Below are 105,930 nucleotides of genomic sequence, written 5' to 3'. Positions count from 1 at the left end.
CTACAAGCAAAAAGGGGCTTTTCCACTGCACTGTACGGCTTGATTCAACTCTGCTCGCTTTTTGGGGGTTTTCCACTGTGGGTAGTACCTGGTACTTTTTAGTACCACCTCAGTCAAGGTTTTTTTTTTTTTTTTATTAAGCAAACATCAAAAATATTACAACAAAATGGCATTCAATTTACAATAATCTTAAATTTAACATGGGCTGACACACAAAACATTAATATAATACAAGACAAAAAATAAAACACAATCAATAAAATAAACTTTTTATAACAAATTATATTCTTCAATTGTATCTAACAATTATTAATATTTTGACAGGGTTTTTAGGTATTGAACCAAATCATTCTTGAAAACTATTCTACTTTGCCTCCTCCGTAATTCCCATATTTAATATCTACAAAAGACAAGTTCAATACAGCAACCTTTTTCTCCCTCCACCAGTTCTGCACTCGATTACAAAAAACATGCGAGAATTTACAAGTGAATAAATGTGATCAGTATTCTCTGTAAAGGAGTTACAAAATCTACAAAAGCTTTTTCAATATTAAATCTATTATTTAGAAACTCATTAGAAGGATAAATATCAGCCAACATTTTAAAATGAGTTTCTTTAACTTTAGGATGAATCGGAAATTTGAAATAAGCGGTTCTAATATATTTAAGAGTTTGCTTGTCAAAAAAAAGATCCGAATGATTTCTTACCGATCGAAAAGGGTAGAGAATATTAAGTTTTCTCTAATATAACTATTAGAGCATTTATCACTTGTAAACTCAATTTGCCCAAGGAATAATGATGGTAAACAAGGGGTGATTTGTCCATAACAAACCTTTGAATAATAATTTGATTCCAGAAGGTACGGCAGATATTACTGTAAAGAATTGTTTATGTAAAACCATGTTTAAGAGAAAAAGCAGTATAATTCAGTAACTCGCCAGAATTATCAAATAAATCTCTCACAGACCATATATTTCTGTGAAACCATTCTTCATAAAAAAGGGATTTGTTTCTGTGAAGAATGTATTTATTATTCCAGATGATGGCGTTATGAATGTACGCTAGTTTCCACTGTAACAAGACTTGTTGATGAAATGCAGATAACTTTAATGGAAGTTTAGAAATATATTTGAAAGTCACATTTAGGTAAATATTCAATACAACCTAATTTCTTAAACATACCTTTGTCATATGACTGAACTATATCAGTTTTCTTGATTTAAAATGAGATTTATTCTTCTAAATAAAATTGTATAAAGCTCGATTAATTAATTTGGATACAGGGGAAGATGGAGCTAATGCAATTGCTGGAAAAATGACCCTCGACAAAAACTATGATTTGGACAATAAAACTCTGTCAAAAATAGACAGGTCTCTTTGTAACCAATTATTTAAAGTTATTTTTGCCTTTTTTAACTTTTCTATCAAATGAACTTCCATGCATCTCTGTATTTCTTGTAACTGTAATACCTAAATACTTCTTAATATAGATGTTATCTAACATTGTTTGTAAAATAATAATTGGATTTTTCTCATCTTCACTTAATATCTCTTTGCTACAATACTTATTAATCTGTTGAATAAGAGAACATTCTTTCTGTTTCCTTATCTTTGCTAGCAATTTGCTATAACTGATAGAAAGTTCCCGAATTTTAAATTGAATATATTCCCATCCATTTATATGAGAGACAAACGTATCATTTGTCGTTTTCTCAATTCCATTATTTTGTTACAAAAAACTTAATTAGTTAATAAATCAGCATTACATTTCCAATAATTTTTATTTCCTAACATCTCCACTAGCGGTTTAAAAGAAACCGCTACACTACAGTGATCCGTGAGTGGAGAGGCTGATACAGTCCCTAATATACGTGGTCAGGTGGTCTGACACCAGCCAATAGTCGATTCTAGATTTGCTGGATCCATTGGATCTCCTCCATGAATACTGTTTACAAGATGGGTTCAAATGTCTTCATACATCTAATAAATAAAATTTTGCACAAAATTGCGAGATCAGTGCATTAGGTCGTGGAGAGGTACATTTACATGGATATCAATCATACGCCTCATCTGGAACAACATTGAAATCCCCTCCCACAATAACATTTTCGGTCGGATATAACGTCTTCAATTCTAAAATCAACGAAGAAAGTTCTGAAAACATGTGTTGGTTAAGCTTCAAACTATTATAACAATATACGTTAACTAAAATGAAAAAGACAACTTCAATATTTAATACCAGCGCCACCCAGTGGCCGTTCAGAAAGGATTATTTAATTTAAGGATTAATGGCCGTTCGAGAGAGGATTATTTTCCCAGGAGCTTTATTAAACAAAATTGCGACTCCTGCCGAATGAGTGCTGCCATGGCTTGCCAATTTTCTCCCCCCATTGGTTAGACCAAAAAGTAACCATTCCCAGTGGAGTGCTTGCGTCTCTTGTAGAAAAATGAAATTTGAACCCTGATTTTTACAAAATAAAAACATAGCTTTTCTCTTAACCATGTTTTGTATTCCCCTGACATTTAGCGAAGTTAGTGAAAAAGGTATTTTAACAGAAAACATCAAATCAACACACACAAAACAACTAGTTATATATATAAAAAACAAAAAACAATCACTAAGTACACAACCTTTTCGTGTTTCAATGCTTATAAAAGTACCAACCACATACCTCACTGCTCGATGTATCTCTAACTTAACATAACTCGTACAGAAACACTCGCATGGGCAAACCGGAACAATCGTTTATGTGATATCCGTTTTCCTTCAATGTAACCGTGTGGACCTCTATAGTAAGCTTTCTTTCCTTCCTTTCAAGCTTTTTCAATTAGAGGCCACAAGGTAACTCGCGCAATTCGATCCTCCTTCGTCAAGTCTTCCACAAATTTTACTCCTCGAGCTATGCACACTGGAGAGTTTTTTTGTCGTTTTCCAGATCTCATCCCGGTATTTACTGTACTGTACAATCATTTGTCTCTGCTTTCCGGCTTCTTTTTTTACGACGCGATGTACAGAGTCAATGATGTCCTCCAGCTTATGAACCAGATGTGGAGCAATTTCACCGACAAGTCCAGCAACCTCCCTACGAGGATCCTCATTCAAACTCTCCTTCAGCCCATTGATGCGCAGGTTCCATCTCCTCTTGTAACGCTCCACTTCCGTCATTCTGCTCTCCAAATCGGTGTGAGTTTTATTAAGACGTTCAAATGCCTTTTTCAACTCTGCATTTTCTCTTTTACAATCCTTTATCTCCTCTGCATTAAGCCTTGGAGATTTCCGCCACCATAATGCTATTCTTTCGCATCTGGTCCATCAGATCTTCCAACTTTTTGTCTTGAGCATCAAAACGTGCTGTAAGAGCAGTAATGGCTTGTAGCAAAACCATATTGGAGATCCCCTCAGCCTCATCCTCCTCCTCAATTTCGTCGGTGTCATATGTGAAGAATCACGCCGTCTCTCAGATTTCCCGCTCTCCAAATCCATGTCAATAATCAGAAGCAGCCTCCGCTGCTATTTTATCCATTTCCCCCAGCCGGAGGAATGATAATTTTCAGAGGTTTCGAAAGCTGAGTCGCCTTCCGCATTTGGAGAGTTATGTAATTAATTACCACACACTTCACAAAGATTTAAGAGTGATTGTACGATTTTTTTTGTGCAAAAGTCAAAGCAAAAATCGGAGATATCCGAGCATCATCGAGGAAAAGCGTGCGCCTTGCCCGCCATTAGCCCAGCCTCCCAACTGAAGTGATGTTTGGCTGACACCAGCTGCATTTCACCTCGGTCAAGGTTCCAATCGAGCCGATACTAAATGTGACGTCAAAACCCTGCAGATCACTGATTGGTCTGAGAGAATCGTCAATATCAGCGTCACTGAATTTGTGACGTGGGACATCAACCTGCTAGCAGAGGTGTCAAAAGTATTCACATTCATTACTTACATTTACATTTATGCATTTGGCAGACGCTTTTATCCAAAGCGACTTACAGTGAACTTATTACAGGGACAATCCCCCCTGGAGCAACCTGGAGTTAAGTGCCTTGCTCAAGGGCCCAACAGTGGCATCTTGGTGGTGCTGGGGCTTGAACCCCCAACCTTCTGGTCAGTAACCCTGAGCCTTAACCACTGAGCCACCACTGCCACATTACTCAAGTAAAAGTATAGATACTAGGGTTTAAAAAGACTTCTGTAGAAGTTGAAGTATCAACTCAAGCTTTTTACTCAAGTAAAAGTGTAAAAGTACTGCTTTCAAAACTAAAAGTATAAAAGTAAAAGTAATGTAAGGAAAAAAAATTCCATTAATGACAAAAGCTTAGGCCACAACACAGGGGCCTATAGTGCACTACCACCTCCTAAAAAAAACATGTTTCTAAAGGCCATAATGACTATAATGTTATATTTAAAAAAAATTGGGATGAAGGCTACCTGTTTCAGCCACATATATGCCCATTGAAAATGAACACATTTTAGTACAATGCAAATACATTAAAGAACCATATGTGTACTACTGAGCATTAACATGTGTTTCATGGAGATATGATGACTAGTTGCCTATAAGTATTGTAATGGAGCAAAAAGTCAAACTTCAGAGGCATGTTATCAATAACCTTTATTGGAATGTAAATGTACATCCAAGCTTAGCTGCAGGAATCTGTGTGGGCAATGGAGAAGAAAATTGGTGTACCCCGGGCAGGCTTAGTAACAATTGCCCTTGTATGGTTGTCTATATACAATAAACAGTGCTGTCAAAATTAATGCTTAATCAAAAAATATTAATAACTAGATGTAACAAACACTGTAGTAGTAGTAGTAGTAGTAGTTTATTTATCCCTTAGGAAATTAGTTTTGCACAGGTGCTCCACATCACAAAAAAAAAAAAAAAACACACTTCCATCACATAGACGCTCACGAAACAAAAAGAACACACGTGGTTACAGACTATTCATCATTAAAATAGCAGTTGGTATGAATGAGTTCTTGAACCTCCTAGTTCTCCCCCCCATTACTCTATATCTGCGGCCAGATGGAAGAATAACAAACTCTTTATGTAATGGATGTGATGGACAATTGATTATTGAAAAAGCTTTTTTAACAACTCGTTTTTTAAAAATGTCCTGAGGCAATGTCTGTTGAACTCTAATCACTTTAGAAGCAGTCTTAGTCAGCTTAGTCATTCTATTTCTATTTGACAGGCTAATACAATCAAACCATACAATGTCACAATAAGAAATTACAGGTTCAATAAAACTCCTATAAAACAGGGTCATTAACACTGAACATACTTTAAAAGAGTTCATTTTTCTTAAGAAAAACATACGCTGCTGAACCTTTTTACAAATGGCATCCGTGTTGGCATTAAAATTTAATTTATTATCAATAATTGTGCCCAGATATCGATATTCGTCCACAAATTCAATATCCCTTCCATTTATGACAGTAGGAGAAATAGGGATGACCGTTTTTCCGAAGTCTATAATCATGTCTTTAGTCTTCGTTGTATTTAAATGTAGGTTACACTCTGCACACCAGGAGACAAAATCCTCCACCACTGGACCATGAGATGTCTCCTCATTTACAAGGAGACTCACAATCACAGTATCATCTGCAAACTTTAACAATAATTAATTAATAATTAATAATAAACATGAGCAAGGCCTAAATATTACTACAGTACATCTCACCAAAAAAAAAGTGTCACAAAATCCAGCAGCTTAAAAAAAAAAAAATAATAATAATAATAAAATTCCTTTGTGGGAGGAAAAAAAAAAAAGTAAAAAAACAATAAAATACACAGACCTAACCCTATTGTCAAATGTACTCCTACAATCATTAGTATACAAAAGAAAAAGCAAAGGGGAAAGAACACACCCCTGAGGCGAACCAATAGAAGAACACAACTTGGAAGAAAGCAAACCACTGACTCTCACACACTGGGTTCTGTTTGATAAGAAATTTACAATCCATCCTACTAGATTAAGATCAAGATTAAATAAACAGACTAATTTTTCGGCTAACAAATGTGGCTTAATTGTATTGAATGCGGATGAAAAATCAATAAAAGCTAACCGTGCCCTTGTTTTTGGGGTCTCCAGATGCTGAGCTACTAAGTGTACAAGAGTAGTTATGGCATCCTCAACACCCCTCCCTGCTCTATACGCAAACTGGAGAGGATGTAAATGATCTTCGACATGCTTCAGTATCTCTATTCTCATAATTTTCTCAAATGTTTTCATCACAAGGGAGGTGAGGGCTACCGGTCTAAAATCATTTAAAACCTTCGATTTCCTACACTTCGCCAAAGGAACAATTATGGCATGTTTCCAGATTAGTGGAACAGTTTGCGTTTTAACTGAAATGTTAAAAATCTGTGTAAATATGCCACTTAACTGTACACTACACTCTCTCAACACCTTACCACTAATATTATCTGGTCCAGGGCTTTTATTTACTTTTATCCTTTTAAAAAACCTAGCCACCATAGGAGCATCGATACTAAATACCGTATCACTTTGCCAAGAGTCATACCCCACATTATCATCATCCACATCAAATCTTAAATAAAATTTGTTAAGTTCATTCGCTAAACATGCATTAGATGTATACCCATTTAAAGATAACGTAGGTCTAATACTTTCCTGTATGCCTGTCATTAGTTTCATTCCATCCCAAACCGCCCTTTGATCAGCTTTTAAATATTTATGTTCTATTTTTTCTTTGTAATTATGTTTTGCCTTCACAATAGCAGCTCTTACTTCCTTCCTAATAGCGGAGTAAGCAACTATCACCACTTTTAAAAACAACATTTTTCTTCTTAAGAAGATTTTTCAATTCTGCATTAAACTAAGGCTTATTATTTGAATGACAGGTGATGACCTTAGTATCAATCACATTCTCAACACAGAATGAGATATAACTACCCACCACATCAGTCAACTCATTAATATTATCCGATGATGCATGAAAAACAGACCAGTCCGTGCACTCGAAGCACCCTTGTAGGGCCAATATACCATCCTCATTCCATACCTGGACTGTCCGTGATTCTATGCCTCTCCTTCGCAGCACAGACTCATATGTTGGGAACAGGTGCACCACACTGTGGTCAGAGGAACCCAGTGGAGACTCAGCAGCGTATCTATACGCTCCTCGTATAGATCCATAACATAAGTCTGTGTTTGTTATGGACTCAATGTGGACTCAATCCTGCATGTACAACAACAGGGTAATCTAGATCAGTTAAGCACAATACATGCAACAAAGAGTTACCAATAGGCTTTGTTTAGTCGCAAAAGCAGCTGATTCTCAAAGTTCTTTGAGCCAATGCATGCTCTTTTTGGCCTGAAGATCAGCCCTGCAACACTAAACAGTCTTTCACAGGCTGCTGAGGCAGGGTGTGCCATATTAAGCTTAAGTGATCGCTGGCACACAGCTGGGAAGGACTTCAGTACCTCTACTGTGTCTCCGGGGCACCCCAGGTACACATCCAACTGCTGGGTCATTTCAAAAGGGCTGGTCTTCAAGGAGGAAAAGAAGTCCTCTTCCTCAGATGATTGGGAGCCCTCCTCACTGATGGGATTCTCAGCCTGACAGTCCAAGTGGCTTCTGATATAGTCAAGACCTGTGGAATAAAAAACAAAAATCAGGACAATTTATACCATATGACTATTGTAATTGTGTGTGTGTGTGCCATTAAATGTCATTTCAAAGCCATTTCACCGTCATTTCACCGTTTCCATAGAAATTACATGTATTAAGGGGAAATTGAGAAGTGAGACACTTACCAAGTTTGAGGATATTTTCGTCACTTGTCCAGCAGGTCTTAAATTTGGGAACTAGAAAGGCTGCAACTATCAGCTCTGGATCTGCAATCATCTCGCTGAAGCGTTTTTCAAGGCCTGAAAGAAGTGCAGCAATCAAAGGTTCACAGAACTTGGAGGCGCTGTGAAGGTGCCGGAGCTTGGTCCTTAGTAGAGTTATGGTGGGGACCAACCATCCCGGGGACCAACCATTCCATCTGCACACTGGTTTCTCTCTGAAGAACATCCAGTGATCCAGTGCCCTGGCAACTGGGTTCATTGTCTTTGCATATTCTGCAAGAAATGCAAGTTCCACTGGAGTAAACCTGTACAAAGAAGAAAAGAAAAACACAACATGGAACATTTAGCCTACTTGATGTAGCACCTTCAACTGGAGGATTATTAAAAAGAAAAACATTGTCATCTGATACTTTTAGAAATGTAGCTGTGTTGCTACAAACAACACCCATATTAAATATCGGGACTGCATATTGGCATAGTGCATACATGTGTTCTACATTATTCAAAGTATAAAACTATGACTTAATCTATTGTTAATCACTTAAATAACTGAAAGGCAGAAAAAAAAGACAACTGCAAGGGCTCCTTCACCTTGTTCTCTTGTTATTCTCACTATTCTTTCTACGGCTGAGAAGAGTGAATTCCATCTTGTAGCAACAGGCCTTACGAGTTGGAGTTTGCAGTGGTCTTCAATTACTTCAGATGCGATGGTTGATCTTGAACTTTTGTTCCACAGGCTAGAGCATTTGGCAAATGTAGACCTTGACAAGCGCTTGTACAATGGGTTGACCTCTGCTTTTGAAGCATCAACTGTGGACACTAAATTGAGGTGGCAGGCGCAACGATGGTGCTTGGGTAGCTGGTATTCCAAGTAGTCATCTTCGTCCAACAGGGCTCCGGCATCAACAAATTCAACACCCTCAACGCTTTCCTCTTCTTCATCGTAATCATCATTTTGGCCACCATCATCCTCTTCTCCATCACCCTCTCCTACAGGTTCAGGATTGTTTTCTCGTCAGTCTGCCCATAAACTCTGAAGGCTTTCAGGAAGTTTGATCCGTTGTCAGTTGTAGTCCGAACGATCTTATCTCTGATGTTGAATTCTGTGTGAATGTCATTTAGGGCACAAGCCAAGCCAGGGCAGAAAAGGTATGGGACCCTTTAAGTTGCTTGCATGCCAGGGCAGCACAGGATCTCTGCATGGTCTGGGGGTTAAACCAGTGCGCAGTGACACCAATGAAACCACGACGGTGTGCCGTCCAGCAGTCTGTTGTTGTTGCTATGAACTCAATTTCACTAAGGGCAGCTTTCACTTTTCTTTTCATTTCAACAGAGGCCTTTGTGACTTTGTTTACAACAGTATTGCGTGTCATGACATTTGTATTTGGCTGAAGATGTTGCACAAGATCAATGAAGCCCTGTTGCTGAACAATGTGTGGTGGGTGCAAGCCTTGGACAACGAATTTGATGACTACTTTATCCACACTTGCCTGGGACACTCTTTGAGTCTCCCACAGCTTGGTTTGTTTGGAGGGTGGGGCCAAAGAACCTTCAGTGGATGACTTCCTTTTGAGGGCTGCTGAAGTTAGTTGCGTGTACCTCTCTAGACGAGTGGGGTGTTTCTTCTGTCGAGAAAATGAATACACAGATTGAGATTCATATTATCTCTCTCAAACCACAAGCTCAGACTATCTAGGACTTCTGCTGTATTAAATGTCATGCTTGAAGTTCATGAATGAAGGTCAGACTACAAGTTTGGGAGCAGTTTAACTGGTCTATGCAATTATGTTGAGCAGACCAGAATATTGCCACTTAAAGCTGTTTTAGGACCACAAGCAGCTGCTGGCATGACTGAAAAGTAGCATTATTGATGAGATAGTCTGACTAAATTCATTTTAAACCACATTTTGCTGATAGTTGGGCCTATCACCTTTTTACAAGGACCCATAGGGCCTGCCCCACACAGGCGCGCACACTCTCATACACAGACAGGATCATGCCTATCCTTAGTACATGCTTTATCAACCAGCTGTATACTATAGCTTTGCACATTTAACTTACAAATATTGCATATTGTGACCCTGGACCACAAAACCAAATCACATGGGTACATTTTTTAACATTGAGATTTATTCATCATCTGAAAGCTGAATAAATACGCTATCCATTGATGTATGATTTGTAGGATATGACAATATTTTGCAGAGATACAACTATTTGAAAATCTGGAATATGAGGTTGCCAAAAAATTGAAACATTGAGAAAATCGCCTTTAAAGTTGTCCATTTATGTTTGCGATTGTGCTGCATCCACTCACAAAAATAAATGTTTTATATATTTATGGTAGGAATGAAATTTACAAAATGTCTTCAAGGAACATGATTTTTATCCTAATGATTTTTGGCATAAAATAAAAATCTATTATTTTGACCCATACAATGTATTGTTTGGCTATTGCCACATATATACCCATGCGACTTGTGGCTGGTTTTGTGATCATAAGCTCAGATAACATTTGGCTAAAGCCGAATTTAAAATCCCACACAGAGCCCACCAAACGAACTTGGACGTTGAATCATGGCCTAGCTAGCAAGCAAACCATGGCTTGTCTTGGCATGTAACGTTACCTAGCCATAGCAAACATTGCAAATTTACCATTAGTACATTACTAGGTTACTACAATATTTTGTCAATAATCGACTGATAAAAAACTTTCAGCTTACCTCAATATGCTTTTTCAAATTAGACGGCAAGTTTTTGAAAGCCATTAGCTCATGGTACTTGGGTGCGCAGAGCTTGCAGCGCATTCGAAAGGAATTGTTTTTGCATCCAACCATTTCGAAAAATTCTTCCATGTACGGCCAGGGATGTATAAGGGTTGGCTGGTTTCAGTGTTGCCAACTTAGCAATTTTGTTGCTAGATTTAGCAACTTTTCAGACTACCCTAGCAACTTTTTTTTGCAAAAAGCCAAAAAAAATTGGCAACTTTTGGAAAGTGACTCTAATCCAAACAACACACGGCAAGGGCGTGGTGAGCTGGTACCTGCTTACGTCAGGGCAAGGGCACCGCAACTTCCAATAGGAAAATTCAACTGCAGTAGCCACCGTTCAACCTGAAGTGGGCAGCACTCAGACGTGTTTACGCCATATATTGTAGAATTAAAACACTTTATACCCAAATGCCAAAAAATGTATGTCAACAAAATTACTTGAATAAATGAACAGCATTAATAAAGCCCCAGTCTTACAGATCATTAACTAAAAAAAGTTGTTTTAGGGTTTAGTTACCCTTTAAGATCGCTGTGGAAATGTGAAAACAGGAAGACAAAAGACAACGAGCGCAGGGGCGGGGCTCCATAAGGTCTATATAGCCAGGACACAGAGGCTGCGCGGGCAGGCAGCAGCAAAAATTGTTGGCTGAGTGCAGCAGCAGTAGCACACATTTCATTTCATCTATCAGCATGTCTCAATCAAAACTGTACAGCCAGAAGTACAGAAAAGAGTGGGAGTCTTTACCTGAATTTAAAGGGTGGCTGAAGCCTGTAGTCGGGGATGACTGTCGAGCATACTGTGCGTATTGCAAATCAGATATGCTTGCAAAAATGTATGACATCAAAAAACATTGTGCTACAGCAAAGCATATAAATAAATCAAAACCATATAACCCCGTAAAGCAGTCTACATTACCGCAGCTAGTTAAGAAAGTGGATAACTCCAAAATTGCAGAAGCTACTATGGCAATGTTCATTGCAGAACACTGTTCACTGCTAGCATGCGACCATTTAGGTATGGCTTGCAAAGCTGCCTTTTCAGATTCTGTTGCAGCAACAAACTTCCAAATGCACCGCACCGAGTGCACAGAAATGATTAAGGAGTATTGCCTCCTTATTTTCTGAAAAGGATAACACCAGATGTGGGGGATGAGAGGTTCAGTCTCCTTTTGGATGAGTCCACTGATGTCAGTGTCTCAAAATACCTGGGTGTGGTGATTCGGTATTTTAGTGCTAAAAAAGAACAATTGTGTCCACATTTCTTGGGCTGGTTGAATTGGAGGCGGGTGATGCCAGATCAATAGCAAAGGCAATAGTTGAGTTTCTTGAAAAGTGTAGCCTTATAAAGGAGAGTCTTCAGGGTATTGGCACTGATAATGCGTCTGTGATGACTGGGGTGCACAATGGCGTACACAAGATTTTAAAGGACGAATGTGCTTTGCCCAATTTGGTACTCATCCGCTGTGTGTGCCATTCTTTACAATTGGCTGTCAGTGCAGCATCCAAAGAAATCATCCCTAGATGTGTTGAATACTTAATCAGGGAAACCTACAACTGGTTTTCTATTTCCCCAAAACGGCGAGAGGCATACAAAGCAGTGTGTATGCCACCATTAATTGTGGTCAGAAACCCCTGCAGATCACCAAAGTGTGTGCCACACGTTGGCTATCGATTGAGCCTGTGGTAACTCGTATATTGGACCAGTGGGAAGAACTGAAACTCCACTTTGAGTTGACCAAGGCCAGTGAGCATTGCTATATGGCAGATGTGCTCCATGCCATGTACATGGACAAGACCAACTATGTCTACCTTACATTCTTAAAATCAATTCTGTCTGAAGTTCAAGTTGCAGTGAAGTCATTTGAGGGAGAACATACAGATCCTGTCAAGCTTTTAGACAATCTGGTACACCTCATATCATCAATTTGTAGCAGAGTAGTCAACCCAATGGCAAAAATGAATGTCCTGAAGGATGCCATTGATGGACATCCCAGTCCAGCTCCATATCTTGGGTACCTTTTCGAAAGCACAATGTCCCAACTCAGCCTTGCGCCAGAGGACGAAAAAGTAATTCGGAAACGATGCATCAACTATGTTGTTGCTCTAAGCAAGGAGCTGCAAGGAAGGCTCCCAGACAATCTCGAACCCTTACGAAACATGGCCCTGTTCAGTGGTAAGGAAACACTAAAACACAATAAAGGCACCAATGAAATTATTAAAGTAGCTGAGCTACTGGGATACCAGCCACAGTCATGTGACAAAATTGTTTCCCAATGGAGAAATATCCATTTATTGAGGTGGGAATCAACTGAAAATTCCACTGAGTTTTGAAACGAAGTGTATAACTACACAGACGCTTCAGGGTTAAACCATTCGAAGAACTGTGCAAAGCTGCACTGGCTGCCCTCTCCTTGCCACACTCAAATGCAGAGGTTGAACGGCTGTTCAGCCAAATGAGTGTGGTCAAGTCAAAGTTAAGAAATAGACTGTCACTGCACACTCTCAACTCCATACTCCTTGTGCGGTACGGACTGAAGCTGGCTGGTGATACTTGTTACCAGCATAAACTACCTAATGAGGTTCTGCAACAGTTTGGCACCACAGCAGCATACAGCTTTAAAGCCACGCCATCCTTTTCTGCTGATACCAGCTCATTGGACAGTGAAGATGAAAATGATTTGCTTGTAAATCTATGATTCATCAAGGAATGGATTTTCCAGAACTGGGGGAATCAAGGCTGATGGTGACAGTGTAGACTGCACTGTGAATGAGAAAAGTAATGGAGGAAACCACTGCTTACCAGCCCAGCAACACACCATTCTATGGAGAGAGTTGGGAAGAGGTGCCTAGCAATAGACAAACACATTTAAGTTAAGATGCTAGCTTCAATTGTTCAATATAGCCTAATTGTTCATTTACTGATACACCTTGTCATTATCTTGTATAATTGTTGATAATTTTGGTAGCATATTAACTACCACAGTGCTTTAATTGTTCAGTTCATGTGTTTCACTGGTTAATAAGAAAATAGCCTACACAAAATGTAATTGTTCAAAAGTGTTTAACTGTTCAATATCAATGTTGTATTTAAAAAGAAAAAAATCTGATCATGAAAGTGTTGTTTGAATTACTTTTACAAATGCTGTGTGTGTGTATTTCAAATAATATCTACGTATTACATAATGGCGTAGTTTTGCGTTGGGATTACATAATGATGTCATAGCGCAATGACGTCACAACAAATCGACCTGCCTTTAGCAACTTCTGCTGAAAATTAGTTGGCAACACTGGCTGGTCTTCCTGGCTACCAACCTCCTCGCTGGTGCTTGGTTGGGACATTTCGCTCGAGTTCTCTTCTTGAGTCTTTGCCACGGAAATCTTCGTACTTGGCTACATACGTCTGTTATGTGTTCATAATGTGATTTGTGTGTGTCATGTGCAGGTGCGATGGATCGTGTACAAACCAATAAGGTGCCTGAATGGTATATGTTTATACTTCTCATCCAACCACAATCAAATTCAGTCTATCCAGATGGCGCGATTTATCTGGATAGGTTTTTTTTATTTTTTTTTTAATGATGACAAGCCGGAATGAAAACCAGCCGAAATGAAATAGGAGTAACGAGGCTATTTTTAAAATGTAAGGAGTAGAAAGTACAGATAATTGCGTAAAAATGTAAGGAGTAGAAGTAAAAAGTAGGCTGAAAAATAATTACTCCAGTAAAGTATAGATACCCAAAATTTCTACGTAAAGTAACAAAGTGTTTGTACTTCGTTACTTGACACCTCTGCCCGCTAGTTTTAAAGTTAGCTACAGTGATAGCAGTATCATTTGTTCATGCCACTTTCGAATTGTAAAAAGAAATGGCTATGCGCAAAACCATGCCGTCGTCAATAAACGAGGTGCAGACGAACGAAACTAAGTGAAACGAAGTATTTCAGGAAGTGTCTCAGCTGTTGGCCGCACACGGCTACCAACGGCCCTACCAACAGAGTAGGGAAAAGTGACTACAGAACCATGAAGGATAAGTGGATGTGGTTTTACCAAATGGACGCTATCTAGACCGGCGAGCAATGGGAGGGAGAGTGCCCTAGACTCCGCCATGGCTGGAGTCCACGATGGAGGATGGTATGTTAACTTTATACTCTGCTTGAAAGCAGCACAATGAGCTAGTAGCTAACAGCTAGCGGACGTGTTATTGTTTTGTGTCGTGTTTAAGATGATGTCACAACTGACGATCAGCCTATAATTCCACCCAAGTTGAGGCGGCACAGTGAAGCGCGTTGGACCGTAACGTGCAGTGAAAAAGTGCTGTTATATAGCGCTTTTTTAACCTTAGAGGTGTTCAAAACGCTTTACACTGTGACTTATTCACACACACACAGCAATGATGGCAGAGCTGCCATGCAAGGCGCTAGCCTGCCATTGGGAGCAACTTGTGGTTCGGTGTCTTGCCCAAGGACTCTTCGGCATGTGGAGTCGTGTGGGTCAACCCTGTGATTAGTGGCCGACCTGCTCTACCAACTGAGTCACATGCCAAGAACATGTCAATCTTGAAATGTTGACTACTGGTTGGTAACCATGATAATCTATAAATTAGTTACTGTGGTCTTTTTGGCCAGAATATCCTGCAGTTATAAAAACTTTACAAAGTTTGACCTATCAGACTAGCAGTTGTTATGTCTACTGTTAATGAATGTTGCCTAACTTTTGTAACAATTTCAAAACATCAATGTTTCCAATAAGTAAAAAAAAAAAAAACAGCATAAGATATGGTACTTACTGCTCAGATGACATACATTTTCATTATTTATTGTCCATTCACTCTGATGTCCTGCAGCCAGGGACGGATTACTGACCGGGCCAATGGGGCCAGTGCCCAGGGGCCCTTGACTGCCCGGGGGTGCCCTGGCTGCGCGATCTAGTTTGGTGAACCCCCCCGCTTGAAAACCCTATTGGGGTTGTACTAAAAAAATGTACTAAAAAAGAATAAGTTGCTCCACCATGACAGTAGTTGACAATGAAAGAGAAAACGTACTGTACAAGGCCAGTTAGAGAAGGATATAGCTGCAGGCAGAGCTCTAAACCTCCTGCAATGATAAACAGAGCACCTAACCATCTGTGGCAGTGATGGCCCCTTTTGGAGCTGTTCCAACCACCTTTTAGAGTAACCCCACCCTCTTTTGGAGCTTAGTCTTTAGTTCATCACCACTCACCTCCACATAAGCCAAGAAAAACACAACTGGGATAGGAGCTGGGAGGGAGGGTATCGGAACTCAACAAAGTCTCATCTCCCGACCTGATGTTAAGATTTTTTATTCAATAAATATATTTGTTTGACAGGTAAGCTGTGCGCAAACAGGAATATATATATATATTTCATTTATAAAAATAAAAAAAGCAGCCCCTAAAAAAGGGCACTTTCTCTCAAAGAAGCAGGTGCTCAAGCCCCATTGATGTCTATGTGTGCACGTTCCTGGATATAGTATACCTTAATTGCAAAATATTCTGACATATGTGAAATATTCCGATATACACAAATATATAAAGTAGTTTGAGGGTAAAGGGAGAGCGATCGTTGACAGTGCTTGTTTGGTGGGCTTTTTTGGCCACGGTTCTCTGAATGGTGGATCTTTCTCTGTTGGACCAATTTCACCAAGAATGTTCTGTGTTCATTCTTTAGGGATGCATTCGAGTAGTATGAATGGCTTCTGACCATACTTAATTCGGGAATGTGGGCATTGTCCTGTGACCCGAATATATGACCGAACAACCGTGAAAATATTCTACTCTGGTTTTCTTAAACTACGGAACAACCCTCTTGGTATATCGCACATACAGTTGAAATGCGCTGCCAGACTCTCCGGCATTTTTTAATATCAGCATTTTTAAACGATGTCTCATTATCTCCTGTGACATTATGTGATAATAGATTGACCAGTGGATGCACAATTCAGAATCTCACTGGATTTAGTAGGTCTAAAGAGTAGGGTGTTCAAATTAGAATTTGAACACCCTACTCTATTGGCATACTCTATTTTGGCATACTAATTTGTAGGAAAGTATGCATATTTGGTCTCAGTTTAAGCCTGTGACCGGTGCCATGAAATATTACACCTTTCACTATTTCAGTGATCTGAGCAGGTAATATGGACATTTTCTGTTTCATTCAATTTCATTTGAAGTGTTTATATGGATGCAGACTCTGTTAATATTTGTTACGTTATGTGAAATCTCAAAGTACACTAAATGGGTGTTTAGTTCATTTCACTTTCACAAGAGCTTGTTTTTTCAAATGTGTATTTTCATAAAGATGTACAGAAAAATGTATATTTACTGTATATATTACCAGCATACATTTGACAACATGCACATTTACTATGCTTAAATACCACTTGATACAAAAGCGCATTTTAAGGATTTAACCTTAAAAAAGTGTTTATGACTGAAAATCTTCACCTACACCAAGAAAAAGAAAATGGACTAAAAATAGGCAAAATTGCCAGCAAAATTGCCAGCAGTTTGAACTATGTAAAATCAAATGGATATTAAAGCTGTTACATTCAGCCGACACACACAGAAAACAATACTGACACTTTGGGTTGGCTATACATGTATAACTCCAAAAGCCCTTTAGTGCAACAGACAAACACACTTAAGAAGACCCTTTTACTTGCAGCAAAGGACTATCTAGTGCCACATACTAGACAAAGTGTCATTGTGGATGGTGATGTCAGAAACTTATTGAGCCCAAAAAATAGCCCATGGGAAACATGCTTTATAGTTCCGTCGATACATCATATTCACTAGTATTTGGATATCACAAAGAGCATCAAACAAATCAAGTAACAGACAGTGTGTAATCATTGGAGAACATTTGCAGGACATCCAGCATTTTCTGAAAGGAATAGATCACCCAAAATTCTGTCCAAAACTCAACCCCCCCAACACAAAAGAACAATTTTAAGTAATGTCCTGGTCGCTCTTGTCCGTGACTGGGGAACAGAGCTTACAAGCTTCAAACAAGACATGACAGGACCATAAAAGTATATTAAAGATGCTCAATACATCTTGAGTGTTACATTTTCTAGTAAATTCTTTAAACATTCCTCCTTTTGTGTTGCTACAGGGTTAGGACAATATGAGGGTCAAGAGTCAATAATGGTTTGATGGGGCATCAAAAGGACAAAGTTTATTACAAATTAGCTGGTCAGCGATGTATTAAGGCCTAGAGCTGCAAGGAAATGTCATTTGGAAAATATACTATGCACAAAATCAGCAACATGGTGAAAATTACGAAGTGTCTCTTGAGGATAGGCTGAAGGGATGGGGGTTGTGGTCGTACGTTTCACTGAGAAAGCAGCAATGTATTTACAAGACAGACATTCAATTATTCTTTCTCTTATTTCCCATTAAACATTTCCCTTTTGCGTCAAGGTCTGGTGTTGTCTAGAGCCATTTCAGTTCCAGGTCTAGAGTCGTTTCTGCTGGTAGATTCCAGAGGCAGAAAAAGCAAGAAGAGGCATTTCTTAAGAGATTTCATTCCTTAGGTTTCCCCTTTGCTGATGTGTATTTTTTGGTAATCTGTCCAGACACCAGATGGCAGTTCCTTGTGGGCCTGATGTGAGGAGGCACTTGGTAATGTGGTTTAAAGAAGACAGGAAATGCTATGTCATCAAAATGGGCTTTTGTCTCACCTCCAGAATATCTAAAAAATTATATATATATATATAAAAAAGGAAAAAAACATTGTAAGATTGTAACTGCAGTTAGAAATTATTCTTTGAGGCTGTTAAAAGGGCTGTGAAACAATTACACATTTTCAAATGTTCAAGACCTTCAGTTAGAAGACATCAGTGATCATCTGATTTTTTACAATGAATAAATAAACCAAACAGTTACATTATTGCAAATAACAGGCTACTAAAAAAAAGGCATTTCATTTCAAACTATAAAATCAAAAGCTTTTTAGCCAGTTCATTTACTCTAATCTTAAGTAAATCAAGAAAATAAATGCTACATCTAAAATTGAAATGCACAGTTTCTGCAATGGAATTTTTTATTTTAAATTCACAGCCTTACAAATTGTATTTGACCTAACACTGAAACCTGGTATCATAGTATCATATCTGTTAATCACAGAATCATCTTTCACAAACCACTTCAGTTCAGAACTTGTGATTGGCTACATAAGTCAGTGTTGTGATCGTGTCTGTGATTAAACCACTCATGAACAACAGATCCAATCAATACAGAACAATGTAACAACTCCCTAAACCAAAGGAATGTATGAAATAACTTTCCTTAAAGGGGTAGTTCACCCAAAAATGAAAATGTTACTTTTTTTCACTCATCCAGGTGTGTATGATTTTCTTTCCTCACCAAGACACATTTGAAGAAAAACTGAAAAATATCTCCTCTCAGTAGTTCTTTAACATGTTGATGTGCACAAACCATGAAAATGACACACCTGAGGTTAAATAGTTGTATTTACGGGACCCTTTGGAGTTTGGACATAGTTGTAGTATCTTTAGAAAGAGACACTTTGGGCTTTATTTCACAAGTTCAGAATTAATATATGTTGTTATTTTCTAAATTTAGAGAAGCTGAAGTTTATATTAATGGAAATATTTTGTGCTGAACAAGTTTTTATAATCTAATAAAACAATAATAAAAGCATCAAGACACTCCAGAAACACAATGTTCTCAAAGTCACGAGTCTAAAGAAGTTTCGTTTCTAATCTGAAGATGATTTAATAATAAATGAGTTCCTGCAGCTTTAATCTCTGTAAAATCTCTGACTATTATGAATAAAACTACGCCACATTTTTAAAAATAGACTTTGGAGACGGGCTGGTTTTGTTTATGAGACTCTAATATATCAGATCATAAACAGTTTTACAACATGAATGCTGCTCAGATTGCAGTTTGATGAAGAACGATGACGAAGGCGAGATCTCATGTAAACAATGGAGAATATATCAATATTTCTCACATTTATCACTTTTATGCATAAAAACTGCTATTGGATGTTTTTAATGAATGCTTGTCATGGACGATTGACTCAAGTGTGTTGAACTGGATTCATCTGGCGATCGTGTTTTCATAATAAAAGTCCTGTTTTGATATCGCATGTTTTCATAATAAAAGTCCCGTTTTGATATCGCATGTTTTCATAATAAAAGTCCCGTTTTGATATCGCATGTTTTTATTTGTACTCCTGCACAAATAACTCAGTTACTGTTTCTGGAGGATTACTATCGTGAAACAGAGATCAGATGTTGAACCCTTACACCTTTGAAACGATGTATAATTTGTTAACATTGCTTACATTTAATATATAATTTACCATCTATAAATGTAATTAGTGACGTCACTCCCGCGTGCGGGGGAATTGCGTATCAACAGGTTAAAATGCAAGTGGTCGTCCTTAAATATTTATCTTATTTTGCACCAAAAGCAATTGTGTTGCTTTAGAAGACATTAATATAACAGCTGGATGGATAATGTTTATGCTAACTGTCTGTTCTTTTTGGAGCTTCAAAAGTCGAATTACCATCCACTTACATTTTCCAATTTTCTGGCGAAGAAAGAAAGTCATACACACCTGGGATATCATGAGGGTGAGTGAATGATGAAATAATTTTGGGTGAACTATCCCTTTAATGCACATAACCAGTCATGTCTTGTAACTGTTGTTATGGAATATTTATTTGGAAGGCAAGAGTGCTTACCTGTGGTGATGCGATGCAAAGGAAGGGTCACATAGGTCAGATAAGAATACAGCAGGAAATAGTCATCTTTTCTGTTCAGCTTGAGCCAAGAACCCACCAGTGATCGACTCGTCCCAGACAGAGATCGCGAGCGCAGGTTTGTGGTGTTGCACAGGTCTGAGGGGTGAGGAATTAATTTGTCAATACCTTCAACTTCACTTTGTTTTAACAAAACTGGGTGAAATAAACAGGTGTGACATATTCAGCAAAAAGCAGCCTACAACTCTGTAAATAACCAGATCCACATCACATGGGCTGGTTTGTGTCCTATCTTACAGGTGGATCCTTCAGGGTATCTTGTGTCTAACTTACATCAGTTAAGAACTTACCTCAAGGTTCAGTCTTCGGCCCCTTCCACTTCTCAACACAAACTCGCTGGCACCTATAATCCAGGCACATGGGTTTCCTACCACTGATAACAAATGACACTAATCTATACTTAACAATTTCACCACCTGATCCCACAGTGGATGCATGGATCTCAGCTTGCATAAAAGGCATCTCAGCCTGGATGAAAGATTATCAACTCAATCTAGTGATACAGCGACACTTATCTTCCCAGTCAGCTCAGAAATGCATCACAACCTTACTGTTCAGTTAGGCTCAATGAATATGCTATATAGATCAGCGAGGAACTTGGGAATGATGTTTGGCGACCAGCTGAACTTCATCATCTCAAATGCCACCCAGTCGTGTAGATTTGCACTCTTCAACATAGGAACATCAGACTCTTCCTATCATGCGGCAAAACTCCTTGTCCAGGCTCTTGCCATCACTAGACTGGACTACTGCAATGATCTGTGCTGCCCTTCCTGTATGCGCAATCAAGCCTCTACAAATGATCCAAAATCTGGCAGTGTATTTGGTCTTAAACAATCCCAAGAGAGCGCATGTTACACCTACAGAACTGTCACTAGTTCAGCACCCTACTAACTCCACTCACTTTGAACCATACCCCTTTGTCATAGACCGTGCAAGTAGGCAAAACAAGAATTCATACTCCAAAGCACAATCTTTTTTAGTGCTCAACAACAACGATTTTTGTGCTGAGGTTCAGATTATTTACAGATTATTTAAAGAAAAAAAAAAGAAAGAAAAAAAAAATAATAATATATATATATATATATATATATATATATATATATATATATATATATATACACACACACACACACACACACACAGATTAGCCACAACATTAAAACCACCTGCCTAATATTGTGTAGGTCCCCCTCGTGCCATCAAAACAGCCCAATCCTCATCTCAGAGTAGAGTACACAATTGTACAGAGCGGTTAACCGAGTTACCGTAGGCTTTGTCACCTTGAACCAGTCTGGCCATTCTCTGTTGACCTCTCTCATCAACAAGGTATTTCTATATGCTGAACTGCCACTCACTGGCTGTTTTTTGTTTTTGGCACCATTTTGAGTAAATACTAAAGAATGATCTTTAAATCCCAGGAGTTCAGCAGTTACAGTAACCAGCCCATCTGGCACCAAATCACTGTCCAAATCACTGAGATCACATTTTTGGTTGATATAAACATTATCTGAAGCTCCTGACCCGTATCTGCATTATTTTATGCTCTGTACAGCTGACACACAATTGGCTAATTCGAAAATTGCATGGATGATTGTTGGTGCCGGACGGGCTGGTTTGAGTATTTCTGTAACCTCTGTTCCCTGATGGAGGGAACGAGACGTTGTGTCGATGTAGTGACATTAGGGGTCCAACCATCACCCCTAGTGAGACAAAGCCGTGACTTGTCAGTGAAGAGCACTTTTTGCCAGTCCTGTCTGGTCCAGCTAAGGTGGTTTTGTGCCCATAGGCGATGTTGTTGCCGGTGATGTCTGGTAAGTACCTCCCTTACAAGAAGCCAACAAGTACTCAGTCCAGCCTCTTTCAGCCTATTGCGGACAGTCCGAGCACTGACGGAGTGATTGTGAGTTCCTGGTGTAACTCGGGCAGTTGTTGTTGCCATCCTGTACCTGTTCCACAGGTGTGATATTCGGATGTACCGATCCTGTGCAGGTGTTGTTACACATGGTTTGCCACTGCGAGGATGATCAGCTGTCCTTCCTGTCTCCCTGTAGAGCTGTCTTAGGCGTCTCACTATATGGACATTGCAATTTATTGCCCTGGACACATCTGCAGTCCTCATGCCTCCATGCAGCATGCCTAAAGCACGTTCACACAGATGGGCAGGGACCCTGAGCATCTATCTTTTGGTGTTTTTCAGAGTCAGTAGAAAGGTCTCTTTAGTGTCCTAAGTTTTTATAACTGAAATCTTAATTGCCAACCGTCTGTAAGCTGTTAGTGTCTTAATGATCGTTCCACAGGCGCATGTTCATTATCTGTTTACACAGTTAATTGAACAAGCATGGAAAACATTATTTACACACTTTACAATAAAGATCTGTAAAGTTATTTGGATTTGTACAAAATTATCTTTAAAATACAGTGTCATGAAAAAGGGATGTTTCATAGTATATTTATTAAGCAATGGGATTTTTTTCTTTAATTACTTCAGCCAAAACAAATTTTTTACCCATCTGGGATAGTTTTGCCAAAAAATGTGCGTTTAAACCCTGGCAGAGACGGGCCACTTCTATTAAATTGAATGGCAGAAATTGGAACGGTCAATGAATGTAGAAAGCCCTGCCTTACAGGTAAAAGAGACAATTACTTTTTGATACAGACATCGCCTGGCAATCAACTCAAGAACGCACATATGCATTAGCTGTACAGGTTTTTTTGCGTAATTTGAGGTAAAGAAGCACCATTTATGACCAGCTTGGTCAGATTTAAAAAAAAATATATATATTCTTTGATCGTAATATAGACAAACCAGTTTGGAGATTTCTGTGTCCTGCCATTCAAGTAGACAGGAGCTGAACTGTCATGATATAGCCTTCTGAGAGTGTTCCAAAGATGGGCGAAGGTGCTAGAAAGACTCTGGCCCCGGTCACACTAGGCTTTGAGAAATTATTAAATCGCAACAATTCAGGATATGATGTTATGTGCAAAGGCTTCTGGTTTTAATAAATCACAAATAATATTATATTCAAAATATTAGAACATGTAGTCTGCTCACTTTCCAGCAACAATAAAAACACACACCTTTGAAAAATGTATCCTTTAAATTGAGCTCAGTTTGTTACTGCTCCATTAGTTACCATGGTAATGAACCCAAAAAGCCAACTCTACCTGAATGGCCAGGTCTTCTGCATAAATTTAACAAAATACAAAATGACTTCTGACTGCTTTGTCGCTGCAAACTTCTGTCAGGGTGAATGCCCCTTTATTACTAATGCCTTTGAAGGATAAACACCAACAACCTTTAAAAGTTTAATGCAACATGGGATTCTTCCACAAACCTGTATTATGTCAGTGTGTTTATGTACATTACCTTCATCATCTTCCTCTCTGAAGAACTCCTCGCTGTCATTCGCAGAGTGTGATTTCTTCATCTCAGCGATTCTGTTTCGGGGCACTTTGCGGCGCAGAGATGGTGAGAAGAAGGAGGGTCTGTTTCGCTCTGGGGTTGGGGGGGTGCTGAATGACGTTACCTGCGAGGAAAACATCAGTTTATTTTCATCTAAATTTACTTCTAGGGAATGTTCCGGGTTCAATACAAGTTTAACTCACTCAAAAGCATTTGTGATGTAATGTCCATTAACATAAATAGATTTTTTTTTTTTATTGAATCCAGGGCGTGCTGAGTGACTCCAGTCAGGTCTCCTAAGCAACCAAATTGGCCCGGTTACTATAGTGGGTAGAGTCACATGGGGTAACCTCCTCGTGGTCACTATAATGTGGTTCTCGCTCTCGGTGGGGCGTGTGGTGAGTTGTGCGTGAATGCCGCAGAACAGCGTGAAGCCTCCACATGCGCTACGTCTCCATGATAACGGACTCTACAAGCCATGTAATAAGATGCGTGGATTGACTGCCTCAGACGTGGAGGCAACTGAGATTCGTCCTCTGCCACCCGGATTGAGGGGAGTCACTACACCACCACGAGGACTCAGAGCGCATTGGGAATTGGGCGTTCCAAATTGGGGAGGAAAAAATAAATAATAATCATGGTTACAGTACTACATTTACAATGGAATGGGTAAGAATTCCAGAGGACTTAAATGCAGAACTGTAAAACTCATATTCTTGTTAACGCATGAATTATTCAGTAAAACCTTGCAACCTGCAGCAAGTACAGGGTAGTAAAATGATCATTCATCAAGGTTCACATTCTGCATTCTCAGCTATTAAATAAAAAATTATGCTGCGTTATATCAGGCTGCCAAATATAGTGGAGGCCAATGAAATTGCCCACCGTTATTCAGTGGCGCACCTCGTGCCACAGGTGTATGGTGATCTGGATGGCACGCGCATCCCCATTCTTTCCCAGACAGATGGCTACCATGATTAAGTCGATCACAAAGGGTGGCCATCCATTGTTCTCCAGGTACTTGTCAAAGGTGCATGATATGAGATATTTGTGTAAATTCGGTCATGTGATACTACACTTTTCTTTGTATTAATGCCATTGTTCTCACCAAAATGTGTTTCCAAACTAGTTTTTGCAACATTTGAAGTATCGACATGAAGTTAAAAGTTATTATAACAAGATACATTGTTAACATACTCTGAAATAAGTCTAAATGTAGCTTCTCAAGTACATTTCTCTTGTTTGAAGGACTTTTAGATGTTTTTTACAGGAAAAATAACAATAGGATTTATTCAATTGTATTGATTATGTGCTTTTCATCAGCTATATCTGGAAATATTTGAATGCTTTGAACCTTTTTTCACATAAAAAAAAAAACTTGGATGGAAATGTAGTTACGTAGTATACATTTTGATGTTTAATTCTTGTGTACTTCCATTGCAAGTGCCCACCTGTAAACATCTGCGATAATGGAAATGATCATGCGGACACTTTCCTATAACTTGACATCTGATAAAGAAATGAACAGAAGGATGGGGAACAGAATATAGGTTTTCCTGACCCTCTCATGGAGGGGGGAATCTTGGTCTTCTTCAGTTCCGCAGGGCGAGGTGTCACCAGTGGGCACTCGACTCACAGCCATCTCAGCATGACCTTTGCCCTGAGGCCCTTTCATCCGCACAAACTCCATGTTGTTGTACTTGTAGAAGCCAAAAGACATGCGCTGCGCCATCTTAGCTGCCACACTTACCTAAAAAGACACAAGCAGACACCATGACATAAACTCAAATGAGTTATTTGGAGCTGTCCCAGGACTTTCGTTTTAAATGGAAGTGTAATGGAAGCGTACCCGGTTGTCATAGACTTTCTTGAGGGCTTCGTAGCGGATGGACCCTTGGAAGATCACGCCCTGGAACATGTTGGCCTTGTCACTGGCCACCAGCTCTACACAAACCATCTCACCTTCTCCGACGGTCATATCACTGAATACCTAAAAAACACGTACACACAACCAGTTCATTTTTTGATTTGGTCAGATTTCCATTAAAACATCCACAAATCATGCTTGATAACATGGAGCATCGGGTTTTGTTCATGCCAGTCTGAGTGCATGCTGCCATTAAATCAAACGAGAGACGTATCAAATACCAAGATATTCTCAAATTCATTTAAATATTTGAAAAATATGTTTTGAATTAGAAAAGAAAGCCAAACAGATGCATTTTCACTAGAGGTCAATGGTAGTCGTTAAAACACCTTATGTGGTCAGAAAATGAAAGTCATAATGGTTTGAAACAATATAAGAGTGAGTAAACTATAACAGAATTTTCCATTTTGGGTGAACAATTTCTTTAATCAATTATCCAATAAAATAATACATTAATATAGCATGAAAAACTAGATTTTACAATGAACTAACTTGCAAAAGCATTCTTATATTTTCATGACTATGACATCACATCCATGAGCTCATTAAAGGGATAGTTCACCAGAAATGAATATTCTCTCATCATTTACTCCCCCTCATGCCATCCCAGATGTGTATGGCTTTCTTTCTTCTGCAGAACACAAATGAAGATTTTTAGAAGAATATATCAGCTCTGTAAGTCCATACAATGCAAGTGAATGGTGACCAGAACTTTGAAGCTCCAAAAATCACAAAGGAAACATTAAAGTAATTAATACAACAGTGTTTAAATATATGTCTTCAGAAGTGATATGATAGGTGTGGGGGAGAAACAGATCAAAATTCCCTTCCAAAAACATCAATTTTGGCAATTGAGGACTTCCAAAAGTCCCTTTTCTTTACTCTAAACTCAACGTTAACTTTCACTTTTACATCTGAAAGTCACAAGTGGTGCCTGTTTAGTTTCATTTTCACATCTGAAAGTGAAAGTTAAAGTGGAGATTTAGAGTAAAAAATGGACTTAAATATTGATCTGTTTCTCACCCACATCTATTATGTTGCTTCAGAAGCCATTGGAGTGTTATGGATTACTTTTATGTTTCGTTTATGTGATTTTTGGAGCTTCAAAGGTCATATCAACCATTCACTTGCATTGTATGGACCTAAAGATCAGAGAAATTCTTCTAAAAATCTTCATTTGTGTTCTGCAGAAGAAAGAAAGCCATACACATCTGGGATGACATGAGGGGGAGTAAATGATGATTTACTGGGTGAACCTTCCTTGTAACAAATGACCATCCACATTTTACCAACACCTTTTCAGAATTCAGCTCAGTTGACCATCCCTGATGAACAATAGTGTGAACTACTCTCATTTACAGAGGTAAACAAATAATAACAGAGGTCTTGTACGCACAGAGTAGGATTTGATTGTAGGGGTTAGAGAAAGATGGCCAGTTATAGGTCATTCACAAATAGCATTCTCTTAAAGATACAGCAGGAAAATAAAATATGGGCCAAAATGAGGTTGGAAAATGAAAAAAAAAAAAAAACTAAAACATTAGTTGTATGGCCAGCTTTAATCTGTGCTTGTGTAATTATTCTGAAAAATGCACTTGTGTAGAAACAATAAAAGCAAAAGCACATAAACCCGTCCAACCTGTCTGTACAAACCGTAGAAATATATAACCAATGCTGACCTTTCACTTCAAACATAGATGCACTTCATTTCCTATTGCAAGGGAACAGAAATCTGGGCAGGAGATAAAAATGTTCTTGTGTGACTCATACAGTACAGCTCTCCTTTAATGAACCTCATGATACTGCATTACACAGACGTTGAGGAATCAAACAATATGACATGCAGGTACTCCATCACTGAATCATTGCTCAATGTGATATGAAGCTTACCTCCTCGAAGTTGTCGATCATGAAGAATATGTTTGGGTAGCTCATTTTGGACTCTTCACCTTTGCTGTCCATGGGGTGTTTGCTTGGAGAAGCAAAAACTTGCTGAAAAATAAAGCGTCAACACGGCTACATACGGATCTAAAATCTGATTAGATGAACCACAGTTGACATACACACAGTTTCTGAATTAGCCAAGTTAAATGGTAAATGGTCTGCACTTATATAGCACTTTTTAACCTTAGCGGTATTCAAACCGCTTTACACTGCGTCTCACTCACACGCCAATGGCGGCAGAGCTGCCATGTAAGGCGCTAGCCTGCCATTGGGAGCAACTTGGGGTTCAGTATCTTACCCAAGGACATATCGGCATGTGGAGTCATGTGGGCCGGGAATCGAACCACCAACCCTGCGATTAGTGGCCGACCCGCTCTACCACCTGAGCCACAGCCGCCCCGGACTCATTAAAATAAAATATTAAAGGGATAGTTGACCCAAAAATGAAAATTCTGTTACTCTTTCTATGCAGCCTCAGTCTCTATTCACTTTCATTGTTTATTTTCCATACAATGAACGTGAACGTTGACTGAGGATGTCAGTTCCTAAAACATCTCCTTTTGTGTCCCACAGAAGAATTAATGGGGTAAATTATCCATTTAATATTCAAACTGGACATGAATTCCAATGAGTGTGCACAATTCTCTTTCTTGTGCAACGGTGGGATAAATGGGAACTGTTCTGTTACCTGTGATTTCTTCTTGTGGATGTGAATGTCTCCTGCATCGGAGCGTGTGCAAACTGCACATGTGACCACATAGTCCAGCTGTGAGAAAAGACTTCATCAACACTACATCTCCAAACATATGATGAAACTTCAATGATATGGGAAGATCAGAGTCTTTGTATTTGCTTTCTGGAAAAAAATAAAAATCCTAAAATCCTTAAAACATGATTTACTTCAGAATCAAATCTGCATAAGATATAAAGGTGTTTATTTTAGAGAATACTTGTGCATTTTTTCTAGTTTTAAGCATAAACAAACAACAAAATGCTCTTATTTTCAAGATCCGTTGTTAACATTCTCAAGTACATTTCTCTTGTTTGAAGGACTTTTAGATATTTTTACAGGAAAAATAACAATAGGATTTATCCAATTCTTTTTGAAAAGATGACCAAAATCATTTGTAATAAAAATAGCTCAGAAGAATTAACGGTGTTTGCAATGTACATGTAAATCTCTTGAACATGCTCATTAAAGTTGAAGTTACTTTCTGCAGGATGAGGTTGAGATACACACTCTCCTCCCAGTCAATATCAGGATCACCCAGTCCAGGCAGCTTTTTCGAGTCTCTTCTGTAAACTTCGACCTCCACCTAAACAAACAAAATTCAAAGCACCATTTTGGATGTTTTTCCTTTATCCATGTCTTTTGCCATGTCGTAACTCAAGTATATTCCTGAACCCCACTGAAAACCTGTGGGACCAACTTTGCCCATGACGTACACCAGCCATCACCAGAGAAAAACCCTGTGAGCCACTGACACCATACTCAACAGTTCACTTTTGTAAATGGCACTTATCAGGTTCATCATACCTTCTTTCCTTCTGTGTTGTCGGCACTAACATACGAAAGCTTGCGTCTCACATAGAAGAGCATATCATCCTGACGCGGCGCCCATTTCTCCATAAAGTATGTGGAGAACATCCACGTCCAGAACACTATACGGTCATCCTTAAAGCATCCTAAAAAACAAAAAAACAGAACTTAGTTGAAGTTTCATCTGAAGTGTCCTGAAGAGTTCACATAGAGTAAAACCAAAGCTTAAAAATAAGATTACACATCACAAAATCAATATGAACAAAAGTTCAGTATTTAACAACACCATGAAAAAATTGCCCCATGTAGCCTTAAAAGATGTCTCTGGTTTTATTGAGCATGATCATCGCACATCATCAGTGCACGTTCACCTAAACAAGAAATAAAGTTCAATTTCTTCAGCAAACTGCAACAACGCTTCTGCAATGACATTTCTGCTGATAGACCAGGAGATGCAGGCAGGGAAAACTGAATAGTAACCAATAAGATCAAATTCCAGTGGATAAAAATGCCACCCTACATTATATACTGAAGAATAATATCTGTTACTCCTGAATATGCACAAATGCATTGTGAATGATGGAAGTGTCCAGATGATATGAGATGCATTGTTTATGTAGTTATTTCTTGGAATATCCCTTTCAGAGTACTAAAAAACATATTTATTCCTGAGAAAGCTATTTAAAGCATCTAAAATGACATTTGCTGCATAGTGACCCAAATGTGGCTTTAATCACGTCTGGTTTTGGTTTGCAGATATCGAATGTAAAACCAGGAAGTATAACTGACGTTTAGATTAGTTTGACTGTTCTATTTTGATCCTTCAATACTAGTGATGTCTTCAGTCCCAAAACAAAAGACGTCATGATACTGGTGTTTCTGCACTACTGGTAGTACTGAGATCCGACTATATGGTCCCAATGTGCTGTCTAACTGACACACGACAGCTTTAAAATGCTCACCTCTTATTTAAGGGTGTGCTCTGTTACTCCTGTTACACTACAATGCACAATGAATCAAATCAAAATGGTGATATGTTCTAGTGAAAGGCTGCAATCTTAGTGTGGATGAGCTGTGTGAAGCAAACATTGAGAATCATTTCATTGTATGAGATGACAAAGCAGAGCACTAATCCATGTAAATTGAATTTAATCCACTAAATTAATTACATTTATGTTTATCACAACATTTGCACTTTAACGATCACACTGGACCATGTAGCAAAATGTTTATCTAAAGAAGTGAAGCTTCCCTCAAAAACACATCAAAATAAAAGCTAGAGACCAGAAATATATTACAACTGTATAGTAAAATGTAATATTTACTTTAGTAATATTATTATTAATAATAATAATAATAATAATGATAAAAATAAGAACAAAGCTAATAATAATTAATAATAAAAAATTAAGCAATATATAACAAGCAAGAGTTCTGTTGTACGGAGTAAAGTTTGTTGCAATGTTATGTTGAAAGGTAATTGTTCTATTGTCACTTGTTAAAGTTTTAATAATTCATCTGATGAGACACCATATTGATGATGAAATCATCAAATAAAAGAGAATTTGGGAAAAAATAAAACTGATTTCAGAGGGGCCCTACTTAAAAACACTTAAGCATGCATAATTCAACATATCATGACTTTATAAATACTTATTTTTTCTCTTAATTACTCAGAACCTGCTATTTTATAATATCAGCACACTTTTACTCGAATGCAACTTTTGAAAAACAATACAGTTAATGCTTGTATTACAGACATATATACACTTATTCCAACACATAGCATATAGCTTGCGCAGAAGCTCATCTGATTTGGGCATTGGACTTATATCAAATGTAGCATGAATTCAAACTGACGCGTGACACGACACGAAATGATATGGTTGCTTCAGAAAATGGGCTTTTCGTTTCGCTTCTGCGTTTTGAAACACTATTGGTTAGATTTAGGCATTGATTTGGTAAGGATGTCTTTTTGAAATATCTCATATTGTTTAGGTTCAGTTAAACGTTTTAGGTTAGGGAGGTGTTTTAAAAACTCTTCTGAATACAACACCATTTGACATTCTTTTGGCTGAGATCAGGCTGCCATATCAGCATATTTTTGCAGATGATTTGAAATTGGTATCGAGAACCATGAAATTTCAATGATAACGGTCAGTACTGCTGAAATTTTTGTATTGTGACAACACTTCAATATAATATAACAGTAAATTGTAACAAGTGTTTTACAATCTATGTATTGAATTTACATTTAATAAATTCAGAGACTTTGTAAAGAGGATATCGACCACTAGTAGAAAACGTCTTTTGAGAAATTGTAATGCTGTAGCTGAAGAAGCAAAAATGACAATGACAGATTTTCTGTTTGTCATTGAAGCATAATCCTAACAAGTACTTTTCTACATCTCAGTCTTTCTCCATTCAAGTGGGTGGAGCCACTTGAAATTTACTTGAAATGACTGCCTGGAGATGTGAACTGATCAGCTTTTTTTTTTTAATTACTTTAATAATATTCATAAATGTCAAATTATATCCAGTATGAGTTAAAGCTATACTGACAGGGCTGTGGAGATTAGATGTCTGCACAGGCCCTACATTTGAAACCAGAACCGTACACAAGACTGTGTGACCCGACCAGAACAGCACCCTCCAATTTTAAGCCTTAACCCGACCTGAACCCAGTCGCTCTCTTTCGAATTTCTTCTGGAAGCAAGTATTGTTGCAATAGGCTTTATGTTATGTGAGCATCGCAGGCAGCATTCGTAACAGTAAAGTAAACATTCACAGTTCACAACAGAGCACAAGGGAAGAAACATCCTTACCGTTTATCAAGTGCAGAAACTTTGCTTGGCGTAGAACAATCTGGAATCATGTAAAACAATGTAACAATCACGTGAAGTCCTCGTAGCAGCCTGAACTTCTTCAGGATGTCACATTTTTGTGACACCTGCGCTAAAAACAAGCTACAAATGCAAGCGACATATGAAACAGAACGCAAATGTCTCGACATGCAACTTGGAGTTCTTTTTAACTTGAAAAAAATGCAAAGGTCCTGCAAGATATGCGGTGCAACGGTCAAATATATCCGACAAGCACGTGTTTACATATGAAAACAATGGGCAGAGCAAGAGCAGAAAGAAAACGCAAAAACTCGTTTGGTGCGAATGCCCCTAACTCGTCCATTCATGTTTCTGTGAGTGAGAGAGTGTGCCCGAATCCCAGCAGTTTCTCAGGTCCAGTCAGGCCCCAGTCGGGTTGCAGACCTCTAGACACAGAAGACATAATATGTAGCAAAACACGGATCTAGCAGGATACTGTACAAACATACAGTACTTATATCCTTATTTCCATTAGTCCATGACTAATAAACACATAAACTGTCAGGGCTCCAGACTAAAGAAATGTACTAAGGAGTCATTGGCTCCTAAACTGAAAGATTAAGGAGCTAAATGGCTGTTTTTAGTTGCCAAATCACAGAATTGCTCGATTTAGATTGCTGTTCAGAAACAAGATAGAAAACAGAAGACAGCACATAACCCATTATTTTGAAATGTCTGCACTGTCCGTTGTGAGCTCACTGACGGCTGATTCGCTGCGAAAATGAATGAGATTAAAACTGCTAACCTGAGCTCCTGAGTTAAAATCCTCAGTTCTTTTCGGATGATTCCGGTTCAAAAGAATAATTTGGTGACGACTCTCTTGTGCTGGGTTTGTTGTTGTTGCGTACAGTGCAGCGAGCTCGTCATCACACCAGAACGGGTGAAAAGGAGCGCCTGACACACTGGTGCACGCTCTATAGATGTATATGTGTGTAACTCACAAGATGATATCTGATGAAACCGTATATGAACAAACACACACCCCAACTGTTGCCAATGGCGACTAGATTTTAAATTATAGTCGCATTAAAGGATTTTTAGCCCTGAAATGTGCTTCAAACCTAAAAACAGAAAATGTTGATTCTTTCTCGTTGTATGATTTCTTTAGTGCTTTAGTGGATCCAAGCATTGTCTTTTACTTCCATTGTTCTAAAGGAATTAAAAAGAGGAATGATCATATGACACATCTATCACATCCCCATTTAGAATGAGGAACACGGCGCTAGATCGTTAAAGTTATAAATCCTAATATCTACCGTAAGCATCCGCAACTATATTCCAAGTCTTCTTGACAGCTCTGGAACAGACCCAAATATAAGGAAAATATTCTTCAAATTCACCTTTTGTGCTCCACAGATGACAGAAAGTCATACAGGTTTAGAATGACATGCATATTTTAGGGTGAACTACTCCTTTAACACTAGAGATTCAACATAACATTCAGTATTTCAGTGATGGGCTGTCACACAGATACTGAAATATTTCAAATGGTCAAAAGATCAAAAACAGATGACAAGAGAGACTGTGGAGTACAAAGACATTGTACCATTGAATATCACCTATGAAAGTGTTGAAGATGTTGCTCTAATGGAAAATGGCTAAAATAACTTCCTACTATGTCATTTGGATTGAATGAGGTGAACTGAAATATTTAGATTCAAAATAAATCAGAACAAGTCACTCAAAATGTGTCGGATACGGCCTACAATACTTTCTTATATATGAATCATCCTTGATAAGAACTAGATCCCAATAAACTGAAAAAATGAAAGCAGGGGTTAAGTCTCATTGGGGACAAATGTATAAGATTAAAAAACCCCATTGGCATTAAAGTCTAGGCCGTCAATGTGACTCGCGTCATTAAGAAAACACAGATAATGTATAGCATCAAAAATAATTTTTACATTTCAAAAACATGACATGGCACTGAGCTCTGTTTGCAACTGGCAGATGAATCTGAAATTAGATAACAAGACTGGGTATTAAAAAAGGATTAGATTAATCTATCTATTAATCTAGATTAATCGATTAATCACAATCTTCATCTGAATAATCCGCATACCGATTCTTAATAGCATAAGATCCTTTTTTATCCTCTAAGTCAGGGGTGCCCACACTTTTTTGTGTGATGATCTACTTTTAAATGACCAACTCCATAAGATCTACCAACTAAAAAAACACAGTTGGTTGGGACTACTGCATGTATCCCTACATGGAATTCATCTTCTAATTAATAAACAAATATATAATAATGTTCAATGTTGATATCATTCAGTTTTAACACTAAACCCAAAACACCTACAGCACAATAGATTACAATAGTCAGGGCATTTACCTTATTCTGATGACTTGCACTGAATGGAATCAGACAGTTTTGCCTAATCCGGGCAGTAGCATCGTAATTTCGTGCTCTGTTCTCAGAAGTCCTTGGAAGGCGTGTATGCACAAACCTAGTTGTCATGGCAACTGAATAAACAAAAACTCGTCTGGTCAATATTTACTCGTCAAGTGCAAGTCAATCAGAAACTAAAAGAAGGAAAGACATTATATTTATTTTTATTCTAACTTAACGAAAGTACATTTTGTGCGATCTACCAGCATTGCCTTTGCGATCGACTGGTAGATCGCGATAGACGTATTGGGGACCCCTGCTCTAAGTGCTCTCGGCAATGCAGACACTCACCTAAAATTCCCGCCTTGGTTAGGTATTAATGTAAACACTTCTTTATGTCTACAGTGAATGGAAACAGTGTGACCAAAAAATAAAAAACTTATTTGTATTAAAATATCAGACGTAAATCAGTAAACAACAACAACAATAATAATAATAATAATAATAACAATAATAATAATAATAATATGAAAACCACTTTGGGAGCTTTACTTTTTCAATTCCTGAATGTTTCATTAAATACTTTATAGACTTACGGTTAAGAACTTAAAGCACTGTTTTCTTAATTTGCATTTTTATTCTATTTTTTACATTTGTTATTATTGACTGTTTACTTGTTTTGAATAATTGCTCGAAATGATGTTCACTCAAATTAGTCAGTATTTTGTATAGTATCGAATATGTTATTGAGATTTAACAAATAAGAAAAATGGACTTCATCACTGAAATATACCTTTATATATTTTAATTAATTGGAATCAAAACAAATTAAATTGGAATCGAATCAAATCAAGAGCTTGTGAGTCAGAATCGAATCAAATGTGTCCTATTAGATTCCATTGCACTGTTAAGGGAGACTGCTAGCCGGTTCATTCTGAAGGTCATAAGGGGATGTTTACTTGCTTGTTAACATCAAAGCATATCCTGATAAACTGACCACTATTTGTTAAAACACTGAAAATTCTTGGCTGAAATGTCACACCACATATTGTCAGGTGTACAAGTGCATGTCTGTGTAAACAGAGAGTGCGGGTGCTAGATTGACCTGTCTGCAGTCCTGATCATCTCCAATTGAGAATGTGTGGCGCATTATGAAGCAATGCGGCAACAAAGACCCCCATACAATTGTGCAGCTGAAGACCTGTATAATGGATGAATGGGGGGAAATTCCACTTTTTAGACTTAACAAACTTGTGTCTTCAGTGCCCAAATGCATAATAAGTGTTATTAGAAGAAATGGTGATGTTCCACAGTGCTAAACACTCAAACATTTTTGGAGCTTGTTGCAATCATCTGATTTGAAATGTGAACATTTTCAATAAATTACTAAATAAATAAACATCTAATAATGTGTTTTTGTTGTGCTTTCAATATAGCACAAGGTGAATCGAATTTATGAATCACTCATTTTGTTTTTGAGCGGAATAGGGGTTGTGCAATGAACTTCTTTATCAAAAGATCAAGGAAAATTTGATTCCACATGACCCATTTAATGTTGCTTTTTTAATGTCATATTGGAGCTTGACTAACTCACATGACTGAAAAATACTCTTTATTAATGCGCTCTTTACAATGATCGCTTCACTTCTGTGGATGTGGACTTTAATGTTCAACATTTACATTTATGCATTTGGCAGACGCTTTTATCCAAAGTGACTTACAGAGCCCTTATTACAGGGACAATCCCCACGGAGCAACCTGGAGTTAAGTGCCTTGCTCAAGCACACAATGGTGGTGGCTGTGGGGTTCGAACCAGCAACCTTCTGATTAACAGCCCTGTGCTTTAGCCACTACGCCACCACCACTCCAACGTAAACAACGCTTTTCCTCCATGTGGGTGTTTCTGTTAACAGATTATAAAATGACGATTTTCTGTTCACAATTTCGGACGAAAACACATCAGCAAATACACATAAATGAAAACGAAAGGGAAACTTTTCTTTCCTTTGTTATTAAGGATGTTACGCCACCAACAACTTCCTGGCACTTCAGTGTTGCCACCTCAGCTAATATAACATCTTACAGAAAGAGGCAAAGAATTTCATTATCAATAACTACATGCTCCGCCAGTGACGTCACTTTACAGCCCACTGAAAATGTGTCTCAGGAAACTAGTTTGAAAAATGACGGAGACAAATTGAAGAGGATAAAACAGGACCCAAGATGTCCAGCGAACAAGAGCACATAATAAACACTTCAAAGCACACAGTAAGCATACAGTTTAATGGAGGGCATGTGCTGTGCGATGCACTTCATTGTTGTTTCTCTCCCGTGCATCACTTACATTTTACTGCCATTTTCTATATTTTATAATGTATACATGTTACGAATACAAAATCAGGCATGTATTTCTGGGTATTTCACAAGACTGTTTGTTTTACCACATGCGAGTCTCTGTTAAAATTCACTGAGCAAATGTGCCCGCGCATCCGCCTCCATCGAACCGATCGCAATGGAGAAAGGGAGCGCCATCATTTCGTTTAAAATCGTGCAACATCATACTGTGCTTTCAATGTTTCCATGTAGACAATCGTGCAGCTTTCATGGATGTCATGGTCATGTGTGCCGGTTTTTAAAAATCATTTGAATTGTTTCTCATCATGCAAGCGTATGTAATACAATGAGCACCAGGATGAGACGTTTCCGCACAAGTGTGAATCTGCACTGCGTTTGCAGATTATTGTACTATGTTAAACTGTATATAATACTGAATATAATGTATAACAATAAGAGTCCTGATAGTGCCAAATGTAATGTCTGATTTCACCAGTAAATTGATACTATGACAAATATAATTTTACTAGATAAGCGTGCACTACCATTACAAATGATTTTTGAAAAGAATACTTTAGAAACATGTAATCAGTGACAATATTCATTTGAAATTCTTGAAATGTATGTAATCAGTGACAATGTACAAGCATGTCATAGACCTAACTATCACACTTACTGCAACATCAGTTACTCCAAACTAAAACTGCCAAATCAATCTGAATGCTGGTGCTATTGGGGTGCCAGATCATTTACAGGTGGAACTGAGCTAGGATCATTAAATATGTGTCAATTAAACTAGGCACTGACATGAAAATGTAACTGTTTGAACACGTTGATTAGAACAAAATCTCTACGCCACTGCTATCTGTCACTCAATATAACAGCCATGTTTCTAGGAACAGAGGTACTGTATAAAGTCAAATAGGGAAGCCTTAACTCTAATGGGTTCAGGGGCATCTTTCTTGCAAAAAAGTAACAAAAACGTTCAATTCTGGTGACTAGGAACAGCATTTTTTATTTATTTGTTTAATAACATTTTCTTGAGTACTACAGTGTAGCATTAATGTATGGACTATAAAGCATCTCTAAAAGACTTACATAACAAGCAGGAGTTACAGTGGGTACGGAAAGTATTCAGACCCCCTTACATTTTTCACTCTTTGTTATATTGCAGCCATTTGCTAAAATCATTTAAGTTCATTTTTTTCCCTCATTATTGGACACACAGCACCCCATATTGACAGAAAAACACAGAATTGTTGACATTTTTGCACATTTATTAAAAAAGAAAAACTGAAATATCACATGGTCCTAAGTATTCAGACCCTTTGCTGTGACACTCATATATTTAACTCAGGTGCCGTCCATTTCTTCTGATCATCCTTGAGATGGTTCTACACCTTCAATTGAGTCCAGCTGTGTTTGATTATACTGATTGGACTTGATTAGGAAAGCCACACACCTGTCTATATAAGACCTTACAGCTCACAGTGCATGTCAGAGCAAATGAGAATCATGAGGTCAAAGGAACTGCCTGAAGAGCTCAGAGACAGAATTGTGGCAATGCACAGATCTGGCCATGGTTACAAAAAAAATTCTGCTGCCCTTAAGGTTCATAAGAGCACAGTAGCCTCCATAATCCTTAAATGGAAGACGTTTGGGACGACCAGAACCCTTCCTAGAGCTGGCCGTCCGGCCAAACTGAGCTATCGGGGGAGAAGAGCCTTGGTGAGAGAGGTAAAGAAGAACCCAAAGGTCACTGTGGCTGAGCTCCAGAGATGCAGTCGGGAGATGGGAGAAAGTTGTAGTAAGTCAACCATCACTGCAGCATCCACCAGTCGGGGCTTTATGGCAGAGTGGCCCGACGGAAGCCTCTCCTCAGTGCAAGACACATGAAAGCCCGCATGGAGTTTGCTAAAAAACACCTGAAGGACTCCAAGATGGTGATAAATAAGATTATCTGGTCTGATGAGACCAAGATAGAACTTTTTGGCCTTAATTCTAAGCGGTGTGTGGAGAAAAGCAGGCACTGTTCATCATCTGTCCAATACAGTCTCAACAGTGAAGCATGGTGGTGGCAGCATCATGCTGTGGGGGTGTTTTTCAGCTGCAGGGACAGGACGACTGGTTGCAATCGAGGGAAAGATGAATGCGGCCAAGTACAGGGATATCCTGGGCGAAAACCTTCTCCAGAGTGCTCTGGACCTCAGACTGGGCGAAGGTTCACCTTCCAACAAGACAATGACCCTAAGCACACCGCTAAAATAACGAAGGAGTGGCTTCACAACAACTCCGTGACTGTTCTTGAATGGCCCAGCCAGAGCCCTGACTTAAACCCAATTGAGCATCTCTGGAGAGACCTGAAAATGGCTGTCCACCAGCGTTTACCATCCAACCTGACAGAACTGGAGAGGATCTGCAAGGAGGAATGGCAGAGGATACCCAAATCCAGATGTGAAAAACTTGTTGCATCTTTCCCATTTTTTTGGCTGTATTAGATCAAAAGGGTGCTTCTACTAAATACTGAACAAAGGGTCTGAATACTTAGGACCATGTGATATTTCAGTTTTTCTTTTTTAATAAATGTGCAAAAATGTCAACAATTCTGTGTTTTTCTGTCAATATGGGGTGCTGTGTGTCCAATAATGAGGGAAAAAATGAACTTAAATGATTTTAAATTTAAGGGGGTCTGAATACTTTCCGTACCCACTGTACATTTTTTCAAAATGACCTTTCAGAAAAGTAGCCTGCTGTGACAACACCATGGTCCATCAGAAGGCAGTACTATAACACTTTACTTTTGGTACTTCACGTGCTATCCTGCACTGTTGATGATTTAATACTTTTAGTTTGGAAAAGGTTTATATGTGTTGTAGAAATGCTGCATAAGTACAAATGTAAGTATATAATAAAGAACCTCTTCACCGTTGGTAAATCATTGGATGCAATTGCAGGTTGAGATTAAATGGCCAATTCATCCAATGCTCTTTCTCCAACATAAACTTTGCCCAGGGCCTCTTACTGTCCAGAGCCCTGACAGCACAGCTCCAAGACATAACAAGGCCAAAAAGTTCATTAAATTCCTTGCCAGACCTTTGATTAATAGACTGACAAAGACTCAAGCCAAAAGAATTAAAGCAATATTAATATCATTTCTGCTGGTGATATACAACCGGTACGCCACAAACCTTGCACATGAAAACAGAAGTGGCATTTTGTTACGCCTGCTAAGGAAATTTCCTTCATGTGTTATTTTACTGTTTGAGTCATTGTGTGTGTGTGTAACAGAGTAAGAGGCCTTGCATTGTTATTTAAAAAGAAATAGATTTAGTCAATATAATCAGTATTGTACTTTGGTGCTATATTCATGAGATCTGTAAATATGTGATGTCATTTTCAACAGGTTTTTACTCTACTTGTAATTGATCGTTAACAGATAGATAGACGTACAGACAGACAGACAGACAGACAGAGATACATTCTAACTCTGAAGTGAGAATACAGCACAATGACGTCACACCCACGAGAGAGGGAGAGAGAGCGGCGGCGCGCCTCATGCATTATGATGTCATAAAGGCGCTTCAGAGGAAACAATAGCAGCTGATCACGGACTCTATTCGCGTTTGATCCTATTCATACATTCATATTATGATGATGTGTATGGCATTAAAGCCCATGGTCCTCTACTCGTCTATTCATTTGACGGCCCTCCGCTTCTGGTGTAATGTGGCAGATGCACTGACCCAATCCGCTCAGGTCCTGTCTGGTGTTCAGGCGGTTCCGCTCGTCGACGATGGCTTTCAGCATGTGCTGCAGCGACTGATCCGGTTCGGCGGGACCCGGTAAAGCGGCCATAGTAAGCGCGCGGATGTCATGACACGATCAGAGCGCAGTCATACTTCCACTAATCTCACAATTGTGATCCAAGCATTTTAACACAGTCAAGCTCAATACAACAACACAAGTACTCTTCACTTCCGTCAGCTGGAAACGCGTCGGGAACACCCCGTGCGCTGCTGGTGACGTCACTCCATAGGCCTTTTAAAGGGGCCGTATCAATAGATACATTTAAACGCTCCGCCCCTTCCGTGTTTTTTAGTTGCGAAGGTTTGAACATCAACTGTAACAAGTTCAAACTGAAGTTCACAGCTTTTTAACATTTCTGTGTATAAATTTGAAGGGTGTTTATTGGATCCAGAGGCATTTCCAGCATTGAAGGACATCCGGGGCTTAGCCCAGACAATTTTATTTTCACACTAGCAACCACTTCTCTGTAGTCCAAAGCTGGTGAGAGGGTATTCTTTGAGTTTTGCTCTGGCTGGGCCTGTTTCTACAGTTCCTAATTCTTCCACTCTAGTACTATCCTCGACTAACTCATTCTCTGTCCTCCCTGAATCATCTGTGATGCAAAAGAACAGATACAGCACATAACTTAATGAATTAGTTGTTTGAAGCTGATTTGCAATGTTACACACTTCATTCAAAGGCTACATATTTCAAATTGTAGACTAATTGGGAAGAGCAGATCAGTGGGATTGCCCTAATATCTATCATGATTCTTGAATTTTCATGTATATTACCATAAAGTCATTACAAAAGAGTTATATTATAGTGAGTAAAGTGAGGTAAAAAAAAAATCTATATATTTAATATAAATAATTTCTTTTTTTTGACAGTCAAAATGATGTATTATAAGAACACCATGGCATCGAACTGTATATAATTCTCAATGTTCATCTGTCAAAATCCTTTCATTAGGATCATTAGGAGCTTTCCTTCACTTTTAACTTTCTCTAAAGTAAAGTGACTGATTCATTTTTACCAGTTTCCATGCCTGATTCTGGCACAGCTGCTGGCTCCTCAGTCTGTAGCTCATCTTTGCTACACTCTACGAAACCATTTAATCAAATAAAATTGTATATTTACTACAAACTAATATCACAAAACAAGTCACACATACATTTTATGCTAATGCTTATTGGTTATCCTTAGAGAAAACAACACCTGATAAACAAGAAAAGTACACTCCGAACGGGAGTCGAACCAGCGTGAGAGGCGTATGCGATAACAAGGAGGCTAAAGGCTACAGCCTTTAGCGTCAGTCGCTAGTGCACCCCTTGAGGTTAGGAGAGTGAAGTTTACACACTGCACAGCTATCTACCAGCTGGTTCTCGTTACAAGTGCAGTGTGATAAAACTAGTGTTCCTGGCTTCCCACTGACTTCTTTCGGAAATATCCCCAAAGCCTCATTTGCTTCATTGTTGTTGTCTTTCCTGCTAACTGCTGACTAAGTAACGTTAGTTGATGTCAACTCCTCCCCAACCTGCTGCATATTCAACAGAGAGGAAGAAACGGAGTAGCCCATAGGCTACCGACAGCAAAGAAACTTATTCTATAGGCTAGATTATTTTTAAGACCTATGTCTATTTTTAAAGGCTAAAGCCAAAGCACAATGAAATAAGGCAACTTATGATTACAGGGGTTTACATAGGCTATTGTCCGGTTTCATATTTGTTAGTCAGCATTTCAAAATACATTCGGTGCTGAATTCCTGGCAAAATTGGCTGACGCCTCGTCTGATTGGATCAATACAGGTAAACGTAATTTTATGCGACCATACGCATTACTTTACAGAGAGCTTACAACCTACTAGTTAAGTATTCCATTAAGAACAGGTGGTGCAACCAAAGTAAGCACCGACTTAGTTACAAACACACACTAGTAGTTACTAAGCCCTTAGTGTGAACTTTACATCTCAACTTAAGTGAGACCTTACTCACAACTGGTGCAACCCTACGCTGCTGAGCGGAGTAAAGTTAGTTTTGTTTTCGATATTCCCCACACATTCACCGGAAAATGCCAATACCTCCAAAATTACTAAACCCCCCCCCAAAAAAAATAAATAAACCGTATTGCTGCTAAAAAGGCAAAGCTAACAATGTTGCACAAGTTTAATCTTCAGTATTTTCGTTCTATATAATAAGCACTGCCCTACAAAAGCCGCCGCAATGTTAATTACGCCGGGAAAGCTCGCTCTTGACAGAAATGCGAGTTAAGGGACCGTGTGGAAAGTGCACTTTTTCTTCGTTTCTAACTATAACGCAGAGGGTGTGTTTTTGTAATAGCTTTTTTATTTTAAAGGGCCCGTTGACATGAGACCAGTGCAGTTCGATAGAAGGCTTCAGTGAGGATCTTTCACAGCCTTTTTTGCCCTTTCTTGTAGAAAAGGGTATTCATTTTATAATAGCTTTGTCCATCAGGGAGACAGAGACATCAAACCAGTGTCATTCAGTACAGGAGGACAGGGGACAACTTTCACAACATGGTCAAGCGCCCGTCCGGGAGAGGAAAGCGGTAAGGGCGCTTACACCTGAGCTAAATTATGCCTAACACCTGTCTCTAATTCCAGTGAGCACGAGGAGAGCGGCATAAAAAGCAGACACAGAGCCTCCAGAGGGGGACGACCAAACAAGCCAACCCAGTGCGCTTGTGTTGTTGTATGTTATATTTTCTGTTAACTATTGTGAGACAGACGGCAATTAAAGCCTTACCTTTTGTTGAAGCCTCGTTTCCTGTCCTCCTTCCCGTGATCAGGAAGATAGATATGTAAAACTAATTTAGTAGAGGGGGACAATTGCCATATGACAAACTCTCTTTTTTCTTTTACAACAACTACATGCCATATGTTTTGTCTTTGTTAGTTATGTTACTTAATTATCTAATCCAAAGTAATTAGAGTTAAAATGTTAAATAAAACGTTGACACACTTGTGGTTGTGCATTGTTTACTTGGAAGCATGAGTAAGATTCAAATACATATTTAAAAAAATATATATATAAATAGGTATATAAATATAAAAATGATAAATAGGCCTATACATATTTTTACAACTACAATTTTTTCTATACATAGTACTGATCTACAATCCTCACATATAACTGTCAAGAATGCAAAAATAGAGTTAAATATGAGTTCTTAAATATGTAACAAAGACAAATGATCAGCTGGTAATAAATAAAGTAATGTTTACCTGTTCATTAAAATGCTGTATTTCTTACTACACAAGGGAAGCACTTAAATATGCTTGGACTTTCTCCCAAGTATATGGGCCGGATATTTCGAAACCACTCATTCTTGCGCGTGTCATACGGAAAAAATTGCTGCTGTCATTTACCCTTTGATGCAGATTGTCGTGAACAGTAGGTGATTCCAGCTTTATTACCAAGATATTGCTTTAGAATGTGTTTCATGTCGACATGGATAGAGTGAAGAGAGGTCAAAAAATTAGGAAACAAGATTTATGGAGTAGATGTGGAGGACTTGAACAACTGATAAAAAAGTTCCATGGTGTCAATATAACAAAGAAGAAAACGCATTGGCGTTCAGAGGTATGGCCAGAACTGTCTATAGCTGTGTTTGGAATCAATACTTCACAATGCCGTAAATGGCTTTATGTTGTGTGGAATGAAAATAGAATAGGAGTCAGAACACATGTCATAAAAACTAAAAACTGTGATGATAAAGACAGTGATGGAGAGCGCGATGTGGCACCAACGTCTGCGGACCATCTCTCACCTGTGGGTCTGACGGACAGCGATGGAGAGCGCGATGTGGCACCAACGTCTGCGGACCATCTCTCACCTGTGGGTCTGACGGACAGCGATGGAGAGCGGGATGTGGCACCAACGTCTGCGGACCATCTCTCACCTGTGGGTCTGACGGACAGCAATGGAGAGCGCGATGTGGCACCAACGTCTGCGGACCATCTCTCAACTGTGGGTCTGACGGACAGCGATGGAGAGCGCGATGTGGCACCAACGTCTGCGGACCATCTCTCACCTGTGGGTCTGACGGACAGCGATGGAGAGCACGATGTGGCACCAACGTCTGCGGACCATCTCTCACCTGTGGGTCTGACGGACAGCGATGGAAAGCGCGATGTGGCACCAACGCCTGCGGACCATCTCTCACCTGTGGGTCTGACGGACAGCGATGGAGAGCACGATGTGGCACCAACGTCTGCGGACCATCTCTCACCTGTGGGTCTGACGGACAGCGATGGAGAGCACGATGTGGCACCAACGTCTGCGGACCATCTCTCACCTGTGGGTCTGACGGACAACGATGGAGAGCGCGATGTGGCACCAACGTCTGCGGACCATCTCTCACCTGTGGGTCTGACGGACAACGATGGAGAGCGCGATGTGGCACCAACGTCTGCGGACCATCTCTCACCTGTGGGTCTGACGGACAGCGATGGAGAGCGCGATGTGGCACCAACATCTGCGGACCATCTTTCACCTGTGGGTCTGACGGACAGCGATGGAGAGCGCGATGTGGCACCAACGTCTGCGGACCATCTCTCACCTGTGGGTCTGACGGACAGCGATGGAGAGCGCGATGTGTCACCAACGTCTGCGGACCATCTCTCACCTGTGGGTCTGACGGACAGCGATGGAGAGCGCGATGTGGCACCAACGTCTGCGGACCATCTTTCACCTGTGGGTCTGACGGACAGCGATGGAGAGCGCGATGTGGCACCAACGTCTGCGGACCATCTCTCACCTGTGGGTCTGACGGACCGCGATGGAGAGCGCGATGTGGCACCAACGTCTGCGGACCATCTCTCACCTGTGGGTCTGATGGACAGCGATGGAGAGCGCGATGTGGCACCAACGTCTGCGGACCATCTCTCACCTGTGGCTCTGACGGACAGCGATGGAGAGCGCGATGTGTCACTAACGTCTTCGGACCAACAGCAACATCAAAAGAAGGCGTACAGAAGCACAAGGCCAGGACCCATGTCTTTTACAATGTACATATCCACATGGAAATGGAAAAAGATAAGGCCTTGGCCGGGTAGCAGAAAATTGCAGAAATCATGGACACATGTAATTTATTAAAAATTTCGGAAAACAAATCCCTGCTGCACACTGGTTTTTACTTACCAGCACTTAAAGGTCACTCACAGTCGAAAGTATCGGTGTCCATTTATGACAGTTAAGGCATCATGTGCCTGTGCACATTATATTTTCTGTATTACTCACAAACCTTTGAGCAGTGACAAACGAATTCCAATTCAGGTGACACGAATTGGTAAGGTAACCCATTTGAAACCGGAGATAAGGTCCCGGCCAGCTAGTTACCAGAAGAGAGGCAAGATTGCCAAAGAAGTGGTACAAGGAGTAAGTAATGTGTACTACAAAAATCTCAGGGAAACACCAGTTCCTGAGTTGATGGCTGAAAACATCACTAGAAGTTTAAATAAAAATATACTCAAAGTAATTTCTAGTGAAATTCAAAAAAGCTGCAGACTACATGATGATGTGATCCTGGAGCTGATGTTGACTCAGAAAATTATGAAAGACACAGATATGTCATACAGATTTTGCCCAGGATATGTCCAACATCTGCAGGTGGATCCATTTGGAGTGCATCTTTACACTGAGACAGGACTGGTCATCCTTGTACAACATCTCAGAAAAGGAAATCCTGTGACCCTGTATTTGGATGCTACAGGAGGGGTTGTGAGTCGAATTCAAAGTCAGGCAAAAAGAGTGCTGTACTACAGCATCAACCTACCAGGACATGGAAAAGACAAACCTCCTCTTCCTGTGTCTGAAATGATAACGAATGGCCACACAATCCCAAACATTTCTTTCTGGTTGCATCAGACTGTAACAAAGTTACGGAAACTCACTATCTACAACATACATCGGGTTGAAACCGACTACAGTTGGGCACTCATCCAGAGTGTCCTATTGTCTTTCAACAAACAAAATATACATACCTACCTAAAGGACAGCTACAATTTAGTTACAGGAAACAACACCATGACAGACTTCAAGAGACTAACTATTGTTCACCTATGTTCTGCCCAATTAAGGCAGTCCATGGAGCAATTAGCAGAAGAACAACAGACAAGGGCTTGAAAGAGTTTGCTACTCACTGTGTGGCTCAACTAATGAACACCACAAGTCTGAAGATGGCATTAGACATTTTCGAGTGCATGTGCCATGTCTTTTACACCAAATCAAACACACAGTGTGTAAATCAGTTTCTTCAAAAACTCCATGACCACATTCGTGGAATAAAAATTCCACAAGACGCTCTGGATGAGAAGCAGCCAGTTGACGACTACATCCCTCCAGAGGCAAACACAATATTGGCCAGGTCACCATTTACAAAAGAGTTTACTTTTCTACTTGAGGCTGTCATGTCTATTGAAGATCCTGAGGAGGAAACTGAAATTGACAACAACAAATATCATTGTCCAGGGATCCTGGATATTCTGATGAAAGACTACATGCCAATTTTTCCACTCTGGTCAGGCATAATGCTTGGTGATTTGAAAAGATTCAAAGACAGAGAGTCTATCAGAGATGACAATGAGCTACAGCAAACACATGACACGAACTGTCATGCTGAAAACTGGTTCTGTATTGTCAAAGACAAAATCTTACAGAAAAAACTGTACCATCACCCAGCAACATTCATACAAAAAATGTATGCGTCAATGCAGGGAAGGTACAGTGAACACATCCTGCAACATGACCTTCCAGACAGAATGTTACAGAAGCGTTTAAAAGTGAAACAACACAGTTTGGAGGACTTTGAAGAAAAATGGGCCAAGAAGAGTGTGTGTGACCGAAAAGAAAAAAAAAAACAAGTACTTTCATACCCCAGAAGTTATACCTTCTCCTAAACAAAAGGTGAATAGTACGGCCATTAATAAAGTCTTAAAACAAAATTATTTTTAAGATTACATACATGACCATACAAAAGCGATGTAATATAAGTATTTCTAATTTTAATAGAAAATGTAATTGTTACTCATTGCATCACATCCTTCATTACTGCCTGTCCTCATAGGCATCAAAATCTTCTGTCAGAAAGCCGAAGTCTAGCGTAAAAGAGACTGACACTGTCAGAGTTGTGTCTGACACTTCCCAGGTAAGACTAAGTCAACTTAAGCAATTTCAAGGCCATGACAACATTTTAAAGTGGACAAATAAAGTGTTTCACAAAAACATGTAAATGTTGATCATCTTCTGTTTTGTCCTCATAGGCATCAAAAGCTTCTGTCGGAAAGCCAAAGTTCAGAAAGCCAGAAACGGACATTGTCACTGAGGCTACAAGTAATGTCCGTAATGAGGACATTGTACTGGTAATAAATAAAAAATGTGCATGTTTTATTATGTGTATGTGTAAATGTATTTCTGTTAAGGGTTTAATCCATTAACATGAAAATATAGTTGCTTTTAAGTTGGGTTGTCACTGGAAATCCCTGCCCATGGTCCCTGTAACTATGTTATAACATTACCTCTGAAGTGTTTTTTGAAACATTCAAACATCCTGATCGCAACTGTTTAACACAAAATAACTTGATTACATCTCACAAAATAAATGCAGTGACTTGATTCTTTTTCTCTAAAATATAATTTTTTTAGGCTTTTTGGAAATCAAAGGACAGTGAAGTGGTGGTTGCTGTGATTCAGTCAGTTAACAAGGATGTCACATATACATTGCGCCTAACAGAGTTAAAAAGCCTGAAACCACACAACTGGTTGAAATCATATGTCTACAGTACCAATCGTTGATATATATTCCATTTAGATACATAAGGATTTAAATTTACCACCATTGTAAATGCTAAATGGTATTCTTAACCTACATTTTAGGATGCATTTCAATATTTGTACTGGTACAGTTTTATGTGAAAGGACAATATATACAGAAAGTGAATATTTTCTTATAATTAAAATGACAAATGTTTGATGCATACTGTTGATTTACACATTCATTTGAATATAATGTTAAACAGTAACTACTGTGCATGGAGTTTTACAATCACTACTGGTAGGCTAATGATTAAAGATACATTTGACAAATATTAGTTTATTTGTTATAATGAATTTTAAGGTCATAATTAAAATTTTCTTTAATGTTTGCAGATTATTGAAAGCTACTTCCAAGCACTGTTGAATTCCAAACTTCATGGAAGAAAGATATTTTTATTGAACCACTACTCTGCCGGTGTAGTTGTATTTGGGGAGAGGTCTGCATTGTCAAAGCACTGTTTTCGAAAGGTTAGACTTTACAGTTGTTATTCGGTGCAAAATGAAAAGGTCAGAATGACAAGTACAATAATATTTCATCTCATTTGCAGGTGAACTTTGAAAACTATGATGCCATCATTGCATTCATGCAAGTGCACGAAAACCACTGGAAATTTCTGACCATTGTCAAACCATAGTAAATTACTTATATATATAGAAAACTAACCAAACTATATGTTTTTACAGTATCTCAATTGGACATTGCAGAAAGTGTTTGTGGTGGATCCCCAAGGGATAGATGAAGAAAAAGATTCAGGTATTGTATTATATTATATATATATATATTTTTTTATGATCATAAAGTACATTATCATGTAGTGTTATTATCAACTTTGGTGACAGTTTAGTTAAATGATAACTGGTTATAAATTCGATAACATACAATTCTCACATGTGTAGAAAATACTTCAAAATGCAGCAGATACATCATGGTAAGACAGACTGGGTGGATGTGACATGGACACATGGTGTCTTGAACCACAGCATACAGCAAGATAGTTGCAGCTGTGGAGTTTATGTCATGCAGGTTTTCTATGGTCTATTCAGTTTTATGTACCTTGGAACAAGACAAATTTTTGCATAACCTTGAATGTGTAATATTTCAATTTCTTATTCTGCTATGACTAATGTATTTTGCAAGTTTATTTAATGCTATTTATGTTACCAAACAGATGGCTAAGGAGGTAGTGGAGGCCTTTCCAGTGACACCATCTGAAATTTGGAAACCTTCCAGTAAGCGTCTCCTGTCAGAGCTGGTTAAGCGAGTGGCTGTAACAATCCTCGAAGCATCAGGTATGTATTGTAAGCACACAATTAAGGAGAATCTTGCACTGATCCTTCAGTGTGAGTGCTCTTTTACTACACATGGGCATGAAAAGCCAAGGCTCCCAGAAACTGATCTATAGTCATTTTGAAGTGGTCATTTTACAATGGTACTGAAAACATACTGTTTATATATTTATTGGTTATTATAATTGGTTCTAGCATCAAATGTACTGAAAACATTTTGTATTTGCAGAAATCCTTTGTCTAGTCATCAGAGACCTAAGCCATAAACATTTTCCCAAAGTTGATTAAATGGATCCAAATAAACCCCATTACTCAGTCATTTTTGATGTTGTAATAAGTATACAGTAATACAGCACATACATATCATTTGCAAAATACAGTTAATTCACATTTCATATATTTTATTAAGTACATTGTTAATATATTAAGAAGAGGATATATACACCTAGTGATTTTTTTTCTTATCAATGTAATTAGAATAGCAAGATTATTTTAATTACATTTATTTAATTAGCTAATATATGAAGAGTTTGATCACTTTTTAATGCTTTTTTTAATGGGTGATCCATAAAGTGTTCCCCTTCAGATTATGTGAAAATCTGAAAACTTTAAAGGACATTAACTGCACTACAACTAAATGGTCCTTAAAATGGTTACAAAAGCATGAATCATAGACATAAAACCATATATTGGCACATTGAAGGGAGTGTTTTGAAAATATATTTGATAATATAAATTATGTTTATATGTGTATGCAAATACAAGTAAAGGTACATGTAAAAGGAAAAATAGATCCAAATTCTCCTGAGATAACATTAAAATACATCAGTTAGGTTTAGTGGTAGAGTTAGGGATAGGGGAAAAACATACTCTGTACAGTATAAAACTCCTATTAATATATTAACAATGTAGAGGATACAATATATAAACTACAATTTAACTATAAACTAAAGTGCATACTGTATGTCAAGAACGTACTAACCATAAGTAATTGTCATAGTTCTCCATGAGCTAATGTACAGTGAGAATTATTTACTTAAGTTGTTAACAAACATTATCTTAGTCTTTACATATGACCTAATTAAAATATTTTGATTTCTGCCCTGAAAAGGAAAGAACTCACTATTTGTATATAGTAATCTATTTATACATTAACAGTTAAGAGACTACAATATATAAACCATTAATTTACTTTAAAATTTGCAATTGATTTGGAAGCACTTTATAACTATATATACTTACTCTATCTATCTATCAATCAATCTGTCTGTCTGTCTACCTGTCTGTTAAAAATCAGAACAGTTAAAATAGAGCACTGATTTGTGAAAATGGAATTACAGTGTTCAACCCTAAGGATCACTGCTCCATTTGTGGACAAGTCTCCTGTTGGACGTGTGGGTCTGAACACATGGGTTTGTGTCATTTTCTATGTACATTTTCTTATTAAATGAGCTATTAGACATAGATCTCAAGTGTTAAATTAAATAAAAGCACTTAAATAATTAGTATGCAGATAATTGTGTAATTAGTATGCAGTTAACTTTGAAATAACATTATAGCAAATGTTCTGTACTAATTTTCTATTATGTAAATAAAGATCAAATATTTAAATTATTGTACTGTACATTGTATTACTATTTAATTAAATGTTTTCAAGTTAAAAATAATATTATTATTATTCATGTAGTATGACAAAAAAAATTACAAAAGTTTATTTGTAACTTATTATGTTCTATGTAATATAAAAGTATTCAAAGTTTAATTGTCACAATATTCCCTCACCAGATTCAGTGCAGCAACTGTGAAAGGTGGTACCACTCTGTCTGTGTCAACATTCCAAAAAGAGACATTCGAAAATTTAAGAAAACAATGTGGTTGTGTGTATTCTGTAGGTAAAAACTACACAATCGTTTGAAATTGTAACTGTAAAAAGATCATTTTTACTCTTTTATGTTTTTTGTTGTGTGATCAGTTTTGTTCAATCTCCTCCTATGTCTCTGCATAAACATGATTTCTGTCAAAATGGCTTTTGTTCTGACAATTTTTGGGGTGAAATCTCTGAACTTTTAACAACATAAGGTACATTTTTAATATGCAATTCCATATCAAGTCAAGTCTCCTTTATTTATACAGCACTTTTTACAATTCAGATTGTTTCAAAGCAGATTTATAATATTAACAGGAAAATTATGCATTGTTTGTCAATTTTTCTCGTTGATATAAATCAATGATCATATAGTAATATAAATAAGTTACAATTTGTACAAAAACACCAGTAGTGGTAAAAAGAGATGTTGTGAAAGTTGTCCCCTGTCCTCCTCTACTGAATGACACTGGTTTGATGTCTCCGTCTCCCTGATGGACAATGTTATTACAAAAAAGAATGTAATTTTGACAAGCAATACCCATTTCGTCCAGTAGGGGTAAAAGGAGATGTTGTGAAAGTTGTCCCCTGTCCTCCTCTACTGAATGACACTGGTTTGATGTCTCTGTCTCCCTGATGGACAATGCTATTACAAAAAAAGAATGTAATTTTGACAAGCAATACCCATTTCGGCCAATAGGGGTAAAAGGAGAGGTTGTGAAAGTTGTCCATTGTCCTCCTCTACTGAATGACACTGGTTTGATGTCTCTGTCTCCCTGATGGACAATGCTATTACAAAAAAAGAATGTAATTTTGACAAGCAATACCCATTTCGGCCAATAGGGGTAAAAGGAGAGGTTGTGAAAGTTGTCCATTGTCCTCCTCTACTGAATGACACTGGTTTGATGTCTCTGTCTCCCTGATGGACAATGCTATTACAAAAAATAATGTAATTTTGAAAGCAATACCGATTTCGGCCAGTAGGGGTAAAATGAGAGGTTGTGAAAGTTGTCCCCTGTCCTCCTCTACTGAATGACACTGGTTTGATGTCTCTGTCTCCATGATGGACAATGCTATTACAAAAAAAGAATGTAATTTTGACAAGCAATACCGATTTCGGCCAGTAGGGGTAAAAGGAGATGTTGTGAAAGTTGTCCCCTGTCCTCCTCTACTGAATGACACTGGTTTGATGTCTCTGTCTCCCTGATGGACAATGCTATTACAAAAAACAATGTAATTTTGACAAGCAATACCCATTTCGGCCAGTAGGGGTAAAATGAGAGGTTGTGAAAGTTGTCCCCTGTCCTCCTCTACTGAATGACACTGGTTTGATGTCTCTGTCTCCCTGATGGACAATGCTATTACAAAAAAAGAATGTAATTTTGACAAGCAATACCCATTTCGGCCAGTAGGGGTAAAAGGAGATGTTGTGAAAGTTGTCCCCTGTCCTCCTCTACTGAATGACACTGATGTCTCTGTCTCCCTGATGGACAATGCTATTACAAAAAAAGAATGTAATTTTGACAAGCAATACCCATTTCGGCCAATAGGGGTAAAAGGAGAGGTTGTGAAAGTTGTCCATTGTCCTCCTCTACTGAATGACACTGGTTTGATGTCTCTGTCTCCCTGATGGACAATGCTATTACAAAAAAAGAATGTAATTTTGACAAGCAATACCCATTTCGGCCAATAGGGGTAAAAGGAGAGGTTGTGAAAGTTGTCCATTGTCCTCCTCTACTGAATGACACTGGTTTGATGTCTCTGTCTCCCTGATGGACAATGCTATTACAAAAAATAATGTAATTTTGAAAGCAATACCGATTTCGGCCAGTAGGGGTAAAATGAGAGGTTGTGAAAGTTGTCCCCTGTCCTCCTCTACTGAATGACACTGGTTTGATGTCTCTGTCTCCCTAATGGACAAGGCTATTACGAAAAAAGAATGTTAATTTTGACAAGCAATACCAATTTCGGCCAGTAGGGGTAAAATGAGAGGTTGTGAAAGTTGTCCCCTGTCCTCCTCTACTGAATGACACTGGTTTGATGTCTCTGTCTCCCTGATGGACAATGCTATTACAAAAAATAATGTAATTTTGAAAAGCAATACCGATTTCGGCCAGTAGGGGTAAAATGAGAGGTTGTGAAAGTTGTCCCCTGTCCTCCTCTACTGAATGACACTGGTTTGATGTCTCTGTCTCCCTGATGGACAATGCTATTACAAAAAAAGAATGTAATTTTGAAAAGCAATACCGATTTCGGCCAGTAGGGGTAAAAGGAGATGTTGTGAAAGTTGTCCCCTGTCCTCCTCTACTGAATGACACTGGTTTGATGTCTCTGTCTCCCTGATGGACAATGCTATTACAAAAAAACAATGTAATTTTGACAAGCAATACCCATTTTGGCCAGTAGGGGTAAAATGAGAGGTTGTGAAAGTTGTCCCCTGTCCTCCTCTACTGAATGACACTGGTTTGATTTCTCTGTCTCCCTAATGGACAAGGCTATTATGAAAAAAGAATGTTCATTTTGACAAGCAATACCAATTTCGGCCAGTAGGGGTAAAATGAGAGGTTGTGAAAGTTGTCCATTGTCCTCCTCTACTGAATGACACTGGTTTGATGTCTCTGTCTCCCTGATGGACAATGCTATTACAAAAAAAGAATGTAATTTTGACAAGCAATACCGATTTCGGCCAGTAGGGGTAAAAGGAGATGTTGTGAAAGTTGTCCCCTGTCCTCCTCTACTGAATGACACTGATGTCTCTGTCTCCCTGATGGACAATGCTATTACAAAAAAAGAATGTCATTTTGAAAAACAATACCCATTTCGGCCAGTAGGGGTAAAAGGAGATGTTGTGAAAGTTGTCCCCTGTCCTCCTCTACTGAATGACACTGGTTTGATGTCTCTGTCTCCCTGATGGACAATGCTATTACAAAAAAAGAATGTCATTTTGAAAAACAATACCGATTTCGGCCAGTAGGGATAAAATGAGAGGTTGTGAAAGTTGTCCCCTGTCCTCCTCTACTGAATGACACTGGTTTGATTTCTCTGTCTCCCTAATGGACAAGGCTATTACGAAAAAAGAATGTTCATTTTGACAAGCAATACCAATTTTGGCCAGTAGGGGTAAAATGAGAGGTTGTGAAAGTTGTCCCCTGTCCTCCTTTACTGAATGACACTGGTTTGATGTCTCTGTCTCCCTGATGGACAATGCTATTACAAAAAAAGAATGTAATTTTGACAAGCAATACCCATTTCGTCCAGTAGGGGTAAAGGAGATGTTGAAAGTTGTCCCTGTCCTCCTCTACTGAATGACACTGGTTTGATGTCTCTGTCTCCTGATGGACAATGCTACAAAAAAGAATGTAATTTTGACAAGCAATACCCATTTCGGCCAGTAGGGGTAAAAGGAGATGTTGTGAAAGTTGTCCCCTGTCCTCCTCTACTGAATGACACTAGTTTGATGTCTCTGTCTCTCTGATGGACAAAGCTATTATAAAATGAATAATAGTAATTTTGGAGGTATTGGCATTTTCCGGTGAATGTGTGGGGAATATCGAAAACAAAACTAACTTTAATAATATATTTTCATTTATTTTGAATGCAGTAAATAATATTGTTCAATCGAAAACAGCTGTTATATTTTGATATGTAATATGATCATACCGAAGTAAGAATACTATTATTTATTGTATGTGGTTTAGTAATTTAAGCAGTAAAGACACATATTGCATCTATAGTGGCGGTTCATATTTTTATAAATCACATTTCTTAGGCTTTAGAAGTCTGTTAAACATATGAGGATTTGTGTTCATCAACCTGTTTCATGTCTGACATAATCATAGGCTCATTGAACCTATTTTAAACTTGTTTTTCTGATCATTCAGAAAATAACCCACATACTTTCTTCTTTGTAAATCATAGATAAACCATTAGCAATAATTTGTATTAATATTAAAAGACATTCTTACATTCTGTCAAGCTTAAAAGATTATTAAAACTGCAGCGCTACCTATTTCCACCATTGAAATCTGCAGCTCGAAAGAACCTGGAAGCATGGTTTCCACATTAGTATTTTCATCTATTGATTCAGGGGGTGCTTCTCATTTCTTTTTTTTTCTATTATTTTTTTATTTAAAGTATTTTATTGTTAAAGCCGCATACGACATACTTAATTGATTCGCTCTTTACTCATTTAATGTTAATCTGAAGTGAGATATATTGTGGTCCACAGCTGAAACAGAGCCACATGAAGGCAAACGTAAAGTGGAATCTCTTTTTTTTTTTTTTTTATTCAACAATTGCATAGTTTACAGGAACGTTCATCCCCCTTATAAAAATAATACATTGTGCAGATTCCAACATTGCGGGTGTTTTAACATAAACAAAACATAAACAAAAGACTCACATCATCACATTTTGCCAGGGGAAGTACGGATTTACAAAAAGATATCAAATTGTTTACACACATTCACAGTTTTTGTTGCCTTTTGATTAAGAGAATACTTAAGCGTGTTGACATATCGCTTGACCTCATTGTTAAAAGCAATAAAAGATGTTTTGGAATGCGCAAACTTACATTTACGAATGTAAAATTTTGCCAAGACAATAATGAGATTAATAATGAAAGTTTCATTAGGCCTAGTCTTAGTTCTGTTGAGGTCATAAAGACCAAAAAGAACATCCTTCCAAAACAACTTGAAATCTTTCTCAATTTTTTCTGCAATAAAATTACAAATATCAGACCAGAAACTTTGGACAAAAGGGTAACTGTTTCAATACTCATAGAGCAGAAAGTGGCTTCTCATTTCTAAACTTGGGCATTCTCATTTCATTCCGTTGTGCCCTAGCTCCACCCACATAGGAAACAAGTGAAGGATGCAAGGAAAGGAGAATGAAGCAGATGAAGCAAGATGTATTTGAAAAATGGAAAGTCTTCATGCAGCTGCATTAACTAGGAGCGCTTGCCATTATGTTTTTAAAACTTGGATTTATTTATAGTTTCACCATAAACCTAATAATTCAAAATGCACTTTTAAAGTAAGTGACAATTATGGTTTAGTTAAACTGCAAAGCTGAAACATGAATCAAAACTGGCTTTCCACTGGTGCTACACACAAACTGCTATGTGCATAGAACACTATCTCATAGTATGTTATGTTTACATTTGGCATTTTTAGAAACTGTCATCTTTTGCACTACTGTGTACTGGTCGGCGTTGCACTGTCTCTTACTGTGTCTATTGTCCTGTTCATTGTTCGTAATTTATTGTATTGTTCCGTACTTTTTGCACACGTTTGCACGTGCACTTTATATAGGTATGTTATTTAGTCTGTGTAGTCTCATGTGGTTCTGGGTTTGTCCTATGTTGTTTTATGTAGCACCATGTCCTGGAGGAACGTTGTCTCATTTCACTGTGTACTGTATTAACTGTATATGGTTGAAACGACAATAAAAACCACTTGACTCTTGACTTGTTAAATTGTGCAATTTCATTTGTTATTTAAACACACTTAAGACAAAAATATGACTCAAAGAATGACATAATTTTGCTCTTTTATAGACTGTAGATAGGAGTAAAGGTTACGTCATTGTTGTGTGAATGTGAGTGTGTGTGAATGGGTGATTGGGACACTGTGTAAAGCGAATTGTAACCTCTAAGGTTAAAAAAGGCACTATATAAGTGCAGACCATTTACCAATATACAGCATAAAAAGCTTAATAAGCTCATAGTTTTGTGTGGTTAACAGTTTCCGACTGCTGTTTAATGGACTTGAGCGATGTTTAACCCAAGCACATAACTTACATTTGCACAACCAAACATGTGCAATGACAGATAAATAGGCTGCAATCATTGTTGAAATTTACAGTTGAACTTAAATCATACTTGTAACTGTAGTGGAATTATAACAAGTTCGATTTATTATCATTTCATTAGAGGGCCATGCAGTGAAGCTGCTGGAACCCTATTGTATATGTACTGATTGTACCGAAGGTGCAGAAACCTATTGTAGTAAATGGTCCGAACTTATATAGCACCTTTTTAAACTTAACGGTATTCAAAGCACTTTACACTGTGACACATTCACCCATTCATACACACATTCATACACACATTCATACACCAATGGCGGCAGAGTTGCCATGCAAGGTGCTAGCCTGCCATTGGGAGCAACTCGGGGTTCAGTGTCTTGGCCAGGGCATGTGGAGTCACGTGGGCCGGGATTCAAACCACTAATCCTGCGATGGTTACCAACCAAGTGGTACTGATTATCTGTTTATTAGGGGTCCAAGCACTGAATGTGTAGGAACCCTATTGTATTCGTAGTGATTTTCTGATTATTAGGGGTCCAAGCACTGAAGGTGGCTGTATCTCCATTCGTTTTCTTATTAGGGGTCAAGCCCCGAAGGGTGTTAGTGTTCCAATTATTATTATTCCTCTCTTGAGTCTATGGCAGCCCATGGAACGGCTTGCGGGAAAGTAATACAATTTGGAACACAGTCTGAACTGTTACACCACAAATTTAGCATCTCTACCTCTAACCCTCAAGTGTCACCAACAAGCACTCACGTTTATGTTAATTACTTTTGAGTCTGAACCTCCTAAAAAACGAAATAATTTTTACCTCTGATTCCTTGGCTCAAGAAGCTTCGATTTATGTCGTTTTCCCTCATCAAAAATGTTCTGCCATTTAGAATTTTTTGGGTTCATTTTTAAATGTTTTGAAAACTTTTCAAACTCATCCTAGGCTGTTTGTCGATTTGCACACAAATTGGCCTGCATCATACTGTTTTCAAATGGCGCTTCAACAAATTTGATGAAGCACACACAAAATTGAACTTGAGCCTGTATCTCCGCAACGGTTTGAGGGATTGGGACGAAACTTGGTACGTGTCATCACCATTAGGCCCTGAGTTTACCTGTATTGTGTTGGCGCACTGCCACCTACTGGTCACAAGTATGAAAAAAGCTAATTTTTGCTTGTAACTTCTGAACAGTTTATCATAAAATCATCAAATTGTTCTCATTAGATTCAGTGAGGTATAGCGAGACCAACAATATGAAAAATGTGGTCCATGGTGCCTAGGACATGTGGTTATATCTCCGTAACGCTTTAGCATATTCATACTAAATGTATTGGTTGTCATAGGCACCATGACTCCAGGGTGCCTGCTCAGTTTCAGAATGGTGCCACCTAGTGGTCACGAGATATGAAAAAGCCACTTTTTGCTTATAATTTCTGAACAGTTTGCAATAAAATCATCAAATTGGTCTCATTAGATTCCGTTAGGTATAGCTAGTCCAACGAAATGAAAAATTTCTATGTTGGCCATTTTGAATTTAGTCATAAAATGCTGTATTTTACAAACGATTTGGCATATCGTTATGAAACTCTGTATATATCTTTGGCACCATTCTCTGAAGGGACTCAAAAAGTTTCTGGACAGCGCCATTTTGTGGTCATTCTATTTCTAAAAATGCTAATAGCTGTTGACTCCTTTTGCCTACTGTCATGAGACTGGCCTTGATAGATTTTGTGATTCATGTGATAGAACAATGATACCAATTATGTCATGATCGAGCAAACTTCCTGTCCGCCATTTTTAAATGTTTTGAAAACCTACTTTTTCGAACTCCTCCTAGACAGTTTGTCCGATTTGCATGAAAATTGGCCTGCATCATCTAGAGGCACTTATGACAAAAAGCGATTCACAGAATTTTGATAAACAATACCGTTTTCGAATGGCGTTTCAACAAATTAGATGAACGTGCTAAATTAACTTGAGGCTGTATCTTCACAACACTTTGAGAGATTGGGACGTGTCATCACCGTTAGGCCCTGTGGTTACCTGCAGCATTTTTGCGCACTGTCCCCTACTGGTCAGGAGATAAAAAAATTTGCTATTTTGGCTTATAACACTTGAATGCTTTCCTGCATGCACCAGGGGTTCAATTGGGCCGGTACGGCCCGGATTGGCATTCCGGCACCTTTGATTCCAAAAAGAAAAAAATTTATTCTCATTGTATTCATTTCTTCTATTCTCTGATGCATTTTTTGTTTGATCCATTTGACACATTCCATCTCTATTTAGCGAGTGTACATGGTCAGAAGAATCTCAAGTTCATTATGCTTCGCTCTAGTCAGTTGCGGATGTTGGTAGAGGCAGAATAGGAGAGCAGCATGAGGCAACGCATCCCCACATTCTGACGTGCGTTCCGCTCTCCGTTCCAAAGAAATTGTGTAATAGGCAATCTTCAATCCACTTATATGCAGTAGCGATTTTGCTTAGTTTTACTAAAAAGCTGTATACATGAAGGGGGGTTGAATCTGGAATATGTCACATTCAAAGCGACATCAATACAGATCAAAACACTGAAAAAGGTGTCACTGTTATTTGCATATTTATCAATTTTCGTTGATTCAGCATTTATTTTTATTTAGTTTTTCTTTTGAAAAATAAATAAATAAATACAAAGTTTTCTAGCAAATATACAGTGGGATTCACTAGTGAAAATGCTTGTTCATGGCACAGTGAAGAATTATAAACTCTTTTATAATTTAATGCAAATGTTTTCATTGCTCATTATATTATCAGAAAAACAATTTGAGTAAAAGGTAGTTGTCTTCTTTTAAATTGTAACATAATTAGATTTAACTGTAGCATGTTCTATTCCAGTGGTTCTCAACCTTTTTGACTCCAAGGCCCCCCAGACAACCTTTGATGGCCCCCTCGCCTGAAACTAGACATGTCTGATTAAAATAATGGATCATGGATCATTTTGATTCTAGAAGTTTCAGAAAGAGTCTGTTTATAATTTGTAGGTGTACATCTTAACTTATTTTTTTTTGCATTTTAATTAAGTTGAATTATTTTAATTATTTTTACATTTCCTTTTTTAAGTACATTTTAAGTTAACTTGAGGCCCCCTCAGAAGTGTGCTGAGGCCCCCTAGTGGTTCCTGGCCCCCAGCTTGCGAACCACTGTTCTATTCTATAAGATAACACCCCCCTTACCCCCACCAAGGACAAGAAGGTAACTTGTCACAGCTGTCATCTGATTGTTTAATAAATGGTTGCGACATCAACCAATTTGAGGGTTCCCCCACCTCCGAAATCCCAATTTAACCCTTCATGATAACCATCATGCCCAGATACTACCCGAGTAGTTTCAGAACAGTGCCACGTACTGGACAACAATTCTAAGAAGTAGCTATTTATTTTTATTTTTTTTAATTAATTCTTTTTTTTTGTGATTGAAAGATTAATTTTCCTAACTTCTCATACACTATTCATCCAACTCTAACCAAAAACCTGTCACAAAATTTATTTTGCTGCTCTTGGTGCCGATAATTGGCTTGACACCGGTATTTTTTTCTTCTTCTTCTTCTTTTTTTTTTTTGCCCTAAAAGTGTCTGGGCGACAGAGACCATAAGTCGTAGAGATTAACAAAACAAGCAAAAATCTTGGGCCATAAGGGCTAGAAACAAAATTATATTTTCCTCTGATTCCTTGCATCATGCCGAAAAGTTTTACCCCTGACAGTATTTCGCTTCGCCCCTTTGTTTTCCCGCTATTTCGGATTTTTTGGAAAAAATTCAAAACATACTCCAATTGGATTCTAACCAGTGCAGGATGACTCAGCAATCCCAATATGAAAAGTTATCAAAGGAATTTTGAAATTCTGATATATTGTCAAACGGTTCACCAAAACGTTCGTAGTGGGCATGTCCATTTTAATAAAATGGTTATACTTTTGATTTTGTATTATCATAAAATTTGGTAAATGTATGTATGGGATCATGCTGAGGTCACCCAAAAAATATTGCACACTTTTGCCTCTTGGTGGTACTATAATAATAAAAAAACGAATAATGGCTCTAACTATGCAACTGTTGGTCCGATCAAATGCTCGGTCTTGCCCAAGGTGCCATCAAGGTCTATGAGCACAGTCGCATATCTTTAAAAACATGGCCGCCACCAACCAATCAAATTTCACCAGCTAATAAAATCAAATCTGAATGGCCGGCCATTACGAAACATAAGATATTAAGATATTCAGGCTGTGTACCAATTATTGTGAGAATTGGCCACAAAGTAGCGCTATAACAACATTTTTTTTTTTTTTTGCTAATTACTTTGCATCAGAGCACATTAAAATCAATATGTTTTTACCTCTAAATCCTTTCATCAAGTCCTACAAAATGTATATCTCAGTTTTATTTGCCATTCTAATTTACTGAAAACACTAATTTCTGAACTCCTCCTAGGGCGTTAATCAGATCTTCACCAAACTAAGCCCAGGTCAGTGCTAGACGATGCAGACAAAAAAGGTATCAAAAGAATTTTGATCCATTAAATCGTCTAGAAGATAGAATCTGGTATATTTGACTTGTGTGGCCCATTATGACTTATATTCCTATATCTGGTGTGCACAAATGCCAAACTTCACAAAACTGTGTAAATGTGGAAAACAGGACATTCTGAGGAATCATGGATCAAATTTCATGGATGTATGATGAACAGCAAATTTTAAATAAGCCAGTAAATAATATGACCAGTGAAATCTGTAATACTAATTTTTGTCCATCAGAGGGAGCCACAGGATAATAATTCATTTTAAGTCTAAGGCTTTCATATGTGAATTTATTTGAAGAAACATGGTACACTGACAATGTTTTCTGACATTTATTTTATTAGTTTGCAAATAAATCTGTGATTTCCAAAATTATTATAGATAATCAAATGTCACCTTAATTTATACATATCCTAAAAATATTGAAAACATATTTGTCAAGTTGCCAGACATGATTAACTGTCATATTGTTTTAGGGATATGTTTACATATGTCTGGAATTATATTATGTGATTATTTTTCCATTATCTCGCATTATTTCCCACATCATTTCTATATGGCTGCATCCAAAAACTGTAAAATGCTGCCTTAAAACCAGCCTAAAAGTGACCCATAGGCATACTCTGGCAAGGCTCTTGCCCTAGTACAAATGTTTCCTACTATGAAAAGACAATTAATTTTGTGGGATCATATCTTTCAATCAGAATGTCATAGAGACATAGTGGCAGGATCATTTCACTTGGGCTACCATCAGTCTTTAAGTATCATCTTGGAAATGGCTTAGCCACGCCCTAGCACCAATTTACGGCACACTACCAACCACCCCTTAGACTTCCATTCAAAATGGCTCAGAAGGGTATCTTCATAACAGAATTTTGTGGACACTTGGCAATTGGATCTTTTGAGTTAGATTAGTAATCAGCCAATAAGTATCTCTCTGGTCACTGGCTAGTCACGGTCTAGCAACTATTTAGAGCACCCAAGCTACCAGCCCCATTGACTTCCACTAAAAATGGCTGAGAGGGATATCTTTGGAACAGAATAGACTACAGACAAAACAGTTGGCTATTTCTCTTGGGTGAGCAATCAGTATTCATGTATCCACTTGAAAAACTACTTAGCTGTACGCTATCAAACATTTTGAGTATCCTAGCAACTAGCCCCATTGACTTCCATTCAAAAGAACAGAGTGACATCTATGGATCAGAATGTCCTACAAAAATGACAGTTGTCTTGTTTTACTTGGGTGAGCAACCAGACTTCAGGTATTATAGTATATTTTTCAATATTCTAGTATGTTTCTTATATATCAAAATACTTATATGAGTTTCCTGGCCTTTGTGTGACCCAGGAGAGAGCATATGAGGTTACTAAAAGTGTTGATGCTGCAGAGGCCACAAAGAGCACCCAGCTGTAACAAAATAATGAGACTAAGGACCTTGAAGATAGACTAAAGCCAAGTTTCTACCAGTAAAAAGATATCAAAAGGCTCTGTGAGATAATGGTGGCAAATAGTATCCATTGGTTACAAAAATAACAAAGGGGCACAGAAATGAGGTAATGCCAGATAACAAACTGTATAGAAGAGGAGGTTTTGGACTAAGACAGTCAGAACGGACAGCTGGCCGGTCTCAAGTTTGTTGGTGTTCAATAAACTACAACTTTGGCATCTGGAACTCAAGACTCTGAGAGTTTTCTTACAACTTAGAGAGATTCATCGCGATATTCCACGACATATCTTTGGCGCCCAACTCGTGGGGCTGGCATTGAGGTCAAGGGGACAGAGGTCGCTGGTGGGACGGCTTGCACGAATCGCACAGAAACACCGGCGCCAGAAACTGAGGTAAGCATCTTTGCTTAAGGTGTTTTTGTGTGATCTGTGGTAGCGAGTCCCGGTAAGTAGCTTCCCTAAGACTTTTGCCAGTCCGGACATAGAATAATTTGAACTAATTGGCTAAAATAGAGGCAAGTTCCAGATTTCAAAAATTGGGGGTGGGATTGTTTAAAGAGAGTTTAAGAAAGTTTATTTGAAGAAGGTAGAAAAAGCCTGGGGGTGAGTCGAGAAGCGACGCACGTGAAAATTCCCGGTTAGGTGCATTTATTCAAGGTTTTGCCAGAAGAGTGGCTGAAAATCCTGTACAGGTGAAAATCCTAACACGGGTGGAGAAGTGAAAATTCACGCAAAATTCCTCCAGGTGTTAGATTAAGTTATTTATTGAAGTGTTTGACGGAACCCGGACTGTGCAGAAAACGGGGAATTGTTGAACTATGTGCATGTTTGAGATAATGAATAATGTGCATGACTAACTATGTTGTTGGTGCATGTGTGCTTACGGTACTAAATGCGCTGTTTTTGTGTTTATTCAAATGCATGATTACAGTGTTGATGATGTATTGTGTGCAGAGGCAGAATAATACAGAGAATCAGGTGCACTGAGGAGATGCTAAATGAGAGCAAAAGTGGAAATTGAATTGAAACAGTGAATTGAATAAAACAATTGTTGAAAAAGTATAAAGACGCAAAATGGCACCGGCTTCTCTGATGTCTCCCTGCCTTGCTCTCACTCACTGGTCAGCTGAACGGACAGCTCTGTGAGTGAGGGGAAGGGGAGATTCAGAAGTAAATAGAATAATTGGGAAAAAGATAAAGAAAAGGCAAAAAGTTTTCCATTACAGTGAACAAGACTAGAGAAAAATGCAGAGACAAGCGAGTTTTGTAAAGTTGGAGATCAATGCAGATCTGAAGAGTGGGAGAGAGAATTGGAAAGAGTGCTGATAGAGTTAAAGGGAATCAGCGATCATTTTTGGAAAGAATCAGAGTACATAGATTACGCAGGGCAGAAGAGAAAATTAACTGCAAAAAAGAAGGAGTTAATGAGAACCTTAACTGAAGTGGTGAATTTAGGAGAAATAGAACAGGAGTGGCCATTTGTTGACTGGAAAGAAATTGCAGCAGGTAACATTTCTCTCTCATACAGTACGCTAGAGACTGAGTGCTGTGAAGAGCTGTAGGGGAGGGGCTGAGCAGAGACTGAGTGCTGTGAAGAGCTGTAGGGGAGGGGCTGAGCAGAGACTGAGTGCTGTGAAGAGCTGTAGGGGAGGGGCTGAGCAGAGACTGAGTGCTGTGAAGAGCTGTAGGGGAGGGGCTGAGCAGAGACTGAGTGCTGTGAAGAGCTGTAGGGGAGGGGCTGAGCAGAGACTGAGTGCTGTGAAGAGCTGTAGGGGAGGGGCTGAGCAGAGACTGAGTGCTGTGAAGAGCTGTAGGGGAGGGGCTGAGCAGAGACTGAGTGCTGTGAAGAGTTGTAGGGGAGGGGCTGAGCAGAGACTGAGTGCTGTGAAGAGCTGTAGGGGAGGGGCTTTGAGCACGCACAGAGAAATAGAACAAGATTTTTTTCCTTGTCTCAGTTTTCCTCATGAAACAGAAATCATAATGTGGAAATAAGATGTTACTGAATTTGAGAGGAGACTAACTGAAAGAAGAAAAGATATAGAATTAAAAAGATGAATAATAGAAACACAGGGAATGAGGGATAATTTCTGGCGTTATGAACAAATTAAATACAGTCAAAAATGTTAAGGTGATTTTTAAATAAAGGAGAATTAGCACCAATGTAGAAATTGTCTTGAACAGAGACCCAAAATGGATGTGACAGCTGTGGGTGGAAGTACATGATTTTTAATATAAAAATAAGTAACAGATATAGCGATCAACCACTGTAAATAATGAGTGTTTTTTATGGAAATAAAGGAGAGGGATAAAAAGAGGAGAGCAAAAGGAGGGGCAGAAGTAATAGGTTTGTTTTAGTATAATATTTTTTGAGAGCTCTGTGTGTATAAAGGCCTTGTGTTTGTAAAAAGTGTGAAAGTTTATGTGTTTTTGAGAGTATCTGTGTTTTAAAGTATGGGAAGTATGACTGAAGTGTGATTGCGTATGGAAGTGTATGATGAGCCCTATAAATAAATGGAAGCAGAGTGTATGTTATATGAGCCCTATAAATATCCATCCAGATAGAGAGGTTGATAATTTGCTGCGTAACTAATGAGGAGTATGTATGCAATTTACATAAAAGAAAATCTATTTAGGCTATTTTCAAACTTCCATCAATATAAGAGGCAGAAGATGATTAAAAACAAAGAGGGCACTTAATAAATATTCTGGTTGTAGAATTAAAACCAATGATAAAAAATATATGTGTATGTCTGTGTAAGTGTGTGTGTGTGTGTAAGTGTGTGTGTGTGTGTGTGTGTGTGTGTGTGTGTGTGTGTGTGTGTATGTATAAGGATAAATATAATACAGTATAAACAAACAAATAGCTTTAAAACAAAAATGTGCATGAAATCAAAAAGTTAACTCCTAGCGGACTGGACAATGTTTATTCTTGGGCTGTTCTTTTCATGCCATGAAGGAAGCCTGATGTAAGATTAACTAAACTGAGCAGGAGCAGCTGTTGAATGGACATGTGTCAGATCATAACTCCTTTTATATCAAAGTGACGAGTAAGAATATTTAGATTATAAAAAAGTGATAACTTTAAAGTGATTGAATTGCATTTGGGAAATCACATTATCTGGACAAACAATAAAGCTTTGAGTCGAAGTGTATTGCGCTAAACTAAAGTCAAATAAGTAATTGTATTTTAAACCAAGGTTGTATTTAAGATAAGTGTTGTTATATTAAAGCAAATGGCAAAAGAGGACCAAAGATATGATAAAATAAGAAAATTATATTTTGTATCTTATGCAGTTAAACCTTAAATGTGAAAACTTCACATTCATGTGTCTATTTTATGTTCTGTCTGGTCCAGTTTTTGAGAGAATACTATTTTAACATTATTAAATTAAACACAAGAAAGTTGTTTTTGAATTTTCTATGATTTTAAAAATGTCTGGAGAACAATTTAAATGTGAGTGCAGCGTTATCGGTGTAAACTTGATCAACCAACAAAAGATAGGCAGAGATTTTTTATTTTTGTTAGGGACTGTCTGATGAAGGCATTGAGGATGACTTTGAGGGAAACAGGCATCTCTTGATGTCTTCAGACAGACAGAAAGGGGCCCCGACTTTAGAAAAAGATAGAAAGTAGATAGATAGCTATTTTATTTTTTATTTTATTTATTTTTGTTTGGTATACACAGAATAGGTCTTGGTTGATCGTGGATACACTGAGAAGCTGCATTTGAGACTAAAATTAAAGGAAAATAAATTTAAGAATGATTTGGATCATTTAAACATTGGTCTTGGGGGCGGGTGAAGCCCATGGAGAAAGGTTAAGATTAAATTGAACAACATAACTTCCTCAAATATGAATGTTAATAAGTTCAAATTCATGTGTCTATTCTGTGTTTCTTTTGTCATCATTATGTGTGTTGTTTCACTAACTCATTCTGGAACTAGTTTCTCACCATTGCAGACGGCTGAGAAAGATGATTTTTTATAAGTTACTAATGCTGCAGGAGGAAATCCGGAGACAAAGAAGACTGAAAATGATGTGATTGATCTGATATATCCTCCTGCGCTCATTACTGCTGGTAATCATTATTGATTTACCATTTATAATGTGGATTCAAATTTCTCTGGAAAAGTTGATTTCAGTCTTATACGATCACTTTATGATTTTCCAGAATGCCATCAATGGGTTCAATACCCATGTCTAAATTGTTCTGAGGGTCTAAATTTAAATCCAGCAGCTAACCACTGATTTATTGATTTGAAGAGAAATATTACAAACATATGGCAAAGTTATAGAGTTACCTATTGGATGGGTTACTCCCTCAAATTTTCCAGAGAGTACCCTCATAATAAAGAAAAGAAAAAAAAAAAAAGGAGCTTAGTGTGTGCTATAAAGTGCTGACTGAGTGTCTATTTCTATTACTACTATTTTAGTTTGCCATAGTTAATACATGAAAGTGTAATTTTAGAGATATAATAGTGATAACTGTTAAAAGATGATGAAACATTTGGATAAAAAATAAATAAATAAATAAATAAATAATGTAATGAGTCATGAGAAATTAAAAGTAAGTAGTGTATCTTACTGAGCAATTATTTCAAAACACAAGAAAAGAGATTTGTTTTTAGATATGTTTGTCTTTAAGACTTTATTCTCTTGAATCTTTTACTTTTCTGTTGGTTTAAAAACTTGATTTATATTATTTTATTAGATAGAATGGAAGTTCCTTCACCTGAGAAAGTGTAAGAAATGGAGAAAGTAGTCATAATAAATTATTACTTAACAATAAAAAAGGGATTATAATATATTAATAATAAGATAGGTGTTGTAAATGTAAAGCTCTGCATGAACAGAAGGCTAAACAGTAAGTTGAATTGATTATATAGAGAATGTCGAAAAAGACATTGTGTTCTGTTTTATTAAAGATTAGAAAGGTTATTTGTATGTTGTTTGAATGGACAGAAGAAAGTAAGATGAGAGTAGTTTTTGTTTTTAAATGGTGTGAGATGAGAAAGTTTGAAAGCAGTTAATATAATCAGTTATTATAAATATCACTATTTTTACTGTTGAAGAATAAATTAAATGTATTATTGTGAAACAGTGTAATGCCCCACTCCTCACTCTCAGTCTAAAATTGATAAGTGTCTGCTTGAAACAGAAACACAAGAGCAGAATTTGAAGAAATATTCATAAGTGTTTTATTTTGGTTTGATTTTATTTTTATATGTAAAATGATGTGCCTTGACACTAATGTTAGATAGAATGATATGAAGGAGTTCAAACAGCTATCTTCATCAATGATTAAAGATTTTATATATTCAGAGGGCAATCTAAAGTTAAGGGTTTATACTGAAAAAAACAGATTAAGTTGAAAATTCATCTGAAAGAATAAATGTAGGTTATTTCTATAATCTAGAGACTATTATTGAATTAAGGTGATGTTTTTAAATTAAGCTTCCTAGAAGCTTGAGAGGCTCTGTTCTGATGTTAGTCTCCACCATGATACATAGTTTTGTGTAACATTTGCTAAAGTAGCAGAAATAAAACCTGAATGGAAATTAATGATCTATAAATGAGTTCAATTTTAGCATATTTTACTTTTACTTTGGACAATTTTAATAGATTGATGAATTTTTAATTATGCTTTTTTGAATTTAACCATGTTTTGAATTGTCTCCATATTTAAGCATTTGTAGATGTTCCATTGGCTGTGTCGGTTCTCTGGTGATACTCCCTGAAAAAGAAAATATCTGTTTACTAATAACAAATTATTAAGGATTGAGGACTGAGCAGTATCAAGACCAGTGGCAAGAGGTGACGACCCAATGACGGGTAAGACTTGACAATGGCATAAAAGGTTAAGCAACCAAAGCAGGGGCGTCACCGCCCTGGAGACCTGACCAAGAAGGTTTGAAAGGGGTTTTAAGGAAGTGGATGAATGCTCTTAGATCAGCAGCATCAAAAGGGAGGTCTAGAAGAGACCTGCCCAAAAAATTTAAAGTTCCACTGAACCCGACTGCATTTTAATAACCGCTTTACTAAAATAACTTATCACAGTGTTAAATACCAAGCATTCTGTCACTGTGTTGTCAGGGGATCATACCCTGTGTAGAGGATTATTTATAGATTGATTTTGGTGGTAAAGTTTTGAGAACTGTTGCAGACAAAGGAGTGCTTGACTTTATATAGAAGTATTAAACAAACATGGGAATGTTTGTATGATAATGAATTTAGACTGGAAGATGATATATTACTTTTACTTATGCTTTAATTGAACTCATGTACATTTTAAAAGTAATGAGGAATGGAAAAGATACATGGTGGTGACTAAAGATTAAGATTGCTTGTCTTGTTTGTTTGTAACAATATAAATGGAATTAATTAAGAAATAGGGTGGAGGGTTGGCTACAATTGGTATAATAATTGAAACAACAATTTGTGAGAGGGGAATAATATTATATTGTGTGTTACCACTGATTAAATAATTATGTAAAAAAACCAGATGAAGTACTGATCAATGTAAATGGCCCAATGTAACAGAAAGACCAAACTGGGAGGAAATTGATTCCTCCAATGATATGTTATATATTTGATAATTCTTTTATTGATTTAATACTCTGAATTACTCTGATATAGTCTGAAACTATGAAAAACAGCTTAGCTTTCAGGGAAAATTAATTAATGTGATACAGACATTGAGAGTCCTTGGGAAACAGGAGGAAATGAAATGTATGTGATAAGTGAATGAGTAGGGAGTTTTAAGATAAGGAACACCTGTGGTAGTTTACCTCCTCTGTGGAGAATTATAGCCTTTTTGTGAATGACCATGAAAAATGTTGTGTATAGATATGGGATGATCTAATGTTTTTAATTGGAACAAAGTCAGGCTATGCCTGGCTCCTGCCTGGAGGAGGCAGAGGACCCATGTGTTATTTAGTGGTCTCATGTTTGTTGGTGTTCAATAAACTACAACTTTGGCATCTGGAACTCAAGACTCTGAGAGTATTCTTACAACTTAGAGATATTCATCGTGATATTCCACGACAGTATCATGATGAAAACTACTTAGCCACACCTTAACAACAATTTAGAGCACCCTAGCAACCACAACCCATTGACTTCCATTCAAACTGGCTGAGAGTGATATCTTTGGATCAGAATGTCCTAGAGAAATGACAGTTGGCTTGTTTTACTTGGATGAGCAATTAGACTTCAGGTATCATCATATAAACTACTTAGCCATGCCCTAGTAACCATATAGAGCAACCTAGCAACAAGCCCTATTGACTTCCATTCAAACTGGCTGAGTGATATATTTGGATCAGAATGTCCTACAGAAATGACAGTTGTCTTGTTTTACTTGGGTGAGCAATTAGACTTCAGGTATCATCATGGAAACTACTTAGCCATACCCTAGAATCATCATATAATCTACCTAAACTTGCCCTACTAACCATTTAGAGCTCAATAGCAGCAAGCTCTATTGACTTCCATTAAAATGGCTGAGAGTGATATCTCTGGATCAGAATGTCCTAGAGAAATAACAGTTGACTTGTTTTACTTGGGTGAGCAATTAGACTTCAGGTATCATCATGGAAACTACTTAGCCATACCCTAGCAGTCATTTAGAGCACCCTAGCAACCACAACCCATTGACTTCTATTCAAACTGTCTGAAAGTGAGATATTTTTATCAGAATGTCCTAGAAAAATGACAGTTTGCTTGTTTTACTTGGGTGCGCAATCAGATTTCAGGTATCATCATAGAAAATAATTTGCCACACCCTAGCAAACATTTAGAGCACCCTAGCAACCAAACCCCATTGCCTTCCATTCAAAAATGCTGAGAGTGATATCTTAGGATCAGGATGTCCTTGAGAAATGACAATTGGCTTGTTTTACTTGGCTGAGCAATTATACTTCAGGTATCATCATGAAAACTACTTAGCCATGCCATAGCAACCATTTAGAGCACCCTAGCAATGACAACCCCTTAACTTCCATTTCCATTCAAAATAGCTGAGAGTGATATGTTTAGATCAGAATGTCATAGAGAAATGACAGTTGTCTCGTTTAACTTGGGTGAGCAATCAGATTTCAGGAATCATCATATAATCTACTTAGCCCTACTAACCATTTAGAGCACCCTACTAACCAAACCCGATTGACTTCCATTCAAAATGCTTAGATGGAGATCTCAGGATCAGAATGTTATAGAGACTTCTGGTTTAGTTCATTGGACTCAAGGTAGCAAGGAGCCTTTTGAGTATCACCTTGGTAACTGCCAAGCAACCAGATGGGGTTACACTAGCAACAACTTAAATTACATATCTCTGCAGCAGAACATCATAGCAACATCCGGTTTCATTCATTTGTCTCAGGGTAACAATGAGCCTTTTGAGTATCACCTTGGTAGCTGCCTAGCAACCAGATATGGTTACCCTAGCAACCAAGTAACAAATCACATTTCTCTGCACCAGAATATAATAGAGACTTCCTGCTTCATTCATTTGACTCAGGGTCAAAAAGCCTATTGAGTATTACCTTGGTAACTTCCTAGCAACCATATGGGGTTACCATAGTAACCAAGTAACAGATCACATATCTCTGTACAAGAACATTGGAGAGACTTCCGGTTTCCCTCATTTGATTCAGGGTAGCAAGGAGCCTTTTGAGTATCACCTTAGTGACTGACTAGAAACCAGAAGGGGTTACCCTAGCAACCAAGTAATAAGTCACAAATCTCTGTACCAGCACATCGTTGAGCCATCTGGTTTTATTAATTTGACTCAGGTTAGCAAGGAGCCTTTTGATTATCACCTTGGTAACTGCCTAGAAACCAAATGGGGTTACCTCAGCAACCAAGTAACAAATCACATATCTCTGCAACAGAACATTGAAGAGACTTTCGTTTCATTAATTTGTCTCAGGGTAACAAGGAGCCTTTTGAGTATCACCTTGGTAACTGCCAAGCAACCAGATGGGGTTACCCTAGAAACCAAGAAACAAATCACATAACTCTGCACCGGAACATCATAGCAACTTCTGGTTTCATTCATTTGACTCAGGGTAGCAAGGAGCCTTTTGAGTATCACCTTGGTAACTGCCTAGCCTCCATATGGGGTTACCCTAGCAACCAAGTAACAAAACATACATCTCTGCACCAGAACATAGTAGAGAATTCCGGTTTTGTTAATTTGACTTAGACAAAACAAATAAAACAAACACAAATCCCATTTTGGGCCATAACTCTTGAATTATTTTGCTACAAAAGATATGGATTCAACAAATGGATTCACTTATAGATTAATTTTATGATTTTTTTATGTGCGCTTTACAGCTTCAAAATTTTGAATACACAATTTTCAGCAAATTTAGTTTAGGGAGGATCAATTTGTTTTATTTTCATCCACTGGATCATTTCTGTCAAATCTGATTATATTGTTTATTTCTTCACATGTGCTTGGACCCTGATGATTGCCGCTTGCGGCAATATTTATTAATATTATTATTATTTTTCACTTTTATTTTTCTAAAAGTGACTGGGCATTAGAGACTAAACGTCGTAGAGACATCAAACTTGGTGGGATCCCCCCACTACTTAGGCACCCACACACACACCCGTTGGACACTAAGTGGCGCTATAATAAGCACCTTTGCATTTGTGATCATAACTCTGGAAGGGCAAGGATCAAAATAATTTTTTCCTCTGAATCCTTGAGTCAAGGTCTACAAAAAGTATATCTCCAGTTTCATTTCCATCTTTAAAGTTTTTCTGCCATTTAGAATTTTCTGGAAATTGTACTTTTTTGAACTCCTCCAAGGCCATATGTCCGATTCGCAATAAATATGTTATGCCTCATCTTTAGAACCTCCTGACCAAATTTATAAAAATAATTTTATTTAATCAAAGAGTTACAAAGATAGATGAACTGGTCAGGCGTCGTCCATGTAATCAAAATTGACCTATATCTACCAAACCTATAGTCCAAATGTAGCAAAACTAGATACACATAGACAACATGACATTCTGAGGCTGCACACCAAGTCTCATCAAACTGAAAAATGCTCATAACTCTGCACCTGTATGATCAATGATGTTGGTTTGCATCTTCCATTACCCATATGCTAACATATCACTCAAATATAATTTGTAAAAATCAACAAACATGGCCGCCAGCAGCCAATCAAATTTCAGCAGCTAAGAACATCAAATCTGTATGGCCGGCCATTACGAAACTTGAGATATTCGTACACAGTGTCTAAATGAGGTTGTGTACCAGGTTTTGTGAGAATCGGCCACAAGGTGGCGCTATAACAAAATGTTTTACATTTTTGCTAATTACTCTGCATGACTCTACAAGTGTTTGGCAACAGTCCCTCCCTAGCAGTTGATATATACGCCTTGAGATGAGCAGCTGAACTGGATGAAGCAGAATATGGAGCAGATACCCAAAATTATGTGTTGCGCAATTTCTATGTTGATGAAGGCATTACATCTGTCTCATCTGAAGAAGAAGCTACTGATCTCTTAAAATGCACTCAGTTAATGTTGTCAGAGTCAAACTTGAAGCTTCATAAGGTAGCCTCCAACAGTGCCTTGGTAAAGAAAGCTTTTCCGTCTGAAGAGAGAGCTAAAGATCACAAGGACTTGGATCTAAACATTGACCTACTGCCTCTTCAACGTAGCCTTGGTATAAGCTGGAACCTCAAGAAAAATTGTTTTATATTCAAAGTTTCTAAGGATCTCAAGCCTTTCACCCGAAGAGGAACACTTTCTAAAGTGAACAGTTTATATGATCCACTTGGTCTTGTCTGTTCAGTTACCATGCAAGGCAAAGTTTTAGTGAGGGGGCTCTCAACTATACAACAGGACTGTGATGCTCCTCTTCCATCAGATAAAGAAGTCCAATGGAAGGCATGGACTTCATCTCTAGCAGAACTCGAGTTGACTGCAAATCCCATGGTATTATGTTTCCACCAGTTCACGTATTGTCCCAACGTTCAACAGACGACGGCATCGCCACCACCCTCCATCTGCCCCTCACCCACCTAGATAAAAAGGACTCATATGTTTGAATGCTGTTCATAGACTTCAGCTCAGCAATCAACACAATCATTCCTCAGCACCTGATTGGAAAGCTGAACCTGCTGGGCCTGGACACCTCCCTCTGCAACTGGATCCTAGAAGAGCATTTTAGAAAGTGTCATCTTTTTGCACTACTCGATTACAAATGTGTACTGGTCGGCGCTGCACTATCTCTTACTTTGCCTATTGTCCTGTTCCTTTTAGTAATTTATTGTACTGTCCCTTACTTTTTGTACACGTTTGCACATGCACTTTATGTAGAAATGTTATTTAATCTGTGTAGTCTCATGTGGTTCTGTGCTTGTCCTATGTTGATTTATGTAGCACCATGGTCCTGGAGGAAGGTTGTCTCGTTTCGCTGTGTACTATACTAACTGTATATGGTTGAATGACAATAAAAATCAACAGTGCTGACCCTGAGTTAAAAGGTTTTTTACAGAACCAAGGCTGCACTTGGACGTTCAATGCACCACAATCCCCTCACATGGGAGGAGCGTGGGAAAGAATGATTGGAGTTGCAAGGCGTATTTTTGACGCTCTCTTGATGAAGAACTCCACAAAGCTCACGCATGAGGTCTTAATGGCAGAAGTCATGGCCATTATGAACTCTCGACCTTTACCCCAATCTCAACAGATTTAGACGTGCCTCAAGTCCTCTCACCAGCGATGCTCTTAACTCAAAAAACAAGTGTTGCTCCAGCTCCTCAAGGAAATTTTGAGCTGGATCATCTGCACTAAAGTCAGTGACACCAAGATCAAATGTTGGCAGATTCATTCTGGAAGAGATGGAAGGCCTATCTGTGACACAGTTTTGCTTCTGTCAAGTAATAAATATGTATAGTGGTATAATTATACCAGACTGGGAGTGTTCTGTAAAATGCTTTATTGTATTACATTTTTGTTGAACTGTCCTTTGATATGAGTATGTGGTTCATATGTGACATCTAGTGGTGAAAAATGTTACTGCGCCTGTTTATAGAAAAAAGTTATCTGTCTGTTTTCTGGTGCACATCGTCGTTTTCAACGGTCCAATCCTCAGAGTAGATATGACCATAAGTTATAACTGTTGTGTTTAAACAAGTGTAGTGCTCTTATGCACAAGTTTACTTGAAAGCTGAACATTTAGTGAAATGATAATTGATCGATGGTCTGTTAAGAAAGTTTTGACTAGTTAATGTGTAGCATTTCTGAGAAGGTTATGTAATCTTTTCTTTATGCTAATGCATATTGTTAAATGCAAATCGAAGTAATTAATGACGGGTTGTTTGTTAAGTTATTCAAATGTGTACATGAATGCATGTGAAAATATCTAAGTTTATGAATTAAGTAGATTTTCTAAAATTTTATTTTACTATAATATGTTCTGGTCCCCTCCCTGCTCGTCGTGGTGATGAGATTTATAGTAGATTAGTGTCACTGAATGGCTGGATGTCTGAGTGGTGTCTGAAGAATAAAATAGGTTTAATACTGGAAGAGTTTTTGGGGTAGACCTGACCTGCTAAAGAAAGACAGACTCCATCCCTCTCTAGTAATTTTGGCTAATTTGGCATATAATGATAGTATTTGACTAACTGGGGCCCAGGTCAGGAAGCAGACAAACTGGTTAATCCGAACATCTGCTAACTGCCTTGAGACACTACACAGGTCACATAAACTACAACACATAGAGACTGTATCACCTAGATATCTCATTGAGACTGTGTCTGTTCCCCGAACTACCAAACACAATACCCTCACTAAATCATTTAGAAAATAGGTCAAACTTGATCAAAACAAACAAATTAAAAATACACATCATATAAAAATAGGGCTAATAAACATTAGATCTCTTTCTACCAAAGCACTAATTATTAATTAAATGATTACAGATCATAGATCGGATGCGCTCTGTTTGACTTAAACCTGGCTTAAACCGGATGAATATATTAGTTTAAATTAATCTACTCCCCCAGGTTATTGTTATAAACATGAGCCTCGTCTGAAGGGTCGAGGAGGAGGTGTTGCTACAATTTACAGTGAAGTTTTTGGTGTTACTCAGAGGACAGGATATAAATGTAAGTATTTTGAATTAATAACACTAATAATTAATGTGACACCGTCAGATATAAATAAAAAATATCTGTCGTCTTTTGTCCTTGCTACAATGTATAGATCAACTGGGCCTTATTCTGATTTCCTTGGTGAATTTGCTAATTTTTTATCAGATCTTGTAGTTACTGTATATAGAGCTTTACTTGTTGGTGACTTCAACATTCTACGGTGGCCGGGAAGTGCAAAGCAACATTACAAAGACTGAAACACTTTTACAAAGCTCGAGACAAATTTACATTTTGGAAAACATTTTTACCTACCATAAAACACAATTACATGGGCAAAACACTTTTACCAAGGACAAAACAAATTAACATTTTAGAAAACAAATTAACATTTTAGAAAACAAATTAACAAGACGCAAAACACTTTTACCAGTCCCGAAACAAATTTACAAACGATAGATTCCTCACGGAAAGGGAATGTACCACATACCAGAAGTGACGAGGTGAAAGCAGGTGATAGGTGTTGTTGGTGAGCGCGGTCAATTCGTGTTGTCAATGTGGAGTATTTGGCGTGAATTAAGTTTATGGTGATCGAACATGGACTGCGGCCGAGGGATGTTTTGCCCGTTTTGTGGCAAACACATGAACAGATTAACGCGGTTTTGCTTTACGTGTGGTCGGTGTTTGGAGTTTTTAAAGGACGCGGACCAGACGGAAACACAAGGGACTTCTCGACAGCCGGACAGTGCTAAGCAGAGTAAGTGTAGCAAAACGCTAGCTATCTGAGGACATGTGAATAAAAGTGAGTAGTAATGCTAATGATTATTCGAGCGGCTTCTAACTTTCTATTTTGAAACGGAACTCTGTCCATTTCAGCAGAACAACCATGCCCATCATACAAACAGTTCATGGAGTACAGAAGCTCGAAGTCAAAAGAACTAGTCTTTTAACTATGGGCCAAAGGGAAGATATAGGCCTTAAGAAAGAAAACACGTCCAGGTAAGTTGTACTGACCGTCCTATACAATTTTGCAAGGTTCTATATTTATTTGTGTGTGTGTGTGTGTGTGTGTATTTATTTTACCTATACATTAATTATATCTTTGTTATTTTACTAGATAAACGTAGGATTGATGGGGCCACATGGAACTGATTTAAAACTTCTAAGAGGGAAAACACTCCCGTTATTTACAGACCCAGAGGTAGCAGCACCTGATCTACTGAAACGAGCTGTCCAGAAAATGAGAACATTTAACAAGGACATGCACGGAGGACCTTATGTCCTTTTGTATCCAGACTGCTCAGATGTGGTCCATGTGCCTGGGTCAGAAAGGCCATTTAAATTGGCAGAATATAAAAAGGAAATAGGAAAGGCATATTCCAGGATTACTTTTTTCATTTGCCTAGAAAAACATTTTAAAAGAGGTTCGTGGATCTCATAATTCAATATTTTTACATATTTAGATACTCTGCTGGAGGATAAATAATGGTTGTTTGATATATTTTATTCAGTGTATGATACCTCAGACTCTGATTCTGAAATTGTCATCACAACAAGGAGCACAGCTAAATTCAATCGAGCTGACACTTTGGTACATCAGTTATTTCTCTTTTTTAAAACATTTATGTATGTTTGTATTTATTCATTTTCATATAATTTATTGGATGTACATTGTATTTTAAGCATAACATCAATGTCCTGGTCAATATTTTAGTTGAAAAAGGCTTGTTTTGATTATTTTGCAGTTACTATTATACAGTAACACAGACAACCATTCAGCATTGATATATACTGTATGTCGTAATGGAAGCTGTTGAAAGTTGTTGATCATTTTATCCATTTCCTCTCAGGTTTTTGAACCACAAAATCGAAGTACTCCCAAACACAAACTGGAAGATGTAAGGTAGGTGTTTCACACTTGGACACAAAATAACTTTCAGGCGTGCATGGGTTGAAATTATTTCTTTACTTCTTGACTGGAAATGATAATAATTATTCATATTTTATTGGGCTACAGTGCTTTCACTACCAGGTAAAGTGCAATATCACATTTTTTTAAAATTTAATTCACAAAACTGATAAAACTACTAGCAGATATTTCACTACTTATTCACATACACATTATACATAATTTATATTGCTGCACACAAGCTCAACGTTGCTACATGCTATCGGCTGTTTCTGTAACTGACTGAGGTGCCCCCTCATTCCCTACCTAAAGGACCCACAGCTGCCTGTGTGAGCTTTACTTAAAATCACAGAATAAATCTACTGAAATACAGTTGCTCTTGCAGGTGAATAAACACAAATGACAAATTAACCAAACCATTAAAAAAAAACACGTGAGAATGAAGTGGGGGGTATCCACTGTCCCACATCATTGTCGATCCTACATAGGTACTATAGGCCTTTACTAAAAGAACTCCGAAATGTTTCGGCATCTAGCCTTTTTCAGGGAGTCAAATAGATGTAATGAGAGACAATGGGTTTCTTCAAGTGGTAATCAACCAATAGGAAACTTGGCTGTATACATAATGTTTACATGATTTGACTATTGTAGGCCTGAAGGACACCTGCTGGTTTTAAGATGTCTACAACACCCACTCTAGCCCAGAATACTTTGGACACTAGAAAAGACCCATTGTCTCTCATTTCACCCGTTTGACTCGCTGATGAAGGCTAGATGCCAAAACGCATCAGAGTTCTTTTAAATTGGTTCTGTATGACTTGGCCTCTTGCAATACAAGAATTTTAATAGTTAAAAATTAGTAGTTTGAGCTTTCTCTTATTTTATACCTTTTCCATTCAAAAAGAAACTCAAACAAACTCAGATTTGAGTCCAGGAAGCGCTCCTATCCACATGTTCTTAAGAAATAATTTATCTTTAAGTTGTTGATGTGATCAGAGAATTCGCTCGGATGAACTTGATTTATAAGAAAATAATGTTGTTTTTTTTAATAAATCTTTCTGTTCCCTCTACTACTACATGTTACTCAAAACTACCTTTTATAGCTTTCATCATGGAGCTAATCATTTTTTATTTTTTTTTTTCATTTATTTATTTATGGAATATACAAAAGGATACAGCAATATTAATAAATGTATACATTCCTTTTTTTGTTTTTTTTTTTCCCCTTTTTTACAAGTACTAAGGGTGGACACAAACATGAACAATCCATAACCCTCAGTAAACCTTGACCCACCCACCCTGAGGAGGAGAATTAAACTGAAGTATATTTCCAAATTACACAATAAATAAATAAAATAAATATATAAAAAAATAAATAATAATAAATAAAATAAAAAAACACACACACACACACACACACACACATATACATATATATATATATTACACATACATACATACACACGCACATATACACACACACACACACACATGCATACATACACACACACACACATGCATACACACGCAACAACAATACAATAAAAATAAATAAATAAATAAATAAAGGCAAGAATAATACGTAACCACCCACAATCCTTCCTGGATCTAGACAATTATACACACAAAAAAAAAGGAAAAATATAATAATAATAATATTCAATTATTTTATGTGCATGCATGCACGTACACGTACAAGTACATACAAATATGAAGAGATATATTCATAGGTTAATTAAAAATACATATTACAAATCAGCAAAAATAGATGGTGTATTCTTGACAAAATTAAGTAGAGGGTCCCAGTTTTTATAAAATTTGTCAGTGGAACCTCTTAGTGCAAACTTAATTTTTTCAATATATAGAAAAGACATCAAATCCTCTAACCATGAGAAAGTAGGAGGAGATTTAGAAGATTTCCAGTGCAATAAAATTCGTCTGCGAGCTATCAATGAGGCAAAGGCAAGAATATTAGCATATTTTTTTGTATACTCATCCAAAACAGCTGGGACACCAAAGATGGCAATCAGAGGGCATGGTTCGATAGAAATATCAAGGATGTTAGAAAAAGTATCAAAAAAGGAGTACCAAAAATCTTCCAGCTTTGGACACGTAAAAAACATGTGGGTATGATCAGCAGCAGCCAGAGAACACCTATTGCATGTGACATCCACGCCTGGAAATAGCTTACTTAGCTTAACGTTTGTAAGACGAATTCTATGGAAAACCTTAAATTGAATCAGACTCAGTTTGGCACAGGATGACGAAGAATTAACCCTGCCAGCAGCCACTTCCCACCATTCCTGATCCAAACTAAGTCCGAGTTCTGTCTCCCATTGATGTGTAAACCGAGAAGGCGGCGGCAAAACAAAAGGAAGAATTAAATTGTATAAAATGGATATAGAGCCGTGTTTCTGTGTTAAGCACTTCTCGTATAAAGAAGGTTCAGACAAGTCTGGGAAGGAAGGACAGTGAGAATGAACAAAATTGCGTACTTTAAAAAAACGAAATAAGTTAGACTGTGGTATATTGAATTTCTTTGCAAGATCAGAAAAAGTTGTGAAAACTCTATCAATAAATAAGTCAGAAAAATATGAGAGACCTCTATTTTTCCATAAAACATAAGCAGAATCTAAGGTTGAGGGCACAAATAAATGATTATTGCAAATAGGTCCATAAAGTGAAGCAGCAGCAAGTTTAAAATGTTGTCTGCATTGACTCCAAATCCTAAGGGAAGAACAAACAACTGGATTTGTAGTGTATTTTGAGGGGCGATTGAACAAAGGAGCACACACCAAGGCAGAGAGCGAGGAGGAAGAGCAAGACTGTGCTTCTAATACACACCAATCTATATGGGGAGAATTATACCAACTGTGAATTTTGCTGATATTTGCTGCCCAGTAATAAATCAAAAAATTAGGCAGAGCAAGACCCCCATCTTTTTTATGTCTCTGAAGACATGCCTTGCTTAGCCTGGGAGGTCTGCCCTGCCATATATAAGTAGAAATAGCCCCATCCAACAGTTTAAAGAAGGACTTTGGTAAAAACACTGGAAGGGTCTGAAAAAGGAACAAAAACCTTGGTAAAATATTCATTTTGATTGACTGAATTCTACCAAATAGAGTAAGAGGTAGCTTATCCCAACGTTGCAAATCTAATTTGACTTGAGTGAGCAATTTGGAGAAATTATATTGATATAGTAAATCAAAGGAGTGCGAAATATTTACCCCTAAGTAGCGAAACTTTGTGGAGGAAACATGGAAAGGCAGGGCCTCCACTGGGATTTGTTTAGCCATGTTATTTACTGGAAAACATTCAATTCTTTTGTTTATTAAGCTTATAACCAGAAAAAGAACCAAAATTGTTAAAAATATTCAAAAGATCTGATACAGAGCCGACAGGGTTCGCAACAAAAAGCAAAAGGTCATCAGCGTAGAGCGAGACACGATGTTCTATCCCTCCTCTAACAACACCAGAAAAAAGAGGGGAATTTTTCAGGGCTATGGAAAGAGGTTCTATTGCTAAAGCGAACAATAGAGGGGAAAGAGGACAACCTTGGCGAGTACCTCTTGAGAGCACGAAATATTGGGAACACAAAAAATTCGTTCTCACACTAGCAACAGGAGCCGTGTACAAAAGGCGTATCCATGACGTGAAAAAGGGGCCAAAGCCAAATCTATCTAATATAGTGAATAAATAATTCCACTCAACAAAGGCCTTTTCCGCATCTAATGAGATGATTATCTCACTAGATAAAGAGGTGGATGGAGAGAAAATAATATTTAAGAGTCGTCGAATATTTGATGATAATTGTCGTCCCATAATGAAACCGGTCTGATCTTCAGAGATTATTTTAGGAAGACAGGGATCCAGACGGCAAGCCAGCACCTTAGCCAATAGTTTAACATCGGAATTTAACAAACTTATGGGTCTCCAATTGCCACATTCTTCTGGATTCTTATCCCGCTTGAGTAAGAGTGAGATAGAGGCCTGAGTGAGAGTTAAGGGAAGAGAACCATTTGCTAAAGAATCATTATACATATCTAACAACAAAGGTGCCAGATTTTTGGCAAACATTTTGTAGAAATCAATCGGAAAGCCATCTGGGCCTGCTGCCTTACCACTTTGCATAAGCTGGAGACCTTTCAAAATAGCATCTAACTCCAGAGGCTTGTCAAGATCATCTGCTACGGCTACATCAATACGAGGAATATTTAAACTGTCTAAGAAACTTTCCATGATGGAATCATCTTTAGGTGGCTCTGATTTATAAATATTTGAATAGTAAGGAAAAAAAACATCATTGATGTCCGATGGATTTTTAGTTAAGGAACCAGAAGAATCATATACCTGAGTAATTAGACGAGAGGCAGTTAATCCCTTAAACTGGGATGCCAGTAACCGACCAGCTTTATCTCCATGCTCATAATAAGTAGCTTTAGTTCTTCGCATCATAATTCCGCTTCTAATTCCAATTTTTTAGCACGCAACTCAGGGGTAGGATTATTAAGAAGCTGCCTATCAATCTCGATGATGTAATTAACCAGGTCTTGTAACTTTTGTTTCCTTTGTTTGTACTTATAACCAGCGTATGAAATAATATAACGTCGGATTACCACTTTGAATGTTTCCCACAATAATGGAGAAACAGAATCTGATTTATTAGTCTCAATAAACGTATCAATATTACATTTACATTTAGGCATTTGGCAGACGCTTTTATCCAAAGCGACTTACAGTGCTCTTATTACAGGGACAATCCCCCTGGAGCAACCTGGAGTTAAGTGCCTTGCTCAAGGACACAATGGTGGTGGCCATGGGGTTTGAACCAACGACCTTCTGATTACCAGCTCTGTGCTTTAGCCACTATGCCACCACCACTCCATATTAGTACTTATATACTTACAAAATTCTTTATCAGACAGTAATCCTGAATCAAACCTCCACTGATTTGCCCTACCTCTAATATTAGAAAAATTCAGGTTTAGAGAGTGTGGTGCATGATCGGAAATAAATATAGCCGAATATTCAGAGGAACGAACTAATGGCAAGAGAGCTTTATCTAGGAAAAAATAGTCAATACGTGATTAAGATTGGTGAACATTGGAAAAAAAAGAAAATTCCTTTTTTGACGGGTTCAAAAAATGCCATGGGTCAGCACAACCAATCTGAGTCATGAATGCTGACACTGCTTTGGCCATAGCTGTTTGCTCTAAAGTTTTAGGATTGGACCGATCATACCTTGGGTCCATCACACAATTGAAATCACCTCCCAAAATAAGGTAATGCGAGCTTAAGTTTGGAATAGATGAAAAAAGGGAAGAGAAAAAAGTGGGATTATCCCAGTTTGGGGCATAAATATTTACAAACACAACTGACAAATGAAAGAGAATGCCAACGACTATAACATAACGACCCTCAGGATCCGCAATAATCTGTGATGGAGAGAAATTAACTCGTTTATGCATAACAATAGCTGCACCTCTGGTTCTGCTGTTAAAATTAGAGTGAAACACCTGGCCTATCCAGGGTTTTCTTAATCTAACATGATCTTTGACTCGCAGGTGTGTTGCCTGAAGAAAAATTATATCAGTATTCAGATTCTTAAGATGAGAAAACACCCGAGAACGTTTAATTGGCCCTCCTAAACCTCGGACATTCCAACTAACTAAGTTAACAGAAATATCCCTACTACTCAGCCCCGTATTTAGGCCTAGTCCAGCCATTTCACTGATGCATGGAAAACAAAATCAGTAAAAAGGACTGGAGAGAAGAAAAAAACAAAAAAAAAGAAAAAAAAAAACACAATTAAGTTATCCTTTTCCTCCATATGAATATAAACAACCCCCAAACAGATAAAAGAACATACATCCTAAACTCGCCATAGAAACCCACACGAGTTGCAGGAGCAAACTGTAGCACAACCGGAAAACCATGCAGTGATGACCACTCCGATAATGAATATTAGGCCTATACTACTAATAGTGATGGTGAAAATAATAAAAACTACATTCAACTAACACAAATGACTTGCCAGGGAGACAAAATACAGTAAAAAACCCCAGTAAAAAAAAAAAAAAAAAACTCAGTCCTTGCAAATGAGGGAGAGCATGAACTTATGAGATCCACGTAATCACGCAAATGAAGAAAACATAGCTACTCAGTTTATGAAATAATCTATTCACTGGAGGTTAATAAAAGGGCAGCACAATTATCCATCTTGAATGTGATCCTGAAAATAACGATCAGCCGCCTCCGGAGTGTCAAAGACATGCTCACCGTTATGAGTGATGCGCAGGCGGGCTGGGTAGATCATGCCGAAGCGTATTCCCTTTTTGTACAAACTTGACTTGACTTTATTGAAGGTTGCGCGCTTCCTGGCGACACCCACGCTGAAGTCCTCGTAAATCTTTATGGTGTGACCTTGGTATGAGATCTCTTTGTGTTCCTTGGCCCAGCGCAGTGCAGCATATTTGTCCAGAAACCTGTGAAATTTAACTATGAACGGCCGTGGTCTATCGCCTTGACGGGGTTTGGGCGCCAGACTCCGATGAGCGCGATCAATTTCAGGAGGGGCTGACAGGACGTCTTTCATAGTTTCAAAGAAAAAGTCAGTCATGAATCCTCTTGGATTTCTACCCTCAATCCCCTCTGGAAAGCCCACCGCCCGTAGATTCTGTCGCTTCGATCGGGACACCAAATCCTCCACAGCAGAACCAAGCGCTGCATTCAAATCGGCCGCCGCCGTTAAATTGGCCTTGAGCAAAGTTACTTCGCTCTCCAACTCAGTGATCCTGCCGCTGTGTTCAGTGAGAGCCGTCTCCATCTTTATCACGCGCAAATGATAAGAAAAGACAACTGTATTAAACACTACTTAAGCAAAAATTCGGAGCACAGACACCGTGCGACCTCTCACTACATCGTGAAACCGGAAGTCTCGGAGCTAATCATTTTAATATGTTTTATCATGTTTCAGAGATGCACCAGGACAATCATCAACAATTCAGCCAGGACAGGTAATAAGGCAGACTGTGGCAACATGACATTTCTTGCTTTCAGTGTTGTTGTTTCAGAAAATTTTATCTGTTTTTCAGATAGTAATATCTGATGCTGAGGATCTGGATCCACCTGAAACAAATCCAGAAAAAACTTCTTGCTACAGGCAAGTAAAAAAAAAAAAGATAAAGACTGACATAATTTAAATTGATTTAACTGATTACATGGGGAAGACACTTTTGTTTGTAAGATGTTTTAAAATGGAAATGGTAATTTCCCAACAGTAAATACACAGACCTGTATTCACCAAATGTTGAGCAAGAGGACGAAGAGCCGGTTGCTGTCAATGTGAAGGATTTCCAACACACAGCAATGTAATGTGACAGCCTTTGACTATAGCACTCCAGTTTTTCACTGTACAATAGTTCTGGTATATCCACAAATGAAGTCACTTTTTGTCATTGCAGGGAGGAGACGGACATTGCATTACCTGACATTGTAGCAAACCTGTCGCTTCCTATTGATCATAAAAAAGTCAGCCGGTTCAACATCTCAAGGGCTAATGTTTGGGATGGGGCAGTCAGAGGTTTCAAGCGTACAACATATTCTGAAACCTGTGACATGCTGGTGAAATTTACTGATGATACTGGTGTTCTGGAAGAGGGAATTGACACTGGTGGTCCAAGACGAGAGTTTTTAACTCTACTAATGAAACACCTAAAAGACCGGCCCATTTTTGATGGACCAGAAGGACATCGGTTCTTGGTCTACAATGCAAATGGTATGCATATTGGTTAAATGTGTACTATAGGCTACTAATGGTTGGTTAATGCTCATTGACCATATATATCACATGACATATGCTTGTATATACAGTAATGCATTGTTTTATTTTGCAATATGAATTAATTCACAGCTGTTAGGGAGTATGAATACTACCTGGCAGGAAAGATGATTGCTGTGTCAGTTGTCAAGTCAAGTCAAGTGGTTTTTATTGTCGTTTCAACCATATACAGTTAGTACAGTACACAGCAAAACGAGACAACGTTCCTCCAGGACCATGGTGCTCCATAAAAACAACAAAGAACCAACACAGGACCACATGAGACAACACAACGAAATAAAATACCTATATAAAATACCTGTATATACCTATATAAAGTGCACGTGCAAACAAGTTGTGCATGGAGGTCCAGGACCCCATTTCCTGTCAGAAGATCTTGTACATTATCTTGCAGGCCAGCCTCCATTCAAAGCAACATGTAATTTAATAACTGATGAAGAAATAGGGAAAGCTTTGCAAGAGGTGAGAATAGCATAAGGCTAGGGTATGGTAGGGCAGAATTTTACATAGTTCCTGCAGTGTTTTGAGACAATGTTTACTTCCTATATCACGTGCAGAATTTATTTCATTAATTTATTAGTTTTTGATAGTGTAAGATTACACCATGCTATGTATGTCATAAAAAAAAATAGGGAAGGAGATACAGTGCACACAGTTATTGACTGGGGTGTTTATCCCCATTTTCATGTCTTTCAGATTGAGAATGCTGCTTCATTGGATGCTCTGCAAGAATGTATGATGAGACACAGCACAATGTTACAGACAGCAGGTTGTCTGAGACATGTGGCTACTGTAGAAGAAAAGAAATCGTGTCAGACTACCTCCAATGGTATATTATTGACCGCAACTCATCTGTAATTGACAGGTAAGGTGATATTTTTGGTGATGAGATTTTCTTCTTTTTTAATGTATTTATGTAAGAATTTTTAGTTTGAAATGCCTCATGGTCCCCATCTTTGGTTTATGCAGGCATGTATATCTGTTATCAATTTGTCACTGTGACAGAATTTGTACCTTCGTGTATTTCAACTGATATGAGACGTTGCTTCATTCTGTGTCAAACTACAGTGCCTTCATTAAGTCTTCACACCTTATAGATTCAATTTAAAATATATATTAATCCTTTTCCTCATCAATCTACACACAATACATCATAATGACAAAGGAAAAACAGAAATTAGATCTCAGGTTTCTCCTCCTGACCATAGAGGAAAGTCAGTCCAGTTACTCAAAGTAATCTGAATCTATTTCTGACCTCAGTTCTCATAGAGTCATGACATGCAGAGATGTTTTAGTATCTCTTGTGATTGTCCTAGAAAATCAGATATAAAGAGTGTGGCGATGTTGATGGGTGTGTAAAGCCTGTAGCTTCATACACAAGGAATCCAGGCTGGAATTACTTCCAAAGGTGCTTAAACAGCGTACTGAGAAAATGGTTCATTAACTTGTGTGAATGTGATATTTCAGTTTTTATAAAATGTGCTACAATTTCTAAAAACCTGTTTTTGCTTTGTCATTATGATGTATTGTGTGGACTGATGAGGAAAAAGATTAATATTACTGTTTTAAATTGAATATATAACGCAACAAAGTTTTGAAAAAGTGCATGGGGTGTGTAGACTTTCTGAAGGCATCGTATGAGTGCTTAAGCAACCCAGCCGTCTGTGTCATTCCAGTCTTTTGTTTCTATGTATTAAACTTAGTTTGTAACAATTAACATTTAATATGCAAAGAAAAAATAGGGTTTCTTAAATCAATTTTCAACACAATCATTTTTTCCCCCAAATGTATGTTTGTTAAAGTGGATAGTAATTGTAGAGAAGAGAATATTTAATAGTTTTTAGATAATTTAAATTCAATTTTCACTACACAACATTGAAACAATGTTTGTGTTCACGCTGTAGATTCAGAGATGGTCTTTCAACCCTGGAGTTTTTGACTGCACTACAGCAACACCCTACTTTGCTGGCCCCTGTCCTGTACCACTCTGAGAGGCGACTCACTGCTTTTGAACTTGAGAGACTCTTCAAACCTGACCTCAGTCCTTCGGGGAGTAATCGAAGACTTAAAGTCAAACCATGGCCTACTGGACAGACTATCTCCTTGATTGTGAAGGTTTGTTAGTTCATTTGTTTTGTATAACTAGTTAAGAAAACACATGGCAATGATGATTCTGAATTGTTTTTTCTTTGCAGAAGGCCAGGCTGCTGTGTCTGTGGAAGATGTTTTGATGTTTGCTACTGGGCTGTCTTCACTTCCCCCATCTGGCTTGGAACCACTGCCACAAATAGAGTTCCTGGATGACTCTGTGTTCCCAATGACAAATACATGTTCAAACTCCTTGAGATTACCAATCCTAGACTCATACACTTTGTTTAAGTCACAAATGGACTTTGGAATTCAAAATAGTCCAGGATTTGGCTGTTTCTAAGCTATTTGATGGATGACCCCTAGAGTTAAGACTCTGAAAAAGTTGTTGTTAAAGGCGCACTTTAAAGTGCAGTTGCCAAAATTGTTTTTATAATGTTAAAGTATGTGAGCATGTTCTTTTCTCAGTTAACATTTTGAAAATGTTTTAGATCCATGACTCTCAAACTGGTATCCCTTTGTGAATCACTGTTTTAGATAAAGAAACAAGAACTTTTCTATACTACAAAGTGTAATAAATACTCATTGCTATTTTTGATTCATTTACTTCACACTTAAAAACAATTAAGCTTTGGGTGACAGATTCATAAATATTGTGTTCAGACAGGCAGCAGTGTTTCACCACTACAAAAAACAACCTTTTTGATCATTTCATAGCTGAGCCATTTCTTTTAGTTTCATATAAAGTTCTGATGCAGACTCCCAGTTCTCTGGCTTCTGTAACTGATTGTGTTAACTTGACATGTTTGGGTCCCCACTAGGAGTCATTGACAGGCTGGCCTCAGGAAGGGCATCCAGTTCAGCCTGTTCCGTTTGAAATCCGCAGTCTCTGGAGCCAAACCTATGTTAAATAGAAAACATAATTGCATTTCTTTTCATTTAAGTTAAAACGTTATATTAATACTTTGATCTTTTTATCACCTGTGTGGTAAGTAGTAGAGTTCATTGGGCACTCCACCTGCACATGCTGCTGTTCTGGAAGGGCGAATCCTGTGACTGGTGATGTTATTCAGAAGGACTTGGGAGACTGTGGAACAAAGCAATATCTCAATAGGCACTGATGCTCATGACTCCTGTTGAAGTATCCAGCATCTCTAAGGTCTGCAAATAACTCCATCCAGAACTGAGACCTATAGAAATGGATACAAATGTTTAGTTATACTTTCAAGTATATACACATATGTTTGAATAATAAAATCAACGGTTAGTTGTAATGAAATTTATGGTCTGTGAATCTTTTGGTCATTCGATTTTCTTTTCAGGAACAACTACTTTTCCTGATGGGCAAAATTTTTTTTTTTTTTTTAAAAACAAATAATTTGTTTTTTTAAAAACATTTTTTATTGATCTTTATTGTGCTCGTTTTTCATTACTCGTTCTGAGAAGAAAACCGAATGACCAAAGACAATGACCTTATATGAAGACAACTCACCTTCCCTTTCTAAATATAGACCACCAGGACTCAATACGCTGGTTATTTATAGATGAACCGTACATGTGGCTGGACGCTCCAGAGTAGTAGTCACTGTGATGGTGCCGTAGGGTACATTGAATTGCAGCCATTATGCCGTTCTCAGTGCCGCAATCAGTCCTCAGTCTCATGGGGATGACACCGAGGTTTCGCACACATGACAGGAAATAGTGAGCAATCACTGTTGGGTTATTATTTGTTGGTCCACATTCAAGCCACAATACTTTACGTGAAAATCCATCTATGCATCCCGAAATGGCCAAACCGAATGGCTTAAGTTTGTCATAACCATCTGCGTGCCACATAGTTAGGTCCCATTGAGTGATAGGTTCTTCTTGTAAACCTTCTGCGTGCTCTGCTCTCACACCCTCGGGGATTAAGCTCCCGGAGGAAATTCATCACATCATCTCTCTTCACTCGATGTTGCTTTGCACTTCCCGGCCACCGTAAAAACATTCACATAGATAATGAAAATGATACAATGGGATTAGCATTAATCGATATTCTCAACTCTCTTTAGTCAGACAAAATGTAACAGGACCAACTCATCACAATAATCATACGCTAGATTTAATTCTGTCATATGGAGTTGATGTTGATAATATAGAAATTCTGCAGCAGAGTGATGACATCTCGGATCATATCTGGTATGTTGCAATCAGCTAATGTTACTCAATCTAGACCATGCTATCGTTCAGGTAGAACTATTCTTTCAACCACTAAAGATAGCTAATAATCTTCCAGATCTATCTCATATACTCAATAACCCCGAAGCCCAGAAGAACTTGATGAAATAACAAAAAATATAAATGCAGTCTTCTCTAGCACCCTTGATATTGTCGCCCCACTTCGATTAAAGAAAATGAAAGAAATAAGCCCTGCACCATGGTACAATGATCACACTCATGCTCTCAAGAGAGCAGCTCGGAAAATGGAAAAATACAAAATTAGAAGTATTTTGTGGTGCATGGAAGGATAGTGCCTGTAGCTACAGACAGGCACTACCCAGATAGCAAAAAATATCCGCACGGCTTCTTTTTGCCGCCGTCCCTAAGCTGTCGGCTATAGGTGCGTCCCACTGGCGGGGATGAAACGTTTGCCGCCGAATTCGTCACTCCCATTTCTTGCGAGATGCCGCCCGCGAAAAGCTGTCGGCAAGCCGCTTTGAAATACAAGGATTTCTATTCTCAAATATGGAAGTTTTTTCCTAACATAATGAAAATGCTTAAAAAAAATCAAATAATAAATCAAAGTCTCAAAACAACTGCTCAAATGATGAATCAAATGGTCAAATTAGTAAATAATAAATCAAACTCTCAAAATGGCTGCACAAATTATAAATCAAATGCTCAAATGCAATTTTATTTCCTCATTCGTGGAAGCATGAACTGTATCAAAAATCAAGTTAAAACTCATTTGTATTTGATTTTTAATTTTCATTATCAAACCAGTATAAATCTGTCATAATTAAATCTATAAGTCAATGCTCAAATCATAAATCAAATGGACAAAATATAAATCAAATGCTCAAACCAACATCGAAAATGATAAATCAAATGCTCAAAACGGAAGCCGGAAACGGCAAATGATAAATCAAATGCAAATGAGGAATGTCGCTCAAGTTGCGTGGGCGGAGCTTTGAGACTAACGGGCCGTGTAACGTTACCTCAGCCGCTGCTGTCGAGTGTTTAACTCTTTGACGACATCGTTTTTTTAATATAAAATGGACACAAATGCAATAACAAAACTTTTAAGGGATGCAGCAGAGGCCCTGGAGCAGAGCACATTATTGACAACCGGCCCTCCCCAGCAGCCTTCAGCTGAATGTGCTCCAGATCGACGGGCACAAGAGGTTGTAACGTTGCAAGGTGAGTCTAATGAAGTTTGAAATTCAGATGGAGGGCAGGAAGTGAAATGCAGATTAGACCAGATGGAGAAAAGTTCATATTACAGGGTCATAGCAATCAAATTTCAGAAACTTCCCTAGCTCAAATTTAGTGCTGAGCAGTTTTGACAAAATTTGTATTTATTTTTTAAGATTCTAGCCTAACGACCCCGATTTTTAAACGATTTTATTTGTCTTTACAATTTTTATCAAATCAGTACATAAAGCTAACAATTTAGTTTAAAATGTAATCAAATGAAAAATATATAAATATAGAAATATTTCATTACTTAAAATAGTTACATAAATATACAAAATTAGATAAATTACTGAAACTTCAAAAACAATCTTAGGCTTACAATGATAATTACTGACAATAACACTGACTGGAGTTGTATTTTCAAACTTTGGTTTGTTATTCATTGTGTAGACATTTACATTTAGAGAACCTATTGACATTGTGATCTCCTTAATATGTTACATTCATTGATCTTATGTTTACCTTCATAAAAATGCAGAAATCTTGAACACATGAATAGACTCTCATCATTTCCTAAGCATCCTGAACTGTATATTGGGGAGAATGTAACAGATTTTCTTTACTCCAGGTGGATGACGACTATGGTGTGGACTGGGAAGGACCAAACTCCTCTGAGGAAGAGGGTGTGAATATCCCCGAGGTTCAACTACCACGAGAACTAACCAATGAGGAAATTGCAACCTTGCCTCATCCTGACGTTCCATTTTTAAGTGCTGTTCAAATTTATTATGATACTGTCAGTGTGATTAACCAGTTAATGTCATAATCACTAATACTTATACCTCTTATAAGAACTTCAAGTTCAACTCTTGAGATTCTTGAATACAATGTGTTTATTGCTGTACAAATACATTTTTTTCTGATGCACTGGCTGGTAATTACATTTGATTAAACTTACAAATACACATATTACAAATATTAAAGTACTAGTACATTTACCTTTTTACCATAAAATTTCATCTTTAAGTTACAAATTATGTAACTTGCAACAAATAAATAAATGGACATGAAATTATAAAATCATGTAGTATTTAGTTTCATTTAAAAAGCCCAGGAACTCACCAAATGATTAAATTAATCCAAATCCACTTTCACTTGTGGACACGGCTGCTTTTAAGTCCGCCTGAAAGTCCATATAGTTAGTGTAGTGAGAAGGCAGTTATATTTTCTCTGTGCATGTGAATGCAGTGGGCATTTTAATGGAGTTAGACACCTCCACATAGAGATGTTGTGGGAGGATTGCCCAACCCACCCAAAATGTAACAAGCTGCTCAATATCCAATGCTGTAGCTGTAAAAAAAAAAAAGTGGGTGCACAATTTACAAAGTTATGAAATGAGCCAACTGATGTCTGAAATGAATGTGTGGTAATAAGGCCATTACCATTTTCAATGTACATCCTGAGGTACGATGCCATCTGGCATTTCAACTCCAGAGGAACCTCTTGATCATCCTCATCTTCATCCTCCTCGTTCTGCGTCATTGGCCATATAACTCTTTCTAAAACCATCTATGGACAAAGGAAATAGCATAAATGCTTTAGAAAATGAAAAGTTTGGTTAAAGATTGCATGTTTTCAGAACAATAAATAATCCATTACTTCAGGAAGGATGATTTTGTCAACAGCTCTTTGGAGCAGCACTGTGATGAGAGAAGGGCGTTCCTTTATCATGAGCAGGACCCCAGTGTCCTTCAGACCCCGTTTGATTTGTTTCATCTGCTTCTCTCTACGACCAATAACCTAAAGAATCAGGCACCATACTATGAGAACGGGCATATTTATAAACATTATAAACGTTTGCAGCTTATGTTATCCCCTAGGTTAGTTTAGCTATTTGTTAATGTCCATTAAAATTACAGAAATTGCACACAGTTAAAACAGACCTATTATTATATATTTTTCATTTGATTACATTTTAAACTAAATTGTTAGCTTTATGTACTGATTTGATAAAAATTGTAAGGACAAATAAAATCGTTTAAAAATCGGGGTCGTTAGGCTAGAATCTTAAAAAATAAATACAAATTTTGTCAAAACTGCTCAGCACTAAATTTGAGTTAGGGAAGTTTCTGAAATTTGATTGCTATGACCCTGTAATATGAACTTTTCTCCATCTGGTCTAATCTGCATTTCACTTCCTGCCCTCCATCTGAATTTCAAACTTCATTAGACTCACCTTGCAACGTTACAACCTCTTGTGCCCGTCGATCTGGAGCACATTCAGCTGAAGGCTGCTGGGGAGGGCCGGTTGTCAATAATGTGCTCTGCTCCAGGGCCTCTGCTGCATCCCTTAAAAGTTTTGTTATTGCATTTGTGTCCATTTTATATTAAAAAAACGATGTCGTCGAAGAGTTAAACACTCGACGGCAGCGACTGAGGTACACGGCCCGTTAGTCTCAAAGCTCCGCCCACGCAACTTGATTGACATTCCTTCTTCTTCTTCTTCTTCTTCAATTTTTTAAATGGCGGTTGACAACTATTTGTTGCATTACCGCCACCGCTGGACTGGAGTGTATAACAGGAGTTACCTATTTTCTATAAAATTAAATTATTTTCAAAAGGCCTGTATTCTTTAAAAACAAAAACAAAAAATGCAAAATCTTCCCATCCTTTCTTTGTAAAATATTCCTGTATTCAAATACACTTTCATTGGCTTCTACTTGAGCAATAAACCTCTGCCTATCTTGATAATATTTTTGACAATGAATTAATACATGCTCTACTGTTTCAGGGATACACCTGATACAATACCCACAGTTTCCATCAACATGCTTTTTCATTAGAAATAAGGTACTATTAAGTCTGGTATGCCCAATTCTCAACCTGGACAATACCACTTCCTCATGTCTAGTTCTGATCGAAACTGCAAACTTTTTAACTTTAGGCTGTATAATAAAAAGATGTCTCCCACGGGGTTCATTATCCCAATAGACTTGCCATTTTTCATAAGATTTTGTTTTAATAATACTCTTAACCTCTGCTTTGCTGTATTTTATGTCCACATCAATGTTGACTTTTCCTGCTGCTTTCTTGGCATATATATCAGCCCGCTCATTCCCCTCCACCCCTATATGGGCTGGAACCCATAAGAAGGAAAATTTTAAACCCGCCTTTTGCAATCCACTCGCTAACTGTAAAATATCCAGAAGAATGTCTTTCCTAGACCCTGAGTGGGAATTCTGGAGACTTAAAAGAGCAGAACTAGAGTCAGATGCTATAACTACTTTTCTATTACCCCCATTACTTTCTACCCATAACAGGGCAAACCATATAGCTACAAGCTCTGCCGTATATACAGCCAAATCATCATTTAGCCTTTTACCTACAGCCAACCCCAATTCAGGCACCACATGCGCCACTCCCACCCTTTTATCAGTTCTTTTCGAAGCATCTGTAAATATGATCATATCCTGCCTGTAATGTTCTGCTATATATCTACTAACTCTCCATTTGTCCACTTCATTCTCCTGCTTTTTTCAAGTAGCCCTAGATCCACTTTTAGTTCCTCAAAAGTCCAAGGGGGAACTGTAGAGTATGGTACTGTAGTACAGATATTAAGTTCACTTAACCCCATATTCTCAACTTTTTGTTTGATAGACCACCCAAAGCTTTTAACTCCCTCATTCAGTCGCTCTTGACAGTTTCTTAATACTGGCTGTGCAATGTGATCATCATTATGTCCCATAAGATTAGCCCAGTACACTAGAGCAAGCTGATCTCTTCTCAAATACAATGGCATCTCCCCCACCTCCACTTGGATGGCTGCCACTGGAGAGGTTTTGACTGCTCCACTACATATTCTCAAGGCTTGGTTTTGCATTACATCAAGTTTATATAATAATGACTTGGAGGCTGACCCATATGCTACACACCCATAATCAAACACTGATCTCATTAGCCCAGTGTAAATTGTTCTCAGTGCTGACCCAGATGCACCCCACTCAACCCCACACAAGCATCTCATAACATTTAGAATTTTCTTACACTTATCCACCATCTTCTGTATATGAAATGCCCATGTCAACTTCCTATCAAACCATACTCCCAAATACTTAAATACCTCAACTCTTTCCATCTCTCTACCTGACAGGTAAATTTTAAATTCAGGTCTTATGTTCCCCTTAGAAAAGAACATAACTTCTCTACTGAAATCCTAAATCCCCACTGTACTGCCCATTTCTGGACTTCATTTACTGCAATCTGCATTTTCTTTACTATGAAGTCCAAATTCCTCCCTCTCTTCCACATGGCTCCATCATCAGCAAACAAAGCTACTCCATCATGCCCCTGCTCATTTTTAAATATCTGATCTATCATTATGGCAAAAAATATAGGGCTAACAATACTCCCCTGAGGAGTACCATTCTCAGTTATATATTCAGCACTTAATTCCCCATTTATTTTAACCCTTAAACTTCTTTCAGACAAAAAGGCTTTTATCCACTGGAGCATTCTGCCCCCAATCCCCATTTGCTGCATCCTGATTAACAGGCCATTTGTCCACATCATATCGTACGCTTTTTCAATATCAAAGAATACTGCCACCACTGATTCTCGATTTACTTGAGCTCTCCTTATAACATCTTCCAAACATACTACAGGGTCCATTGTACCTCTACCTCTTCTAAAACCACTCTGGTAGCTATTCAGAAGCCCCTTAGACTCCACCCAGTAATTCAGCCTATCATTTACCATTTTCTCCATAGTCTTTCCCACCTGAGAAGTTAAGGCTATTGGCCTATAGCTACTTGGATTGTGAGGATCTTTACCAGGCTTCCTAATTGGAACAATTATGGATTCTTTCCATTCCTTAGGAATCGTTCCCTCCATCCATATCTTATTAAATAGCAGCAACAGCTTATCTTTCCCTATAACACTCAAGTTATCCAACATATCATAACAAATTGAATCCTTCCCTGGCGCGGATTTCCTTAACTTCTTTAGGGCAATATTTAGTTCTGTTCTAGTAAAAAAAAACATTAATCCTGCCTCCTTCCTCATTCACACTCTCATCTAAATTAGAATATCTTAAAATTGTCTCTTCCCTTCCTTTCTTTTCCTCCAGACTTAGGTTATCAGAACTATGCACTCTAGCTAATGTTTTTGCAATCACTTCTGCTTTATCTTTACTCGTAGTCACCATATTCTCTCCATCTATGAGCATAGGATAACCATATTTTCTGTCTATTCCTTTCATTTTCTTGATCATACCCCAAATCCTCTCTAAAGGGGTAGTCCGCCCCACAGAATCACAAAATCTCCTCCAGTATTCCTTTTTTGCCTTCCTGACAGCTCTTCTCACCACAGCTTGTGTTCTCTTGTACTCAATCAAGCACTGAAAATTATGGGACTTCTTCAATTTCCTAAACATTCTATTCCTTTCTTTAACTGCTTCCTGACACTCTTTTGACCACCAAGGTACTATTTTATTTATAGACCTGGGTTCTGACTTTGGAATAGCAACCCCTGCTGCACCCACTATAATTGAGCTAATTTCTCTACACAGCTCTTCAACACTCATACTTCCTTCAACAATTGACAACCCCTCATCGCTGAATTCTCTAAACTTCTCCCAGTCAGCTTTTTCTAATATCCATCTTCCTCCTATCATTTCACCATCTTTTTGCAATTCTACCCCTACCTGAATTCTAATGGGGTAGTGGTCACTTCCAATTGTATTATCCTCAAGAACTTCCCACTCACACTTATCAGCTACATTCCTGGACACTATAGTCAAATCTATTGCTGACTCTGTTCCTCTAGAAACATCTACCCTAGTGTTAGATCCATCATTTAGACAAACCAATCCCTCCTCCTCCATAAAATTTTCTAGGACAATCCCATTACCATCATCCCTATCACCCCACAGTGAACTATGTGCATTGAAATCCCCACACCAAATTATTCTACCATACAGATCCTTCCAAATTCCTTCAAGTTGTCTCATTTCCAACTGTCTACATGGATTATACATATTAATAATCAATATTTTACCATTTTTAGACCAAACTTCAACAATAATATATTCCAAATCATCTCCTTTCCTTACTTCCCTGAACTGGAGCCCCCTCTGAATGAATGTAACTACCCCTCCACCTTTACCAAATTCCCTGTCCCTTCTTACTGACATATATCCCTTTATACCAAAGTCTAACTTTGGGATCAGCCAAGATTCTTGAATAAATATAACATTTGGATTTACCTCAAGATCTTCAACAAATTTCTTAAATTCTTGTCCATTAGAAATCAAACTCCTTGCATTCCATTGGATGATATTTGAAACCATTAAAATTATCCTTAATGTGTCTGATCTTGAGATGACTCCTCGACGGTATTATCTTCTGATTCGTTAAGATAATCTACAACATTCCCCCATTCCAACCCTTGCACATTCAAAAACTTTTTGGCTGATTTAACTATGATCCTGATCCTATCTGTTCTACTTTTTAGTTGTGCAGCTCCATTAATAACATCTGCCATAAAAAGAACAAAATCCAGTTTCTTTACAATCAGAGTGTCTTTTTGAATTTTTTTTACATACTGTACATTCTCCTTCCATTTTGCTTTTAACCTTTTTTTCCTCAGGGATTAGTTTAGGGGTTTGCTTCACTGCTTCTGCATAGGACATTCCTTGCTCTGCTTTCATCTTCTGAACTTCTCTCATGCGTTTATAAACCTCACATCCTCCATACACTGCACTATGGTCGCCACCACAATTGCAACATTTTTGAGTTACCCCTTCTTCACATTCACCATACTTATGTTCTCCTCCGCACTTACTACACCTTAACTTCCCTTTGCACACAGCAGCCACATGCCCATACCTTTGGCAATTGAAACACCTCAATGGAGGAGGGATGTATACCCTGATATTATAGCTCATGAATCCAATAAATACCTTCTCAGGGAGTTGGTTTTCATCAAACGTTAGCAATATTGACAAACTATCACTCAAAACACCATCTCTTTTCATTTTCAGATGCTTGGCTTCTTTTATTTTCACATTTTTTATGTTTCCCAGCAGCTCTTCAATTGGATCTTTAACTGGGATCCCAGTTATAACTCCTCTGATCAATTCCTTGTCACAAGCTATTACTCCTCTCACTCCCTGTCCATTCATCTTTCTTATCTTAACTGCTTTCTTCTGTTGTTCCTCATCGATACATTCTACCAACAGTGACCCATTCCTCAATTTTTTCGCACTCATTACTTCCCCTATCTCCTTATGTACACATTTCGTTAGTTGGATAGGACTCCAATCAGAAAAGGATGCTCCCTCTTTTAATATGGAAATAAATACCTTATATGTTTCCTTCCTTACTGACACATCCATCTCCTCATCATCTGGTTTATTATTAAATTTCTTTTTCTTGCATTTTGGTCTACCTTCCTCTCCAAACCCACACTCAGATTCATCCATCCTCTACTTCCTACAATTTACTCCAGTCCAGCTTCCACGGCGTATTTTCCTCAACATAGACTGTCGGCACTTCCGCCTGTTCCTCCAATCTCTGCAGTCTGTTTGAGGGTCTGAATGTAAACTGAACTGCTGTGCTGTCCGAAACAGGTCTCCTGGTGTCAATGGTACCTAGAGGTCGATTGACATTCCTCATTTGCATTTGATTTATCATTTGCCGTTTCCGGCTTCCGTTTGAGCATTTGATTTGCCAATTTCGATGTTGGTTTGAGCATTTGATTTATATTTTGTCCATTTGATTTATGATTTGAGCATTGACTTATAGATTTAATTATGACAGGTTTATACTGGTTTGATAATGAAAATTAAAAATCAAATACAAATGAGTTTTAACTTGATTTTTGATACAGTTCATGCTTCCACGAATGAGGAAATAAAATTGCATTTGAGCATTTGATTTATCATTTGTGCAGCCATTTTGAGAGTTTGATTTATTATTTACTAATTTGACCATTTGATTCATCATTTGAGCAGTTGTTTTGAGACTTTGATTTATTATTTGATTTTTTTAAGCATTTTCATTTTCATTTTCAATATGTTAGGAAAAAACTTCCATACTCAAAATCGACCAGCCATGTTGGCTATTATTATTTTTTGCTCCAAAGTCTTGACTCTTGATTCCATGATAAGGTAAAGTTTAGGAAATTACATTTAAATTACTATTTAAATTAAACTCTTAAGCGATTATACAGTAATATATGTAAAATATATTGAATTATTTTATGCACTTGAACATTTTTTACATTTCTTTGATTGATGCACATTTGAGACATGCAATAAACCAAAAATAATTCCTTTTGTAAAACTTACTTGGCAATAAATATCTTTATGGTTCTGATTAGGTTTTAAAATAGATATTTAATTCATGTTATGAACAATTTAGCAGAATAAATTGATGAAGTTAGACTTTTCACCAATGCCTGACTATCAGTGAACAGTGAAAGACATCTGCAACATGGCCAAAATCTCGGGTATGCTTTAATTTTTTTTATTAATTTGCAACCATGGTGATATCTGTCATAAACATGAAAATCCCTGTTTTGACGTGAGGGATAAACTCAATGAAAAAGCGAAATTATCCTCTGGTTTCACAGTTGCGTAGAAATTTCGTTTATGCCTACATTTTTTCCAACCTCGATTTTTTTTTTGTTATTTTACCTTTTACAGGTTTTGCAATTATGACCTGTACAAATGTTTAAGAAAGTGTTAAAGTCCCTGTAAAGGCAATAAAAACAAAATGTAAACGCATTATAAATGTTAAAAATATATAGCGTGCCGAAGTTATGACGTCACTTTGTAGGCCAAAACGGAAGTTAGCGGCGCATGGGTTCCCTCGATCGAAAAGCTATGCATTTCCCCATAGACTTTTGGAAAATCGCAAAAAATAAGATCTGTGTTCAACAAAGAGTTGTGACCCTTACACGTTTTGTCTGTCAAGATAATATTTACAAGTTAATCCAAAATGTATACATTTTGAAGCCTAAATAAAGCCGTCAGATATAAAATGCTAACGGTAGGCTATAAATGGACTACAGCACACCATGGTCGCGGATCAACGTCTTCATCAAGCTTCCTCAAACTTTATTTAAAAAACACGCTCGCTCATTATGATCTGCGCTGTGTATGAACACTTATCCACTTTTTCATGAGAAATATTGCCCATTCGTTTTTTCCAAAAATGTTGGAAACTAATTTTGTTTTTGCGTACTTCTCTGAGATTTTTTTTTAAATCTTTTGTTAATGTTTTATTTATTCGTTTATTATTTTGTTAGTTTATATAAACCTTAATATTATTTTCTTTGTGATTAAGATTATTATGCCTGATCATTGTGTCCCAAATAAACTTTAAAGATTATCTTTCACTGTATTATGTTTGATTGTATGTTTGCATACCATTTGCTAATTTGCCAGAAAAAAACCCGCGATTTTACCATCTCATAAGCACTAACGTTAGCTATGGCCGAACTACAGTCTCTCCACAGAAATAAAGAACTGGTAATCAGTTACCTTAATATCACAGAATCCTGTGTACAAAAATATTTGGAAAAACTACAATTTGAAAAGACTAAATATATAACGTTATGTATATTAACTGAAAGGTAAACTTCTAAGAACATGAGGCTGTTTGTCATGATGACGTCTAAAGTCCCCGCCAAAGGATGTAGTCCCTTTTAGCAACTTGTTAGCAATCACCGTTTTTAAGACACATTAAAGTTTAAAAAACCACAAGCAGGTTATAACTGGTGTGTTTTATTTCATAGATCAAAACGTGAAAATATTTAGAGGCTTTGTTAACCACAGACCTTATTTCAGGCGATTTAGCAAAAACCCATTCAAAAAACCCATAGACTTTAGGGCGAGGGAACCGGAAGTGCTAAAATGCTAACTCACTTCCGCGTTTTGGCCTACAAAGTGACGTCATAACTTCGGCACTCTATTGCTAAAACACATTACAAAGACTGAACTGTGAAGTTCCGCTGTCGCCATATCTGTTTCCGGTTTACTTGCGCGTCGCCCAAAATGTCTGTTTTTACTCGATGTCTCCAGAATCTTCCGAAAATATGCGTCAGCGATGTTCATCGCATTGTTGATGCCTGGTCCCCTGCTCCGACAAGCAAGAGGGACAAGGGCTTTAAACTCTACATATCGAGTTATCTGCACAACTACATGGGTAAGTATTTTAATCTAATGTGGTGTGCCGGCAGATAGCGGCTAAGCTAGTTCGCCACGTGTTAATTTTTAATGTAAGGTTAGTATAGAAGCTTGTTTTTTCTTAGTTTTAAAGCAGACTGTTTGTTAATTTTTGTGATTATTGTTATATAAATTATATTAACTTGCTCTCCTCTCAGTTTCTAATAAAGATCAGGGCACAGGTGAAGTCACTGTCAGGGCATTGTGCCACAGGTCCACGAGGAAAGCAGATAAACCTCACAGTTTGAGTGTATGGTGAAGCTAGAATTGAAAAGACCGCAGTTACAGGCTTGTTACTTTAATAGCCCGATGTTCCTGGGGACTCGGCTAAGGTTATTCATGTTTAATGTAACTCAAATCAAATGAAAACAGTTATTGTAGGCAGGTAAGTTTCCCTAGCTGGTTCCCTCTGTGTAAAATGCGTTCTTATTCAAGTTTTCAACTCAGTCATTCGTTTAAGATGCAATCTTGTGTTATAAGTATTAGGCTATCATGATTATACAGTGAGCAAGCTATATAAATAAGTATTTAATATAATTAAAGTGTAGAGCAACAACCGAGGGTGTAAGGTAAAGGCTGAATATTGTAGATTTATTACAATATGTTGCATGTTTGAATTAAAATACCTGTGGATATGCAGGAGCACGCACTCTACAAAGGCCTGACTGGAGATTTGCCTGATCTATCCGTCCTTCAGGTGAGTAGGGATACAACAATAGCAAATTTCACTGTACAGTATGATATATCAACCAAAATCTGTATACCAATATTTCATTATTTTCTTTTTCCTCCCTTTTACAAACAAATATTCTGCTTCAAAGAAAAAAATGAAATTGATGTTATCATAAGGGTTCTTCATTATGAACTTGTATGCCATGCATAACATACTGTGGATAGAAATTACAGGGAAAGTTACTGGTATGATAATTGTGGTTATATTATATTATTATTATATTTAGTGTATTGCTAATCAATATATTGTTACTTCCCAGGTGACAGCGGCTCACTTATAGAGCAGGTGAAGCAAGTTGGGACAATGTTGAAGACGTTTGCTCGCACTGGGCAATCAGGTACAACTTGCAAACAACACCTGTGGTTGTTGGTTTAATTCCCACTGGGGCCCACCTGTACATGTAGTAGACCTAGATATAAATGTCATAGTTTAGTAGTTGAAGGACCAGGACTGACTGCTTTATTCTTTTATTCTGGGAACCCCTGTAGGTGCAGATCAAACCCTAATGCTGTGACATCTTGGAGTTTGGTGATGTTGTGCGTAGCATGGACAACAAAATGCTATGCTGCAACATTTCAGTGCCAATGTGTCTGTTGGAGAGTTATCCCTGCCAGGGGATCTGTTACTCCCCCCCTAGACACCCAGGAAGATTTGGCGTTGCTTGACAACAGTTTGAGGTAGGATAAAGAGCTCCAGCAACGATTTGTAAGTGTGCCGATTTCGTTTATAACGCCATAGGGTAATCTAAAAAGTAAAATTAAGATCGTACACTGCATATTCTATAGTCTGAATCCACAGCCTGTCACATTTTAAATTTATGAGAAGCTTCAGAGAAATGTAATTTGTAACGTTTTTTTTGTATTTTCAGCTTCGGTTTTTGGCAATCAAATGTGGGAGGGACCAAAAGACAACCGTGTGGCGAATGCTTCAGAGTATCTTCTCTAATCACCTTTCCATCAATACAACCTGGACTGGTATAGGGGATAAAGCATGTTTTAGAGACATGTTCCTGAAGACCATTGTTCAAAGTAAGTTGGATATTTGTTTTATATTTAAGTAGATGTGTATGACCTTATGCCATTCAAATGGAATGACAGATCTTTATTTTCTACAGGAGCCATCTGGAAGAACCCGGCAACCCAGGATGCCACTGATGAGGCGATCCAGGTTAACGTTACGCATTACCTGAAAGGAGCATCTGAACATGAAGGTGGAAAAAGGCGCCGCACAGCTGAGAGGGACACACAGCCGACCCCTTAAACCTAGGCTGACTACTGACACTCCAGCATCACTGACAACTGGAACCCTTTCTTTATCCTGCAGTCAGTAACATCAAGACCCCTAAAAAAGCCTGCTAAAAGTGTCAGACTACACTCACCCAATCCACACTCTTCACTGTGGAAATTGCTATTTTTTATTTTTTTTTCTCTCGTGACCGTGCTTTGAGGGCAGCTCCTTGGATGAATATGAGATGGTTTATCCTTTTATACAGGCGCACGAGGAATCACTGAAGATATGCTAATTTGCACTGCCTCATTCTGGAGGTCAGGAAAAACCGGTGATTCTTAGCCCACTACGCCACGCAGTCCCCAACCTCTCCAGACATTCTGATTGGCTGTGTTCTCTACAGCCAGATTTTCTGCTGTTAATTATATTTATTCCCACTTGTTGTCATGTGTAAGTTGAATGTCAAAATGTATATTATACCTGTTATCCTGCACATTCCTTGATACCAAAGATCTCAATTATTTCATATACAATTTGCTGCTTATTTCATTGTTACAGTGCTTAACTATTCTATTTTTAAATATAGCTTGTAAATCCTAGATTATACAACTAATACTTGATATTTGCACATTATCTGGTATCAAATATTCTACTTACCGTGACTTTAGTATTGGCTTATTTCATTCCGTCAGTGCTTAACGATTCTATTATAGTTTGTAAATCCTATTTCATACCTCTGATACTTGATATTGCACATTAACTAGTACCAAAAATTCTACTTTCATTCCGTCACAGTGCTTAACTGTTATTCTATTGTTAAATATAACAATAGAATAGCTTGTAAATCCTTGTGCCACAGGTCAGCATTGCAGTTATAATGGAATATTCTACTCCAGAGCTTTACTCTAAATTATTACCACTTAACCTATTGTTAGAAATGACTTGTAAATATGATGTTATACCTCAATTTATTTGTATCCTGCACTTTCTTTGGTACCAAATATCCTCACTGCTTATGTTTACTGGTCATTCTTTTCATCCCAGAGCTGACCTCTTTATATTATTAACAATTATAGTAAGTGTTACAATAGTGTTTTTTTTAAATAATTTTTTTTTTACCAAAATTTAATTGGAAACCTGCATGTTCTTTAGTGTGTGTGTGTGTGTGTGTGTGTGTGTGTATATAATGTTTGTATTTTTCTGTTATTTATATTTCAGTGATCTGACATCTTGTTTCAATGACAGTTACTGTACTTTGAAATGTGGAATTAAAACACCACATGGAAATTTGTCTGGTTTGATCAATCATTATTCTTGATAAACTGCATGCTATAAATATATATATATATATATATATATATATATATATATATATATATATATATATATATATATATATATATATACAATAAGCGCGCAGATCGCTCAAAAAAGCATTTGCCTCCGACGTTCCACGGAAGGTCCGCCTTCGATATAACGGCGGCGGAACGGCGGATGGCCAGCGGGCCGGCCGCGGAACGAAGGCGGTAGGAAGGCGGCTGCCGCTTTTTAAAAGCGGCTGCCGCCGGCGGTGCGCCGTCAAACGTGTTTGCGATATCGCCATTCTGCCGTTTCTACTGCCGCCGGAGCACCGCCAGCGGCCCGCTGACTTATTGCTATCTGGGTATAAGCTGCCAGGTCAGCATATTTTAGTAAACTCATAGAAAATAACCACAACAATCCTAGATATTTATTCAGTACTGTGGCTAAATTGGTTAGGAATAAAGCCTCAACAGAACCAGATATTACGTCGCAGCACAAGAGTAATGACTTCATGAATTTCTTTACATATACAATTTAAATAATTAGAAATAAAATTAAACAATCATCAGTCATAGCACCTCAGGAAACAGTGTCTCATAATTTTCCTCACGTGCAACTTCAATCCTTCTTTATCATTGGTCATGAAGAGCTAACAAAACATCAAAAGCCACAACATGTTTGTTAGATCCTATACCAACTAAGCTCTTAAAAGAGGTATCTCCTGTAATTTCAGAACCTCTTCTT

General features: G+C 37.8%; 1 protein-coding gene and 1 long non-coding RNA gene across 3 annotated transcripts; both read right to left on the bottom strand.

Moving 5' to 3' along the window:
* Window positions 1–17,534: 17,534 nt before the first annotated feature.
* On the bottom strand, window positions 17,535–85,196 carry LOC127639252 (uncharacterized protein KIAA0930 homolog). 2 transcript variants are annotated; one of them, XM_052121166.1, is made up of 10 exons: window positions 84,652–85,196; window positions 29,216–29,364; window positions 28,890–28,994; window positions 28,367–28,444; window positions 27,625–27,726; window positions 25,657–25,797; window positions 25,369–25,557; window positions 23,772–23,931; window positions 20,324–20,479; window positions 17,535–18,297 (listed from the first exon to the last, which is right to left on the bottom strand). In XM_052121166.1, the coding sequence occupies exons 1-10, from the start codon at window positions 84,989–84,991 to the stop codon at window positions 18,257–18,259; spliced, it is 1,461 nt and encodes a 486-aa protein (XP_051977126.1). In that variant the 5' UTR covers window positions 84,992–85,196; the 3' UTR covers window positions 17,535–18,256. The 2 variants fall into 2 exon arrangements, with proteins under 2 accessions (XP_051977126.1, XP_051977127.1); XM_052121167.1 differs by lacking the exon at window positions 84,652–85,196 and adding an exon at window positions 40,510–40,768.
* Window positions 85,197–89,077: 3,881 nt separating this feature from the next.
* Window positions 89,078–90,724, bottom strand: LOC127639300 (uncharacterized). Its single transcript, XR_007969944.1, has 3 exons — window positions 89,793–90,724; window positions 89,282–89,490; window positions 89,078–89,201 (listed from the first exon to the last, which is right to left on the bottom strand). It is a non-coding gene; the product is annotated as an uncharacterized LOC127639300 (long non-coding RNA).
* Between the last annotated feature and the right edge of the window lie 15,206 nt (window positions 90,725–105,930).

This window comes from Xyrauchen texanus, chromosome 47 (genome assembly GCF_025860055.1).
Source record: "Xyrauchen texanus isolate HMW12.3.18 chromosome 47, RBS_HiC_50CHRs, whole genome shotgun sequence".
NCBI lineage: Eukaryota > Metazoa > Chordata > Actinopteri > Cypriniformes > Catostomidae > Xyrauchen > Xyrauchen texanus.
Note: the sequence above shows the minus strand (reverse complement) of the source record. Positions and strands in the feature narration are given on the sequence as shown.

Bases quoted from the DNA above. Each gene is read 5' to 3' on its own strand.
- LOC127639252 (XM_052121166.1), bottom strand. From the start codon at position 84,991: ATGACTGACTTTTTCTTTGAAACTATGAAAGACGTCCTGTCAGCCCCT. The intron at 28,995-29,215 runs GTATGATGAACC...TTGTTTGTTTAG, and splicing joins ACAACACAGAAGGAAAGAAG to GTGGAGGTCGAAGTTTACAG. The intron at 28,445-28,889 runs GTAACTTCAACT...CTTTTCTCACAG, and splicing joins TCAACCTCATCCTGCAGAAA to CTGGACTATGTGGTCACATG.